The 144,179-nt window shown below is 36.6% G+C and overlaps 1 long non-coding RNA gene and 1 pseudogene across 2 annotated transcripts; both read right to left on the reverse strand.

Moving 5' to 3' along the window:
- Positions 1-831: 831 nt before the first annotated feature.
- On the reverse strand, positions 832-50,907 carry LOC140498597 (uncharacterized). Of its 2 annotated transcripts, none has more exons than XR_011965140.1 (5): positions 50,706-50,907; positions 50,165-50,279; positions 46,467-46,533; positions 46,101-46,168; positions 832-1,251 (listed from the first exon to the last, which is right to left on the reverse strand). It is a non-coding gene; the product is annotated as an uncharacterized lncRNA (long non-coding RNA). The 2 variants fall into 2 exon arrangements; XR_011965141.1 differs by lacking the exon at positions 832-1,251 and adding an exon at positions 35,875-37,174.
- A 26,114-nt stretch (positions 50,908-77,021) lies between these two features.
- LOC140498600 (nucleoside diphosphate kinase, mitochondrial pseudogene) lies at positions 77,022-77,787 on the reverse strand (annotated as a pseudogene).
- Positions 77,788-144,179: the final 66,392 nt, after the last annotated feature.

Consider the following 144,179-nt stretch of genomic DNA (forward strand, 5'->3'; position numbering starts at 1 on the left):
AAGTAATAATGATATATGCATTTGAAAGGGACCTATGATTTCATTAGCATAGTTAAGTCCTAGTGAGGAAACTCCATCTTCCGGTACAGACACCTATGGAGAGGTTAAGGGATGTGTCTAGGATCACAGAGCCAGAGTGTGTTAGTTTAAACTCATACGTATGGGCTTCCTGGTTTCTGTGGCTTGCTATCCATGATATCATGGTATCTCTCAAAACAAAATGTATACAAAGTAAATGCTAAACTTAGTACTACTTTAAGATGTGAACCTCACCTTTATTTCTAAATTCAGTACTTCAAAAGAGTTGTGACTTCTTTTGTGTGAGTACTCCCTCTGTACTTTAATACATGGTCTTCTCTTAACTTGGCGTGGTCAAAACTATTCATCCTCCAATCACCTAGCTTCTGCTAATGACCACCCCTGAATTAGATGATGGTCTTCCTTGAATGCCAAACCATTATCCATCACCAGGCTCTTGCTCAAAGACTTCTTAGGTGAGTAACATTGGCCATTCTCTGCTACAGTCCTACTCCATTGCTTTAGCCATGGTTTTGAAGTGACCCTATTTGAAAATTTGTCCCAAGAGAGTACAAACAACAACTTATCCCCCTAAACCAGGAAGAAAATATTGACCCACACCGCATTTTAGACAATTGATAGGATTAAAGGAGACAATGAATATGGTACATAACTGTAAACCATAAAGCTTTTATAAAAACCCTAAAGTATGCTATAGATGTATTATGGTGTTACTAATATTCTTATTGTGATAATATCAGACTTCATCTTTAGTTCTTTATTTTCCTAATACTGTCAGAAATGACAAACATGGAAAGAATATCTATTTATTCTTCAGTACTACAGACTAATCTTTGATTTACACAAAGAAAAGGGAGTATGGAATAAAACAAATTCAGTGATGATAAGTAGCTCCCGTGGGTTATGTAATGGAGTTCTCCCCCACAAACACACTTTAGAACAGATGCAGATATCCTCTGAAGGCTTCTTCTGAATGCCACAATGAAAACTAGAGGGGCAGTCTCTGCTCCTCAGAGTCTCCTTCCTGCTGATCTTGAGGTATGAGGATGATTTTTGGATCTCTGCAGCCTGGATCCATAAGAGCATGATGTCCTGGGGAAACCTTGGACTGGGATGAGGCTCACTCCTGTTTATATGTTCTTCCCTTTGATAGAGTGCCTTTGGGGAACTCAAAAGGCAGCTGGCATCTCTTATCTTCCTTCTTGGGCTAAACTGAGAAGTTTAGTATTGGTTAGCAGAGCAGTTACAGTGGTAACAACAGCAGAGGTAGAGGGAAAGAGGCAGAGAGACAGAGACAGAGGCAGAGAGACAGAAACAGAGATAGAGACAGAGAGAGAAACAGAAACAGAGACAGACAGAGACAGAGTGTGACAGACAGAGACACACACACAGAGACAGACAAAGAGACAGAGAGAGACAGAGACAGAGACAGAGAGAGACAGAGACAGAGACAGAGAGACAGAGACAGAAACAGACAGAGACAGACAGAGACAGAGTGTCACAGACAGAGACACACACACAGAGACAGACAAAGAGACAGAGAGAGACACAGAGACAGAGACAGAGAGACAGAAAGAAACAGAGAGACGGAGATAGACAGAAAGAAACAGAGAGACGGAGATAGAGAGTGACAGAGGGAGTTACGCACAGAGAGACAGAGATGAGAGAGAGAGAGAAAGAGAGAGAGAGAGAGAGAGAGAGAGAGAGAGAGAGAGAGAGAGAGAGAGAGAGAGAGAGAGAGAAAGAGATTGTTGGGAAGAAATGAGCATACTTATTAATGGTTGAGCTCTAGTTAGGGGACAAAGAAAAGTTAGGTAAGGAGCAGAACCATTGCAAAAATATCAACAAAATTTGAATCCTAGCTCCTCAACTAATTTCATTCATTCTATAATTCTATGTTACTTAGAATTCTCATTTCTGCATGTGGGAACAAGACTGCTTGTTACACACTAGATTCACATTTGTATTCTAACTCCACTCCCCCCGCTTTTTTACAGCTTTCTCACCTCCATGCTTGGGAGAACCCCTCAGACTAGAGTCAAAACTAGAAGTGGAACTTAGGAATTTGAGTTAGAGTTGAGTAGAACTGAAGCACAGGGAGTCTGGTTTGCCTACTAGAGACAGGTAACCTCAGAGCAATGAACCCAGGGCAAACTGCAAAGGCAGATCAAGAACAAGAATTGGTAAAGGCTACCAGGCATGTGATCTTGCCCTAAGTATCTAATTGCTCAGTTCAAAGTATAACAAGAAACAAGAAAACCATCAAGAGCTTTTACCATCATCTATGAAATAACACCCCACCCCCAAAATAAGGGAAGAATGGGAATCTGTAGGATGTGCCAGCATAACTTATCAGTTGGAAATTTCATTTCTAGGCTAAAAGCAACCTATTAGTGAGCATATATGTCAATGATAAAGAAGAAGACACCAAAAGTTATCTTACTGCTTTTACATGCCAGAGAGTCATTAGAATTTTTATGTCACACACACACATACAAATATACATATATGTTTATATATGTATGTATATGTGTATATATCTACATACACACACTTATGAAATTGGGAAGTCTCTCTGGGCAAAGAAACCAACCTTTATAAAGAGAAACAAAGGTAGGGTCTATAGTCCACCCAGTCTGAGACTCCAAGATTCAAAATTCACAATTATTTATAGGTCTCTTGAATCATGTATGGTGCAACAAAGTCTTCTAGAAACTGATTCATGCAAGATTGCATTTTGCCAGTCACTATGTCCTAACTGTACTTTCCATGATGTCTCAATTAGTCCTTTATAGGACTTCTTTATCACTTTAATATAAAGATTAATATCTAGATATCATTATTGTGTTCATACTTAAGACACACTTTATAATGATTTAGCTACACTTGTCAGGTTAGTTAGCACAGGCATTTCTCTGGGACTACATTATAGTTTGGTTCCACATAGGTGGAATTTTTGTTGTTGCTGTTTTGGCTTTTTACCTTTCACTATGCTCTTACTATAAACCACACAGTGATTTCTTATCCTAATGATTGTAGCTGATGAAACATGAGCAAGGCGTGTGTCTGTGTGTGTTTGAAAAAGATTGATAAAAAATCACATATGTGTATATAAACACTTAGACTATTAAAATATAAGACTTGGAAGGGCTCTTAAAAGGTTCATTCATTCATTCACAAGCATTGGGAATAACTAAATATTGGTTTGTATTCTCAGATAATTCTTTGGCAGCTATATGGCAGCTGAGCTGTCATCATAGATGCTGTTACCAGATGACAATGGACACCCTCCCCGTGACAGTGTGTCTTATACTCTGTTTGCAGAATGCTTTGAACTGGTTCATTTTTTTCTTAGTCCAACCCTTATTGCAACTGGAAGTACAATAGATTACCCTAAACACATGATTGATCAAACTCTGCATGCTTCCCCAAGAACTCATTTTACTTTTGAGAGAGTTTTCCTGTATATTAAGTTAATAGATAAGCTTTACGTAACATAGGCTTTTCCTTACATTGAGATAAAGCATGCCTTTCTTCATCTCCAAGACACAGCACAAGAAGCAGTGATGTATACTCTTGTGAACGGAGGCAGGTAGGCAGCACAGTGAATAAACCACTGGACTTGGAGTTAAGTTCTAAATTTAAATTTGGTCGCAGATACTCACTAGCTGTGCAATGTTAGGAAAATCATTTTACCTCTCTATGTCTCAGGATTTTTCATCTGTAAATTGGGGATAATAATAAATAGATAATAGATAATAATCCTATCTTTCAAGGTGGTTGTGATGTTAGATATAATATTTGTAAAGTACTTTTCAAACCTTAGAAATACTATGTAAATGCTATCAATTATTATGGGAAAGAGCTTATTTTATTTAAGTTCAGAATTAAATAAATTCAATTTTAAAAATAATGTTTGATGACAATATGGATCATTATAATCATGACATCACACTTCAGCTAGTAAGAGACAATGCTACATGGCTTCAGGTGTTGCCTCTGGAGGAATATTGGCTTTGTGACCATGGGCAAGTCACTTAACCTTTTGGCACCCCCTAGTCAATTTTCCTGAGGCAGCTGGGTAGCTCAGTGGATAGAGCCAAAGGCTTGGAGTTGGAAAGACTTGAGGTCAAAATTGGTCTCAGACACTTACCAGATTCATATCTGGGCAACTCATTTAACCTCTCTTTGCCTTAATCCATCCAAGAAGGAAATGGCAAACCTCTAGAGTATCCTTACCAAGAAAACCCCATGAACACTATGCTCCATGGGACAACTGAAAAACAGTAATAAGTCAATTGTCTTAAGACTTTAACTCTCTAAGACTGATTATCATTTTATTTTATTTTATTCTGAACTTAAGAAATAAAACAAGCATTTCTAATAACAGAATAGGAAAAAAGATTATTTTACATGAAATCAATTGTGTACAACTTGTTATTGCTTTTAAATATATAACAATATTATCATGTAACTTTCTTTTGTTCTTTCCTCCTCCCATATCACCCTATAGATGGCTACCATTGGACATACACACATATGTGAGTGTGTGTATGTGTATGTGTATCTGTGTGTATGTGTGTATGTATGTGTGTGTATATACTTCTATTTATCAGTTCTTTCTCTGGATGCAGATAGCATCTTCCTTCATAAATCTTTTGTAGTTAGTTTGGGTATTTAAAATAGTCAAAACTAGTCATTCAAAATTTTTCTTAAAACAATATTCTTATGACTGTATTCAATGTTCTCTTGATCCTACTCATTTGAAGACCTCAGAGTAAATTCAATAAAAAAAATCAAGGTATTATTGCTTCCCCAGAAATTAAAACATGACAAAAATCACAGAAGGAGAAGGGATTGAATTCTGCTTGGTAAGGGGACTACCCAAATCATATGTCCAGCAAGTATCAGAACGAGTACGATTTTGGAGACTTAAATTTGAATGAGTCAGGTTAGTCTTTGTTGGGGTTTTTTGGCTGTATTTTTGAACGTTTTAATTTATTTGTATTATTCACTAAGTGGTATGAATTACCTATAATAACTTCATTCTTTGGGGAATTTCAAATGCAATACCATTTTCCTTTTTCTTCATCCAGACACTTTCTTTTATGTCCTTTTCTCCTAAACATTTTCTTTAAATTTACTGACTAGGTAGAATATAATAAACTGGCCAGTGTTTTATGATTAAAATCAAAGCAGTAAAAATGCAAAACATAAATATTTATCCAATAAACTAAGGTTAATTAAATTCATTTTTAAAACAAAAATATATTTTTCTCCTTCTCATCCCCCTTTCTTATTGGGAAGAATAAAAAGGAAAAAAAAACTGGCAACAAATATTCATAGTCAAGCAAAAACAAATTCCCACTTTGGTCATGTCTAAAACATATATGCCTCATTCTGTACCATAAGTCCATCAGCTCTCTGTCAAGAGTTGGATAACAAGTCAACAAACATGTATTCAATACCTACTACATACAAGATAATGTGCTAAGTTTTGAGTATATAACAAAGTTAAAAATGATATGGTTGTAGATCTCAAAGAGTTTATAATCCAGTTGGAATATAATAGTAATTATCATTATTATATCTAGCATTTATGTATTGCCTGCTTACAATATTTGTTTTATAATATTGTCTTACAAATATTATAAGATACGCATACTATGGAGTGAAACTAGGGCCAGTCACTAAAGCATTTTGAATGAGGGCTTACTGTGTATGAGAAATTTAAAAATACAAAGACTTGATAGTTTCTCCTACACATTTCAACTTTTTTCATTTGAAGGCAAATGCCGCTCTCTTCAAATGAGTGATCCTGTGGTAATTTAGTGTCTGTATTAGGAAGGAGAAGAGGAAACTCAAGCATGATGTGTAGGTATTCAAAGGAGATTTACTAAAGGATATTCTTAAACCTGGCTGAAAATGAGAATACTATCCTCCAAATATGTGCCCAGACTGGAATGATGGGATAACAACTCTGCAGATTATGGTATAAAAGAAGCTTCAAAGATGGCTTCCCAGGATTCTTTTTTGTATAAGTTCTATCTCTGACATGTGCTAGAGATGCTGTCTTTGGGAAGGATGGAATGTTCTAGGAAAATGAATAGTAAAACAAGGTATTATTCAAGATCTATACTTTGAGATTTTTGAACACAATAACTGATCGACAGGAATGAATGGGACTGTAGTGTTCCCTGATAAACTCAGATTTGGCTCACTTGTCAAAAAGATGCTAAATTCATTTTCACCTATTTGCAGAAGGGGTACAAGAGTCATCAATTCCCTCTTAATTTCGAAACCTTAAGGAAAAGCCTTGATCACCCTTCTCTTGTACAACTAGATTGCACAGTGAATAAAGTGCTGGGGTTAGAATCAGGAAGACTTGAGTTCAAAGCCAGCCTCAGATACTTACTAATTGTATGACCCTGGGCAAATCACCTCACCCCTGTCTGCCTCAGTTTTATCAACTATAAAATGGAGATAATAATAGAACCTACCTCCCGGAGCTGTGAGGCTCAAACAAGAAAATATAAAGCACTTAGCACAGTGTCTGGCACCTAGTGAGCACCTAACAAGTGCTGTATGTTGTAACTGTTGTTGTTTGGGATGATTCTTCTGTCAGTCTTCCAGGCATAAACTGACACGATGCTATGTACAATGAGGCTGTCTGGAAACAAGTGACTGTATTATTTATGGAATTATTATTAAGCAAAGATGGGAAAACTCTTTTTTTAAAAATTGGTTCTAAGTGTGAAAACAAGGAACAATGAACACTTCCCAGATAGATATCAATTATCTGGTAAAGTGCCCCAAAAGAACGCTTTGGGGTAATTCTTTCAAATGAGGAATTAAAGACTCCACAGAACTACTGGAATTCTCCCACCGCCCCATTACACATATAAAATATTAGCTCAGCTTCCATAGGGGAGCGAGAACAAACTTCTCATCTACACATATTCTAATAAGGAATTATATATTTACGTAGTTATATAAGTGCATTTATGCATGCATATTCTACAGCAAATAATACACATCTACTTACTTTTTTCAGAGTTAGGAAGGATAACACTGGCAATTATAGGAGCCCAAGAAGCAAAACTATATCCTTATACACGTAACAAGAGTATAACAGTGACTAAAGAGAACAGACATTATGGAAAACATTGAAGATAATAAATGTTTTGTTGGCCCAGCTGAAAAATCAGAATATGAAAATTAGATCCAATGGAAGACAGAGACACGAGGGCTTGTGGTCCCTAACATATCTATATCTATACCATCTATATCTATATTTATGTCATCTATCTATATCTATCTACCTATTTATCTACATACATACACACATACATATATATATACATATACACACATATGCATGAATACATGGTATGTATGTGTGCATGCATGTGTGTGTATATATATGTATATGTGTGTGTTTGTGTGTATACTACCAGGGAAATTAAGATAAACAAAACTATTTGCAGTAGTCCAAGGCAGTATACAGTACCATATAAATGGGAAGCTGGGGAGGATTCAAAGGAGGACATCGTGATATGAAGAGGTTTTAGCTCACGCTATATGGAGATAGAGTGAAGGAATTGAAATTGTTTAATCTGGAGTGGAGATAACTAAGGGGAGACAGTATTGCTACCTTTATGTATTTGAAATTTGACCATTGTGCTTTCTTGTATGTTTTTCTACACGCTAACTAAAAAAGAACAGGTAGAAGTCACAAAGAGGCAAATTTAGAGGACAAAAAATTGTCATAAAAGATTTCCTCAGGATTAGAGCTATTCAGAAGAGGCCTTGGTTACCTTGGGGAATAGTGTCTTCCTCCTCATTGTAAGTTTTTGGGCAAAAGTTAGATGGTCATTTGTCAAGTATGTTACAGAAAGAATTCTTGGTTAGGTGAGGGTTTATTTTCTGAAGTTTCTTCCAAATCTGAAATTCTATGATATCATAATACATTTCCATTTGGAAGACTTCACAAAGAAGGCAGCATCTGATCTGGAAGTGAAGGATGTATCCATTGGGATAGTCAGCATTAGAGGCAAAGAAAGTGACGTGAGAAAAGTCATAGACTCAGGAAAGTTTCATGTGTGTTCAGGGAGCAGGCATATGCCAGGATATCTGTAGCAAACAGTTCTTCTTAGGGTAGATATATTTGGAAACATAGGTTGGGGATGGAACACAGAGTACGGTAAATGTTAATCTAAAGGGTTCAGTTTTTTCTTGTGGTCAATAAGGCAACTCTGTGGTGCAATGGATAGAGAATTGGGCTGGGAACCAAGAAGACTCCTCTTCCTAAGTTCAAATCTGACCTCAGACATTTACTAGCTGTGTGACCCTGGGGAAGTCACTTAACCCTGTTTGCCTCAATTTCCTCATCTACAAAAATGAGCTGGAGAAGGAAATGGCAAACCACTCTAGTATCTTTGCCAAGAAACCCAAAGCGGGTCACAGGGAGTTGGACATGACTGAACAACAACAAAACTTATAGTCAATGGAGATTTTTGAACAGGGGAATTACATATATACCATTTATTCTGATATTACTGAAGAGGAAGGTGAGTTCCAGAAAGGTGAAGGGACCTGTCCAAGATCAAACACCTAGAAATTTGCAGAAATGACACCAGAATAGAGTATCTGACTTCAAGTCATGATTAAAATGGCAGTGGATTTCAGGATGGATCAAAGGTCAGACAAGAAGTAGAGACTACTCAGGAAGTTTTCCCAATCAAATACATAAGTCGCAAGTTTCACTGCTGGCATAATGTTTTGGGGAGGAGACACTGATGGTATGCATGGGTGGAGAAGATGGGGACAGGTTTCAGAGGAACTCAGCTGGACTATGACCAAAGATGAAGAAGTCACTATTTGTAGCTTTCTATTTTAATTAATTGTTCTTAGTAAATTGGTGTTAAATTGTTTTTTTTTTTTTCTAGCTGTAGAAGTTATGTAAGTGTTGTCAGACCACTCTAATTTGAATACCTGGAGACAAATCTCTATTTATGATGCCCAAGTTATTGAAGTTGCGTGGGCATGGAAAAAATATTAGCCTCAGTCAGGGCGATCACAGTGGTGATAGAAAGTAAAGAATGATTACAATGTATTATAAAGGAAAAAATAATCAATAGGGTTTTCTGACTTCACATTGAGAATCAATTATACTTATACAAAGACAGTTATGCTGATATGTTAGATAAAAGTAATTTTAGCTTGAATTATCTTATTATGAAATCTATACTTCAGTTGGCAACGTAGACCATTACTTGCTATTTTAAGCTTTTTTAATCCACACAATGACATTTTTTCTTAGTCAACGGAAACAAATTTTGTGATGAAAATATCTTGGTACTCTATCGAAAGTCTATGGGACTTCTGAAAAAATCCAAAAGAGTATTGCCAAAATTTGGTTTGTCTAGTGAACATTGACTTCTTCCTATAAGACTATAAATTACCTGCATTAGCAAAACAAGAACTGATTATAAAATTGTGTAGATAAATAATATAGTCACGATGGGCTAAATGGATTAACACTTAAATTGTATCATAATCAATGGATGAGAATAGTCATTTCCTCACCCCTCCTCCATCCCCTAAGGAACTATAATATAAATTATATACATATATTATACATTAATACTACATACAGAGCAGAAAAATAATGGGCAATTTGTTTATGTAAGGACCCTTAATATCACAAAGGAACTAGTAGAAGGCTTTATAAGATTCTCAAGGATATACATAGGTCACAAGTCTGTCATGACCTTTATATCTCCCATAGCACCTTTCATAGTGCTGTATATGTAGCAAATATTTAACAATTACTTGTTGAATTAATTCAATAAATATTTATTAAGCACTTACTATGTGCTTAACAAATATGGATATGTATACAAAAACTGTGGTAGAGATTCACCGGCAAAAAACAAACAGTTCTGAGCCTCCAGGAGCTCATAATAGATACAAGATATATGGAGATAAATAAATATTAAGCATATGCAGAGTAATTCACTTTCAGGCCATGACCATGCCATTCTGCTTTTTCACCTCTTGCCATTTTCCAGCTCCTCTGATTATGTGATCTTGCCCTATAAGAATATTAGATCCTTGAGGATGAAACTGTTGTGTTTGCAAGTATTTGTATCCCTTAGGCTTAGCATAGATATTGGCGCATTATAAGCACTTAATAAAGAGTTCATCTATTTGTCAGATTTCAGAGAGGTGAGAACAAACACCTCGAGTGGAGTGTGTAAATGTATTGTGTGTGATTTGATGCTGGAACTCAATGTTCAAGTGATATAGGGATTTTTCGAGGCAGAGATGAAGAGAGAGTGTGTTCCATACCCATACAGAAGCAGAGAGTGGGAGATGGAAGACTGTACCTTGGAAACAGAGCTAGCAGGTCAGTTTGACTGGGAAGAATGTGACATAATGTGTAAGAGTATGAAATTACTGGAAAAGAAGTTGGGAGATCGTTTTAATGGAAGGTTGAAATTAGTATTTTCTCCTTGAAGCACTGATGTTTTTAAGGAGGAAAGTGATGTGGTAAGCTCTGCTTTTTTACCAATATCCATTTGGCAGCTGTGTGGAGTATATATGTGAAGGACCACATGCAGAGAGATTTCAATAATTTTGATCGTCATAAAGCACCTTCCTTAGCTATTTCTCATTGACATTGCCTAAGTAGCAAAAGCAAAACGTAATGCAGAGTGATGGTTTGGTGAATTGTTGCAGTGTAGACTTTCATTCTTTTTAGGTCATGGTAATGATTCTCATCTACTCATGTGGCCAAGTTCATTGGAGTCCTGGTTAAGCACTCCATTTTCTTTAACTCTGGTGAAATTATCTTGTCCTGACTCTCAGGTGATTTTTGGTATTCTTGAAAAAATCTAGTTAACACCTTGTCAAAATTTGATTTTGAGGAAACTTTGAAAAAAAGATGAAGGATTTATATTGTTGCAAAAATTCTAAGTTTCCCAACATGAAAAATATCACATAAATATAATCAACATCACATATAATATTTGCAGGTTTTGGGGTGTGGTATGCTGCCTTGGAAGCTTGTGATATGGGTGGAAGAAGTACTGAACTCCACAGTTCAGGAAGTGAAGGAAGTAGGTGAGGAATGGTACAAAGTAAAAAAATACTAGTCCTAGAGTCAGAGGTCCAGGGTCCAAATCCCTTCTATGACACTTAATGGCCTCTATGACTTTGGACAAGTCACAGTCTCCTTGACCTCAATTTCAACATGTGTGAAATGAGGAACTTGTAGTAAATGGCCTCTTCATTGATCCCTTCTAACTCAAAAGCTATGATTATGTGTCTGCCACTAAATTTCAAGGTGGTCATTTAAACTCATTGGGCCTCTTTCTTCTATAAATGAAAAAAAAAAGAAATTGATGGAAATGATCTGTTAGGTCTCATCTAGCTCTCTAATAGGATGAGATTTTGGGAAATACATACTATTCTTTCATATTATTCAGAAACTTGAACACAATGTTTTGAGAATCTACTAAATTAGGGGCAGCTAGGAGGAACAGTGGATAGAATTCCTGGCCTACACTTAGGAAGCTTCCTTTTCCTGAGCTCAAATCTGGTCTCAGACACTTACTAGTTGTGTGACTCTGGGAAAGTTATTTAACCCTATTTGTCTCAGTTCCTCATTTATAAAATTATCTAGAGCAGGAAATGGCAAACCACTATGGTATTTTTTCCAAGAAAACCACAAAATGGGGTCATGGAAACTCAGACATGACTGAAAATGGTTGAACAACAAAGTTTACTGAATTTGGCCATTTATTTAAGAGAAAAGATTGAATAATAAAGCATTATGGATTTAAAGAACCCTGCACATTTAAAACAAAAACTAAATAAAAGAATAGCTGAAAGACCAAAATGTACTAAGTAGGATCTCTAAAACTTTATAAGTCCATGTCTAGAGATGCAGATAAATTAATATAATAAAGACAGGACTCAGATATTGACTTGAATATGCACCTGCACCTAATATGACCATTCATTCAATCCACGGAACTTTATTAAGGGCCTGCTTTGTATAATGCCCCATGTGAGATGCTGAGGAAGCTGCATAAATAAATTAAACAAAGCCCATGTTCTCAAGGAGTGTATGATTTCAGCTTAAGCAAAAAACCATAGACCATTTTAGTGAATATGCCAGAATTCTGAGTGCCTGAATTGTATGTTATCCTATGGTTAAACATTCCTGAACACTCCACATTTTTCCAGGTGGTCTTATCTCTGAATATTTCTGGAAGAATGTTTCTGTATGAAATATTAGAGACAAAAAGAAATAGGCCTCAGAGAAAAATCATCGCTACCGGGATCAAACTGAAGTCAGCATTCCGAATTGACTTTTCCTCTTCCCCACTTTTCCATTATCCATTACTCAAAGCACTAGAATGTATTTTACAGTGCTGTTACCAATTTGCCACCTATCCCTCAGCACTCCCCACCCCATCCCACCACATCCCTCAACAAAAACCCTAATACCTAATTTGGGCACCCTGTGCACTTTCTAGTGCCTCAGTCATGTAAAAATGAGTTTGGACAATTTCCCAGATGATGCTTCTGCATTTTAGAGGCTGAGGTCGATGAATATGCTGGCTAGGATGACATATTGTAGTCACAGCAGGTAGTGGATGTGTTTTCTTTCTCTCTTTCCTCTCTTCCCCTACCCTTCTCATTCTCTATAAATCAATTACTGGTTGACTCCTGTTGAGCATCTCACTTTAAAGATTAATCTAGAAACTTGCACAGATTTTGGTTCTGTAATGTATAAGGTTGAACAGTGAGGACAGTCACATTTATTCAAAAGGGATGGCTTTTTTACTTTCTTTCTGGGAAACATTTGTAGGCTAATGTCCCCAGAAAGCTAGTTTCTGGATAGTGATATATCTACTAAATGGAAATGAGCTATTTTAGTACAGTGTTCATAAAGATGATTGAACCAGCTTTCAAATAATGGATAAGTTAAAGAGAAAATTTCTTTTCTATACCTTAATTCTCAACTATTTTATACTCCATTTTCTCCCAACAAAAGTAAATGGCACCTCCTTTCCTATATCAACAAAAGAACACAATTTTTAAAAGTCATCTCATGGAACCAATATCTATTCATAGTATACAACGTGCTGAACTTGGAAGTCAGGGAGAGTAGGGATTACATCCTGCTTCAGGCACTGGCTAGCTGCATAACTCTGTGAAAAGTAAACTCCCTGTGTCTCCATTTTCTCTTCTGAAAAAGGAGCAGTATTGGATTTGATGGCATCTGAGGTCCTTCCTACTTAAATGTATGATACATTTATTAAGTGCTTATAATATGTCAGGCATGGTGCATGGGAACACAAAGGAAAAATATGAATCAATCATTACCCTCAAGGGTCTTACATTCTGGTGTGTGATTAATGTCCTATTATGTACTGCAGTTATTTAGATGAGATTATATATGTGATGGACAAATAAAATAGACTTTTGTCTGCCAAGTTTATCTCCATTCAGAGATTTCCTCTGTTGAATGGACAAGGTAATGAACTTTTTGGCCATAGTTGTAGGATGATTGTCTACAAGCCTACAGGATAATGAATTCTGGGCCAGAACAAATTATGAGGACTGAATTATAAAGGCCTTGCCAGCTGGGTCTGTGAATGGATTCACACAGCAAAGGAATTCTAGTTCCTTAAAGTATTGCAGTCAGTTATTTGTGTACATGCTCTACCCATGAATCCATGAACCCTGTCTTACTTGAACTTTGTCTCTCTCCCAGTACCTAATATACCATAGTGCATACAGTAAGTGCTTAGTATATATTTCATTAAAAATTAAACTAAATATAGACAATACAGAAGGAAGGAACCTTCAAGGTCATCTATTCCATTTCCCTCAATTTATGGATGAAGGAAAGTGAAAGCCTGAGAAATTAAGTGAGCCACTCAGTGTCACACAGACAGTGGGGGGCAGAGCCAGAACTAGTGCTGGCATGTCTTTTTGATCCACAGGCCAGTCTGTCTCCACCACATTGCTTCTCTTCTCTCACACACACAGAGCTCAGTATTTGTCCTGCTTTTGCCCTATTTTCCTCCTTTGCTGTCACAAGTCAAATGATCCCTTGCTGGTTTGTCTTTTGATCTCTTTACCCATCAATCCTCATATCTCTCTCATTATTTCTTCTTATCTTTCCCAACAATGGAAGCAAATCAAAGCAGGTTGTCCTGAGGGCCAGAATCTTCCCTATGTGGTGAGTGGGTGGTATTATAGAAACCTTCCATAAGCCAGCTTATAAGACTAGATCAGTGTTGGTCATCCTTAGACCAAAGCAGCACAAGTAAGAAAATATTCAGCCTTTATTTTTTTAGTCTTAGAAATATTATTCTGGACATCTTTATAATCTTCCCAAATAGAGATCAAAAGAAAATGAGTGTAGAATTGTGATTTTATGTCTCAAATCAAGGATAAATAGGCTAAAATAAGGAGGAAAAAATATGGAGCTTATCATTATTATATTTTTAAAAATTAAATTAAAAATATCTTTCAAAATCTTTCAATATATACATATATGTGTGTATATATGGAGAGAGAGAGTCTCAAGAATTAGTTTGCTTTGAATTAATTTGAGTTATCTTTATAGTTTATTCCCCCATTTAATTTATTCTGCTTCATACTTTTTTCACAATGATTAAGCATTATTTCTATGAAAGTAAAACATGTATTTAATTCACTAATTTTTATTTTATTCAAAAATACTTAATATAACACTTTCATAAATGATAGAAATATTTAGTAAATTAATATTTTTTAGGTGGAGAGTATGGTATAGTATGAGAAACTTGGGAACTTGGAGTCTGTATACTTGGATTCTGGTCTTTGCTTCAGCTCTTAACTAGCTGTGTCCCTTTAGGAAAAATTTTTTCATCTTTCTGAGCCTCAGTTTGTTCATCTATTAAACTGAGTTAATGATATTTCTACTACCTACCTTATATTGACATTGTGTAGATCAAATGAGAAAATGCTTTAAAGGCACATTATAACTATAAAGGGCTATACAAAATGCTATATATCTATAGATAGACAGAAAGGTGAGATACAGTCCAGTCAGAGGTGAGGAAATGGACCTGTAGTGGTGTTCCTTTATACTTTTCCAAGTAGTCACCATCCTTCAAAAGTACTTCTCAGATCCTTCCTCTTAAATGAGTCTTGTCCTGTTTATTCAACTTCTTAATGATCTTCCCTTCTCTGATTTCTTACAGCACTAGGTCTATACCATCCAATTTAGCTTTTAATTTGGTAGTAGTAGTAGTAGTAGTAGTAGTAGTAGTAGTAGTAGTAGTAGTAGCAGTAGTAATAGCAGCAGCAGCAGCAATAAGAAGAGGAGGAAGAGGCCATTTGCTCCAAAGTATGTTATCTCACTTTAGCTTTCCAACAACCTATGAAGTATCATCTTCATTTTATAGATGGGGAAACTGAGGCTCAGAGGAGTTACAAAAGTAACTTTTTATTAACTTGTGCAAATTGCAAAGCTATGGTCATGAAGATAAGAAAGTGACAGAAGGAGGATCTTTAATCCAGATTTCCCAGACTCCAAAGCTAGCAGATGACTCATTCCTCCATGCTGCCTTTCATATCTATTAGCTAATTTAGACATGTTGCTCCCCTGACTAGTTTGTAAGTTCTATGAGAGCAGAGTCTATGCCTTAGTGATAACATTTTTACACTTTTCTTGTAGCCCAGTCCCAGGTACAAAACAGGTAAACATAAATGGATATTAAAGCATTCATTTTAATCAATTTGAGACTATACAACAATAAATAACCTTTTTCACATAACACAAAGGAAAGTGTACATCATTGCTGACCTAGATGATCTTTGCACACACTGGGGGCTCCATTTGCATAATCTGATTTTTATCCAAGTACCTTTTTCCTACTGGAAACATTGTCCTGGGTGTAATGATGTTATAATCTTATGAGGTTAAGAAGGACCTTTAAAGGTTATCTGCCGTAACATTGTATCTGCATGTGGGTTCAGCTTAAACCATTTGCCCTCATTATCTATCCAAATACACAGTTTTTATATAGTTAAATATTTTAAGTAATTCCAAATAGAGCAAGAAATTGGTTAAAGTACTTTAATAGAAAAGTTAGTATGTAAAGGAAGCTGGTGTTTTATGATTCTTTCCTGAATTATAGAAATTAAAGATGGAAAGGGTCTATTAGGTCATCCAACCCATTCCCTTAAGAGTGTGGAATTGCTCCCTAAAGGATACTCACTAGGGCTTTTTGAAGGGGAAACATTAAAACTCCAACTGCATTTGAGATAGTAAATTTGTAATTTACGCATAATGATGGCTTCTCTCCTCACGCATCAATACTACTGTATATTTTAACGTCTGGCAAAAGCATTAATAAAGTGATTAGTACAAGTCAGGAAGAAAATTTATTAGTGGATTTCCTGATAAAATAAAGAGCTCATTAGGCAATTAGTTTAGGTGGAAATGAATGTCTAATTCCTGTTCTTTGTCACACCTCTATGCTCAGCCCCTTGCAACTGGGGATGGAAAAAAAGAAAAACAAAAAAATGTGCGTTTGAGTAAAATTGCAATTGATCACATATGGTCTTCTTTCCATAGTCCTTCTTAAAGAATTTCTAGTCATTTTCTTTATTCAAACTTCTTGTTCCTTGTCCTTTGTATTTACAAACTCGATTCTTTTCTGAATTGTTTAGAATGATAGTATTAAAATTATTATTTTGGAAAAAATTTTTAAATCTCTTTTAGTATTAAGTAACCTTGTCATTCACAGCATTCTTCTTGAGGGGAATAAGGAGACCAGTAGATCAAGAATTAGCCTCTTTTTGAAGGACAGGCTTTACTCAAATGAGATAGTGAAATCAAGTGAGATAATATTCGTGAAGCACTTAGCATAGTGCCTACCACATAGTGGGTGCTGTGTAAATACTATTCCCTTCCATCCCCTTCTCTCCTTACAGATAGAGTAGGTAGTGACCTATAAGGTATAATGTGAGTGTCTTACAAAGGATCTTTCCTCTTGGAATTTCAAATTCTATCTATACCTATCTACCACTTCATTTGAAAATGTCAGCATCTGAAAATTCTCTATTCTAGTTTTATTCCTATATACTTCTTCTTGTAAAGTGCAAATGCCCTTTATAAATCCTACATGATTGTCTACTTCTGTGTGAGTTGGTTCATAATACTAGATTCCTCTGCAGCAATTGGCTGAGATATGAACTACAACAAAGAAAAAAAATATTGTGCCTTAGAGGGAGGAAAGGAAAAGAGCTGTGATTTTAGAATACAGAACATACTAAAACTGCTCAGAAGTGTGTCACATGAGTGGTCAACCTACTCCTACCAATGTCGTCTTTATTTATCATGCTTATTTTTCAGCATCTCATGGTTAGCGTGAGTCTGACAATAACTAGCCTATTGTTAGCTGTCGGAAGTTGAGAGGCCCTATTGGATATCATGCTGTCCTTTGGCAGACGTAAATTGAAATTATCTCTTTCTAACTCCCTTACGCTAAACTGTGGTCTCATTTCATGGAGGTGGCAGAGAAGATGCTTTGCACAAGGCTCACCTCTAATTTTCTACTCACAGTTTGGAACATGGAAGGTAATCATGAAGCACCCAGAAAGCAGGCAGCATGAAGCTCTTTCCTTGTATAGATTCCCAAGATCTTTGACCTTCTGTGTAATTCTTTACTTAGATATTATAACAATATTATAAGCAAATCAGATAATATAGGTAAAATAGGTTACAAACCTGAAAGCATTATAAAAAAAATAACAGTAACCTCCCCAAGACTCAGTTTCTTCATCTGCAAAATGAGGTTTGGGATGATATGATATGGCAGCTTAAGATTTAGAACTGGAAAGGACTTTGGAGATCAAAATCTAATGCTTTCTTGATGATGAAACAGTAGGACAGAGAACATAAATTCATAGATTTAGAGATGGAAGAGATTTCAGAAACCATGTATTCTTCCTTTTACAGAAGAGGAGCTAAAACCCAGAGAGGTGTTTACTTGCATGGGAAAATATAGCTAGTAAGTGTCTGAAGTAAGACTTGAACCTAGGTCTTCCTAACTTCATGTCCAGTACCTTATTCACTATGGCATTTGCTTCTGCTGAAAAGTATAAATTGACTTGCCCAGGGTCACATGGATAATAAGAATGAAATATGTTCCCGTGACTGCAAATCCAATGATCTTTCCATTATCCAAAGTGATGTCTAAGTTTAACTCCTCTCACTAACAAATATGATTCAATGAAGCTTTCACAAATGAACTGAAGTTTTAGTGATTTCAGTAAATACTTTTCAGAAATGCTAGAATTTTGGAAAACTTGAAAATAACTAGGATGTTATCAGAAATCAGAATCAGAAATCAGGAGACATGAGTTCCTGTTTAAATTTTTCCAATAATTAACTGTAAGATTTTGAGCATGTCACCTCCTTTCTTTGGGCCCCAGTTTCTGCTCCGCAAAAGGAGGCTATTAATTAAATAACACTTCACATTTATAAACTATTTGAAGTTTACAAAACATTGTCAACAGTGAGTAAGATCTGTTATAAGTCTATAGTTCTTTAATTCAGAAACTAGTTGAAAATAGCTTTTCCTCAAATTATATTAAAAATTATTGAGTGCAATATGTCAATTTTAGTTTTTGTGAAACTTTAGAAGAATAACCATTAAACAAAAGGAATATGCTATAGTACATTGTAATTTTTTTTCTGAAGAATACATATATTTCCCAGTTAGGAACAGAGATTTTGAGTCGGAAGGCACTTTTTAGCCCCTACAGCCCAGGCCCCTGACTTTATAAAGAAACTTGGGGGCAGGGAACCTTTAATAATTTGTCCAAGGTCACCATCCTCCTAAGTAATGGAGGCAGATCTGAAGTCAAATTCTCTAACTAAACGCAGTCTTCTTTCGATAATACTACAAGTTACTTGTCAGTTTTGCTTGTTGTGGATACCAAATCTATTTTAAACACGTGACTTTTTTTTTTACTTACCAGAGTACTTATGAGTATAATGATTTTTGTATTTCAAAACTATGTTTAACATAAAGAAAGGCAAAAGAAAACACTTCTTATCCTGGCAAAAGGAAGAATATATTTTTTTTTAAATCACAGGAAGAATCACACTAGAAAATGTTAGTGACTTACTTGGAATAATAAAAATAGTCACTAAGTCAACTTAGAGAATTCTTCTTAAATTCATCCAAAATTCTAAATTATATAAACTTGCATTTAAAAGATTCATCACCACTTCAAATGTGATTAATTTATGAGTTTTGCTGTGTTTAGAGTTGGAATGACTATAACATTCCTCTGTTAGGTCTTGACTACTATTTTCAAGAGTTCTGCACTGTAAGATTTAAGAGCATTTTCCTACCTACCACAGAGAAGGGAAGATTGGCAGTACTTGTAAAAAAAAAAAGGCAAAGAAAAGCAAGGAAGTGAGAGAATTCAGGTATGTGACAGACTAAATGGCACAAGTCATCTCGGGCCAAGCTCTTGACAAGAGTTACTCCCAAGATTCTTTAGAGTAAGATTTTGGAAATAAAATCTTAACAGCTATAGGATGCGTGACCTGTAGTTCTCTTGTCTTTCTTTTAAATGGGAAAATCACTTCATTTGTATGTTTATTCAGGCTAACAATACATTTCTCGCTCATTTGACATTTGTACAAATCCTTTTGGCTATGCATAGACTCTTTTGTAGTACTGAATTAAGAAATAGTGAAGTTAAATCAAAAGACCATGTGTAGCTATCTAAGTAATTCAGGTACATAACCAGATCTTTTAATGTTGCAGAGCAGTGTCATGGCATCTTTGTGGAGGTCCTGAAATAATGCTGTGACCTCAAACACTAAATTAGGAATGAAGGAAGGGAAGGAAGGAATGTAAAAAAAAAAAGAAAGAAGGAAAGAAAAAAGGAAGAAAGGGAAGGAGGGAGAGAGAGAAGAAAAGGGGAGAAGAGGGAAAGAAGGGAGGAGGTGTGGAAGGAGGGAGGAAGGAAAGGGAAGAGGAAAGAAGAAAGGAAGGAAAGGAAAGAAAGAGATGTAGGGAGGGAGGGAGAGAAAGAGGAATGGAGGTAGGGAAAGGGAAAAGAAGTGCTGTAACTTCGCCAACAAATTCCATCCTATAAAAAGCCCTTTACTCTAATTGTGAAGTTCTGGTACCATATTTTTTACTAATGAACAACTAGATTTTCTGAGTTATTTTTGCCAGGTTGCCTAAACATGGCTGCATATCCATATTAATTAGGTTCACATGACCAAGAATTGATTCATCATTGTCAATTAGCAAGTGATCAATGATCTTCCTTTAGAAAGAGTGGATCATATTAAGAAGATGTGTACCTTGAAAACACACTATGGCTTACTATGGCTAATTTGAAGAGCAGTCCTAGAGACTTTTGATATTCCAGGATTCATCATAACCACTTTGAAAAAGTAGAGGTGGTTACCATGATTGTCTAGCCTTAGTTTTACATATATTTGGAAGAGTTCACCATTATTTCAAAGATTAAATATGGAGAAGGGGGTTCAAATGATTATATTTTTGCCATAGGAATCATATCTTTACATCCTCTTGTCCATTTACAAATAAGAAAGGTTGTGACTTGCTAGTTGAGAATATTAAAAATGACACCTTTATTCCTGCTTCCCTGCCTCATCATGGAAAGGAGACAACATTGAGTTCCCGAAGGCCATGCCAATGGAACATAAGCACTGACAGGTGTTACAAAGCTGGAGAAGCTTCAGGTATGGGCCTAGCAAAGGACTCTGGGTCTTTGTTGTCTCAGCCTGGTTAAACATAGAGAAATTCATTACTATAAGACTGGTCCTCAGGTGTTTTGTTTTGTTTTTTTTTCATTCACTTAAATTCACAAGAACTAGCCACCAATGCATGAAAATTTAAATTTAATATTTTAATTTAAAATGTAATAATTTAATATAGGTAGATCATGGATGTATTGAAGTGAGTGTTATACCTTCTTTTGATATTTAAAACTAAAGCACTTAAGGCTATTTTCTGTTGAATGAGGCAATTTCAAATTATTCCTTTAGAGAGTATGTGTTATCAATTTGTTTAGATAATCAATTTATGAAGCTGTCTCAGAAAATAAGCATTTCCTCCCTCCAAGTGATTATTATTAGAACTTTGTTATTTATTTTCAAAGAGTTTCATAATAAATTTATCACTTGCAAGAATGTTTCCTAAAAGATGGATATTCATCATTAGTAATGTATAGACTATCCAGTGTCAGACATTAAACAGAGGCTACCTTGAAATAGCCTGAGTACCTGTGACTTAGCTGTATGAAGAGTTAACTATAGGATATGCATATTAAATGTCTCTCTTCATGCAGTTAATAATTTCTTACACTGAGCATTATTATATAATTAAAAGACTACTTGTAATCACTGCTGGGCTTCAAAAGAATTACAAGGATAAGAAGCTATTAGTTTTGGTCAACTGAAGTTGGGTTTCAATGGGTTAAATGGGATCATTGCTCCTGGGGCTGTTCATATCCCCAGACTTCACAGCCCTGGCAGAGGCTGGCTCTGTAATAAGTCTCACATTACATGTGGATTAGATTTGTAGAAATCCTGTAACTCAATAGGTACCTGCCTATTCTCTCCTGGCGTCAGCCTGCCTGCACTGCTTTGCTCTGTAGACATACCTGGCATTCCACCCATGCCTCCTCACTTACTAAGTGGACTGGAGCCTGCCTACCAAAACATTGGGGTATTGTTGTGGAGGAGAAACCCCCTTGACAGACAAGCGAAGTGTGAAGTTAGCCTTGCAATGCCTTATTACCTTTCTATGAAGTCGACATGCATCTCTTTTTAACTTCCTTTTATGCTACTGTACGTGGGAAAGCAGATATTCCCAGGTATGTATTAGTAGGCTGAAGGTACTCTGCAAGTGAGATGACAAAATCTCTGCTGTGCCTTTGCATCCCCTTATCCATGAGCACCACCAAGCCTGCCTCCCCTCATCCTCCCAGCTTCTCCTCCTCCAGACTACCTTGGCAAGTCATGTTTAGACTCACGGCGCTAGAAAACAGAACCAAACACAACAACAACAAATCCACATTTGGCATCGAATCCCCAAATGTTCAATGGGCTGATTTCTGGGAGCTGTGCCAGGTACTATAAGCGCTGCTATTTTAACACATATCTCTTCATTCCCAGCACAAATCATTCATTAAATAATTAGCATGCTACCTTGTTAAGACTCTTAAAAACTAAGGTAAGATATTCATTCAGGAAAGCACATCAGCTTGTTTAGCATCTTTTTCTAATTAAGCATTAATCCCTCCCAGGAAGAATGAGTCATTCAAGCAAGTGAACTTTCAAAGATAAGGGATTTCTCTTTTGTAAACTGCAATTAACAGCTCTTAACAGCAAGGAGGCCCCAAGATTTTTTTTTTTCTACTGAGCAGTTAAAATAATTCTGATTATTTCTGCTTCCTCATTATTCTGCTAACTCTTCCAGAGAAAGGAAGACTTCATGACAACTGCAAAGACTTTTTAAGGCATTCTTCTTAGATTCTATCCCCATCATCCCTGGAGCATCCACTGATGGCAGAGTTTGCAGTTTGGTAAACAGCTCTGGTCTGAGAGGGGGAAGTTACTTATACACTGCATGGCAGCTTGGGATCAGTTAGGCTTTTGCAGGTGCAAAATACAACTTGGCATTCCAGCTGGCACATATGCCATAATTATACCTATAATTTTCAAAGTACAGCATAGCAATTTGTAATATATGCAAATAGGAATCTTGGGAAATGTTTTTAGAACTACTCCCTCCCCCCACCTCCAAAGATTTGGAAATCTAAATCACATCCTAATTTTACAACCTCATGGATCTATAATCAAGACAAGGAAGTATTTCCTCTTTGATGCAGCTACTGACATCACTAAAACCCCCAAACCGGAGAAATCATGGGTAGCAATATTCTAGCCTGGCACTGGAGAAGTTGTTTCTTTTAAGAGGAGAGAAAACAAGCCTCCTATGGCACTTAAATTTTGTAGTTTCATCTTCTTTCAGTGGATGCACCTGTCATTCTGAAGGAACAGCAGTGAAAGTGAAAAATGTGGCTGTTCAAACCACAAGTCATCTCCTGCACAGCACCCACCTAACTCATTCACCCACAAGTCATCTCCTGCACAGCACCCACCTAACTCATTCACCCACAAGTCATCTCCTGCACAGCACCCACCCTGTCATTCAAAAAGCAACATCTGGGAAATACAGTCTGCCTGTCATAGATGGCACAGTTTCTTCAACTAATTAGGGAAGAAAGAGAGAGTGTGGTCACATGACTATAGTACTTCGGACTAACTGCTATCTTCATTACAGAATTACAGAGCTGCAGGTGTAATTCAAGAAGGAAGGGTTCCAATAACCTGCAAGGTGTTTTGTTTTGTTTTTTTACCCTTTAAAGATGCCCTAGAAAAGATATATTAAAAAGTCAACTGATAAACTTGGAAGCGTTTAACACTAGGGGGCTTTAAAAAGCATGGATTGAGGTCCTGATTGATCTCAGGTGATGAGGGCAGAAGTTTATTTTTTTGCTTCAGCTTTCCTAAGGGGCAGTCAACCAGTCAAGTATTTATTGAGCACCTGCTCTGAACTGAGTACTGTCTTTCATACTGGGGGAAGGGTGGTGTTGGGGGAATGGGAGGATCTGCAGAAGGATAGGAAAGCTTTCAATTTTAAGGTGGAAACAGTACAAAGAAATAACCCCACAATCACAAAGACCTAATATTAAAAAAAGTTGAAATCAGCTATATTTCAGTGCTTTGTCCATGTCAGGGCTCCCTTTACGAAAGTATAATATAAACACTCCAGGTCTTAGAAGATTGCCTTCATAATTTGCTATGACTCCGCTTCCCCCTCCAACTACTTGCCTGCACACACACACACGCACACACACACACACACACACACACACACACACACACACACACACACACACACACACGTTGGAGGTCAACTTCTGTCGAATAGCATTTCCAGGTTGGTCCAAAGATGACAGATGGTCCACTGCCGAACTGTCTTTGTAAGGCTTGTTCAAGCTTGAGTCCCATTGGCATAGCCCTTGATAACTCTGGTTCTATCCATGTCATACTGAAGTACCAGAATGTGTCCTTTCATGGAAGGGTCTCAGATATGTGGAAGCATAAGTGATTCCAACATAAAGAACTCAGCAATAAATTAATCAAAAAGCCTTTATTAATCATCTACTATAAGTTAGTCACAGAGGATACAAAAGAAAATAAGCAATCCCCACTCTCTAGGATCTTAAATTATATTAGGGGAGACAACATGTACTTATACAATTATACATGGAATAAATATAAAGAGAATAAGTAAAGGTGGTGAGGGAGGACACAAATAGGAAATTTCAGGTAAGGCTTCATATAAAAGGGAGATCTTGAGCTGCATCTTGAAGGAAGAGGATTCTATGAGATGAAGGATGAGGAGGAAGAACATTCCTGGCATGGGGGAGGGACATCCAGTATGGAGAAATGGAGATGAAAAATGGAATGCCATGTGTAAGGAACACAAGGAAGGCCAGTTCATCTGGACCATAGAGTGTGGGAAAATGAATGATCTATATTAAGGTTGAAGATAGAACTTGGGGCCAGCTTGTAATGGCTTTAAAAGCCAAACAAAGGAGTTTGTATTTATTTGATACCAGAGATAATATCGAACCACTGTATTTTATTTAGTAAGTAGGGGAGGGACATGGTCAGATCTGCACTTATGGAAAGCTACCTTCTCAGATGTGTGGTATGGACTGGAGTGGTGAGGCAAAGAAATCCACTACGAAACTATTGTGATAAACAAGATGAAAGGTGATGAATTAAGATAGATGATAGTTGTGTGTTGAGAGGAGGATTGGATGTGATAAATGTTGTGGAGGTAAAAATGCAATATTTGGTAACTGACAGGATATGTAGTTTGAAAGAGAGTTAGGAGGCAAATAAAATGCTAAGATTACAAACCAGAGATACCAGAAGAATGGTGTTGCCTTCAACAGAAATAGCAGAGTTTGTTGAGGGGAGAAAATAATGAGTTCTAACTGGGACATGCTGAGTTTGAGTTGTCTCTGGGGACATTTACTTTCAAATATTCAGTTGATAGCTGGTGATACAAGATTGAAGATCAGATGGGAAAGGAGCAGGAGATATATATATACACATATACACATGTATATGTGTATATATACATATGTATGTATGTGTATATATACACATATACACATGTATATGTGTATATATACACACATCTATACATATGTGTATATGTATAGGTGTATGTGTGTGTATGTATGTATGTATGTATGTGTGTGTGTGTGTGTGTGTGTGTGTGTATCCCTTCCACAGTGCATGGATTAGGGACATGGTGCACCTCCCCTCCATGATCTGGAAAATTTGAATAAAAATTTTTGGCCCTCTCTTCATACCAGAAAAGAAGTCCAATTTTTTTCTCTCTCTTTTTAGGTGTTTACAGCATCTTATTGTAAAATTTTATTTAAGTATTTGCTCATAGGCTTTGTGTCATCTGCTGGACTTCTTGTGCCATCTGCAGCTTCTCCAAAACTCCTTCAAAATTCCTTATATAATTTCTTGTGCCAACCCACAATACATCAAAACTGCAATGGGGAAAGTCACAATGTGGAAGGGTTAACTCTGTATGTGTGTGTGTGTGTGTGTGTGTGTGTGTGTGTGTGTGTAATCTGCATATAGATAATAATTAAACCCATATGAGCAAATGAGCTTAAAATGGAGAAAGAGGAGAGAGACATGATGATAGAACAAAGGAATCAGAGAAAGAGAGCTCAGATAATTAGGCTAAGAACTAACAGGATAGAATCATGAAAACTCAAGAAAGAGCATGAAGGGAGAAGGTGATTAACAGTTTCAGATGATGCAGGAAAGTAGAAAGGATAGAAAGATCAAGGAGAAAAAAAACATCAGATTTGGCAACTGAGAAATAGTAGATGACTTTGGAAAGGAATTGAAGAGTGACTAGATTTGTGTGAGGTTGCGAGAGGAGAACCTTAATTAGAATTTAAAGGTGGGAAGGGATCTGTCATGGTAAAGAGGTGAAAGCATTCCTGGTTTCAGTGATGGCCGAACTAAAGGTGAATGTAAGATGTGTGGGGGTAAAAAAAAATGAGCGGGTCTACTGGAGTGTAAGGGGCCCAGAGGGTCCCAGGGGGTGCAAGTCAGAGGCAAAGCCTGTTCCCGTGGGAACGGTGCTGATGCGCACCCTGGCAGAAGCTCTGTGTGACCCTGGAACCTGATGTTCCTGCAGATACCAATGTCCTGTACAGTAAAGTTACAAGTGAGCCTGGGAACCCAGGAACTAGCTGCAGGAACAAGATAAGCTTTCTTCCTTACTGCGGGTGTAAGGATGTGGAACAGTCATGAGATGGTGAAGTAATGGGATGAGCTCAGCATGTATGTGATTGGTGGATCAGCCTTTATAAACCCTAACCCTCAGCTGAATAAAGAGTTGTTGTTGCCTGGATCATCTTGTCTCCAGTCTCCTTCCTTCAGGGCCCACAGAGTAGAAGCCTGTGGGTCAGGGGGATCCAGGGGTTCGGGCTCTGACCCCGAACACTGGAGGACTTCTCACTTTTCCAAGGGTAGATTATATTGTGTAAATAAGTCAAAGGCTATATTCTCAGTCTAGCCAAATCTCATTGAATGGTTGAGCAGAAGTATTCAGAACTACCATTTCCACAAAATTATTTATTTGGTAAGGTCTAGCATTCATTGTAGATGTAGATATTTAATGAACATGGCAAAATCTTGTCTGTCTGGTATCAGAAGTGAATGAATTATTTTGAATATCATCATTTTAGAAGAATGAAAGCATTCAAGTATCATTTTGTTTTTTATAATGCTGGATTTCTTTTTTTATCTAATTTCACATACTCCTTTGCATTCTTAAATACAGTATACTGAACATAATCTCTATTTCCCTAGATGACTCAGTCATCTTTACACATCAGCTATCATTTTATTCTGATAGAATGAGAAATCCTTGAGGGCACAGATAGTATCATTTTTGTCCTTGTGTCCCCAGCAGTTGGTTCCTGACACATATGAGGTGCTTAATAAATGTATGTTGATTGATTATACAATGCTATAAAAAAGATGCTCTCAAAGTCTGTACCTAAGTCTGCTTACGCTTTCAATAAATTTGCACAGATATTTTACTTCTTCTCTTGTGTATTTTGATTTTTTAATTGCTTCCTCTTTATGTAAGATTTCCAGCTATTATTTCTTACTGATATCAGTGTGTATTCCAACAGCAGCTTTTCTCCCTTTATTTTTGTAAACCAAATAACTCTATTGTTAGAATTTATTATAAAAAGGCATTTAATAGGATCTGAGTAAGGGCTTTAAATGACTCTCCTATATGATCTGGGTATATGCCTCTGTTAGAGAAAAAAAATTTAGATATGAGAGGTGCTAGTGGATTCATGATTTAGGATGTTTTACTCATTCTTGAGATAGGGATAGCTAGACTAGACTATGGCTTCTTGAATGTAGCTATCCAAGAGAAACATTATCCTTTGTTATATTCTGGCCTAACAGTGCTCAATCTGATGATGTCTCTCATCATTTACATTATAAATTTTCAGACTGCAAAGACTACCCATTATTGTTTACTAATTTGGCTCCATGGTGAGTACCTACCCCTCAAAGATGGCTTCAATTCAACAGAGAAACACTACTCTATTCATTGGCTTTAATAAAAAAAAAGAAATAAAAGATAAATTACTTTATAATTAAAATGTTTTAAAAGTCTATTGAAGATAGGTATAGAGATCCAAAAAACTGAAATATGTGTTATCCCCACTTTTTTTACTGTTTCAAGTTGCAATGTGATTTTCTGGATTTAGTCTAAGATCAACCTAAGAGCTTCAAAGGAGTTTTTACAGCCATAAAGAAAATAATATGCTTTGCAAAAGTAATTTGAAATTCATTTTCCTGACTAAAAGGCCATGAAGAGACTAGTAGGTTGACTTAATAACAGTGTGATATGAAATTGAACTGTCTCTATGTGTTGATACACATCTCTCACATTAGATTGAGCAACATTTTATGTTCATTTTCAGCACCATTTTTTTGGCTGTTGTTAAATACACACACCAGGAAAATAATATTTGTCATGAGCTCTAGATTTAAAGAGGGTGTTAGACTTCATTTATTCTAACCTCTTAATTTTATATATAAAGAAACAGGAGTGAGAGACATATAGTCACGTACCAAGGGTTGCACAGGTTAATAGCAAAGTTGAGATAAAGTACTAAGTTTCAGAATAAGCTGACACAAATGATGAATACTAAGGACCAAAAAAGGACCTTAGAAGAAAAACAACACACATGTTGAAGGTAAGTTTTTGTTATATTGAGAGCAAGTATAACTGGCTTACTAGCTGATCTCTGAGATCAACAAGCCACCTCCCATCTCTCTGCCTTTGTACAGGGCTCTGCATGGAGCCTTGCCCACTTCAGCCTTTTAGAAAACCTGGCTTCCTTCAAGGCTCAGCTCAAGTGCCTCCTACATATAAAGTCTGCTGTAATCCCTTTAGTTATTAGTGTTCTCTCCCTTCTGAAGTTACTTGACATTTGCTTCTTGGTATACATGTTGTATTCTCCAGCAGAATGTGAACTCCTTGATAGGGACTGTTTACCTTTTGTTTTATATCTCCTGCTCCCACCACAATGCCTGAACATCACAGGCACTTAAATGCTTGTGGAGTTGTTGAACTGAAACAAAGAAAGGAGCTAATATTGCTCTAGGTTAACAGGGCAAGATAGATAACAAAAGGAAGAAGGGACTGTTCAAATTCACTTTTGCTTTTTTTTCTCTAGAAGGAGAAAAATCTTTAGAAGGATAGAATAAAAAAAACCCTTAATAAATAGCTGAAATTCAAGAGAACTGAGGTGATGATAAAATAGTAGCTACATGTTCTCAGTGCATTAAGTCACTGGGTTCACCGCAGGATTCTGAAAAAAACAAACAAATGGAAAACGTAATTATTGGTAGGAGGTTGTCAGTAGTCTTCTCAAAATGTGAAGGAGAAAGTTCCACAGAATTTAAAGACAAATATACTGATTTTCAAAAAAAGGTAAGAGATTAGATTATTCACTTTATAGACCAGAGAGCTAGCTTCAATTTCTGGAAATATTCTAGAATATGTTATCAAAGAGATGACCTGTGGTCCTCGGGAATAATAGAGGAGATGTCTAGGTATGAGTTTATTAAGAGCAGATGATGTCAAACTATCAGCATTTCCTTTATTGACAGTTTCTAGTCTAGTAAATCAAGGGAATATTATAGAAACATATAAGGAGTTCATCAAGAAATTTGACAAATTCTCATGATATCCTGCTTGATATGGAGAAGAGCCAGTTAAATTAAAATATAATTTAAATGGATTCAGAGGAGATTAAGCCCAAATTTATTCTTGTTCTTATTTAGTTGTTTTTCAGTCATGTCCAACTCTTCATGACCCCTTTTGGGGTTGTCTTAACAAAGATACTGGAATGGTTTGCTATTTACTTCTCCAGCTCATTTTGCAGATGAGGAAACTGAGACAAACATGATTTAGTGATTTGCCCATGGTCACACATGGTCTCAGTAAATGTCTGAGACAAGGTTTGAACTCATGAAGATGCCTCTTTCTGATTCTAGGTCTGGTACTTTATCCAGTGTGCCATCTAGCTGCACAAATTTGAACTATTTGACCCCAAATAGTCATGATTCATGAACCAAAGTCCAGCTGGAAGATGGCCTCTAGTGGCAGGCTCTAGTGATCTGTCCTTAGTCCAATTCTATCAAGCATTTATATTTAAGCATTTTATTATTGTGTGAGAGATGTGCAAATTTAGAAAATCCATCCCAAATGTTTGCATGTACTATTTCTACCCAACCTGTGGTAGAGCATACCACATACTGGTCTGATCAACCACAGTTGGACACAACGCAACTTGACTCTAACATAGTTATGTCACTTTGGTCCTCTTTAAGAATGAAGTACAACAGCCAGCCAACCAATCACTGAATTTCTGATTCTATTAGAGTATACTTGATAACATGTGGTATTACTTATATATCCCTTAAATAGTAAAAAGGAATGGATGAAGAATTAAATCATATTGAATGTGTCTTCTGTGGAGAATTTACTGAAAGACATGGCAAGAATCATAAAATATGAGAGTCAGTCAACTTGTCAACATGGTAAAGTATGTACCATGGTATGAATCAATTAGGTTATTAACATATTGGAGGTTTTGAGCTGTTAAATTAAGGGAGAAAATGACATGTACATCAGATTTGTAGTTGACATCATACTGTGAGATATTTCTAATAAAAACATTAGAAGGAGAACCCCAAAAGATTTAAACAGATTTGGAAAATGGGTTGATTCTAATAACATTAAGTTTAAGAAACATAGCTCTATATTTGGATTTTTAAAATAGATAAAATAATAATTCCATCTTTTATCACAATATGATACTATATTATATCATAATCACATTATTATTAATAGGAGTATAGTGTTGACAAGGAGGTTGATGACTGGTCTTACTGCACTCTGCCTTAGTAGGACAACATTTTCAATTCTGCTACTTCTGGTTGCCTAATCCAAGTAAGAGCTTTGATAAATTCAAATGAATTCAGAGGAGCCTGAGGAGGATAAGTGAGAAGAGTAGACTTTTAACAATCCATCAAGAAATTCAAGGGCTAGCATGGGGGTGGGGGGATTGTGTGTTCGTCCTTTGTTGCTGAAGAAGACCATGCCATCAGAGAAATGATGACATGACTTGCACTGAACTTTGTTTTGAGTGAGGGAGGGCTGTGCAGGTCACCAGCCTCACTTCTCCTCCAGAGTCATCTGAATCCAGTGACCAGATATTCATCAGGATGAGTGGAGATGACCCAGGATGAGACAATTGGGGTTAAGTGACTTGCCCAAGGTCACACAGATGGTGTGTGTCAAGTGTCTGAGGTGAGATTTGAATTAAGGTCCTCCTGACTCCTGCACTGGTACTCTATGCACTGTACCTCCTAGCTGCCCCAGAAGAGAGTACACTTGCCCTGATGGGCCCCAGAGGGCAGAACAAGGAACAATGAGAGGCAGCTAGGAAACTAAGTAATGCAGGGAATAGAGAGCTGGGCCTGGAGTCAGGAAGACCTGAGTTCAAATATGATTGTGGACCCTTATTAACTGTATGACCCTAGATAAGTCATTTAACCTCCACCTACTTCAGTTTCCTCAATTGCAAAATGTGGACCATAATAGCCCCTACTTCTCAGGGTGGTTATAAGGAGCAAATGAGATAATTTTTATAGTACTTAACACAGTACCTAACAAATAGCAGGCTATTAATAAATACTTATTCCCTTCCCCTTCTTAATTGGAAAGGATTTAAAATTGTCCAGAAGTACAATGGACTGCTTTATGATAATGGGTACCTCATCACTCATGGTATTCAAGAGGTAGGTGGATGTCTATTTGCTGGAGACAAATTTTTAGATACTGTGAATGGCTTGCCTCCTCCCCTTTTTCATTTTACAATGTTCTCTTGAACAGATTCACACACATCCGGAGAAATACATTCTATTTAGCCCTCATTAGATTAATTTCTACTCTTGCCAAGTATATTGTATTCCTGTACCTAAAGCCACAGCACAGAAGTGCAAATACTGAGACTATCTGCTCAGCCAACTGCTCGTTTTCCAAATTAGTTTTTTCTTCTGCCTTCAATCAACATCAGGAATAAAACACACCATTTGTACCTTTGAGGTATTCAGTTTCCAGCTTATGACTTCACAGTCCCTAGCAATGCCTTGTAGGTTTCTTCTGACAATGCCACTTTTTCATAAGTGAGATTCCAAGAAGTGAGCATGGGTCATTGCTTTGATCATGGAGGCTCTTTATCATATCTTATATACAGCCCAGGAAAAAAGAATACTCCACTGTGCCAGAGGTGTCAAACATGCAGACAGCAGGTTTCATGAGTCCTACAACACTTCCAAGTAGGGACCTAATCAGCCTAAAATGTAATTAGGATATATTTAGCTAACTAAATAATAAAATAAATGATATAAGAATAAATAATAAATCAAAATATACTAAGGAATAAATAATATTGATATGCACTTTATGTATTGTTCAGTGGTCTCTCTTTGTATTTGAGTTTGACATTAACTGATCTATTCCATAGAACATGAATTTGGAACTGGAAGGTCCTTAGAGGCCATTTATTTCAACACCATCTTACAAATAAGGAAATTGAGACCCAGAGAGGATAAATAACTTGCCCAATGTGCACAAGAGTCTGTATCTAAACCCCAGGACTACCAATTCCAAATTCAGAACTCCTTGCCCTGCACACTACTGTCTCCCATGTGGTCACAATTGGTCTTTCTCATAAATGACAGGTATCTGTCTACCATCCAGACTAATCTCTTCTTCTCATGACCTGTCCTCATCATAATTCCTTGCAAGTCAGCTGCTTCCCATTCAGAAGGTCAATGTTTCTCCTGTAAGAGATGGGCTTCCAAACCATTACATATTTCCTTTGCTTCCCTGTGCTTCATTGTCACATTTGGGATTCTCTTTTACTTTGTCAGACTGCTTTTCTTTTTTGTTCTCTTTTTGATACAATTCCTCCATTCTTTTCAAAGATTACTGCATGTCTGATAAATCATAGACTAGGGAAATGTTTCCTGGGTCTTTTCCCCAGGGAGAGCCATCCTATATCCCCAAAGTTATTTTTTAGAAAAAAAAATGAGTTCAGTCTCTGGAACCAAAACTAAACTGTATCTCCACACTTTGTGAATGTGAGAGCCTCAGTTTTCTGTATTTCTTGAAGTGAATTGTCCTGCAAATTTCCCTGTTTGCTACATTGGGGGTTCCATGACCAGCACTCCTTTAGGTTGTAAGTGGCAGTTCTTGCCTAGATTCATTTTATCTGCAATTAGCAGATTCTTGCTAAATGAAAATGGTGACTGCTCTCAGCTGGTAATCTGAAGAAATCGGACTTCTAGCCACTCCTCACCATTTTCTTTCTCTTCTTTCTTCTTGCTGCTGTTCAAAGTTTTCTATACTATCTATTTGCATCTTATATCTCCATTGGTGCCAATTGGACCAATTCTGATTTGGCTAATTAAAAGAAGTATGAGCTTTCTATTTCTGAGAAGTAGAATGGCATAGCTCTTAACCCTGGGGTCTCTGACACATACTGGCTATGTGATTCTGATCAAGTCTCTTAATCTTTCAGTGTTTAAAGCAACTCTATAAGGCTTTGTGTTTCAGAGAGGATGTTGATATGCTTTGGTAAAGGGAGTTTTCTTCCTTGGTAGTCTCCTACATCAATAAAGTCACTTATACAATCCCTATCCATACGCATTCTTCAGTGCAATGCAGATTGGTACTCACTTTGGAATTCATGATCTTAGGGAACAGATCAGAACACTGTAAGGTTAACTGGCTTGTCTAGGATAGCAAATAGTAGTTGCCTCTAGAATATAATATAGCAATCATCTGTCATCTTTCTATTTATCTATCATCTAGCTATCATCAATCTAAATTAATTAAATCCAAATTCATTGCTCAACATCACATTCAAATAATTTTTCTTTCCCCAGTGAGATAAATGGTAGATGAACTGGTATAGATGCATTCTAATTGGACTAGATTCAGGAAATCAAATACCTAGCCAAGGTTAAAATAAAGATGGCAGCAGTCATTGTACTACATGGTCCTTGAAAAAAAGACTTTGTTATCACCATTTAATCCCAGATTCCAATAAACTCAAGCAGGATTTATGAAATGCTCATTATAATTGTTTTTGTCAATTAAATAATTTTTTAATCTAAGATCTTACTTGTTCATTTAAAATGTCTGTGTTACAGGATTACATGGGGAAATAATCCTTGGGTTACAGACAGCTTACTCAATTTACAAGTAACTAATTTTTACTACTAGTGCTGTACCTATTTCATGTAACTGACACTTTTTGCCAAGTGACCAAAAGTACTGATAAAAAAGGAGAAAAGCTAATTAAAAATACTTCAATGGATCTGAGATATCATCAAAGACCAATGATTAAGATGGCAACTTATTCATGCCTGACCATACTAACTGATTCTTGTCTTGAGATGTTAAACACATGGCCATGGCCCTATAATATTCCTGAATGTACCCCAAATAGGATTAAAATGTAATTGGTAAATACTTAACAAAGTAAATAAAAATACAATAAAGCCTAGATTGTGTTAATATGTGGTTTTCTAAGTCAATATGCAGCCAGTGTTGCTCCTCATGTATCCTTAGTTTAGTCACAATTATTTCTGTTTGAGTCTGACACCTTTATTTTTATCCATATCCTCCAATAAATTCATCACAAGATGTTTGTATTGGGGATGTGGGAGGTCTACCAAATGTGCTGCTTTGACATGACTGGGTTATCAGTGGATTCAACAGGCTGTTCATCAGTTATCCACCCTTCCTCTACCTCTTGCTTTGTGACTAATGACGATACATTTCTTTGATAATATAAGAAAAACATCTGTGGGATAACACAATTTTTTTAAAACATTGCTTTGTCCCAGTCATTGAAGTGGTGAATGTCCTTCTGAATTTAAGGAATTTTCTTTATAACAAAATAACTTATAGTGATAGTCTCATATACAAGATGCAGAGTGTAGAGATGGGTTCTCTCATAACTGAATTACATCATTATCATTCTCATAATGAGATTGTTCAAGGAATTAAACATTTTGTTATTCTATCTTATACTTGTACAGCACTTTGGATTTTTCCAAAAACTCTGCACCATCTGCCATTTTACCTTTGCAATGTCTCTTTCATATAGATAAGTTAAGTCTTATTACAGTCATTTGATAGATGAATAAATTAAAGCACAGGTCTCTCTCATATTCTTGTCAAAGTTCATACCTATTATTTCATTGGTATAGGTATCTCCTATTGAGGCTATCCCAATACTAATGCTAACTGACAACTTGTTCTGCAGGTTTTAGTCATCAAGAATCACCTCAGGGCACTGAGAGGTCAAGAGACTTAGGCAGAGTTAAGCAACTAACATGTATCAAAGAACCCTTCAGAGCACTGTGTCCACTTCTCTCTTCTCTACACCACAGTATCTATCTCTTTTTAAAATTTATTTATTTATTTATTTAAGTTTTCAACATTCATTTCCACAAAATTTTGAGTTCCAAATTTTCTTCCCATTTCTCCCCTCCCCCCACCCTAAAACGCCAAGTATTCTAATTACCCCTATCACCAATCTGCCTTCCCTTCTAACATCCCTCCCTTCCCTTATCTCCATCTTCTCTTTTGTCCTATAGGGCAAGATAAATTTCTATGCCCCATTACCTGTATTTCTTATTTCCTAGTTGTATGCAAGAACAATACTCAACAGTTGTTCCTAAAACTTTGAGTTTCAACTTCTCTTCCTCCCTCCCTCCCCACCCATCCTCAATGGGAAGGCAAGCAATTCAATATAGGCCATATTTGTGTAGTTTTGCATATGACTTCCATAATAGTCATGTTGTGTAAGGCTAATTATATTTCCCTCCATCCTATCCTGTCCCCCACTTCTTCTACTCTCTCTTTTGACCCTGACCCTCCCCAAGAGTGTTGACTTCTAATTGCTCCCTCCTCCCATTGCCCTCCCTTCCATCATCCCCCCCACCCTGCTTATCCCCTTCTCCCCCACTTTCCTGTATTGTAAGATAGGTTTTCATACCAAAGTGAGTGTGCACTTTATTTCTTCCTTTAATGGAATGTGATGAGAGTAAAGTTCATGTTTTTCTCTCACCTCCCTTCTTTTTCCCTCCACTAAAAAGTCTTTTGCTTGCCTCTTTTATGAGAGATAGTTTTCCCCATTCCATTTCTCCCTCTCTCCTCCCAATATATTTCTCTCCCTGCTTAATTTCATTTTTTTAAGATATGATCCCATCTTATTCAATTCACTCTGTGCTCTCTGTCTCTGTGTGTGTGTGTGTGCATGTGTGTGTGTGTAATCCCACCCACTACCCAGATACTGAAAAGTTTCAAGAGTTACAAATACGGTCTTTCCATGTAGGAATGTGAACAGTTCAACTTTAGTAAGTCCCTTGTGATTTCTCTTTGCTGTTTACCTTTTCATGCTTTCTCTTGATTCTTGTGTTTGAAAGTCAAATTTTCTTTTCAGCTCTGGTCTTTTCATCAAGAATGCTTGAAAGTCCTCTATTTCATTGAAAGACCACTTTTCCCCCTGAATTATTGTATTCAGTTTTGCTGGGTAGGTGATTCTTGGTTTTAGTCCTAGTTCCTTTGACTTCTGGAACATCATATTCCATGCCTTTTGATCCCTTAATGTAGAAGCTGCTAGATTTTGTGTTATCCTGATTGTATTTCCTCAATACTTGAATTGTTTCTTTCCAGCTGCTTGCAATATTTTCTCCTTGACCTGGGAACTCTGGAATTTGGCCACAATGTTCCTAGGAGTTTCTCTTTTTGGATCTCTTTCAGAAGGTGATTGGTGGATTCTTTCAATATTTATTTTGCCCCCTGGTTCTAGAATATCAGGGCAGTTTTCCTTGATAATTTCATGAAAGATGATGTCTAGGCTCTTTTTTTGATCAAGGCTTTCAGGTAGTCCCATAATTTTTAAATTGTCTCTCCTGGATCTGTTTTCCAGGTCAGTTGTTTTTCCAGTGAGATATTTCACATTATCTTCCATTTTTTCATTCTTTTGGTTTTGTTTTGTGATTTCTTGGTTTCTCATAAAGTCCTTAGCCTCCATCTGTTCCATTCTAATTTTGAAAGTACTATTTTCTTCAGTGAGCTTTTGAACCTCCTTTTCCATTTGGCTAATTCTGTTTTTTAAAGCATTCTTCTCCTCATTGACTTTTTGAACCTCTTTTGCAAATGAGTTAACCTATTTTTAAAGGTGTCATTTTCTTCAGCATATTTTTGGGTCTCCTTTAGCAAGGTGTTGACCCCCTTTTCATGCGGGTTCTTTTCTAAAAGGAAAACAACTTTTGAGGAATCAACAATCACTTTAATCAAATACATATATCAACAGAGGAAATAAAGACCAACAGACAGGACTTCCAACTATCTGACCATAAGCAATACATGTATCACAGATCAAGACAGATCCAACTGTCTGATTATTACATACATACATAGCTACCAGAGAAAGAAGCATCAACATCTGGGTTATCAAAGCTGGGGGGACTCCTTAGTGGCTCCCCAGAGTCTCATCTGGCCAAACAAACACTTCCAATGAATAAATCCCAAAGTAAAACCTCAACTCACAGTATTTATACACTTTTCAGAGCCATAGGGTATGGCCCTCTGACCCAATGCCATAATAGAAATTATCAAAAGGTACTGAACTCTATTAATGGGAAGGGAAGATATTTAACTATTCCCCCAACCACTATTAACCTTACATTAACATTACAATTAAGGACATAAATTTAAAAACAAACACAATCCCTGCCCTTAGGAAACTTACTTTCTACTGTTCAGAGACAATATATGGAAGGGTATGATGGCCATGAGGAGGCACTTGGTTGTGGAAAACTATAGGGAAGATGATTAGATTAGAACCAAAGAAAAGCAGATTGAAACATTCTTCCTAGTAGTAATGAACTATTGATTTGATTTGGTTTTTAAAACTGAAAGAAGGAATGGGGGGGGGCATGCTCACTCATGTGACAGACTCTTATATTTCCACTGCCTTGTAGTTAATTGATTGTGTGACTATTGTAAAGAATAATAATTAGTTAACTATATAGGTAACATCAGTTATCTATTGATCCAGGAAGAATATTTCAGTTTAGTTGAATACAAATTATGAAATGAAGTTCATTGAATATAATGATATTATAATGCATTAATCGTATTCCTAGTATTAATTTAGGGATTTCACAAGTCGATGTCTGCTCTGTAGCCCAGATGCATTTTTTAACCAGACCAATGACTCAATTTTCATAGTAATATTCAAGAGAATTGAGTGATTTTTTAAATGACATATTCATTCTACAGAATTTCAACCTGTATGGACACACTTAGTTCCACATCTGTCAGCCAATAAATATTTAAGAACCTTCTATATGCCAGGAACTGTGCTAATTGCTAAGATACAAAGAAGGGCAAAAGGCAGCCCCTGCCCTCAAGAAGCCTACAATCTAATGGAGGAGATAACATGTAAACAATTATGCAGAAACAAATTATGCAGAAACAGAATAAATAGGAAATGACCAGCAGAGGGAAGGCACTAGAATCAAGAGCTATTGGGAAAGGTTTCCTGTAGACAGCGCGATTTTAGCTGAGACTTGAAGGCAGTCAGGGGGATGATTATAATTTAAGAAGTAACTAAGGACAACTAGAGCAACCAAACACAAAACACAATTTTTAAAATGCTAATCATAACCAACATCAGTCAAAAGGTTGAAATTATATCTCAAACCAGAATATTAAGAATTTGAAATCATATTTTCACAAAAGAATATCTTCCAAATAAATTTCGTTTGAAATTGAACTCAAGTAATTATTGTATCAGAATATTCCTTGAGAGGTGGCTTATATATTTAATAATCTCAAGATGGGATCAAAAAGAGCATGGTTTACTTATCAGATAACCTGGGTTTTAATCCTTCCTTTGTTATGAATTTGCTTTGTGATTTTTGGCAAACAAGTTAATGTCTTTGGGACTCAGTCTCTTCATCTGTATAATCAAGAGGTTAAAATAAAATCTCTAAAATTTTAATGTTATCCTACATGAACAGGAATCTTAAAGAAATAGGCAAAAACCCACTTCTCATTTTTATACCTTTTTTTTCTTTGCCAATTAATTCCTTTGAGGTAATAAATTCAATAAAAAGAAAAGATTTTTTTTTTTCCATCTGCAAAAAGTTCTCTCTCACATTATGGCAAATAACAATAATTCAGTCATTTGTTTAATCTTAATTTGTTGTGAATATGTTCCTGAAAGTCAGAATAAACAGCATAGCAACTTAACAACAACAAATAAAGAATTCTTCTGTAGAAATCATAAAGAAAACAAAGTAAGGAAAACTCACCAAACATATCTCTTATTTTTTTCATCTTTAGGCCCCTAATCTAATGAGAGGAGTGGAGTGTTGCATTATCTTCAAACATAAAAATGATCTAAGATTAATTTCCTGTAATTTGATTTAAGTGACTTTTTAGTGTTGAATAGAATTATTTTGTCATTATGTATATTTCTCTCTTAGTTTCACTTTCTTCATTGTGCATCAACTCATAAAGTTCACTATGTTTCTCTGAATTATCTATTTTTATTATTTCTTTATAGTATAAAATATGCCAACACAGTGGTATATCACAATTTGTTTACTCATCTCCCAATTAATAAGTAAATACTCACTTTATTTCTCATTATTGTTGCTACAAGTACTACTACTATGAATATTATTTCAGATATATTTGATCTCTTTGACTTCCTTGGCAAACATGTGCTGCAAATGTTTTACTCTAGGTCAAAGAGTGAAAAAAAAAAAAGGTAATCTTTCTCAAATAATTCCAAATTGAAAACACAATTTCTGCCATTTTAGAATACAAGCATGTACACAGAATTGATAAAACCATGGTAGGATAATCATCTGATTTCTAGGAAATTTAAAACATTTACATAGCAGTAGTCGTTCATGTAAGTTCTGTTTTCCAGGGGTCAGAGACAGATAATTGTGTAACTGAGAAGAACCCCTTGTTAGCTATTCAAGTATTTCTATCTATTTAGTATAGTTATTTCTTGGGGGAGTGCTTTCTTGTGGTCATGGAAAAGTTTATAGCTCCATCCTTCTTTCTAGCAGTGGTTTAAGAAAGGTTGGTAAAGCCAAAGGGTAAAGAAGATAAAAGAGATTGTGTTTTAGCTTGTTTCCAACATTACAAGTTTATTAAGTTATAAACTATTTGCCCTATGCATACTTCCTGTAATCTCTTACTTAACGTTTTGTGACAGGTTTAATATAGCAAAATTAGACATGCTCCCACAGTCGTTCTGACAGCTACCTGGTTTCCATGCATTAACACCTTTGGCTCCTTGCCCAACACAAATAAACTTGAAAAGAAGGCTAGGGAACACAGCCAGCGAAATCAAGTAGCATGAAATTTTTTAAAAGTAGATTTCAGTACAGAAAAGAAAATAAGTCTTGAAAAACTTTTTTTGACATGATTTTGGACAGACCTGCTCAGACGAGAGAATTGTGGGTGGGAGATAACTAAAGTTTATTAAAGGTATTTCAGTGTTCCCTAATATCCTACAAATCTATTAAAATGATATCAAGTTACAAATGACATTGGATAAATATTTTTTCATTTTATATGAAATGTCTAGCCAAATTAATTTGGAGTAAAAACATACCCAAATAAGCCATTTTCCTTTAAATAAATCAATAACATTGTAGAGGATTAAATGGAAGGAATATTTTAAACTGTTTTTACTTTTTACTAGAACAAAAAAGTGTAGCAATTATTTACTATGCTGTCAGTATTTGAAGGTTTTTGTGCAGAAAGTCATACTGATACAGTGTTAGTAAAGCTATGAAGTAGTCCTGCCTTTCTGGAAAGAAATTTGGAGTTAGGCTAACAGTGACAAACATGCCCGTTCCCTCTGACCTAGAGTTTTCCCTCTGAGGAAGTAGGATCAAAAAAATACAGAAATTTTATCCTAGGTGACATGATATATTTAATTACCATTGGGAGCATTTGATAGAGCTATCTAATAGGCAATCAAAATGTGTAAGACTACTGCTCAAGAATCACATTCAGACTAAATATACTAATCTGGAAGATGCCTATTTTGAGGTCAAAATCAAGACATTAGGAGTAGATGACACCAAAGGACAGAGTATAAATAGAGAAAACACTAAAGTACAGAATCAATGCATAAACCTATATTTAGGGCTAGAGGCAGACTTTCCTTTCTGGATACAGCACCGGACTTGGGGTAAGAAAAGCCAGGTTTGGCTCTTACTGGCAATGGGAGGCCAGGTAAACAATCTATCATCTCAGAGCATTGGTATCATGATGTGCAAAGTGGTGATGATAAAAATTATAATATTCTCCCTATAGGTCTTTGGGAAGAAATCACTTTTTAAGCTTTAAGGCACTCATAAATGTGAAGCACTGGTGGGAAGGAAAAGGTTGCTGAAATTTTGAAAAAGAGTAAAAAAGAACTATGAGACAAAGGAGAAGAAAAACAGAAGCATTGTGGAAATTGAGTCAAAAGGGAAAGAGAATATCCAGTAGGAGGAGATGGACAACAATGTTGAATGTTGAAAAAAGGTCGAGTAGTATTAGACTGAGAAAAGGTCATCAAATCCAGCAATTGTGGAAAAAGTTAAAGAATAGTGTGATTGGGTCAAAGGTCAGACCATAAGTAGGAATCAATTGATGGTTTGGAAATGGAGCCAGAGTGAGTAAAAGTGAGTTTAGCAGCAAAACAGACAGGAGATATAAGATGATAATTTGAGAGCATGGTCAAGAGTAAATTTTAATTTTGTTGTTGTTGGTTGTTGTTTTTTAAAGAAAATGGAAGACTCAATCCAAGCATGTTCTAAAATATTGATAGTTGTTGATGTAAATGGGCAAAAGATGGGCAGGTATGGACTGTGATCTGTTTTACTGATGGAAAGCTATATTGATGAGATCCAAGGTCTACTGGACTTCCTTCAAGACTCAGCTCAGATCCCACTTCTTGCAGGAAGCCTTTCTCTGTCTTTACATCCTGCCGCCTTATGTTAGTGTCTTCCATTTAGATTATCTTCCATTTACCCAATATCTAGTTCTTTTATTTTTTTTTTACATGTTGTCTCACCCAATAGAATGTGTACTCCCTGAGGATAGGGACTATGTTTTTGTCTTTCTTTGTATCTCTGGCACTAAACACAGTGTCTGGCATTTAGTTAGTCTTCATAACTGCTTGTGGACTGAGAGAAAGGAGCCACTAACTCAAGAAGTATTCAAGATAAGAGCAAGAGATGAAGAGTATTTCGGAGGGTAAATCAAGGTGGGAGATGAGGGTAAGGACACAGACGATATAGATAGGTGAGGGTGGAGGGGAGGAAAAAGAAAGAGAATACGCATTTATATAATTCCTGTTATGTACTAGGAACTATGCTAAGGGCTTTTTTTTTTTTTTTTACAAATTTTATTTCATTTGAACATTACAATAACCCTGTGAATTAGATGCTACTATTATCCCTCTTTTACAGCTGAGGAAACTAAGCTAGAGTGACTAATCCAGGGTCACATACCTAGTAACTATCTGACACCAGATTTGAACTCACTTCTTCAGGCCCAACTACCTACCTGCCTCTAACCAATTAGAACAGTTGAGGATAATCTATTTTATGCTTAGAGATTAAACCAAAGAGGAAAGGAATAAATGAAGCTGTAAAGAACATTTAAAGTATGTAGAAGGGAAAATGAAGGAACACAGGATAGATTGTCTCCATCTTCATAGTAAAGTAGGCAGTGAGAATATCAATTAAGGGAGGGATGGGGGTAGGAAGATTTGCAGAGGAAGAAGAAGTTTGAAATAACTGTTAAAGGTGGGATGGGACAAGTTGATAGCCAGCCTTTTCCAGAGCTATTGGTGGTAAAAATCTTAGATCATAATACAGGACAGATGGTAATCTTTATCTGCAAAATCAGCTAACCATTGACAAAGTAAAATGAGGTAAGATCAGTATGAAGACAAATCTACATTTTCGCAGGATACAAAGGCAATAGAAATTGACGTTCTGGGTGCAATTTGAACAGACATGGCTTCCTATTCATAGATTTCATACATCCCACACTGGTCAAACATGTCAAAAGAATGATTTGTTGATTGATTTCATCAAACATGCATTTCTGACATTCTGTTGAAAAGAACCTACTCAAACATTGAATCCCATGGTCTCAGATGGGGGAACTAAAAAATAAACATAAACAATCAGATATTTTGGGAGTAGTAGGTTTTGGCAAATGGATGTCTCATTGGCCTGGGGTGGACAGATAAGTGCTCCTTGAAGTATGATAACTCTTTGAAAAGCATATAACTTCACCAAAAGAAAGAAAGAATAAGATAAAATACTTTGGCACCAAAAACCCAAGTAATAGAGTGTTTGGAGAATTAATAAGGACGGACATTAAGATATTTAACTCAATAAGATTGCAGATGCATACAGCTATTCATCTGATTTCATGGAAACTAAATTGGTAAAGGTAAAAAGAGAAATGTACTATTGAATATAAATATCTCCAGAAGCAGCTGTGGAATAATGGGAAGACCCTTGGCTTGACAGTCAGAAGACCTAGATTAGAGTTCTGATCGTTTGTTTACTAGTGGTAAAACCTGGTCAAATCATGTCATCTTCCTGGGTCTCAGGTTTCTCATCTATAAAGTGGGAATAATAATATCTGTGCAATCTATAGGTTTTTTTTTGTTCAGATCAAATAAGATAAAAGACACAAAAATTTTATAAAACATAAAGGGTAATATAAATGTAAGCTTTTGTTGTCACTAACAATTGTTTTGGTTTTGTTTTCCCTTTTCAAACTAACTTGTTCAATTGATTTTTTTAAAAAGGACGGAAGGAAGGAAGGAAGGGGGAAGGGAGGGAGGGAGGAAGGAAGGGAGGAAGGAAGGAAAATTTTGTCAAGCACATACTATATGCCAAATGCTGTGCTAAGTGCTTTGCGAATATTATATCACTATGACAGCTACCAAAATGACATTCCTTAGCACAGCTCTAGCCTGGTTAGCTCTCTTCTCTTCACTTCTTCACTTCCCACCCAGTTGTACTCCTTTGGATTTCTTTATCATGCCCCCAGAAACCTCCATCCTACAAAATCACTTCAGCCTTTGTTGTCACACCTCCTCAGCACCCTCTGATCCTGGGATCCCTCTGAAAGGAGAGTATAGTGGAGAACTCCTCTCTAATCCTCTGTTTAAGGAAAGGACCCTAGGACAGACATCTCTTCATTTCCCACCCAGCTGTACATGTTGAACTTGTCTATAATACCCTGCTTTACCAGTACCTTCTCATTCTCCCTGCCCCTTTTCAATTTCTTTTCATATGTTGCCTTTCCCCATTAGATTATAAACTCCTTCAGGGCAGGGACCATCCTTCTTTTTGCATATTTGTATCTTGAGCACTTAGCATAGAGTCTAGCACATAGTAGGTGCTTAATAAATGTTTTTAAACTGACTACTTAATAAACTCCTTTGACCACCTATCACCTCTAGGATCAGATTAAAATGGCTCAGGATAGAGCTTAATGCCATTCTCAACCTGACATCTAGCTTTATATACGAAGTTATTATCGCAATGCCTGGAACACCCAAAGAGTTTAACAAATGCTTATTGATGAACTGACTACACTTTAGGATTGTTATGCATTAATCCTCTCTCCTTATTCTAAGGTGGATCTAAACTGACCTTGCTGTACTTCACATCCCATCTTCCATCTTTCTCTGTTCTTTCCCTCAGTAGTCCCTAGCCCTGGAACATAGTCCCTCTTCATTTCCACTTCTTAAAAGCCTTACTTTCCTTCAAAGCTGAGCTCAAATGTCGTGTCCTATATTAGGCTTTTCCTGAGGTCCCCAGTAGGACTCCCCAACCCAAAAATGCTTTCTATTTGTTTTGTATTTACTTAATTTACTTAATTGTGGTATGTTGTTTCTCCTAATGAAATGTAAGTTGCTTGAGGGCAGGGATAGTTTCACTTTTATACCCCACCAGCATTCTCCGTGTCTGCATAATAGGTCCTCAGTGAATGTAGGGTTGATTTTTAATGGAACTTTTATCTAGAATGCTATGCAATCAATCATTCATTTACTCATGAAAAAAATGCATTAAGTACCTACTTTATGCAAAGTCATTCTTGTTAAATTGGAAGGAGAATGAAAAATAAATTCTTATTCCATTTGTTTAGCCTGATTTATTCATTTAAGGACATTTGTGTACAGATCACAACTTTCACCAGTCTTCAAGAGGGATGAATGGTAGCTTTGGATTCACATTCACTTTGAACTCATTTCAGTGTATGATGTGGACAGGTGAAAATTCTAAGTCATGTTAGGACAATTTAATATCATAAAATTACTTGTATGACTTTTTTCTCCCTTTATTTTTTTTTTCACTTTAAAGTCAGGAAGATAGCAATCTTCATTAAGTGAATTAAACTCTGAATGATCCCATCCTCCCACTCTCCTTTGATTGATAGCTGCCGAGGAAGTGGAGGGGGGGAGGTGAGGAATTGCTCTAAAGTCCCATGAGAGAGCACTGGTCACCACATCAGGAAGTTACCTCCTCAGTAGTCTTTTTTAAGAGGACTGACATTTCCCACCTTCTCTCTCCAGAATGTGGCTCTCTCTCTCTCTTCCCTTTCTTTCTCTCTTTCCCTGTCTCCCTCTCTCTATCTCTGTTTCTCTCTGCCTCCGTTTAGGATGATAACATTTTACCGGACAAAAATGCTTCTGCTCCTTTTTGTGTACAGTCCATCACAGTATGCCTCTTTGTGCTCATTATCTGTCTCTCTGTTTTCCTTTGGTTCATCTCTAATGTTGATTCCCTCTCAGATTGTGGTAGATCATGATTTATAACTTTAATGCATTCCCAGAAAAATATATAATATAGACTGTTATATTAAATACTGGCACTGTGAAAAAGGAACACTGAATTTGTAATCAGAAGACCTGTGTTCAAATCCAGTCTACCCTTTACCCCTATTTGACCTTGCATCTGACATTTAACTATTTTATTCCTCAGTTCCCTAATCTGTAAAATAAGGTCCTAGTTACATTACACAGAATCTAAGCACATCAATAATGCTTTTAAATAGCAATACTTTCTGTTTGACAAAAGGGTTATTTCTATTATTGAGTAATATTTATTAAGTACTTACGAAGTGTTGTGCTATGCACTGATGGGAATGAGTTGAAATCGGTTTTGAACATGAAATCCTTTATCCAGCTATTTTATGGGGGAAGAGGAGAAAGGTATATTTTCAGTACCATTTTGGATTATTTTCAATTTTTTCATGTAAACATAGCTCCTCACTCTATTTTGTACATCAGAACTGAATGCACTTCTCTAAAGTCAATTGGTCAATACATTTTTATTAAGTACCTACTATGTTCTGGTCATATGCTAAGTGCTGGGCACATGAAAATGGAATTCAGGTAAATTTGATGAAGACCACCAGATCTTATTTTTATTTATTTATTCATTTGTTTGTTTATTTTATTTTTTTAAGGGAACATTTCCTTACCTGATGTTTTTCTCAGTTGTAATGAAAACATGTTATTATGTCCAAATCTTTTCCATGAATGATGGCACTAAGATTAAAGAAGAGAGCCAGTAAAAAAATGTGAAATGAGATATAGATGCTGTCAGATTTTACTATTTCAGTCTGTGACTATGCGACACTAACCCAACTGGCTGAAAAGTGAAAAGTTTTATCATCCCAACCATTACTTTGTCTAAAATAGGATAATTAACCTTTTGACATTTTTCCTCCCTTCGATTGAATAAATTTTTTATGATATTGGATGAATTCAGCAGTTACTTTGGCATCATGGAGGAAAAGTACAAGGAAAACACACAAGTACACTATCAACTGTCAGTAACACCCATTTTGCTAGCATGGCCAACCAGAGATCCTTTGTTTATATTCTTACAAACCATATTTCTCTTTAAATAGTTTATCTTTGGTTCACAAAGAAATTGGCATTATGATTAGCAGCAGCCATAGAAAAAATGTGATATAACGGGAAAATTAAAGGATGTCCCAGGACGTCAAGGGACACAAGTTCAAATTCTAGTTCTCACTCCTGACATTTCCTTGTATGACCCTAGGCAAATAACCTAACCTGATAAACCTCAATTACTTCATTGGGAAAATGGAAATCATGCTTGTAGTATTTGCTTCAAAGGGTTCTTGTGAGGATCAAATGATAATGTAAATCACTTCCCAAAATTTAGAGGGTTGTAAAACATACCCCAAAAGGTTTAGTGCAGCTTTAAGACACTGAAACATTAACCTGCGCAATGAATTTTAGGACACTTTTTATAAAGTCAGTTATCACCATCGTTACTTCCATTATTAGCATTTCCATTATCATCATCACCACCACCACCACCACCACCACCATCTTCTGCTCTAGTACTGTCTTCATGACAGCTCAAGTCACTTTCCCCTCTCTTTGCTTTTGTGTTCTTATTTTTTTTAAGTTGGGGGGATAGGATATAAACCAAATCATCTCCAAGTTCTCTTCAAGCTCTAATGACTTATTACTCTATTTCTTGATCACTTCCCATAAACATGAAGAACATTTTGTGCTTAATATATCCATCTTCCTAAGGATTTAGAAAATTTGTACTAAAGGTATCTGATTCTTCCTAGTGACTAAGCACTCTCTGGGACTAAGCTCAGTATACTAATTCTTTTCTAGTAGAGCTAGATAAGAACTTCTACTTCAAGGGGAGTCATAAATCTCCTCAGGTGTCACTTAGCATGTAGTATATGGAGCAATACAGTATACTAGTTTGTCTAACATAGGAAAATGCTTCCCAACATTCGCTTGAAAAACATGCACAATTTAGGATTTAGCATAAATATTGCAGCTCATGTGCCACAATGATGTGTTCCTGTTTCTTTTCACTTTTGGTACTTGTAATGTGCAATTTTTCCCCTTTAGATTCATACATCTTACAAAAAGCTTAGGCAGAAAAAAACCCTACCTAGGTGATGTATTAAGTATTATTGTATACTAGGCATTCAGGAAGTTTAGCCACAAACTATCTGAAATCAATATTTGTCCCTGAAAGCTTTGCATCTCAAGAGCGGAAGACATTAAATTTCAATTTCAGGAAACAATTTCCATCCTGAAGAAAATTAATTTAAAACTAAAAATTACAATCCTTTCTTTTCATGTATTAAGTGTTCTTTCTACTCAGGCAACTCCTAGTTTTGATAAATTAAAATCTCTCCCCATTCTCCACCATGTGCATTTTTCTTGCCTTTGGTTAAATCAGAGGTCTACTTTCCTTTCAACAGCCATGCTTATTTGTAAATCAGAGCTAATCCGGAGCAAAAATGATGACATTAAGAATTGTTGGTAGAAGGGAGCAAATTGGCAAGCCATAAATGTAGGAAATCATGCTCAGGGAGTTAGAAGACTTCTGAATATGAAAGATGGGGTTGGTGTAATGTTTATACTGCAATCCTTTTAGTTCCCTAAATCACTTTCCTAGACCAAGGGTGCCTATTGGCCAAAGGTGAGTGTAGTGAACCAGGTCCTAAATTATTGCATTCAGTAATTGTTGACATGTGTATACTTTACAGTGCTAATTTATTTCACCATGGACCCAGTGTTTATGCACATGGAAATGCAGATTTATAGGATCTGAGATTAAAGTGCTTTTTTTTTTTGAGGGGAAAATATCCAAATGGAATTTTTTTCATCTTTGATTATTTTGGGGGTATGGGAGACTAAATCCAAAATATCTTTGTTAATGGTAACCTTTCCCCTAATATAAAAAGTAGTTTGGTTCAGATGTGTTAAAATCCTCTTTTTGGAAGAAAATTATACAGATATATTCATGTATGTATATGTGTATAGATGTGTATTGTGAGTTCTGAAAATGTAAAATATTACAATAGATTTGGAGACAACTTAATGGAAGTGGTGGTATGGGCATGGGACAAGAGTCTGCAGATATTCATGATGCTTCCCTACATAACAGAATAAAGATTCAGGCTAAGTTGGAGGGAAAATTGGAGGACAATTGGTTGGAGTAGCTACACTTTTGTATCTAATAAGAAGCAGAAAAAGAAGACATTCATCAGGATGGATGAGATATCACCATAAGCTCCCCCATCAACCACCTTAAAATGGTTTCTAATCTTTCTCCTTGCAAGTGGGTTACCTAAAGTTTAGGAGGAGACAATGAGCTCCTGTCATATCTCCCCGCCTTGGGTGTACAGTGGAGAAGAGAAAGATGTCAGAAATTCTGCCATCCCAAGGGTCTCTGGCCCAGTCATATATGCCCTCTCTAACACCTCGTTAGCCAAGGGTAGTTAAACTGCAAAGTGATCAGACAGCCCATAGGTGTGAGCTTTTCTTCACTGTTCTCTTCCCAGATGTCTCTTCTTCCCATGTCTTCCTCCCTCAATTGAGAGTCTCTTAGGCCTGGTAAAAATTACTCTTCTATCTCTCTCTCTACCTACTCTTTATACTATGAAGTGGAGAATAGAATTTGTTTCCACCTCTCTTTAAAATGAACACGAAATCTTCTAAAAAAATCAATGAACATTTCAGGAATATGCAGGTATCAATTGAATACTATTCAGACAAGCTAACATTCTGTTTTGCTTGTGTTTTAGAAATCCATAGATGCTGAGTAAAAAACATTTCCCACTAAAAAGTTCTGCCCTTTTTCACTAAGATTCTATAGACAAAAGCAACAGATTTCTCCCCTAAGGTGACCTACAATAATGAACATGTCCTGGAAGCTCCTCTAAAAAGTATCTCCCCTCCACCACAAGTCCAAAATTAAAATTTCTTGGCATATAAAATAATATAACCAACAAAGTTGAGTGTCTTGCCATCCCTGAAATATTTAAAGGTAGACTTGCAATCTTACACTGACAAGACAGCCAACTAGGTCTTTCCTTTCTCTAATTTATGAGTAGCACAGACATATACATCTATTTCATCACCCAGCTGGTACTGCCATCTGTGATCCCAGGTACGTGGGAAATGGGGACCTTCACTGAGATCAGGACCCAGATGTGTCTTCCTCTCAGAAATCGACCTGTCTGTTTCACCATCTGGGCAGTAACCAGCTTGAGCACTCATGCTCTCACTTCAGTAATTCCCACCCATAGGAAGGATATGGTTGCTAACCACGATGGTGCATATCATTTGTGATATTTCTTCTTCTTCCAACATATCTCCTTCTTACCTTTACTGTCTCTTGTATTTCCCAATAATAGCTCTGCTGTGAAACTTCTCCAGCTTTGTGTTTTGTAGGACTCCAATTTTCTTAAATTTGCAATGAATGTGAGACAGTCCTGAATCTGAGAGAAAATGATGATAAAAATCATAAATGAGGAAATTATTTGTGTCTTTATTAGTTACATTAATGGTGGGACAGTCCATAGTACTTAGCAAAGAGGTTTTCATCTTCAAAGCACCTTATAATTGAGCATTTAGAGCACTTGGGATTCTTTTCATCCTATTCTGGGAGGTCAGCCTGCAAAAGCCATTTAATCCAGTGATTTGGCTTTTTTTCCTCTCTCTCTCATCAATACTTGAAGCAAATTGTTGGCATAAATGACTTTCCTTAGCTGACATAGGTTCCTGACCTCTGCCAAGAATAAGTCCAACTAGAAAAGCTTGTTCCTGAGGCACTTGAAAGGTTTTTATCCCACTGATCACTCAGCCATTATCTTCAGGCAAGCCTATGTCTCTGTTCACCCACCTCTGGAATGCTGAAAACTTACCACAATATTGTTGCTGCTTCGAGCATTGTTACACCGAGTTATTGTCACATTGTCGTTATACCTTTTATGTGGCTGGCCTGATCTTGTGTGGGTAGTGAGAAGAGCCAAGAGAAAGTTATAGGAAAATTATTTCTCCTTCCTTCTTTGTAAAGTGCTACAACAAAATCTTGTGCTGTCGGAAATTTCTGACTTGCTATTCTGCTGAAGCTTTGTGGAAATACTCTGAGAACATTACATGCTTCATTGTTATCCACCGAGCCATGACTGGATTCATGAGTCGCATACCAGGCTGAGGAAAACATGTCCCTTCCCTTGAATTTCCACAATATGGCATTTAAGCCTTTTTTTACATTTTCATAAATGTGCATGCGACACCAAAGCAACTACTTCATAGAGATTTCATGTGAGACGATTGTGAAAAAAGTGAGTAGAGAGTGGCTGTCAGATGCATACTTTATAGGATCACAATCTAATACAGGTGCTGGAGCTACTGTTCTATATCTCACTCCCACTGGTAGTCTGGGCTCCCAGGGGGTAGGTACGATATCCCTTCTGGACTCTAAATAAGCAAAAGGAATAGAGGTATGGTTTTCTAATAGTATAGTCCTCAAGCCCTACTGGTGTACCTCCCACGATGATTATCAATCTATATGAATTAGTCAGCCAGACGTAATTAGCTTTAAGGAAAGGATAATTACTGGACAAATCACTTAACCCTGCTTGCCTCACTTTCTCATTTATAAAGTGAGCTACAGAAGGAAATGGCAAACCACTCCAGTGTCTCTGCCAAGAAAACCCTAAATAAGGTCATTTAGAGTTGGACACAACTAAAAAAACTGATTGTTTAAAACACTAATGTCCTCCTGCCTTCCCCTTCCCACCTTCACCCCTCCAAGTCCATTGTAATACAGAATCCTGGAGAAAGTATGCTCCAATTTAGTGCGCACATATAGCATAATTCACATCTCCTGGAAGTCCTTTTGCTAGACTCCCCAGTATTTTCCCCTTTAGGTATGGCATAACTTTTCTCCTGAGTTCTTTAAAAGCTTAAAAAAAGTTACTTTCCTCATTACAAACAGTGTTTATTTTTGTCTCCAATGATGACACTACTGACAATTTGATGCCATCCTTGTAATGCTACTAAAGTGCTGCTGCAAAATCCACATCGTTTGGTTCTCTCACATTCATAATACCATTCAGTCAAACAGGAAGGCAAGAAAATCAAGGCTAAGGACATGGCTTCTCTTTTTATAGATGACACACAAGGTATAACCTAATTTCTTCAACCAACATCCTGTGCAACCCCACTCCAGTTCATCCAATATTTTTAAAGGACATGGAAATTGATGAAGTATTTTTTTCTACATTTACTGTAAAATCTATGAATGATTGATGAGTATCCTTCATTCAATCTTCCTTCATTCCTTTCTGACTCTGTGGACATCTTTCTCTACCATGCTCCCACACTAAGTAACTTCTTCCTCACTTCCTCCCTGATTTTCAGCTTCAGAGTGTGTGTGTGTGTGTGTGTGTGTGTGTGTGTGTGTGTGTTGTATTCTACCATTAGAATTTAAATTCCTTGAAGGAAGGAATTGTCTTTCTTTTTGGTTGTATGCGTATTTCTACTGCTTACATAATAACATGTAAAAAGCAATGGCTTAACATGCTTATTGACTGATTCCCAAAAGACATCACCAGGATATATTGTGATACTTAATTTAAATGGAGGCGCAAAAATTGTCTAGCTTAACCCTTATACTCAGAAAATATAGTTACAGATGAAGTAACCTTAAAGTCTATCTATTCCTATGTTCTTTTAATAGTTGAGGAGGGCCAAAGATGTTCTCAATAAGCATTTATTAAACATTTGCCCTATATCAGATACTGTGTTTGGTGATGTACACGTAAAGACAAAGCTACAATTATTCTTTCACTTAAGGAACATATTCCGTAGTGGAGACAAAATTTTACATATAAGAAGATACTTATAAGAAACACAAGATGATTTTGAAATGGAGGCACTGGACTTATTAAGGAGAGGAAAGTATTAAGTGGAGGGAGGATAGGGTGCAGAAGTTCTCAAGAAAAGTCTCTTGAAAAAAGGTTATATCCAACTAGAAGACTTATACTATACCCATATTTTTCATCTCTGTACCTTTATGCTCTATGGATGGAATTTCTTCTCATGCCTTCTGTCTACAGAATACTACCCATTCTTTAAGGCTGCATTAATATACTTTCTGATGTGTATTATTTCCAGAGAGCATTTCTGGTTGCCCCAGTCATTAATGTTCTTTCTCCTTCTGGATTTCAACTAGTATTTTGTACATCACTTATATACTCATCGTGTATAATACTGATTTATTCAGGTGTTATCCTAATATAGTGTAAGGTCCATTAGGGCAGAAAATGAGGCCTATCTAAACTTTGCACTTCCCTTATCAGCTAGTAAAGTGCCATTTATGTGATGAGAATTAAATGATTCTTGGTTAAACATGAAATTTAATGGTGGAACTATGAACCTTTTTTTTTTTTTTACAAATGTATTATTGCTTAATGATATGTACAAAACAGAAAGCCAAATTGATAGAACACAAAATCATTGTCTTACCTTGCAGAAAATCAGAGATAAATTAGGCAGATAGCAAGGGTTAGTTTCAAGTAAATGGAGTAAGATAGCCCATGTCACCAATAAACTCTTACCTAAGTCTGGTATCAGCAGAAAAATGTTGGACTCAAAAAATATATTCATTTGAAAAAAAACAAACAAAATATACATAAATTCACATTTTCTTATACAAGTCTGTTTCTTATTTTTATGCATTGAAATGTTTTATTTGTTATTAATTGTACAATTTAAAAATAATTTAGAATCTGAAAGTGAATGTTTGATTTTAAACATCAGGGAAATAATTTCAGGTACTTTTGACAATGGATGCTCTAGAGAAAGCATTAAAAGTTTCATTTTAAAGGATCAAGAGAATCCGGTCACATTCAGAAGCAATTAATGTCTTAAACTAGTAATAAAAGTACCAATTTGTATTCGGGTACCTATACTTTTTTAAATCTTCTAATTGTGTATTAATTGGTTTGCAGTATGAATCTCCTCTCTGGAGGAGAAAATGTGTTAATGTCACCTTAGAGAATGGGTGGTATTCTGTAGACAGTAGGCATGAGAAGAAATTCCATCCATAGAGCACAAACAAAGGCATAGAGATGAAAAATACAGGTGTAGTGTATGGGAGGAGACACTGTAAGTCTTCTACTTTCTCTTTTTCAGGAAGCTTTTCTTGAGATCATCTGCCCCCTGTCCTCCCTCCCCTTAATACTCTCATCTCCTTAATAAGTCTAGTGTCTCCACTTCAAAATCATCCTGTATTTCTTATATGTATCTCCTTATAGGTAAAATTTTGTCTCCACTTTGGAAGGGGTGTTATAGGTAATTACTGATTTAATTGCTACACTTTATTTAATTAATAGGGTAAGTATATCTATGCATCTAGCTCCCTTCCTTCTTTCTGAGATTTCTCTCCTATCTCACACTCCTATTCCCATTTGGGTTTTCCAGACCCAAAGTTCTAGGGGTGACCCTGAGGGTCTGGATTTCTAGCTCAGGCATGAGCCCCTGCCACAGCGCTTCCTGTTATCAGCCTGACAATTGGCTCTTAGAAGGGTATTTACTAAGAAATATAAAAAGAATAGTTTCTACAAAAGTAATCCCATTAAATTGAAGGTATATTTTCTTTTTTCATACCTAATATCCCAGGGGACAGCGGGCACAAATATAAAGTACAAAGGTCAAGAGGCATAAATGTGGAGAAACAAGTGGGGCTAAGAAACCTCACCAAACACAGTTACAGCAAATCCTATCTCATTTGTAGGCTCCTTATGAAGGTCCCCTTAGTTGTAGCTCTCTGAAGGTTCGAAGGTGGGGGAGAGAATGATTCTGTATAGTCCACAGGAGACCCTCCAAGTAACTGAGCTTCCAGAAGGTTCATTTCCTCATTGTGGCTAATTTATCCCGAGATATCTCTCAGCTCTCTACAGATGCAGCTATTGGCCACTGCTGCTCTGGAGCCATTGCTATTCCGTGCTTATCAGAGCTCCTTTCAGTGTTCACCTGATCATCACCTGGCCATAGTGAGGGGGTGAGAAAATTTCTTCTCCTCCCCTACACCATACATACTCAAAGGCAATTCCTTCTTGGGAATCGATGCTATTGGATAAATATCCAATTGATTGGTGTGCCAACTGGATTTTGTGACTCTAAAATAACTTGCTGTTTTGTAAGTCTCAGAATTGTATTTGATACTTTCACCTAATCCCTATACAGTTTCTGCATGCTATCATCTGTCTTTATCTGATGATCAAAGCCTCGTACTCCCCTTTAATTGACTTATTTGCACCTAGTTTACATTTTGAGGAAGTGATTCATTTAATTAAGATGTCTGAGTCTTCCTCAATGACATTAATTGGCATGAGGGTTGAAACGCCCAACCTTATACTCTCACTTAAGGATTTGCTATTCTCTTCAAGTTAATTAGAATGGTTTTTGGCAAAGTCCTTAATATCAAATTCTAGAGAGCTCTCTGCTGACTCTGGGAGTGAGGTTCAGGCGATGTCCTTTTACAGTGCTTTCTCAATTGAGAAACAATAGGGAAATTAACATTTTTTCATACTTCCAAATGCATAATGTTACAATTTAATAAACAGACATCATTGGACAAAATGGTTACAGATTACCACTACCTTGATGTTTTACTTATAACTTCCCCAATCCAAAGGCAATAACAGGGAAAAAATACAAGCTTTCCCTTTTAGAGAAAAAGACAATTTCTCACTGAGATCCCAAGGCTTTTGGTATTCTTTCCGCAAGGATTAGGGATATGAGGCTGACCAGAAGTCATTGAGCATTTATTAAGTGCTTACTGTTTCAGACACTGAGCTATGCACTGGGGATATAAAGAAAAGCAAAAAAAAAAAAAAAAAGGCACACCCCTCAAGGAGCTCCCATTCTAATAGGAGAGACAATACATAAAGAACTTGGTGCAGAGAAGATCTTTATACTGTAGGTGGAAGGTAATTCCAGAGGAAAAAGCACTAACAACAGCTTGTAGAATCGGGAAAGGCCTCCTGTGGAAGGTAGAATTTGAGCTAACTCTTAAAGGAATCCAGGGAATTTATAGGAAGCAGAGTTGAGGAGGGAGAGCATTCCAGGTATGAGGGACAGGCAGTGTAAAGGCATGAAGAGTGGAGAGAAAGTTCATCTGCTAGGAACAGCAAATTATCCAATGTTGCTGAATCACAGGGTGGGTGTTGGGAAGTAAAGTATAAGGAGACTTGAAATGTAGGAATGAGAAAGGTGACAAAGAATTTTAAATGCTAAAGATAGGGCTTAATATTTTTATTCAGGAGGTGATAGGAAGATATTGTAGTTTATTGACTAGGGGAGTGAAATGGTCAGAACAATGCTTTGAGAAAAATCTCTTGGGTAATTTAATATGTGTGTGTTCATCCTTCGTTGCTGAAGAAGACCATGCCATCAGAGAAATAATGACATGACTTACACTTGATTTTGTTTTGAGTGAGGGAGGGCTGCAATAGGATATAGATTAGAGTGGGGAGAGATTTGAAATAGGGAGACTAATTAGAAGGCTATTTCAATAGTCTACACAAGAGGTGATGTTTGTCTGACCTAAGATGGTAATTGTCTTTATGGTGAGAAGATGTGTGTAACAAAGTCGAAATGACATTTCACAACAGATTGGATGCTTGGGTTGGGTGAGTGAGAGTGAAAAGTAAAGGATGATACCAAGATTGCAATCCTGGATGAATAGAAGGATGCTGATCTCTTCAATAGTAATAGGGAAGTTAAGAAAGAGAGAAGAGTTTGGGAGAAGATAATAAATTATATAAGGGCAATAGGAGAGAGAATAGAAATGAATTCATAGCTCAGGAATTCATCTGCACTGGAAGTCACCCCCACCTACAGGTGAGTAACCAAGCTATCCTTAGTAAAAAATATTTCCATGATTTCCTTCAGCACGATATGCCATGAAAGTAGATGTCCAGATAAAACATCTACAGCTGTCTTTTTTTTTCCATATGGGAAACACCAAAGTGTCTCCTGGGAATCCTTTTCACTTATAAAGAGATCCCACTAGAGGCCCAGATGTAAATTTCTTCTTGGTCCTTTCATCAAAGGATACCCCAGATTTCCTCAAAGAATTCTTACCAACAGATGGGGAAATTCAAATGGAGTTTCTAATTCAACCCCATTCATAAGCAGGTAACTTTAAAAGGAAAATAAACTCAAAGTGCAAGAGGTATAGGGCTCCCAAGATGGGAGTAAGCACTTGAGATTGAATATAAAGATTTATCCTGTAGATTTTCAGTCCCTAAGGAAGTCAGACAAACTGTTTAGACTCATGACACAATAAAGGAAATTATCTAGTTCCTTTTCAGAACTTAAAAAAAGAAAAAATAGCAATGTATATGCTATGATAATGTACTCCAGGCAAATTGCTGGACCTGAGTATTTAGGGATACAATATTCACAAGGGTCCAGTGATTAGCCAGTAAAATTCAAGTCAACTGGGCATCTTTTGGCAATCTAAATTTACCTTCCTTTGGAGAGAAGGAAGGGGAGGGGGAGACAGACAGGAGAGGAGGAGCTCAGTCTACTCACAGTGTTGTGTTCGTCTTTCTTGCTGAAGAAGACCATGCCAAGGTCACTAGCCTCACTTCTCCAGAGCCAATCTCCCTTGCCTCTCTTCCCCTCCACTCCACCCACTCTTCTCCCCTTCCTCTCCCTTCCCTGAACCTTCAGTCTACTGTACTGTGAAGCTTAGACACCATGGGGCCCTTGCTCCCTGCCTAAAGGCTCTCTTCTGGACCCTCCTGGCTTCAGAGTGATTATTAATAGTAACTGTTGCTGTTTCCATCCCAGTCTGAGGTCTTTCTTTTCTTTGCCTCATTAAAGGTACCATTTCCTGGCTACTACTTAAACAGACCTATTCAATGTATGGGTGTTACCTCACCCTAAGTCAGTACCTGCATAGACCTTGGCCTAAAGAAGCCAAAGTCTCCCAGTGTATCCTGGGTCATCTCCAGTCATCTGGAGGAGAAGTGAGGTTGGTGACCTACAGAGCCCTCCCTCACTAAAAACAAAGTCAAGTACAAGTCATGTCCTCATTTCTCTAATGGCATGGTCTTCTCTGACAACAAAGGATGAACACAACTCACAAGAGCTATTACTTACTAAACATTTGGACAAGCAAAGCTTACAAAGAAACTGGTCTGACTTGTGAGGATACACAGCATCAAGCAGATAGGATCCCTGGAGTCAAAATCAAGATATCCAAGAATGTGATTCCTGGTTAGAGAATCTCTCCAGAACTTTGAAAGCTCAAGGACTCTCTGTAGATATGAAGGGCCCAAACATTATCCTACCAAATCCTTCACAGTGTGACTCAGTCTACCTTCCCAATACTCATCCGTTTTGCATGTACAGATTGAGGCCCCAGGACTCAGGACTCTAATATGCACATGCAGGCAATCCTAATAGTAATAGTAATAAATAGTAATAAAAGTAAGAACAGTAAAAACAACAATTACATTTCCTTTCTGGATTTGACCTGAACCCAAGAGAATGTATGAGATTGGAAGGGCAGAGAGAAAAGCATTTTTTTTTTTTATGGTTAGAATATAAACAAGCTTGGTGAAGAAGATATTCACAGGAGGAAAATTCACATTCCTATTCCTCTGGGTTTTAGGAAACACTTTTTTCATAACGACCTTGTGAGATTGAAAGAGGATATGTGAATTATCAAAGGTCTCATTGATGCTAAATATGTAATCAGACTCTTTCCACTATGGCACTATTCATTTAGTTAATTGAGCAATACACACTCACACACAGCATAAAAATATAATACATACATATGTATACATATATGTGTGTATATATACTCACATATATACATATATACTCAAACAAATTCACATAAAGGAACATAAATTCATATTATGCAAATTAAACTTTATGTAAAGAATTCTGAAAGAAATCCACATTATTTTTTTTAAAAAATCTTACATTAACTTGATGGTACAGTGCTATGCTCTCTCTCTTGCTGGCTCCTTTCTCTCAGCTCAGGGGCTTCCCACCCCCCCCCCCTTCCCAGCTCTATTCTCTCCCTCCTCACTCCCCCCCCCCAAAAAAAAACCTCTAAGTGAAAACAGAACTGACTGTAACCACAAGGATTTAGGAGGGGGGGGGCAGTGTATCTTTAGACTTAGAGCTTGGAGAAAAGAGACCTTTGCCCTTCTCCACCCTCACTCCCCACCCTGCATCTGTCCCAGCTGGCATTGTGTTCTTGTCTACCTGCATGTACCTGACCCCCTCCCTTTTTTCCTTTCATTTCTGGTCTGACCTACATGGTTGGCCTTGTCCCATATGCTTCTCCTCTTTCTTTTGCTTCCCTGTACCCGGTCCCCAAGTATCCTTGAGTCATGTGCCAGTCTTCTTCTTCAATGGACTGACAGGTCCTCTTTCTGCCTCCCTCCCTCTCTTCCCCACACCCACTGGCAAATTCCCCTTACATAAAATTTGCTTTCCATAGAATAGTCCACTTGGGCAAATCAAGAACTATCTGTAAATACATCTACACATATGTATGGATGTATATATGAAATCTTCCCCTATTTTTAATCTGAAATAGAAAAGAAACTTTATTTTGAAGAGGTGCCAGGAAAACGAGTTAATCAGAGCTCTTCTGGACCAATTGCTTTGTGAGGTATTTTCTGCTTCATTGAGTCTTTAAATTATAATCACAAATAAATTAGCTAGAGAAAAGGTTTTAATTAATTGGAAAATAATCTTTTAAAATATTTTGAACTCACTGTGAACAAGCTTTTCTTAACTGCTACCACGTTATTATAAGATAAAGCTTGTGCTTCTGTGAGATTTTACTCCTTTTTCTGATTTCAGATTTTTTTTTCACATAATCACAAAACTGAAGAGTTATAACCTTAGCTATCTTCTAGTCTAATATGTATTCTAAAAGAATCCCACTATGATCTACTCAGAAAATTATCACCTAGTCTCTGCTTGAAGATCACCATGTCTGCAAGATAGCAATTAACTTTCTAGACTTAGAGATGCATCATTTGCCACATCATAGTCATCCCCTTTCAGAATCTGTTCTTTTCTCCTGCTGGAGAAAAACAATCACTTTTTTCCAATATTTAATAATGTTTCCATAGGTCTAATTGATGAAACAAATGTCTTAGAAAACCCAACCTTGGTCTTATGGAAATATAATGCAACTCACTCAAGGTTGGGAAAACTCCAGGCTACATGTGGCTCTCTAGATCAAGTGCAGCCTTTTGACTGAATCTATACTTCACAGAATCAGTCAAAGGGTTGCACTTGAGGACCTAGAGAGCCACATGTGGCCAGAAGGCTGCAAGTTTCCTGAGTCCTATACCAAAATCCAAAATTTTGAGACTGAAGACAGTGAGTGTAGGATGATAATAATAAGGCACAGATTGGATTTATATTCATCTCCCATTTTCAGAAGGCCACTCCTTTGTTTGTTAACTTCCTTGCAAGCAAGAGTTGTTTCATGTATTGTATTTATATGAGCAGTGCCTAGCAGAGTGCCTTATCTTGAAGCAGGTGCTTAATAAATACTGGAATGATGGAAAGGTTCAATCTTTACCCATAGATACAGGTTTTTTCCAATAATCAGTTCTTTGGAAACCCTTACATAAAACCATGGTAATATATTTTTTGAAAGATTGCTTAGAGATAGGCATGTGGGAAACAATAACAATGTAGTAACTCTGTTTTAAAGAATTTCCCTAAAGTAGACATGACATCAGTGAGTAGGACTTTCCCACACTGCTTTGATTCAGTGGAAATAGTTAGGGATATCAAATCACGTGTACTAGAGACCTTGTCAACCCTGAAGCTGCCTCTGTCCCTATGCACTATCAATGGGATAAAGATAAATGAGAGCATTCTTTACAAGACTCTCTAAAGGTGAATACTGGAAAGATTTTTTTAAAATGGAGAGGTCACATTATCGAAAATTTTCTCACTCATCATTAATCTCCTAGTTCTTTTCTTTAATATTTAAATCCTGAAGCTAAACCTTCTTGATTCAAAATTTCCACTGGTCTTGGGGGATTCTCCCTCACTAGGAAAGACTAATTTGCATCTTGCAAACAAGGAGGGTAGATATCAGGAAGTTTCTCCTCTACCCTCCATTTAAGAAGCAAAAGTCCTTGCAGCCATAGCATCATTTTCCACCCAACTGTCAAGTTTTCATCGCAGTCCCTTTATCATGCCCTCTCCTGTACCCCATCCCTGTTTTTTAGCTTCTTTGTACATGTTTTCTTTCCCCATTAGATTGTGATCTCCTTAAGGACTGGAACTATTTTTTGACTTTCTTTTTACACATAGCAGTTAACAGTGCTTGGCATATAGTAGGTGGTTAATAAATGTTTATTGATTTTTGATTATTTACATTGATGAGTTCCATTTAACTTAGAACTCATAATTTTCTATATTGTCCCTATAGCTCTACAAAATGTGAATGGAATCAATCTAATATGGCAGGGGGAAAAATTGAACATCATCTTGGTTTTTAATCAGTCTTCATCCTGTAGGAAGGACCCCTGATTCAGTATCACACAGTTTTAAATATGGTATGACAATTACACCCTGAAGCTGGTTAATTGCATACTGGGAATAAGAGATGCTCCAGTCTTCATTTATAGGCCAAAGGCAATTTATGTGCTAATATATTCATTTTTCATTAGGCCCACTTCAGAATAGTTTTAATATAACCCCCCACTACATAAACTACAGCGTCTAAGAAAAGAATTGCTCTTTAGCTCTGAACTTCATCATCATTGTGTAATTTTTACATTTGTAATATCAAATCTCAGTGGATTCCCTGATGTAATGTGAGAGATTGACATTTGTAATATAATGACTACCTACCTGTGTTGCACTTTCCAAGAAGTTTCTACGAATTTGAGTAAATGGTCAAAGTGGGAAAAAAGAAAGAAAAGGAAACAATGTTTTTGTTTACAGGGGAGGATCATAGATTTTAAGCTGGAAAGGACTTGGGAGGTATAGAATTGGGACCCTAAATGGAGACCCATTTAGTTTTTCCTTCTAATGAGATTGGTATCACTGCAAATGCCTGGGGGGTAGACTAGGTACAGCAAACATGCACAAACTATATGTAACTGTTTCTCTGCAGGGAAAAATAAATGTTGTTCCTAAGAAGGACAATGGTAAGCCCTTTCTCATCCTAAAATACTTGAATCTAGAATGTTCTCATTATAACTCAGTCCGATGTTCTATTAACCATAATCTCCTTTATAACTTAACTTTGCATTTCCTTCTCCTAGCATTGTACTACCCCCTACAGATGTTTCAATTCTGTACCTTCTCTAATTGATTCTTAATCTCCCTAATCTAGTTGTAGGATCACAAATTGGCCACTCACACTCCATTTGGTGGAAAAACATGACTATCACATCTGGTGCCATGTCCATGATTCAGTTCTACCCTTTGTGTACACAACTGAAAAAAACTTCTCCGGATAAGCCATTTAAAACTAAACTCTTTGTAGAGAACACAAAGGCTTCAGATGACAGGTGAGTTCCATAGAGTTTAAGTGACTTGCCTAATGTCACAAAACTTGTTTATGATGGAGCAAAATTTTAAAGCTAAATCATCTTCCTCTAAATCCCATACCCTTTCTCCTGTATCACTCAATGCTAGAAGTAGAACCTAATTGGTCTTATCCTTAAATGTTTATCTATCATTTTTTCTAATGCCAGGTTTTTTCATTGCATCCAAATACACACACATCACATGTATTACATGTAAACAATGTTATCAAGGGATAATTAGGTGAGACATGCATGTTTAGTCATAATTGATATTCTGTCAATAGTCTAGATAAGAATGCTCCAAGGGTTAATGCTTCCGTGTGGGGTAGAAAGCAAGGCTCACTCCATTAATCCAGTCAGCACAATGGATTGGATTAGAGATGGGGCATCATAAATCACCCTGAAGTGCTGGGGGTAGGAGTAGCTAATTAATCAGCACTGTCATTCTGTTGGACTTACAGCTGCCTCACTGTGTTTGGGATGGGGAATCCATGTATTTAACCCACATGCTCTTAAAAAGATTTCTAGGAAAGTTGTAAATTTCAACCAACTTATAGAATAAATCAACTAGTGATACATAACCATGTTTTTGAGAAGTGTCTGTGCCTTTTAATATGATATACATGCATTGTTTCATTTCTTTTCCCAACTCCCTCTTCCAAATCCCATTTAATAGGTTATCCTTTCAAATGGACATTTCTAGGTTTATCCCATGTGGGAGAGGGAACAACATGGTCAAAAAAAAAGGTCATTTTACAAGATTTTCTTACTTTGTAATAGTAAAAACACATTTTATATAACATTATAAGGTTTCTAAACTGTTTGTGAGAGATAGTCAGTGTGAATATTATACCCTTTTTAGCAATAGGAAACTAAAGTTTAGTTCAGTAACTAGTCCATAGTTTTACAGATAGTAATTCTAGGAGTTGGGATTAAAATCTAACTTGTCCTTAAGTCTAACATTAAGTGGGACCAACAATGGAATTCAGATTTATTTGTGCATATCAATTACATGTGTTAATTGTGTCAGGTGACTGAATGGGAGCTGTATTTCATACAGTTGAGTTCTCCTTGTGTTCTGGTTCTCTTGTAATGTCATGATCTTGGAGAAGGATCATTCCAAAGTAAGTTGGAGTAAGGTAAGTGGTCATTCTAGTCTCCACAGCAGGTCACTGGGTCCACTTTTATATCTCCTGATTCAAAAGAAAAAAATCTCAGCCAATAATATTTACCATGGTTTCTCATGACAACAAAATGTCTCACTTTCTGATGCTAATATTCATGTTATTACTCAAGCAATTGACTTTTAAGCCTTTTTTCTCATTTCTTTCCTCTCTATATTTAGATGAACTATTTAATTTTTTCTATAGTTTTCTTTCACTTTCTTCTCTCCATTTGTCCAATCCTGGTTGCTAAAATGGATGTGTCCCTTAGTGCCCATTTTGGGGGTTAAAATATTTTCCATTCTTCAAGACCTAAATCAATTGTTGAGTATTCTGTGAAGCATTCTCCTATCTCTTCCCTCCCCAGTCAGAAATTTTATCTCCTTCCAAGTTCACATAATACCTTATTACTGATTCTTCTACGAAATTATCTGATTCTAAGTTGGGGTTTAATTTGGATCATAAAGTAATGAAAGTATAAATTGATTGGAATGTTCTGTCTTGTATTAGACTATAATCTTGATGGAGACTGTAGTGGAAAAGGTCTTGGATTTGGAATCACTAAACTTAGGTTTGAGTTCCAACTTTGACACTAAACAATTTCATGACCATGAGCAAAACATTTAATGTCTCTGGTTGTCAGATTTCCTTTCTGAAGAAAAGATAGGGAAGATAATTGATTAACAGCGTTGTTGTGAAGCAAGTTGCATACCTTAAAGGCCTATATCAACATTATTCAATTATTTTGTACATATTTCCTAAGTGTCATCTAAGAAACATGATTCTATTATTGCATAAAGAACATTATTATTAAATTTGGTAATGGGAAACACATAACATGTGCTTATGTAAATTACATTCTTAATCCCATAATAAGGGAAAAAAGTTTGATCCTCTTCAAATCTTAGCATTTGGTTCTGTATAGAGTACTTGTAACAATACAATAGCAACTTTTTTAAAATAAGAGTGAGAATTCCTAATCAAAAGGAATGTTGTCACCCTCAAAATAGTCACCTCAGTAGCCTGTCCTCTTATTCTAATAATATTGTAATTGTTCAAAATAATTTTCCAGACTATTGGAGTTGCATTTGGAGCCTATAATAAATTATTTGGCTATCCTCAAAGATAGAAAATCTCCATCCATTGTGCTAGAATTTGATTTTTGGAAACAGCTAAAGTATTCAGAGTCAAATGGAATTTCTTTGTTTCCTTTTTTCAAGGTGCATAATCAAGGGGGAAATACATTTGCATATAGAAAAGAGATGTGAGTACAAAGTAATGCTACTGTTTTTCTACTCTGGTTTATAAGCTAGCTCAGAAGGTGATGATAAAAATAGCACACTAATACTGGAAGGAATGAGGGGAAATAGGGGCACTAATAAACTGTTAGTGAAGTTGTGAACTTGTCCACTCATTCTGGAGAATGAGTTACAAGTATACCCAAAGAGTATAAAACTGTGCATACCCCTTGACCCAGCAGTATCACTACTAGGTCTGTACCCCAAAGAGATTATAAAAAAAGGGGAAAGGACCTATATGTACAAAAATATTTGTAGTAGCCCTTCCTGTATGAGAAAGAACTGGAAATTGAGGAAATGCTGATCAGTTGGGAAATGGTTGGACAAGATGTGGCATATGATTGTGACAAGACTTTTATTGTGCTAAAAGAAATGAAGAGGGTAATTACTTTAGAGAAACATGGGATGACATATATGAACTGATAAAAAGTGAAATGAGCAGTATCAGGAAATCATTGTTCATAGTAACAGCAATATTGTATTATGATCAACTTAGAAAGATTTAGTTGCTCTGATCAATACAATGATCTAAGACAATTCTAAAGGACTCGGTAAAAAAAATGGAATCTACCTCCAGAGAAAGAACTGATAAACTGTGAGTGCAAACTCTGGTGGAATTTTTTACTTTATATTCTTGCTTTTTTGTGATTATGGCTAATACAGACATATTTTTGCCTGATTTCACATGTATAATTGCTATCATCTTTTTTGCCTTTTCAGTTTAGTGAGGGAGAGCCAGGAGGGAGAGAATTAGGAACTAGAAAATATTTCAAAAGAGCTAAAAATAAATAAATAATGAATTTATTTTAAAAATAAAATGTATCCAATGGGAAAAAAGAATGATTCTGATGATGACGGAAATGTGATGGCAAATGGTTAACCATTGGATTTCCAAAAATCCACACTGAAAATTTAACAGTTGACATTCAAGGGCTTGTTAGAGTTGACTCCAGCACTCGCTTGGTTGATGGAGAACTCATTGCCTGTAGCAGAGTATATTTAACTTTTGGATAGCCCTTCAGAAAGTGAGTGTAAAATGGAGTAGTAATAGCACCTATTTCACAAAGCTTTTATGAAGAACAAATGAGATGATATTAACAAAATGCTTTGTGACCCTTGATATTCTATATAAATGTCAGTTACTATTATTATTCATTATTGTCATTATCATTATATTTTGGTGCTGACTGTATATAGAGCATAATGGTAAGTATTTCAGGAGATAAAAATATTAGGTGAAATAAGATTCTTTTCCTTAAGGAGCTTATAGTATAGTAGAGATTCAAGATAGAAACAAAAATAAACACAATACGTGATAGTATCTGAAACGTATGTCAGAGAGTGGAACATAAATGATTATATGACATCTCAGGGGAGAGTCATTTCTAACTGAGGGATTTGGAAAGACTTTATTGGGGCTGGAATTTGAGCTTTTAAAGGACAGGTAGGAATTTAACAGGTAAAGAAGGAAGAAGAAGGGGGCGGAGAAATAGCCCTCGAGGCAAAAGGAACAGAGTAAGCATAGCCACAACAGTGAAAGATTACAAGACTCCTTTTGAGAATTAGAGGGTAGTTCAGTTTGGATGAAGCATGGAGTACATGGAAGGAAGTTATGTGACATAAGGTTAGAGGGTGATAGTATGATGTTAGAATGTGGTGCCAGAATGTGGAGCATCTTCAATGATAAGCAAAGGAATTTAAACTTTACTCAGAAGTCAATAGGAAGTCATTAAGTATTTTGATCATTAATAGAGCTATTCATATTTCACCACTGTAAGGAGTGAATTGAAAAGAAGGATGGACATGGAGCCATATAACTTGAATTCAAACCCTGTATCTACCACTTACCATCTTGTGACCCAAGTTGGCAATTCATTTAGCCTCCCTGAGCCTTAATTTCTCCATCTGAAAAAATTGAGACAATGATTTCCAAGAACAGCTCAGAATCCATTCACTGTCTTGTTTTATATGACGTGTCTGTCTCCTCTCAATCCTCAAAAAAACTCACCTAAAATACTCAAAGTTTTTCTCTATATTTTTAGACATAATGACTTAAATGAGGTTCATTTGCACTGGTCATCTGTTAATCCTTTCTTTCACTATATGACCAGTTTACCTAATTATCTAATCAAATATCTCCTGGATGATATTGTATGCTGTATTTAGTCTGTATATATCCTATAGCTTACTATTCACCATATATATCTTCATCGTCTTTCAAGTGATTCACAATTTTAATTCTTTGAAATGTGACATTTTATGATTTCAGTCATAAAATATTATCAGAAAAAATAGTATTTTAGAAATGGGTTTTTGTTTAAAAGAGCAGTTTGGGATCATTGTGCATGCTATTTGACTTCCCCCAAATAATCTGGTCCACTTTCTTGTTGTTTAATTTAGGGACCATTGTACTCTCAATTATAATGTCTTTATAAAATATATTTACTGATGGAGTAGTTCAATGGACTGTACTTCCAAATGTAATGTCTTTTTTTGTTAATAATTAATATACTTGTTTTCAGTTTTTAACAAACACTTCCTTAAGTTTTAAATTTTTCTCCTCCTCCCTCCCTTCCCATGAAGACATGCAATCTTATATGGATTCTATACATACATTCTTATTAAACTCATTTTCGCATTATTCATATTCCATAGAAAAAATAAAATGAATGGGAGAAACCATGAGAAAAACCAAACTAAAACAAAATAGAAAATAGTCTGCTTGATTCTGAGTTTTAACTCCAGTTTTTTCTCTGGATATGGATGGCATTTTGCATCAAAAGTTCTTTGGAAATGTTTTGGATTCTTGCATTGCTGTGAAGAGCTAAATCTATTACCAAGAGTCCTTGAACACTGTGACTGTTAATGTGTATGATGTTCTTCTGGTTCTGCTCACTTCACTAAGCATCAGTTTATATAAATCTTTCAAGGTTTTTCTGAAGTCTGTCTGTTCATCATTTCTTATAGCACTATAGCATTCCATTATATTCATATACCACAGCTTGTTCAGACATTCCCCAATTGATGGGCATCCCCTCAATTTCCAGTTCTTGGCCACCACAAAAAGAGCTGCTATAAATATTTTTGTACTTATGGGTCCTTTTCCCATTTTTATGATTACTTTGGGATACAGTCCTAGAAACGATATTGCTGGGTCAAAGGGTATTCATATTTTTATAGCCCTATGGGCATAATTCCAAATTGCTCTCCAGAATGGCTAGATCAGCTCAAAGCTCCACCAACAATGAATTAGTGTTCCAACTCTCCCAGATCTTCTCCAATATTCTCCCTGTTTGGGCATGTTGGCCAATCTGATAGGTATGATGTGGTACCTCAGAGTTGTTTGATTTGCAGCTCTCTAAACAATACTAATTTAGAGAGTTTTTTCATATGACTATATATAGCTTTAATTTCTTCCTCTGAAAACTGCCTGTTCATGTCCTTTGACCACTTATCAATTGGAGAATAACTTGTATTCTTGTACATTTGACTCAGTTCTCCATATATTTTAGAAATGAGACTTTTGTCACAGAAACTAGTTGTAATTTTTTTTTTTTTACCAGTTTTCGGCTTCCCTCCTAATCTTGGTTGCACTGACTTCACTTGTACAAAAAATTTTCAATTTAATGTAATCAAAATTATCCATTTTGCATTTTATAATGTTCTTTATCTGTTGTTTGGTCATAAATTTTCCATAAATCTAACAAATAAACTATTCCTTTCTCCCCCAATTTGTTTATAGTTTCAACCTTTATACCCAAATTGTGTACCTATTTGGACTTTATTCTGGTATATGGTGTCAGGAATTGGTCTACACCCAGTTTCTGCCACACTATTTTCCAATTTTCCCAGCAGTTTTTGTCAAACAGTGAGTTCCTATTCCAGAAGTTGGTATCTTGGGGTTTATCAAATAGTAGGCTGCTGTAATCATTGACTACTGATCTACTCATCTCTTTCTTAGCCAGTACCAAGTGGTTTTGATGATTGCTGCTTTATAATACAATTTGAGATCTGGTATGGCTAGACCACCTTCCCTAGTATTTCTTTTCATCAATTTCCTTGATATTCTGGACCTTTAATTCTTCCAGACAAATTTTGATATTATTTTTTCTATCTCCAGAAAATATTTTTGGTAGTTGAATTGGTATAACACTGAATAAGTAAATTAATTTAGGTAGAACTCTCATTTCTATTATATTAGCTCAGCCTACCCACAAGCAACTGATGTTTTTCCAATTATTTAGATCTGACTTTATTTATGAGAAAAATGTTTTGTAATTGTGTTCATAAAGTCCCTGGGTTTGTTTTGGTAGGTAGATTCCCAAATATTTTATAGTGTCTACCATAATTTTAAGTGGAATTTCTCTTTCTGTCTCTTGCTGTTGGACTTTGTGACTAATATATACATAAATGTTAGTGATGTATGTGAGGTTGCCAAAATTGTTTATTATTTCAAGTAGTTTTTTACTTGATTCTCTAGGATTTTCTCAGTATATCATCATATCATCTGCAAAGAGTGATAACTTATTTTCTTCTTTGTCTATTCTAATTCCTTCAATATCTTTTTCTTCTTTTATTGCCAAAGCTAATATTTCTAATACCATATTGAAAAACAGTGGTTATAATGGACATCCTTGTTTCACCCCTGATCTTACTGGAAATGCGTGCCCAATATATATATATAATCCCTGCTGATGGTTTTAGGTAGATATTACTTAGTATTTTGAGGAAGGCTCCATTTATTCCTATGCTCTCCAATGTTTTCAGTAGGAATGGGTGTTGTATTTTCTCAAATTAACAGCAGTCATTGCTCAGCCACTTAGATAAATATGTAGATCATTATGTGAAACTCTATTGAGTGTTTGTGCATCTTATTTAGGAGGCCATGTAGCATTTTGAGGTTTTATAACATCAGCAGAACATCCATAAATTTGGGCATTTGGAGAACCATACCAACTTTATAAAATTCCCTTTCTATTTGTATTCTGTGCTGGACATTTTTTATGGCAATGGAAAATAAAAATCATGAATATACATCTCCCTGATTTATACCTGTCTTTGGTACTGATAATCTGGGGATCATCAAATGAAGTTAACTCTACAGAGGGATTTGTCAAGAAATACTACATAATTTTATTATATGAATTGGAAAAGCTTTGTAGGAGAAGAATTTTTGGGTTATATTTTATTTTACTAAATAAAGTCTTTTTGTAATCGTCACTCAGTTAGTAGGAGCCAATACTCTCTGTATCTTTCAGACAATGATGTGGCTTTTCAAATGTGATAGGCCATATAGAACACTCTGAAATCTTGCTTATCCTTCTGATACCTTTCTTTAAAGATGCCTTTGATGTATGTGTCAATTAGGAGATAGTGAAGGGCTGAGCTGGTATCGATTCCTTAAACAACTGTCCACTGTCTTCATTATGTGTTTGAACAGGTCAGGTTGGAACTTTTATAATTGCATGCTTTTTTACCTTTTTTTCCTAATTTGTTGTTGATTCTGACCTTTGTTCTGACAAGTCAATATTGACTACACAGGCAACTGTTCCAGAAATAAATTCCTAAATTGCTAGCATGTGACTACTCAAGAAAGATTGTATTGGTAATGTTATTATAAAAGACAAATTTAAGTGAGCTGAGTGTGGAGAAAGGAGGTCCTATGGGAAAAGTACTGCAAAAGTATAAGTCAATAGTACTGAGATCCTGATCTAGAGTGGACACATTCAGAATAATAAAGAAGAGGTGGCTGAGAAAGATGTTGAGGAGGTGGTTTAATGAAAGTTGGATGAATTAATAAACATTTATTCTTACCATTTTGCTTGATAGCTGACTATCTGTGAGAGGTGAGGAAGAAGGAAAAGATAACATTGAGATTTTGAGTATGGGAGGGGATGGAGTACAAACACAAATAATAACAAAGATGTAACTGAGTGAAAGCACCAGAATTAAGAGGGGTTGGGGAAAGTTTCCAATGAAATATAAGAAATTAGTTGGGACTTACAGGAAACTAAGGATATCAGTAGCCAGAGAGGAGGGAAGAGAACATTTTTGGTGTGGGAGACAGCCAAAGAAAATGCTTAGAGCCAAGAAATAGAATGTCTTATTAGTGGAGCAGTCAGAAGGCCAGTGGCACTAAATTAAAGAATATGTCTTGTGGTGTAAGATGTAAGAAAACTGAAAAGGTAGGTGGGAGTTAGGTTAGATTAGGTTAGGTTAGGTTTGAATGTCAAACAGGACTTTCTTTTGATGCAGTAGGGAGCCACTGGAGTTTATTGAGTAGGAAGAGTCAGATGATCATTCCTGTGCTTTAGGAAAATCATTTTAGTGGATGAATGAAAGATGGATTGAAGTGGAGAAAGACTTGAGGCAGGCAGATTCACCAGAAGGCCACTGAAATATTATAGATGAGTGGTGATGAGAGCTCACACTAGAATGGTGGCAGTGTTAGAGGAAAGAAAGGGACATATTTGAGAACTATTGAAAAGAAAAAATCAACAGGCCTTGGCAACAAATTGGATATTGGGGCTGAGAGAGAGTTAGGAGCTCAACATGACTCATAGGTCATGAGCCTGAGGGACTGAAATGATGGTGTGGCCCTCTACAGTGATAAGGCAGGTAGGAAATGGGGAGGGCTTAGAGAGATAGATAGTGACATTTTGGACACACTGAGTTCAAGATGTCCACTGAACATCCAGTTTCAGATGTCTGAATGGTGGAAGGAAAAATGAGATTGGAGGTCAATAGAGAGATTGGGGCAGGATAGGGAGATTTCAGAATCATCAGCATAGAGATAGTAAATAACTCCATGGGAGCAGACGAGATCACCAAGTGAAGTAGCATAGGGGACAAAGAGGAGAGGACCCAGAACAGAACCCTGAGGAGCACCTATGGTTAGAGAGTATGATCTGGAAGGTTCCAACAAATAAGTCAGAAGAGTGGCCAGATAGGTAGGAGGAGAACCAGGAGAGAATGGTGTCCTGAAAACCTAGAGAGAAGAGTGTATTAAGGAAGAAATAGTGATCAATGATATCAAAGGTCACAGAGGGGTCAAGAAGAAGGAAGATGAAATCAAAGTAAATGGGATACAGGACACTCATGAAGGTCTTAGTAAGAGGTAGGAATATCTCTTCTATGACAAGAATTAAGGAAGTAGGGATGTCTGGTGCTGCTGAAAAATTCTGAAAGGAACTGAGGGCTTTGATGATTTCAGGGAAGTAGGTGGCTATACCACTTGCTTTACGTGTAGGGAATGAGAGTGCAACTAGGGCAAAGAGGAGACGACAGGAAGTTTAGAATGAATATTGTGAGAGATGATTTGGAGAGAAAATCAGGGTATAGTAGGAGGATTGCCAAGCATCATAAAAAGTTTATGGTATACCAAATTGGGTGAAATTAGCTTGATTTTGTAACTTTCTTGAGCAATGCTCAAGAGTCCTAGAGGAAGAGTAAAAAAAATCAAATGGTAGAAGATACTGAGAGGGAAAAAAAGAGATTCGCAAGTTGGGAGTGGAATCAGGTAAAAAAGGAAAGGAATCAAAGGCTGTTACTAGTGAAAATTAATGTGGCAGACTATGAGGTCAATGAACAAAAATGCAAGTAAAGGTAGAGTGAGAGAGATGGACTTATCTTTTCTCATGTAAATTATTATCTAGCCATGGTTTTTCTATCATGTACTTGTGAAGTTGATTTTTTGAAGTGTAGAAACTAACATTTATCCTTGTTAAATTTCATTTGTCTTTGGATCCTGAGCTCTCAGGATGATCTATTCTGGATGAAAATTGACCACAAAATTCATTCCTTTTGTATATTCTTTTGTTTTTCATACCTTATATATCTGTTCCTCAATATCCTCTTAATCATATTACCACCAAGCATTAACATATTGTATAACCTAGATCCAAACTGACTCTTCTTCCTAACTGTATTTTCTTTATATATTCATTAATGGAATTTCTATTTCCTTTATTTCATGATGAAGTGTTTGTTTATTCTAGAGGCAATAGAGTACCACCAAAGAAACTGGTGCTGGTGACTTCAGCACATGATACATGAAGTATTAAAGTTCTAGATGGTGGCATTGTGGATAGAAAAAAAAGGAAACATTTGACAATCATGAAGTATCTAAATTATATAGCTGATTGAGTTTGAGGACAAGGATAAAGAAGAATAAAAAGTGTGTTAGAAATTTGAGCTCTGGGTGACTGAAAATGATGGTATCATTGAATTAAATAACGAAGTTAGGTTAGGGAAGTTAAGTGTTTAGAGTTGGAAGATATCAAATAAGTTATATGTGTTTTCTAAAAATCAAGTATGTTGGTACTTATTTCAATATTTAATTTATTAAGTCCTGGGACGGAACAGACAAAGGATGATAGCCAGTACTTGGATAGGACTTGGATAGATTCACCCAGAAAAAAAAGGAGGCACTCAGTGACAGTCCCAGGAGAAAACTATATGAGGTAACCTAGAGGGAATAGCCTAGAAGCAGCCTAAAGAAACAACAAAGCAAAACATCATGGAAGACTGGCAGGAAGTGATGGATGGAAGCAGGAAGGCAACATGGGGGTGGGGGACTGGTAGACATGTAGTGAGGACTCAGACACAGAAAATGAAATTTGAGGTAGGATAATCAGGAAGGTCCTGGTAGCATATCAGAATAGAAGGTGAATGCTTGGACACAAATAAGGCAAGATTCCAGTTACTAGAAGTAAAGTCCTGTTAGAGAAGGACCAATAACAAAGCTGAATTTATGTTAAGTTCCTGAGTTTCTTATATGTCTCTTGATTAGGGGTCAAGTTATCCTCTAGAAATGGAAGCAAGGTTGAATTGGAAGATAGTGATTAATTGACTCCAGCTCTGAGATAACTACAATGTAATAGAAAGGATTTGGAATTAGAAGACTTGGATTAAAATTTTAGTTTAAGATTATAGCCCTTTAGATCTGGAAAGGGCCTTTTAGATCAGAACTAGAAGGAAGCAAATAGGTTAACTAGTCTATTCCTTTTATGAAGAAACTGGGAGCAAAAGAAGTCAAGTGATCTGTCCAAGGTTACAGAAGGGCAGTAAAAGTTATGCCCACTATTGTTTGGTGCTGAAGCTGAGCCTTACACCCAGGTCTTCTGATTCAATGTCCAGGTCTCTTTCTTCCACTATACTAGCCACGTGTCCCTGGGCAATTCATGGAACGGCTTTCTCACATGTGGAATGGAGTTACAGGCCTAGTATGCTTGGGAAAATCCAAAAGGATCATGCAAAGATTGCAGTTGCTAGATGGTGATGTGCTGTATCAATTTTACATGCTATGTTTATGGTTGTTATTATCTGTTATTATTATTGAAACAATGTTAAGGTAATGAACAAGACTGATCATTCCAAAAGAAAATATCCATCTAGTCTTAACTAGGTTGAGAATGCCCTAGCCAATTGTTCAGGTGTCCCAGACCCTAGGTGTGCTGGATTTTATACTGCAGAATGAAAATCAATAATGTGAATTATACTATGACATGAGCTAGCAGGCAGCATGCATTGCAGCTCATAGGCATAATGTTTTTCATGCAATACCCTAAAGCCAAAAGGTAGCTGTCCTCAGTACCCAATGAAGCTTCTGGGTGGTCCTGGGAAACCTCAGGTAGAGGGCACTTGCAGTAATCCAATCTGTCATGGTATTAAAAGAAGAGAAAGCAGAAGGAAAACCTAGAGCAGAGCAGAATACTGAATTCTTCATACTGAGTCAAGCTGAGGGTGAGGGGAAAAGCAAATTAATGTCTCATTACAACTTTCACAAATATACGTATTGCCCTCAATGGCTATTTAACTACTTTCAAGTTCCTGAAAATTTCACATTTTCTTGGCTCCCATAAAAGGTATTTTTTTTAAATCAACTTTATTTTCAATCTATTTTACAGAATTTTTCTTTAATTAAAGTCCTCTGTTGTTTCATTGTGGAATGGAGATAATCTCACATTCTCTAAGTTTCTGCTGATACTGAAGGAATGACAGATTCTACTGCACTAGAAAAGCTTTGAATAGAGGCCTGGCAAAGAATCTGGGATCCAAAAGCCAGACTAACTTAATGTTGAGAGACTGAGAGTTGCCATTATGTAGAACATTTTTTTAGGCACATCAATTCATGAAACCATTAAGTATGATCTAGAAGGCTTATGGTCTGCATTGGTGGAGATAATGCCCAGTGGTTTGAAGTTTCCAAGGAGAAGATGTAATGTTTGGAGATTCATTTCAATCCAACAAACATTTATTAAGCACTTATTACAGGCATGACACTCAAAGAAGTCACTGAAATTTCTGTGCTCTGGCAAGATTGGAGTGGATGGTTGTGTCCTTAGTAGGTACTAGGGATTTCAAATAGCAAACACATAAAACTTTTTTCTGCCTTCAAGGAGGTTATATTCTACTAAGGAGAAGGATATGATATTTACACAGATTAATATAATAAAGTATAATATCCGAGGGCACTTCTAACTCAAAAGACAAGTCCCAAGTCAATAGTTACTCCATGTACAAGGTACTTTGTGGTTTGTGACCCCTAAAATAATGGTTAGGAAACTTCATCAGAATCAGTGCTTCTAACATACAGCTGAAGGACACAATTAATTTAAATCCAAGGCTTTGATGAAATGGCATAGTAAAAATAGCAACAAAATATTTGCCCATAAACCTGGAACACACTACCCCACAAATACACAACAGCAGAGGGAGAAGTGGCGGTCCGTCAAAAACACAAATGAAAAGGCACACGTAGAATACTGAGACAAGTGGGATGAGAACTTTGGGAGAAATCAGAGTTTATAACTGAGAGCAGAGGAAATCCAGGCATAACCCAATGAAAACCTTTGTTTTTTGGAGACCAAGTTTCAAAAGTTTCAAAGGATGATAGATGAGATCGTGGTACAATGGAAAGAAATAATAGAGTTAGAGGATGTAGGGTCAAATCCAGGCTTTTCTACTTATTACTTCTGTTGTTAAAATCTCTCTGGACCTCCCTTCCCTTCCTCATCTGTAAAATGAGGTGACTGGATTGAATGATAAGATCCCTTTCAGGTCTGGTGCCTCAATTCTAGGACAGACCAAAATTCTACAAGGGAAGTAGATGGTTTGGGAAACTCTCAAAAGTGAAACTCTAATGGGGAAAAATGGGAGTTGTCCCAAGAGACTCATGAAGATGTACTGATGAACACATCAACCAACTTAAATATACTTTTAAAGTGTATGTATTGAAGATAAAAGTAATGACAATTTACAGGGAATATGATTGTATATGCTCCTTTCAAAGGTATTTGAGGATTGTTAAAGTTCAGAATGAATTGAATCAGATGAAGAAAGTTAAAGCCCCTCCAAAAATATCATTTATTTCTTTGGTCATTTATTCATTAGCTATATTGGGAGGAAAGCAGGGAATCAAAAAGGGATGGAACCATTGCTTGGAATGGGTAGGATAATTCACCATGATCAGTGACAAGAGAGAAATAGAATTTCTTAAATCTTTTTTAACTTCTGTTTTTGTTTTTGTTTTTTTTCCTGTCAGAGAATAATTTTGCACTGGAAAGGACAGAACAAAAAATGGTTAGCTAACATAAAGTTGATATCCAGCATGAGGAAGGAAAGTTCCTCACTGCTCTTCATTAATCCAAGTCACTTGACTCAGATGAACAGTATCCTGTTTGTCCTTCATTGCCCATCAGAGAAATGACAACGTGACTTGCACTTGACTTTGCTCTGAGGGAGGGAGGGCTGTGCAGGTCACCAGCCTCACTTCTCCTCCAGAGCCATCTGAGGAATGTCAGATCATTGGATTCAGAGATGAACAGCAGATCTGAATACTGAAAGAACAGGTGGATATGATTGCCAAGTTACTGAGGGTATTTAAAAGAACAGAAAATACATTAAAGAACAGGAAGATATGACAGTCCCAAAAAAGGGCAAATATCTAGTTTATTTATTTATTTTTAAAGAAAGTTGTGTTGTTGTTTTTTTTTTTTTACCAAGTTATAGATTGAATTTTAATGTGTCTCCTTTAATAGTCATCTCTGTTTACAAGCAGTTACCCCCAAGACTGACTGGCACTGGGGTTGAGGGAAGGGTTACACTCAGTCCTTCAACGGCATGGGGCATGGAGTGAAAAGGCACATAATTTCGCATCAGAGAGGTCTCTGTCGAGGAGAGGAGGTTAGGATAGAGGGATAGCAGGTAGCTTGAACAGGAAGGAAGGGAAGAGCACAGCATTCTCATTGGTAGAGGTAGTTACTTCTGGGTCCTTAATGTGGACGGGAGGTGGGCTGAGACCCTCCCTCACACGTGGTACAGGTTGCTGTGACTGCAACAATCCCAGTCCACCAGCTCACTGCTGTGTAACCACAGGCTGATCTCTCTCTGGGCCACTTCCACCGAACCGCTGGTATGGACAACACTCCTGCTGATGTGATCGCCGAAGGCTCCCTGGATTGTCCCAGGGATAGCTTCTGCTGAGTCAGTGTTTCTTGCCATGGCCCTAGAGGTACGGACCACATTGTACCCTTCGCAGACCTTGGCAATCAGGGGACCAGAGCTCATATAGTTGATCAGGTTCGGATAGAAGGGCTTCTTCTTTAGGTCATGATAATGCCCAGCAAGGACTTTCTCTGGGGCCTGTAGTAATTTCATGCCCACCAATTTGAATCCTCCTCTCTCAGAACGCCTGATGACATCTCCAACCAGCCTCCGCTGAACACCATCTGGCTTTATTGCAATTAGTGTCCGTTCCTGGGTTCTAGTAAGTCCCCCAGAGTTGGAGCGTAGCAGAATAGAGCTTGGCACTCCTCCGTGGGGGAGGGACAGGAGCAGCTGCCTCGTGCCCAGGGTGCGGCTAGTGCCCTGGACACAGCGGCGGCCCAGGAGGCTCCGCAGAGCACAGCGTGGAAAGAAACCCATGTCCACCTACCCCCTTGCCCTGAGCCCCGGGCGCGGGCTGCTCGCCCTCAGCCCGGCCCGGTCCCCAAGTAATGGGAGTGCAAGAGGAAGGGACCGACCGAAAGTTTTTTTTTTTTTTTTTAAGTTAGAGGTCAGTGAGCTAACTTCAATTCTTAGGGAAATTATTTTGTTGTTCAGTCGTGCCTGGCTCTCCATTTCTCCATTTGGGTTTTTCTAGGCAGAAATACTGGAGTGATTTGTTATTTCCTTCTCCAGCTCATTTTACAGATGAGGAAATTGAGGCAAACAGGGTTAAGGGATGGTCACATAGCTAGTGTTTGGGGCCAGATTTGAACTCAGCAATGTAAGTCTTCCTGACTCCAGGCCCTGCACTCTATCCACTGTGCCATCTAGTTGCTAGTGAAAAATATAGAACAGATTATTTAAAAGCTGCTTAGTGAACTTCTAGCAATTGGAGTAGTGATAAAAGGAATCAGTATGACTCCATTAAGGACAAGTCATGCCCGTTTTCTTTTTTGATAAGTCTGCCAAATTGGCTCATTAGAAATACATGGATGGATAGATAGATAGATAGATAGATAGATAGATAGATAGATAGATAGATAGATAGATAGATGTTCTAGGCACTCTTAAGCACTGAGGAAACAAGCAAGCAGAATAGCCACTACCTCAAAGAATCTACATAGTCCATGTGAACAGACTACAGACAAAGAGCAGATAGAGAACACTATGTTTGGGAGGGGCAGGGTATGTACTCTGGATTGTGGTTTTGAGTCGAGTCAGGAAGTGACATACAGGTATTATTCAGAAACCTTGAAAGTCTTCCTCTCCCAGATTGAGACCTGGGAAAGACCTCGGCTTAAAAAGGAGAAGGTCTCTCATATCCAGGGCCATCCCTAGTCATCCTGATTTGTATCTTGCCACTGGATTCAGATGGCTCCAGAGGAGAAAGTGAGACTGGTGATTTTCCTCACTTAAATCCAATTCACTTGCAAGTCATGGCATCACCTTCCTGATGCCATAGTCCTCTTTGAGGATGAAGGAACAACAATCTGGGTCAGATAAGGCAAAAGGTAACCTAGCAGAATGCAGGGGAATTCCAAAAATGGAGTCCAAGTTTCCTTTGGAAATAAGATGAGGATGATAGCTGGACTGCATATGTCATGACTGGAATAAGGAAATGTTAAAAGCATAATTTACCTAGATTTTAGCAGATTATTTGATATATTTCACAATATTTTATAGAATAGATGGAGAAATGTGGATGAACAGATAATATAGTTAGGTCAGTTCAAAGCTAATTGAATAGTCAGATACAAAGAACAATTTAATATCAACTTGCTAGGAAGTATCCATTGGAGTGCCTCAGAGATCTGTATTTAGTCTTTTGCTGTTTAATACTTTTATCAGTAAGTAGGATAAGGGAATAGATAGTATATACACCAAATTCATAAATAACATCAAACCTAGAAGGAGAAGAACACACTGAATTTCAGAGTTAGGACCTAAGAAGATCTTGACAGGCAAGAGCATTGAATTGAGGGAAAGGAAGTGAAATTCAATGAGGATAAATATAAAGTGTTACACTTGGATTCGAGAAATTTATTTCACTTGTCTTAGAACAGAACTCCTTTCATTATATCAAAATATCTCTGAATGGCTACCTCCAACCTTTTACTCTCTACTAATAGAAATCATAGAATTTTTGACCCCAAATACTATTTAGTATGTCCAACTTACATAGCTTCCTCTGTTTACCAAAATATGCCATGAAAGTCTATGTAGCTTAAGACATGAGAATAAATGTATCTTTATAATTTTAAATTGATAAGTGGCTAATAACATTTCACTGCATCTGGATCTTGCTATGTATTATAGATTTATAGAAAAATAACTTGTTTGAGGAGGACTTCAGAAAAACTTGGAAAGATTGATATGAACTGATGCTGAGTGAAGTGAGCCGAGCCAGGAGAACATTATACACAGTAACAGCCACAGTGTGTGAGGTCTTTTTTGATAGATTTAGCCCTTCACAGCAATACAAGGACCTAAAACATTTCCAAAGGACTGATGATGTAAAATGCCATCGACATCCAGAGAAAGAACTGTGGAGTCAGAATGCGGAATGAAGCAGGCTACTTTCTCTTTTGTTATGTTTTGTTTTGTTTTTCTCATGGTTTCTCCCATTCTTTTTAATTCTTATGTGTAATATGACTAATATGAAAATGTGTTTAATAAGAATATATATGTAGAACCCATAAGTTTATGTGCCATCCTGGGCAGGGAGGGGAAGAAGGAGGGGGAGAAAATTTAAAACTTGTGAAAGTGATTGTTGCAAACTGAAAACAAATTAATTAATTATAATAAAGAAAGAAAAAGAGAAAAGAAAAATAACTTGTTTGCTGTGGTTATTGAGAAAAGAGGACAGTGAAAGTTAGCATCAACAATTATTAGTAAAAGATGTGATTTGCTTAGGAGAGATTCCTTCTCAGTTTTCTACCAGCATTGACCCATGAATCTGAATAACCTCACTGTAAGTGAGTTTTTACAAATGGGACAGCCAAGATAGAAAGCTCTTTAAAGAGTGCAGAGTTCAATGGCTAGAGGAGACAAAAGTGACACCTCCTGTTCCCATGGAGCCCCATAATACCCCAGAGATATATGTTTAGAGACACTCCAGGGCACGTGCAGATCCTCATAAAGCATGGACAGCTAGTGACAAACTAGAGCAATGTTTATTTTACCCTCCAGGAGGTACAATTCAGTCCACTCCCTCTCGCTGGAAGGGGTACCATAAAAAATGGCAGAAGTTCTGGCTTTTCCATGGCATCTGCCTCAGGACACTGAACAATGCAGGCTCGCCACCCAGAAGAGACATCAAACTAGGCCAGAGGCCTGGCTGCATCATCTGTTACCTTCTAGGAGTCAACAAAGGCGTCTGCTGAGTGTTTCCACAGATTGTACCAAGCCACCACCAGGCCCCAGGAGAAACAGCTAGAATAATAGTGGATCACAGAGTTGGAAGATTGCAGCACTGAGCTCGCCTGGTGACAATGATGATACTGCTGACAATTAGGGGAGAGAGAGGGGATTTAGCATGTGGGTGAGGAGTCATTCAGCTGGTACATTATCCAGGAGTAGTATATTGCCTTAGGCAATAGGGCTATGCTATCTTTTTTTTTTTTTTTTTTTTTTTTTTTTTATGTTTTGGCTCTTGTTGGAACGTTATTGTTGAAATAAATCTTACTTTCTACTAACATTTTCTTTATTATGCAGTTTGTGGACTGCAACTGGATATATGAAGTTTAAAAAAATTGTAGAAAAGCACTTTTTAAAAAAGTACAGGATTTAAAAAAAGGAAAGTAGATTTTACTACATCCACCTCAAATGTTGTATAATCTGTGGCTACTTCTCAACTACACCATAACACAAGAAAAAAGTTTTATTTCATTTCTGTTCTCTGTCAAATACTAACAAGTACACATTTATTTCTCCCATTTTTATGACACATCTTTTTTAAAAAAATCCCCAGAAAGGCTGAATTTAGCTGGCTTTTAATACATATTTAAATAGTTCTTTCATATTTTCCTACCTCCTCCCCAACTGTGATTTCAAATAAGCAATTCTGTCTTGTCTATCTCGCTGTCATTTAATAATTTCTCTTTATTTTATGTACAAGATAAATGCCTGAGAAAAAAATGCCCCATGTATTTTTTAAAATGAATTCACAAAATAAAGCCATCCCATGTCTCCTTGCATTTCAGTAATGAAATGAAAATGATCATTGAATATGATCCATCACTAAGTCGCACAATTGTAAGGTACAGGTTTGAAAAAGGAGTGACAGAAGGAATGAGACTCTTCAAATGCTAAACCTGAGCTGGAAAATAATTATTGCTAATAACAGGTGAAGATTCTGAATACCTGGGATTAAAAATAAAACAAAATTGAAAGACCAAGAAAATTTGATTCTTCATCATAGTCTCTACATTTCTTGGGGTTCTATTGAATTGAAAATGTCAGAAAAACATTTTTTTCTCTCATGGTATTTAGATCTTTCTGTTTCAGGTTTCAAACTAAACTCAAAGGTGCCAAATTACATGGATATGCTTTTGTAGAATACTCAACATGGGGTTTTCTAAAGTTCATGTCAGAATTAGTTTTGTTCCACTATTGACAGATTTCAGGTTTTAACACTTAGAAAAAATTCTCTGACCTATGCAATAGTATATCAAAACGCAGTATCAGACTATTAAACTCCATTTTATGAATTTGCAAATTCTTAAAAAGCTGAATAGTTTTGATTAATTTTGAGTAGAATATAAAGTTCTAGACATCAAATTTATCTGTTAATGTTTTCTTGATGTTCTTTTCTTAAAAATAATTACTGTCACTTCCCAACAACTCTGATCCAGTCATCTCTACCTCTTCAATAACAAATCAAGCAAAACAAATTAGTACATTGACCAAGTTGGAGAATGTTCATCCCATACCTTGTGCCCATCACCCTTTTGTCAATGGGTAGGACTCATGCTTCACCATCAATAGGTATCAAATTTACCATCGTTAACAGTCTATATGGTAATAGGCTAAAATGTGTGGTGATAAAGACAATCAATACTCTTTTTCTTTTTTAAAAATCTCCCCCAATCCATTTGTTTCCAAGGAATCTGTCAAAACTTTGTCTTTCCCAACTTCTAATATTATTTTCTGCATATAATAGGTACTTAATTAAGTTCTGTATTGTCTAATTAGCTCACTTCCACTTTCTTTCCAAGTTTCCTGACTTTTAAATAAATCCACTTATATGCAACAAAATCAAATACAATGTAACACAAATATGAAATAATTTGTATTTAATCTCGAATTGTTTGATTTTTAATTATTAATAGTTTGTTTTGCTACGTTTATTATCAAAGCTGACATTTCTTTATCTATCTACCTATCTATCATCTATCTGTTCATTCGTTTATTTGCTTCTCTAAGTATACAGATCCAACAAATCCCTAAGACTTCTATAACTGTCCACATTGGCACCTGAAAAGTGTGATCTTGAAGAAAGGCAATCAGGCCAACCCCAGCCAGGACTTCTTGAATTATAGCTGGCACTGAGCTTTTGATATTCAAGCAGCTAATTAGCTATGGAGATAACTAATTCAATGTGCTGTGGGGAGACTTTGATCTCAGACTTCATCCAATATTTATTAGACTCATTTAAAGAATTGGGGAAGAAAGTATTTTGAAAGCTGAAGGACATTTGGTCCTGGACAGTAGTTTGCTTATAATTTACAGACTTGTAGTACTTAGTATATAATGCAATAATCTGCACTGAGCCATTTGTCATTTGGACCAGGCCACAGATGATCGCTTAGGGCAGTGCATCTGTGCCCAGATCTGGCAGGAAATGGCCTAAAATCTTGAACAGCTGAGCATGATGTCTTGGTGTAGTTGGAAAATTCAACCTCTGCTCCAGAGGTCACTGCATGCTTCAGTCATGACAGCCCAAATTGTTAAGCATGTGACTAATATGCATATAGAACACAGGCTGCCTGACGTCTGTTGCAAGCTTGATGGCTGGTTAGCGGCCAGTCTTAATTTTATGTGACAATCCTATGTAGGAAGTGTCGTGTGGGTGACTAAATGGAGCATATTGATGTCCCACTGGGTGTAGACCCTGTTGTTTTGACAAATTCTCCTTAGCATTTATCAATCAGCCTACAATGGCGAGTGTGCTGAATATCTAATTCAGACACGCTAGTCAGGGCTAATCGAGCGAGATAGCATGTTATTCAATTTGTACTTGTTAGCGATGTCCCACTGTCACTGGGCAATTTACCTTCACGCTTCACAAATGAAAAGAGAATTTGCTGGGCTTCAAACACTTACATGAGTTACAAGCAAAATTTTAATTAGCATCTCATTATAGCAATACCTTATTGTTTCTTTGTAGTTGTCTTAGCACTCAGACTGCACTTTTCCCTCTTTTCAAAGGCTGTTCTTTACTATTTATGGACCAGGTATGAAGAAATCCGGTTGACAAATGGTACAGAAGGATGTACGTTGATATTCATTCACTGCATATGGAGTTTTAGACAGATTCATCAGGAGAAATCATCATGTGCTACAGCTTTTTTCCCCTTGTTACTTACGAACTTTTTGATCATTTTTGATTAAATAGTGCATTGATGTTTCTTAGTAAGTTCTTCACTTTTCTGTTTATTCCCAGATTTATGCTTTCTCCCCCCCACCCTACTTCCAATATATTGGTAAACTAAAGAAAGGCCAGCCTCCCATCAAAGACACTTATTTACTTCTTACTTCTGTCATTCTGACAATATAAGCAATGGACAACTTATGAGGAAGATGTTTCCAGATTGGGAACAAAGCACTTTTCCGTCTCTAACCCACTGTTTATGGTGGGTTGTCCAGAGGCAAGCTGGCAAGTAAAACCCTTTAAAGGAGGATAGAAAAGGGAGGAGCTTAACACTTGTTCTCCATGTGTGGCCTCAATCTGCCTTTCTGGGAGCACACAAGCAAAAGCCTGACCAATAGCATGGGGAGGATGGAGGGAAAGTGGAGAATAAAAAGAAATAAAAATAACAGGAGCATAGAAATGGCAATTAAATGAATTACATTTAAATGGAATCAACATTTTGATCAATGCATTTGATCAATGTATATTTTGAATAGCTGTGATGTGAATGAAAGTTCATTGTCTAAAAAGCTACAGTCAGCTTCCTTAAATGGAAAAAAATAAGAATGTTGGGGACTTAGGAAAAGTAAACATATCTGAATGCTGCTATATTTCCTCATATGCTCCAAAATTCACTGAAAAATAAATTTAAATAGGAGATAGAGGCACTGGTTCTAGATTACAGAAGCATTGTCCACATCATAGAAGAAACTCCCTTCTCCTTGCTCTTAGTCAAATAATGGTGGTCAACCTTTGCCTGGATGTGGTAGTATTGTCTGAGAACTCACATGTACATCTTTATTTCCTCTAGGGTTTCTCCCCCACGCCCCCAAAAAGAAATACTTTAACTGATTAAATAAGCATGTCTCTGCAAGAAGTTGTACTCACTTTTTTATGTCAAAGTAACATTTTGGAAGTAAGAAAAAACAAATATAATTCAAAATTTAGTTTATCTAAATTAAACAGGAATCTCACCCATTTGCAGATATTTTCTAGATTTAGAATACTATAGATTTTTGAAAATAATTCACATATAATTTTATATGTGTATATATATAAATTCTATGAGATATTTTGGTCAATAGTTAAACTAGACATTAGCTAACACTGCTTTGACTTTGAAGGATAAATAAATAATTCTTTGTAAAAATTATCAGTGACAGCTTTTTTTGTGGGTTGAACATCTTTGCTAAAAAATGTATATGATGCAGAAAGTTAAAAGGATCTCACTTGGATTATAATAGTAGCACTTTATGCTTAATACGATACTTTTCAGACAAAGATCTCAAGCTACTTATAGTGGGAATATGTATCACCTACCATGGATAATTCAATTCTCAGTTACATTTACCAGGTATTCCTGTTTTTACTAGAGATTACAATTAGCTCACTTTCCTCTTTCTTTTCTTTAAAATAAATTCTATTCAGCTGGAAGGTACAAATCTAATATCATAAAGGACTGCATATTCTAAACATTGTAGTCAATCATAATTATGGGTTTCTTTACCTATTGCATTGAAGGTAAATGTTGGCCAGTCTTCTTGCCTCTAACAACCCACGTGAAAGGGGGATACCCAAAGACCTTTGAAACTATCTAAGCTGCAATGTTTGTGGGGTTTTTCTTTCTTTCCCAACCCACATCACTATCTGTACCATACAGAGAAAAGTTGAAATGCATTAAAAAAACATGCTGGGCAGTCAATGAATTCCAAATGCATTAAGGAACAGAAGAGCTTTCATTACTGTAATAAGTTTCTGTGGAGTATAATAATAATAATAGCATCTCAGAGGCTATCCATATCCAAACCATACTGGAACAAGAATTTCCTTTGTCCCACTCGAGGAACTCTCTAGTCTTTGGTCAAAGACTTCTAGGAAGGGGTTCCAGAAAGGCAAATGGTCATCCAACCTTTGTCTGAGGCTTGCTAATTGGGGAAACCAACTAACTACTTACCCAAGATGCTGCTGTCCTACTTGGGGGCAGTTGTTACTTTTTTTTTTTTTTTTTTTACCAAGATTAAATCTGCCTCTCCACAACTCCCACCCATTTTTCCTGGTTACGGCCTCTAGGGCCAAACAGGGCAATATAATCCCTCTTCCACATGTTAGTCTTTCAAATACTTGAAGACAGAACCTTAAATCTTCTATGAAGGTTCTATGAATCTTGTCTATTCTTAACCTAAAGAGTCCTGTTTGTTTCTATTAATTTTCAAGTGGCATGGTCTTGAGGCCCTTTGTGGTCCTGGTTGCCTTGCTCTGAAGAATCTCCAGCTTAATCAATGTCCTTCATGAACTGAAGACAATACTCCACTTGTGACTCACCAAAATAATAGTGGGAAAATAGTTGTATGGCAATTTATTAACATGTGTAAAATTAATCATCAAGACTTACTACTCATACAACCCTTCAGAAATGCCCATATGTTTTCAACTGATGTACTGCCCTCATGATTTTAATAGTCAGCAAACAAATAAGAACACCCACACACAGAGAGAGAAAGCCAAAGTGAAAACCTGAAGAATCAAGACCTGCATATGCACATTATATAATTAACAGTATTTATTTTATCAAGTCTGATCGACACTGTTTGTCTTTATACCACAGTCATTTCCCAATGTGATCTTACATTATGTGTCTACACCTAGCCCCTGACATCCCCCTTGTAGCAAACAAAATAATCTAAATCAACACAGTAAAAGCATCTGATGATTAATACAGTATTTTATGCCCATAATCTCCCACCTCTTTTTGGAGGGGAAGAAGATGTGTTTCTTCACATTCAGCCCTCAGTCCTAGAACTGAGATTGGCCAGCACAATATCCATGGGTTCAGCAGCTTTTTAATGTTTATTATAGTCATCATATATATTATTATGATGGATGTTTGCTTTACTTTTCATCAATACATAGGTTTTTTAATGTTTCTCTGAATTTGAGTATTACATTTGAGGGAAAAAAACAGTTATCTTTTGTGTCAAGCAATGAGTTTTCCTCTGAGGTTTGACTGAATTGATTTAGTCAAAATGGTTGAAAAACTTGTTTTTGTTTGAAGAAATACAGGAATGATCATTGCTATGCATTTCATTCTGTAGCCAAATTATGAAAACATTTTTCTCATGAAAAGCATATCACAGTTACAAAGAAGTGCTATGGAGTGAGAGAAATCTTTCTGTTTACTCTTGAGATAATGTGCTAAGTCTTTTGTTACCAAATGAATACTATCAAATGCTTTTGAGTAATAGCCAGATATTGTATTACCACAGAGTACAAAGTATCACCTTAATATTCCAGGGATACTGAGTTCAAACTTTGCCATTGGCATTTTCATTTAAATTACTTGTATCTTTTGTTCTTCTCACAGAGACTGGATATTCCCATTTTCAGTACTTAAATATCATTATTTCCTTCTGAATGGTCTGCATTTAACACATGCAAATAATACATTGTTCAAGAAATAGGATGGAATTTGGTCACAGTTTCTTGAGGAATAACTTCCATTTAGATTTTGAAAATGCTCAGTATAAATATTGTAATTTCTGCATTCTAATGGAAATTGAGATTCATTCAGATCCAGTAACTTTTCAGAAAATCGTAAACTGTAAAAACTAAAATAATAACCAAGAATAACCCCCTCATATCATTTGCTTCAAGTTGACTCGTGTTCAATTTGCCAAGAAAATTCATACTACACAAATGCAGTTTGTGCTATTTTTTCAATTAAACTAAGTGCATTTCTCTCAAAACAGGGAGACCCAATGCCAAAGGAGCAGATGGTACCTCAGCCTATCCTTGTTATCGACTAACCACAGCACTCAATTTTATATCCTCTTGTATTTTTCCTCTGAACAGTTGGCAATATGCATGATGGTTTGAGGTATGTTTTACATGGTTGTGTAACCATTGAATATAAGACCTGTTACATGTCAGAGCTGAGATTTTAATCTCCTATGGTCTTCCTTATTATTCAGTGTAAGAAATAATATTCATTACTCTTTCCATCCCTCTTTTTTATTCCATATACACATACATGTGAATATCACATTGGAGTGAAAGTGGCATTATTATTTTCTGTGGCCAGAAGCTAACTTCCCTTTGAGGTTTTGACTGAATTAATTTAGTCTATAAATGATTGACCTAAAGAATACTTGCCAACAGTAAGAGCTGTAGAAAAGTGGAATAGGCTGTCTCAAGAGACGGTGAGAAATCTTCAAGAGGAGGCTGGAAGCACTCTGAAAAGTTGTTTGGAACTATGCCACCAAACTGACTCATCTATGAATACCCTTTGACTTAGGGATGACATTAGTAGAACTTTAATACCCAAAAGAGAATAAAGAATAAGGGAAGGACCCTATACATAAACATATTTATAGCAGCTCTTATTCCAGCTTCAAAGAGCAGGAAAATAAAGGAGTCCCCATCAATTGGGGAATGGCTGAACAAATTATGATAAATTAATATAATGGGCTGCTGTTGTATTCAAGAAATAATAAAAGGAACAGTTTTAAAGCAACCTGAGAAAACCTGTATGAAATGACAAAGAGTGATGTGAGCCAAACCAGAAAAACAATTTATAAATAAATTAAAAAACCCATAGAGACAAAAAAAAATCCTTCAAATGACTTAAGAACTATAATTAACATGATGACCAACTGTGATTCCAGAAGACAGATGAAGTATTTGACCCCCTCCCACCTCAATTTCCCCTACCCCTGCCCGAGAGGTGATGGAGGTGATGCATTTAGTGATATATGTGACATATAAATATATGCATGTATATAACCTGGACAATATGGAAATTTGTGTGTATGTATGTATGCATGTATGTGTATTCACAGACATATGCAACTCTTTATACACATGCACACATATAAAACATGTTTACACACATATATATATGCATGTATACGTGTGTGTGCATAATTGGATAATCAGCTTCAGGAATTCCTGCTCATCTATTGGACTGAATGATTTTTGAGGTGTCATCTAACTCTGACATAAAGTTTAACACACATAAGAGCTACTGTATTTCCTGTACAATGATAAATAATATTCTACCACTCTATTGCCCATATTAAGAAAAACTGAGGCAAACAAGTTGGAATTCTACAAGCATTATTTTATTTTTTAAATATTTAAGTTTTTCCAGTTACATTAAGAATAATTTTTACATTTATCCTCAAAATGGAAATGGAAATGGAGGTACAAAATGAATGGTCTGCATTTGAGTTCCAAATTCTTTCCCTCCTTCTACTACTCCCATATTCAGAAGGCAAGCAATTTTATATAGATTACGCATGTGCAATCATACAAAACACATCTCTCCACATTAGTCATATTGTGAAAGAAAACACAGACCCCCCAAAAAAATTTTTTTAAGTATGTTTCAAGCTACATTCAGAATCCATCAATTCTTTCTCTAAAGGTGAATAGCACTTTTTTCATACATCCTTTCAAATTGTCTTAGATCTTTGTATTGCTGAAAAGAACTAAGTTAATCACAACTGATCATCCTACAATATGGCTGGTAATGCATCCAGTATTCTGCTTCTTCTCACTACACTTTCCATCAGTTCATGTCTTCTAGTTGTTTTTTTTCAGAAAACATGATATTTATCATGTCTTTTAGCACAATAATATTTCATCACATTCATAGATCATAACTTGTTCAACAATTTCCCAATTTATGGATAAGCCCTTGGTTTTAAATCCTTTGCCACTACACAAAGAGCTGCTACAAATATATACATCCATATATATATATATATATATACATATATATATACACACACACACACACACACACATACATATATACGCATATATACACACATATGTGTATGTGTATGTATACTTTTTTCTTTTTAACCTTATTTAAGATACAGACCTAGTAGTCATATTGATGAGCCAAAGGGTATGTAAAGTTTTATAGCTTTGGGGGTGTAGTTCCAAATTGCTCTCCAGAATGATTGTATCAGTTCACAACTCCACTAACAATGCATTAGTGCCTCAATTTTCAAATACATACATACATATATATATATATATATGTATATAATTCTCCCCCTCTATCTTGTTACTAAAGTTACTAAATTTTGTATTATCCAGACTGTGGCTCCATAATATTTGAATTGTTTGTTCCTGGAGGCTTGCAATATTTTATGCTTGACTTGAGAGTTTTGAAATTTGGATCTAATATTCCTGAGAGTTTTCATTTTGCATTCTCTTTCAGGAGATGATCGGTGTATATTTTCAATATTTTCAATTTGTATAGTTCTAGCATATCCAGGCAGTTTTCTTGGTAGTTTATTAAAATATAATATCTAGACTCTTTTTTTTTTTAAATCATGGAATTCAGATAGTCCAATAATTCTTATATTATCTCTCACGGATCTGTTTTACAGATCAATTGCTTTTCCTATGAGATGTTTCACATTTTCTCTGAATTTTTTCATTCTTTTGATTTTGTTTTATTGTTTCTTGATGCCCTGTGGTATCATTAGCTTCTACTTGCTCAATTCTAATTTTTAAGAATTTATTTTCATTAGTGATTTTTTTTTGTACCTCCTTTTCCATTTCACCAATTTTGCTTTTGGGGGAATTCACTTCAGTGGAATTTTGTGCCTCTTTTACCATTTGGCCTATTCCTTTTTTTAAGGTATACTTTCTTCAGTATTTTTTATGCCTCCTTTACCTTTTTTTCATGATTTTATTTTATCACTTTCATTTCTTTTCCCAATTTTCCTCTTTCTCTCTTATTTGGCTTTCAAAATTCTCTTTGGGTTTTTCTAGGAATTTCTTTTCTGCTTGAGACCAACTCACATCTTTCTTTGAGGTTTTGCATGTAGATATTTTGACATGATTGTTTTCTTTTGAGTTTGTGTTTTGATCGTCTCTGTCATCATAGTAACTTTCTGTGGTCAGGTTCTTTCTTTTTTTCTTATCTGCTTGTTTTCCCAGCCAATATCATAACTTTTAACTTAATGTTAAAATTGGACTCTGGTCCTGGGATGGAGGGGCCACTCTCCCAAACTTCAGGTTTTTTGGGCTATTGTTTTCTGAGCTAGTTCTGGGGATCTGTAAGTTTTCAGTTCTTCCAAGGTGCCATGATCTAAGGAGAGGTGTGGTTCATTGCTCTTCAGGCCTGTGCTCTGGTCTGTGAAAGATAACAAACACTCTTTTTCACCCTAGAACTATGATTAGAATTCCTGCTCTTGATAGTGCTTGTCCTCTCCTGAGACTGTGCCCTGGAACTGCCTATAGGTAATGTAAAAGAGCCAGGCTCCCAGTGCCAGCAAAGAGTCTCCTATAATCTCCTTCTGATAAGTTGCCCAGCCCCCTTAGCCTCTGTGGTCTGAGAACTCCAGAATCCATTTCTACTGTTTCAGTTACCACCAAGGCTTGCTGCCGTCTTGCCAGCACATGGCCAGCACTGCACTGTGTTCCACTCTTACTCCAGTGAGAGAGACCTTTCCGGCCAAAGTTCTAAGTTGCCCTGGGCTAGATTTTTTTCACCTCATCCTTTTATTGTTTCTGCCACATCAAAATTCCTCTGTGGAGTTATTTTAATGTTATTTGGAGGAGAATTTGGGAGAGCTCAGGCAAGTCCCTGCACATCTTTTGCCATCTTGGCTCTCCACCTTTTAAGCATTATTCTAAAATAGAAATTCCAGCATTTGTGGCAATTCACTTGGCTGCAGAGGGGGTGGGGTTTAAATTATGATCAGTCAGATATGACTGAGGAAGACTATAGACAATAGTAATGGGAATTATCATATGTGAGCTCCTTTAAGATAATAGCTACCTTGTTGTTGTCTTTGTATCCTCATTATTTAGTCCAGTGACTGGTTAGAAGCAGGTCATTATTAAGTTCTTGTTAAATTGAATTGAATACAAGAAATGTTCAAGGGTGTGCAAAGCAGAAGTTAGGGTAAAAGAAAAGATTGAGCCAAGTACTGAGCATATTGAGAACAGAGAGTGATCTGAGTTCTGTAGATGATAGCAAAAAGGTTGGAAGAGGACAAAGTGAATTTGAAAAAAAGAGAAAGACAGAGAGGCAGTGCCTCATAATAGTGGCAGAGGGATGGTCTGAAAGTAATATTAAGGAATTAAGTGTATACCATCTCCTCCTACTGGCTCTTTGTTTCACAGAGGAATACTAGAGAGGGAGCAATGAGCCCTTAGAGAAGGTGCTAAGAGATGTGACATCTTTAGGAGGAAGGTAGTTTTCTTAAGTCACAGAAGGTAGAAGAAATATGGAAGGAAGAGATATGATGTTTGTTGACAATAGAGGAGTTCAAGAGCATGTATTTGAAAGGGAGGGCAGAGGAGAATAAGAATTGTGTAATGCTAGGGCTCAGTTTCTTTTTAGGGGTGGGTGAGGGCAACGGTTGAGCACACAGAGCCTCCCCTTCGCTGATCTCCTCCTCTCCTAATCAACAATTCTAGGATGCAAGTCTAAGGTTATGTTGATTTATGGGAGACAATACTCATTTCTACTGACTGGGAATATAGTTCTAAACTGTTGGTTTTTTGGTTTCATTTTTGTTTTTTTTCAGAATGGCTGGATCAATTAATACTCTCCACTAACAGCGCATTAGTGTATAGCTAAAATTTAATTTTAAAAAGTACATTAATGTGTCTGTTTGCCTTCAGTCCCTCCAACATTTGTCATTTTGTTTTGATCATTTGTCCTATTTGCCAATCTTATGAGTATAGGATGAAACCTCAGAATTGCTTTAATGTACGTTTCTCTAAGTATTAATAATTTGGAACATTTTTAAGAGTATAGCTCTGTTACAGGTATGAAGAATTTATACCTCAGTGCTTGCCTTTGTGATCTCACCAATATGGGTACAAATTATAAGTCAGCTATTTTGTAGCACTCTGGTCCACGTCCTCCAGGAACTCATCTGTAGAGCATCTCCTCCACATTACAAGGGACTTCCTCTAGGGCAAATTACTTGGGTACAAACATTGCACTCAGCCTGTCCAATCTTGTAGCAAACTTCTTAGAGCAAGGACAATGGTTTTTTTTCTTTTTTTCTTTGTGACCATAGCATTTGGCACTTGTTGATTAATTTGGTGATTACTACATAAGCAGTTCACAGCCTTTACTGTTCATACACTACCTGTAGTGTACCTGTAGGATACCGTTTCTTGCACTGCCACTGAATAAATTATCTGTGGCAATATGACATAGCCTATTCACTTACCATAAGTTACTATGATGACCTTTGACTCCCTCAGAACTTTAGTTCATTGGTGCCCTATTATGACGTCTTGTTATGGCTGAATGCTATGCTACTTGACTGCAAGCTGTCAGGGTCTACAAATCTTAAATATTCTATTGGGTCCACTACTGCTTAAAATTTATGATTTTATGGAAGGCTTCCAGTCTGGTCCACTAGCAGCCTGGGTTTGCTGTTTAAGATCCAAAGAAATGCATCATTACAGTTTGGGCACTAGGTAAAGAATTGTTGGCCATGACTATCCCTAAAACAAAAATGTGACACATTTATAAAAATAATGAAAAACAATCCGTTTCTAAAAGCTCTGTACATGCTGTAAAACAACAACCATGTATTATAATTCAGACCATAAACAATATTTTCACTATCAAAGTCTGTCAAACTAAACTGTTTGCTCAAAACAATTTGCCTTTAGCAAATGGAAGTATTTTTTTTCAGTCTTGTGAAATACTGATAGGCAGATAATGATGTTTTGGTAGGGACTGTGCTTTTAAACAATAGTATTTACTCCTTTCTATAGAATGTTTCATTTTTGTTTGAATCCCCAATGCCTAGTGCCTAGTTTAATTACTGTTATTAATTGGTTGCCTCAGTTTTTCAGTGTATATTTGGTGTGGACACTGTCCATAGATTGCAATTTATCTATGCCTTCTCATCCTGAGTATTTCTTATCCTTGTTATTGTTGTTTAGTTATTTTTCAGTTGTGTCCCCTTATTCATGACTCTTTTGCGGTTTTCTTGGCAAAGGTACTGGAATGGTTTGTTATTTCTTTCTCTAGCTCATTTTAAAGATGAGGAAACTGAGGCAAAAAGGGCTAAATGTCTTGCCTAAGGTCACACAGCTAGTAAGTGTTGAAGGCCAGATTTGAACTCAAGAAGAGGATTCTTCCTGACTTCAGGCTCTGTGATCTATCCACTGCATGACCAACCTGCCCAATTCTTCTCCAAGTCCTTCCATAAATCTTCCATAGAAAAGCTACCTAATTTGCTATAAGTTTTCATTTAGTTCTTTAACATTTCAGAGACATGCTATTAAGAGTCTTCTTATTCTTATTATATGACCAGGCCAGCTTTTTTTGGAGGGTCAGACTTATTCTTGATGATGGCAGCCAAAAGTAATGGTTTAAAAAAATGAACATGTAAATAGTCCTGGGTTAGAAGTGGAAGCTACAGCAATTACAATTCCCAAGCCAAATTTCTTTCTGTTTGCTTTTTGTTTGCTTGTTTAGATTTTTCCTCTATCTGGCAACAATTCATTGTAATATCAGGATTAGGGCAACTAGGTGATGCAGCAGACAGAGTTCCAGGCCTGGAGTCAGGAAGACCTGAGTTCCAACCTGGCACAAACACTTCCTAGTTACGTGACCCTGGACAAGTCTGTTTGCCTTACTTGCATCATCTTTTAAATGAGCTAGAGAAGGAAATGGCAGCCACTTCAATATTTTTCTGAAGAAAACCCCAAATGGGGTCACGAAGTATGGAACACAACTAAAATGACAGAATAGTGATTGTAGGTTGTTAAAAGAACACCAAAAAATTTGTTTTACTAAATACTTCTCATTGTCTCTCTTTTTCATTCCCTGTGAATGAATCAATGTTATTTCAAGAATTTTTTTTCCTATGAAGAGTGTTATTCCATAGAACTAAATATTTCTGTCATTAGAGCTGTTGACAAAAATATCACCTCTGTTTGGTTTAGAGAAGAACTTATTCCTGGTTAATGTTAAATTCCCCATATCTGGATTATGAATACGTTGCTCTATACATACAATGTGGAACACACACACATTCCTATACATAGACAGAGGAACTCACACACACACACACACACACACACACACACACACACACACATACACACACATTTTGTTCAGGCATGTTTCATAATGACCTTATAAGGAAATTATCCATAGTTAATTACATTTATAAAAGACCTGAGGAAAAAAGGTATTATGGAAACATATGTAAATGCTTGCGTAAAAGGACCAGTTGTCAAAAGTGGTGGGAAGTTATGGTGTCTGAAAATGATCGAGTTAGCTGACCATAAACTTTGTATGAATTGGTGCAATAAAGAGAATGACTGTTGGTGGTCAACTTTAGAAATGATTACTCTTGCTCACCATTTGAACAAACATAAATAATTGATGACTTTTTAAAATCTATTTTATTTTGATAAAAGAGACAAGAAATAGGGTAAACATTCCTCCTACTTGTCAAAGGTGTTTAAAGATCATTCTCATACCTTAAATGTGGCCTTCAAGTGTTTGTCATGCTTTCCATATTCATATTCATATCATTGAAAGAATTTTTTTCCTCCTCCCTATAATGTACAACACTTTCAAAAATCATAAGAAAGTAAATATAGAGTTGAAAAGTTTAAAGGTACCTTAGAGGCCATCAAGTCTAACCCTTTCATTTTAAAGATAAGGAAACTGAGACTCAGAGATACAAAGAGAGTAAGTGGTAGAACCACTTTTAAGTGTACAACATCTTTTTTCCCTTTCCTCCCATATTAATAGGAATGTAACAACAGCTCAATACATAGCTTCATCTACTTAATCCAGGATTTTCACAGTACTTCATTTGCCCTAGAAGGCATGTCTGAACATAAAAAGCTGTTACATAATAATTCGAGATCAACAGTAATTGTAGAGTATCATCACACAAAAATCTAGGTGATTGTCAGTGAGTGAGTCTTCTCTATTAAGATATTCTCTATTTCATTACTTTAAAATGTTCTGTCATTTCATTATTGTGTATATATTCCACCTTTCATCACTTTTTTTGTTATATTTTGACTTCCAAGTTGTCTCCCTTCCTCCCACCATCCCTCTCAATCTTGCATTAGAGAATGCCCTCATTTGATAAAGATATATATTTGTGGAACCGTACAATACATACTTCTATATATCTATTCTTTCTATGGAGGTGGATTATATTTTCCCTCATAAATCCTTTGTAGTTGATATGAATAAGCATATTACTCAGAATAGCTTTGTCACTCATAGTTACTCTTTGAATAATATTACTGTTACTATATATAATGCTCTATTGATTCTGTTTATTTCACTGTACAGTATTTCATGCATGTCTTTCCATGCTTTTCTAGAACCAACTTGCTCATCATTTCTTATAGCACAGTAGTATTCCATCACTGTCACATACTACAACTTATCCAGACATTCCCAATTGAGGGGCATCCCCTTGATTTCTAGTTTCTTTACCACCACAAAGAGAGCCATTGTAAATATTTTAGAAAATATACATAATTTTCCTTTTCCCCTAATCACCTTGAGAAATAGTCCTAATAGTGGGATTGCTGGATCAGAGGCTAAACACGATGTTATAACGCTTTCGGCACAATTTCAAATTGTTCTCCAAAATTGTTGTCTCAGTTTACAATTCCACCAACAGCATATTAGTGTCAATTTTTCCACATCCCCTCCAACACTTGTCATTGTCCCCTTCTATAATTTTAACCAATCTGTTAGGTGTGAGATGGCTTCAATTTGCATTTCTCTAATTAATAATGATTTGGAGTATTTTTTCATACAACTCTACATAGCTCTGATTTCTTCTAAAAGCTGCCTGTGCACGTTTTGACTATTTAAATCTTAGGTTATATGTTCCATGCTCCTCTAATTTACCTATACCTCCCTTTATGTCTGAGTCTTGTATCCATTTTGAGCTTATCTTGGTAAATTGTGTAAGGTATTGGTCTATACCTAGTTTCTACTAGACTAGTAGACAGTTTTCTTAGCAATTTTTACCAAAGAGTGTATTCATATCCCAAAAGCTTAGATCTTTGTGTTTATCAAATGCAAGATTACTAGAATCAATTACTATTGTATAGTATTGTACTGTATTCCTCTGATTTATCATTCCATTTCTTATCTAGTACCAGATAGTTTTGATAATTGCCATGTTATAATATTGCTTAAGATCTGGTACTACTAGACCTCTTTCCTTCACATATTTTTTATTTATTCCCTTGATATTCATGACCTTTTGTTCTTCGAAATGAATTTTGCTATTATTTTTTCTAGTTAACAAAAAGCATTTTTTTAGTAGTTTAATTGGGATGCTGCTGAATAAGTAGATCAGTTTAAGTAGAATCATCATTTTTATTATATTGGCTCTGTCCACTCATGAACAATTAATACTTCTCCAATGATTTAAATATGAGTTTTGTATAAATAACTACATTCATGTAGGTCCTGGGTTTGTTTTGGCAGGTATGTTCCCAGGTATTTAATATTGTCTCCGGTTATTTTAAAAGTAATATTGCTTATTATCTCTTCTTGCAGGGCTTTGTTGTTAATATATAGAAATGCTAATGATTTCTGTGAGTTTATTTTATTTTCTGCTACTTTGCTAAAATTGTTTTGACTAATTTTTATTTGAGTATCTATGATTTTCACATACAAAAAGAGATAGTTTTATTTCCTCATTACTCAGGCTGATTCCTTTCATTTCATTTTCTTCTTATTGCTACTGTAGCATTTCTAGTACAATATTGAATAATAGTAGTAATTGTGGACATCTTTGCTTCACTTCTCATTTTATTGGGAAGATTACTGACTTATCCCCATTACAGATATTGCTTGCTGATGGTTTTAGGTAGATGCTTCTTATCATTTTAAGGAAAAATCCATTTATACTTATGCTTTCAAGTGTTTTAATAGGAATAAATGTATTTTGTCAAAAGATTTTTCTGCATCTACTGCTCTAATCATGATTTTTGTTGATTTTATTATTAATATAATCAATTATGTTAATAGTTTTCCTTATATTGAACCAATATGAGGTTCAATGAACTCCATCTTATCAAGACAAATTATGCCTTCCATGTATAAGGTTCATGAGTTTCCATGGCCAAAAATAATATGTCATGCCAGAAACCTGGTGACGTGCTTCTCCATATTTGGCTAGTCTAATCTATACTTAGAAAGAAATATGTTGCTGGGTCTATGCTCCAAGTGTTTTCCCCACTGTAGGACCTATTAGATGCTGTATTGCATCATAGCCTTTGAAAATATAGCTTTCCACTAGAGTTGGATAAGAATTTTGAAATATAAATACAAAAGTCAAGAGAAAGCTAAAGAAGTAAATTTATATGAGCAATTAGAAGAATTGTATGATAATGTAGTACTAACATTCTAATAAATGGAAAAGAAACATATATTCCTTAAGAAGCATAAGCAAGCTGAACAATTTTGAAAGTGATCTGTGGAAGTTATTTTATCCTTTGAAAGATAAGTACTATAAAATAAAGTTTCAGAGTTTCATATACAATCCTCTTTTTATTCTGCCATGTATATGACAATTATGGAAATTCTCTTTTGTTAAAATAAATGAATAAATGCTTACCAAAATAAAATATTTAAATAAAAATAAAGAAAATTTTAAAAAGAGATTAGGAAATGCATTATCTTCATTTATGTATTTGGGTTTTTTTAGTACAGAGTTGGGAGACTGCAGATTTAGAATGATGAATATACTGTTGAACTCCATTGATATGTGGTTTCATTTTGGCCAAATATTTCTTATTCATCCTTTGCTGAAAAAAATGGCTCACTGAGTTACATTGTCAAGTGAATGTCTCAGGAAAACAAATTAATTATTGACATGTAACATAATATCATGTAAAAATTATACTCAAAAGTGACAGTACACAGATTAGGGAGCTTTTATTTTAAGGTAAATAAGGATATTTAAGGAAAATATTTGTCCCTCCTCTAGACTTCTCTACTACTTCTTACTTGTGGACCTTCTGCCAATACCCTGTTAGTTCAGGCTTGATTTCAGGATGAAGTGATGCACTTTTAAGTCATCGAACAGTTAGCAACAAGGAAGTTTTCTTGTTCAGCCATGTCCAACTCTTCCTGACCCTGTGGATCTCTGTTCATGGGATTTTCTTGGCAAAGATACTGCAATAGTTTTCCATTTCCTTCTCCAGTGGCAAATGGAGGTTATATGACTTGCTCAAAGTCACACAGCTAGGGAGTTTCTGAAGCTGAATTTCAACACAGGTCTTCCTGACTCCAAGTCTAGCACTCTATCCACTGTTCCACCTACCTGTCTTACCTATAGCATGTAAAGGATGAGCAGCAAGGAAACAATCAGCCAGCATATTTTCATCCCCCAATCCATTTAGGTGCCCAAGAATCTGTGTTAAGGAGGCAAGGGCAAATTGAGTCCTTAGGACAGCATTGTTGCCTTTTAGGAAAAACTAATTTCTGTTGCAAGTGGAGGGGAAATATTAATTCTATCATATGACTCTTCTATTTTTATACAAATCCTCCTCTCAAACCAGTTTAAATCACACCCCACCATGAAGGCCTCTCTACTGACTAACGTACATGGATTTCTTCCTTTCTTATCTCCCATACCATTTATAGCATGATGTTATGGATAGAAGAGCATTCGTTGAATCAGGAAGAGTTCTGCTTCTGACATGTAGAAGATGTGTCATCGCTGACAAGTCACTTCACTTCTCAATGTTCCAGCCAACTATCTAAGATTATAATTACAAGTAAACTATGACCTGCAGCAGTACAGAATTTCCACACCTGGGAGTTCTCCACTTTGGCAAAATCACAGATCCAGACAAGACCTCTTAGGCTTAATGCTTAATTAAGTCTTAACTCACATAAGCCCTGCTTGCCCAGTTTTTCTTTTCCTCTTCATTTCCCTGCCTTCCAGGGACCAATGAAAAGTAAGATGGTTTCCTAAAGGTACAATGTCCAGAGCTCAGTTAATTATTGCAAGAAGGGGAGGGAACATTTGGGCAGAAAGTTATTATATAACCAAGATGAAACCAGAAAAGGATATGTAAGAAACATATTCAACACTGGTAGAATAATTCAGGACAATATTTGGCCACATGCCTTAGCTGGTCAGTCTCTGATATAGACATCAGGGCTTTGTGTATCTACTAAGTAGAAGAACAATGTGAAGTTCAAGAAAAAGTATGGGAGAGTAGCTCTAAGAATGGTAAAGCTATGAAATGAGAGTGGCCAATCAAGGGTTCCATCTATTTGACTTTTAATGCTTCATAGCAGACTGATCAGAATTGCCTTTTGGCACATTTCTTCCCATGAAGGACAGAATGCCAAAACAGTATGAGAAGAGTAGACTTTACCATTAGATAATTTTTAATATTTAATCTTTCATTTCCTGTATTGCTCAGCAAATATATTCTAACTGATATGATCCTTTCAGCTCACTCAAAGTTGGGAAAGAGATTACAATCTTGGTGGAATGGAGATAAACTCAACTGAAATCAATCATGGGTGATTGTAAAGAATATATCCATACCTTTAGGAGATCTGGGTTATGTGACCAACAAGATAAAGGAATAGGTATGTTCTCTGATCCTCATGACCTCTCAAACCTCTTTGAAACAGAAATTATGTGCCAAAGATCCTCCATAGTCTTGGACACCCAGAACCTAAAAGAAGATTTAAAAAAATGAACTGACATCTACCCTGAGTTCATGCAGCAATAAATCCCTTATCAAAAGAAAAGAAGTGGAATACTTTCAAAAATACAAAATACTCAAATAATTTAATTTCAGAAGAGGAAGTAGATCCAGATTCAAAGGAAATACCAAAGAAAAGTATTCCTAGTCCTGATCAATTCATAGGGAAATTCTATAAAACTCTGAAAGAATAATTTGTACCCATTCTTCACAAATTATTCTCAAAAATTAAGAAAGAAATACTTCATATGAATTCTTTTATAAGATAAATATAGTCCTAATTGCTAAACTAGACAAATATAAAATGCAGAAGAAAAAACTATGGCTCAATATAATAAATGAATATTCACTCCAAAGTTTAAATCAAAATACTATCAATACTACAGCAATTTATCTAAAAGTCATTCATTATGACCAAGTGAGATTTATTATAGGGTTGCAAAACAATCTACATAATTAATCATATTAAAAACTAATGTATCAAAAATTACACAATTATCTCAACAGATGCAGAAAGTCCTTGACAAAGTACAACACTCATTTATGCTAAAAACACACACAAAAATATAGGCATAGGAGGACCTTTTTAATATAATAAAAAAAATATCTAAAATCCAAAGCAAGCATCATAAATAATAGGAAAATATACTCTAAACTTTTTGAATAAATATCATAGTAAAGGTGATGCCTACTCCCCCTAATTATTTGTTCTAGTATTGCAAATGCTAACATCAACAGCAAAACAAGTGAAAGAAATTAAAGACCTAAAGACAAGTAAAGAAACGATAAAGCTATTCCTATAGGTGGATGACATTATGATATAATTGGAAAGTCCTACAAAACCAGCAAAATAACAGTTGAAACAATTAATAACCAGGAAAGTTGCAGACTATAAAATAAACTCTTAAAAATCAACATTATTTCTTATCAGTAATAATAAGACCCAAGAAGCAAGGGAGATCCCATTCCAAATATCTACAGAAAATAACTGAGGATTGACCTATCAAAGCACACAGAAGACTTGTATAGATTCAATTATAAAGTTTTCCTATAAGAAATAGAGAGCAACTTAAGTAACTAGAGAAATATTCAGTACTTATGATGAGATTGTTTCTATATAATAAAAATGACAAGACTACCAAAGTTAAATTATACTTTCAGTGCTATGCCTATCAAATTATCAAAGGGTTGGTTTCTAGAAATTTATAAAATAATGAGAAAATTCATTTTGCAAAACAAAAGTTCTCAAATATGAGGAATATAATTTTTAAAAATGAATAGAGATTAAAGGGGAATAACATTTTCAACCTCAGTCAATAATAAATATCAGTCATCAAAACTATCTGGAAATGGGAGAGGAGAGGGAGGAAGAGAGAGAGAGACAGAGAAAGGGAGCGATGGAAAAAGAATAGGCAAGGGAAAGTCACAAACAGTGGAACTAAAAACCCATTACTTGTTAAACGGATAACATAAATTACCTAAAGAAAAACTACTTACTAGATTAAAAAAAACTACTAGAAAATTGGGAAGTAATCTGGTGAAATTTAGGTTTAGAGCACTACCTTATACCCTATTTGATAACACATACTAACTGGATACATGACTTTAACATTAAATAGCACTATAAAAAATAGAAGGAAAGAAAATCATGGACCTCTCACAGATATGGGCAGGAGATGTCTTCTTGAGCAGTGACAAAGAAAATTACAAAAGATAAAATAGATAACTTTGATTAGATAAAATTAAAGGGCTTCTTGCAAAGACAAAATTAATGTACCTAGGATAAGAAGGGAAGTAGGAGAATGGGAGAAAATCTCTTGTATCAAATTTCTTAGTTGACAGTTTAATATTCAAGATATATGAACAGTTTATATATATTTATACTTATATATATATATTTATAAATATGTTTGTATGTATATATGTACATACACATATATATATATACACACATACATATATATGATTAGTAGCCATTCCACTGATAGAAAAGCATTCAAAAGATATAAGTAGTTCTCAAAAGAATAATTGAAAAATATTCACAGCCACATGAAAGGATACTCTAAATCACTAATAATAAGAAAAATGCAAGTCAAAGCAACATTGATGTTTTACTTCACACTCTGCAAATTGTCAAAGATGACAAAAAATGGCAAGAATTTTTATAGAAAGGGGTTGGGGGAAAGAAGTACACTAATCCAGTGCTGGTAGAACTATAAATTAGTGTAACCACTTTCTAAAGGATTTTGGAATTATCCAAATAAAGTGACTTAAATTACTTTACCACTTTAACCACATACTCCCTTACTGGACTTCTAGCCCAAAATAGCCATCAATAAGCAAAAAATTTCCATAGACATTAAAAAATATTTAGAGTTGCACTTTTTTATGATAACAAAGAATTGGAAACAAAGTAGATGCTCATCAAGTGGAGAATGACTAAACAAATTGTAGTGTATGAATGCAATAGAATATTACTATGCTGTAAGAAATGATGTTTGTGATGAATACAGAGAACCGTGCGAAGATCTATATTAACTGATGTACAGTCAAGTATGCAGAGCCAAGGAAACAATATACACAATAGCTATAACAATTTAAATGGAAAGAACAAGCACACACACACACAAAAATCATGGGTGAATGTAGCAAAATTATCAAGATCAAACATGACTCAGCTGAAGACATATGAAAGGACACCAGAAATTTACCCCTTTTTGAAAGTGGGAGGTCCACATATTATACATTATACATGTTCTCAGCCCTCTTTTTGTCTTCAAAAAATCCAATTTGTTATGTAGTTTGGCTTTCTTGGAAGGGTTTAGGGAGGAATACTGGGGGGAAACTAGGAAGAAAAACAAAAAAGAAGATAGTCATGAAAACTTATTTAAAAGAAAGAAAAGAAGGAATGAGAGTAAGGAGATTGGGGGAGAAACACAGAAAATTCATGCATTTGGGTCAAAGTCCAACAAAAAAGATTTGAAAGAGAAAGTTAATATTTTGATCCATATCCCTGATGTAACAAGAAGCCCCTCTAAAACTATCTCATAGAGAGAAATCTTTAATAAGAGATCCAAGTCCATCTCAAGAATTAGCCACCTGAGTTAAAAAAAAAAAAAAAAAGATCATCCATCTGGATTGGAAATTTAGGCCATCTTGTTTTTCACTCTGGTAAGAATAAATAGTTAACCATTCAAACTCTACCCAAATTTTTCCATTCACAAATGATTCCTTTAATTCATCTCAGCACACAGAATCACAGATCATCTGGAATGAGAAGAGAGCTGAGGTTTTCTGTACAACCCTCTCATTTTATAAGCAAGGAGGCTAGTTCAACTATAGTTGTTTCCATTCTCCTTTTTGTTCTCTGTAATCACTTCGTGTTTTACAAATGAGGAATCTCTAAAAGACACATTCTGTAACGTCCCACCAAAGGTGGCCATCTTTTCAGCAAGAGCCAAAAGGAAATGAAAATTTCATTTGAAGTGTTCAAGGAATGGCACATTCCCTCCTTACCCACCCATTTATCAATTCTAGAAAGAGATAGAGTTATCAGAAATAAAGAGATAAAGCTGAGTAGTCCCTAGAAAAAAGTCAAATCTTTCTTCTTGGGTTTTTCTGAGAAAGTAGAATCACATATTTGATTTGGTTATTATGTAGAATCAAAATAGGAGAATAGAAAGGGATCTGAGATAATCTACTCCAGAGGTTCTTAGCTTTTTATGTGTCTTGGATCCCTTTCGTTGTCTGCCAGATTATGGCTCCCATGTACAAATAATGTTTGTAGATACATACAAAATTCATAGCAATTTTAATGAAATGTAAGTAAAATATATTTTTAGAAAGTTCATGGACTCTAGGTTAACAATATCTGACTCCTTCAATTTCATTTTACATGAGAAAACTGAGGCCTTAACATTACATTTCTTTAACTTTGGCTTTATATGTACCCCTCCTCTAGAAGCTATCAGGCTCCTTCCAATTAGTTTTGGACATTCCAGATTTCTCAGTCAGCATGGTCAGCAGTAAAGCAAAACTGATAAGTAGGAAAGGTTTTACCTTTGGTGCTTTTATATCTTCCCTTTCAAAGATTGCCTTTTACTTCCTGTTGTCCTCTTGCCATCATTCCACAGATAATTTTTATATTCCTGCTGTATTCTGGCAACACCAAACCCTTCAAGATCTGTTCTTCCAAGAAGTAGCCCATAGTCCAACGTTGCCTTGACCTCCTTGAATGTCCCATCTCAATCTCCAAAGTATCTATTGCCACTGTCTCAACTAAGAGTAAAGTCTTTTGAATTAAAATGAGTTCCTGATAGCTCTAAATTCTTAGTGTTTATATTTTTAAAGAGTATATTTGTTGATACTAATTAATATGTATTTGGTGAAATTTTGGATTGGGTTAAAAACATGTTTTTGGCAAGGGAAGACTTCACACTGTCTCTGAAATGGTATTCTATGGGATATCATAAACTAAACCTGTGCTTAGGGCTAATAGTGAGCCCAGCAATCATTTCCAGACATCACCACCATGACAAGCAATGACCACAGTAGTTGGAGGAAAAAGAAACTTTGATACCATTAGAACACCCTGATCTATAATAATGAGGATCACTCATTTAATTTTTTTCCAAATTTATTAATTTATTTGTTTTCAGTGTTCAACAATCACTTCCATAAGTTCCAGATTTTCTCCCCCTCTCTCCTCAAGATGTTGTGCAATCTTATATGGGTTCTACACATGCATTCCTATGAAACACATTTTCACATTAATCATGTATAGAATAATTAAAATGAATAGGAGAAACCAAAAGAAAAACAAAACATAACAAAGTAGAAAATAGTCTGCTTCGTGCTGTGCTCTGACTCCATTTGCTCTCTGAATATTGATGGCACTTTAGAAATATTTTAGTTCCTTGTATTGCTATGAAGGGCTAAGTCCATCAAAAACATTCTGTGCACACTGTGGCTATTAACTCTGTACAACATTCTCCTGGCTCTGCTCACTTCACTCAGCATCAGTTCATATAAGTCTTTCCAGGTTTTTCTGAGGTCTGCCTGTTCATTGTTTCTAAAGCACACTTGTATTCCATTACATTCATGTACCGTAACTTGGTCAGCCATTCCTCAATTGATGGGCACCCCCTAGTTTTCTAGTTCTTGGCCACCACAAAAAGAGCTGCTATAAATATTTTTGTACATGTGGATCCTCTTCCCATTTTTATGACCTCTCTGGGATACAGCTGTAGAAGTGGTATTGCTGGGTCAAAGTGTACATTTTATTTTAAGTGTTAGTAATTGCACCATTTTTAACATGTCACTGACTTTCTGCCTCTTCTTAAGCTCCTTTTTCATATACTCTTCAGATAAAAAGGCTTCAGTCTATTGAATTTTTAAATAAAATCACCCAACTTGTCACTGAAACCTGGGCAAGTCAACTTCTCACCCAATTTCCTCATCTGTAGGAGGAATGAATAGGACTTTCTAATGTCCTCTTTCTATGACTTTTAGTTTCCCTATTTTCCTCATGCCATATATATATATATATATATATATATATATATATACATATATGTGTGTGTGTGTGTGTGTGTGTGTGTGTATATATATATATTCATGTGTATACATATACTATACGTAGAGACCTAATTAATAAACAGTTTCACCTATATGCTTTTTGTCCAAATACGTATACTCAGAAATGTATAATCCAGTATATGAAATCTTCTCCTCAGACTTACACTTTATTCCCCTTTGCATGTAGAAATCTATAATAGCCTTATTTCTCTTTATGTGGTTTTAAGTAAGTTTTTTATTGGCATCTTTGTTTTTGTATCACCATAATTTTCCTCAGCATTCTTCACTATGCCTCTCCCAGAGAACTATCTGATATAAAAAATAGTATTTTAAGACAAAAGGAAAAAGAAAGAAAAAAAAATCAGCACAACATTAATACACGGAAAAAGTTTGAAAATATGTGCAACACATAACATTTATGGACCTTCCTCCTCTACAAATGGGTGAGGTGAGGGTGTCTTCTTATACCTCTACTTTCTAACCATGCTTGTTTTAGATCATTTTGCCACATTCTTTTTTTTATGACTCTTTTTGTCTACGTTGCTTTTGACAGTTGTCTTTTAGTGCCAATCCTCTAGTTTCTACTTCCGTTCATCTAACACACACCTCCCAAATGCACCTACCTATCTAAATATCACAAGCCCAAGTTTTCATGGAGATAGTAGCTACAGAAGGTAAAAGAGATGGTGGGAGTAGCTACAGTCTGATGGGAGAAGTAGGTGTAGCATTCTGCAGTTGAAAGTGTTTTGAATTTGTTAGTGCCCATTATATTTATTCCCTAAGTGGAGAGAAGAAATTAGAAATGCCAATTATGATAACAAACTGAAGACCAAAAGTGGGAGTGAAATTGTTTTCCCTATCTATGCAATTGTCTCTATATAGTATCTAGACTGTTCCTTTTCTCTGACCCACCAAGACTTTCAATAGTTTATAAGTATAAATCTCCTAGGGCAGCTCAATGGTGCAGTGGATAGAGTGCTAGGCTTGAGGTCAGGAAGATTGATCTTCCTGAATTCAGCTCTGGCTTCAGATACTTACTAGCTATTTGACCTTGGGAAAGCCACTTAACCTTGTTTGCCTCAATTTCCTCATCTGTAAAATGAACTAGAGAAGGAAATGGCAAACTACTCTAGTATTTTGCCAAGAAACTGGCATCATGAAGAGTCAGACATGATCAAAATGACCAAACGATTAAATAAACCTTCAAACTTGTGTTCAGTACAATTACATTTCAGCTAATTTAAGATTGTAGACTTAAAGTTTGAAGAGATCTTAGAGGTCATCTAGTCCAATCTTCTATTTTCCCAGATGGAGAAACTTAATGACAAGTGCCTAACGCTGCAGTTGGGTAGCCTCTCCTATGCAACTCTCTTAAAATGCAAACTTCTTGTGAGTAGGAAGTGTGTTATTCTATGAATTTGTATATCTACCACCTAGTACAATACCTGCCTGGAACATAGCAGTCATTTAATAAGTGATTATTTACCTATAAAATACCAAGATAATTAGTGGATATCAAATCTATTTTTTCAAGAATCAGTAACATCAGTGAGGGTAAAAATCTATCAAACTGATTGTTTGGTGTCAGAGACCAAGGAAATAGATAACTAAATCTTAAGAAAAAAGAAGATCAACTGGTAGCTATGATGCTCCAGCCTGAAATGTGAACATGTAACAAAATGTTACCAGAAGGACTTTCCTCATGAGATTCCCCACCAAATTTATTCAGATCAAAAGAGTCAGATGCTTCTATGAGTGTTTTGGGACCAGAAAATCTGGCAAAGATATAGTTGATTTGAATTCAAGCTGTATAATTGGCTTAGAGACCTTAGCATAAGCCCCAATTCTGCAGTCATTAAGTGTGCTTGAAAATCCCATTCAAGGGAGCGAGAGTTCTGCATGAGCAAGATGTTGGTATGTACTGAAACTTTTTCAGAAGCACATTTGAATCTGAGGAAATCTCATTGTCTTGGGACACATTTGCAAGTAAAGCTAAAATCACTTTGCACAATATGTTGTATTTTCTCAGCTTCCTTCAGAGGAAGTTCACCCATAGGTTTTCATCTGTGTTATTCCTTGTGCAAAATTATATGTGTGTGTATCTGTGTATCTATGTGTGTATATGCACATCCACATATACACATGTGTGTATGCATGCATGTATGTATATATGTATAGACCATGGCAGTATGTTGCCAAATAATTCCCCATTTTAGGTAATTCAAAGCTCTATAGGGAGTAAAATACACTTTAGGTATCTAGGATTCCATACTCGGTTTTTGCATTAGATTTTGGCTTTCAGTTTCACTTTGATATATTGACATTGGTTCTTATTGTTTTAGTTTTACAATTGATTCCATTCCTCTTATAATTTTTGTAAAAGAGACATTTTTTTAGGTTGAATTTAGGGTATTTTTTACGTTGAAAAAATAATTCTACCCCAGCATAAGAAGCGAAGAGTTATAAGTAAGAAAGCACAGGGAAGTATTAAGTGAGACTGTGACAATAAAAATATAGTATGAAGTTCAATTCTAACATATACCTTCTTTGAATTTAATTATACCATACAATTAAGTGATTTTTTTTTTTTACAGGACTGTGATTTTTTAGTGAAGTCTCAAATATGTGAAGAAGCCACAATTTTTACATCTTGGTGAACTCCTATTGTGAGAACTCCTACCAGCTACCAAATGCCGATTTTAATGGGTTTAAAACTTAGCTGATATATCCTTGGGAGTTGCTTCAGAAGATCCCTTAGAGGTTAAGTGACTTGCCCAGAGTCATACAGATAGTATTAGAAGTAGAATTTGAACCTTCAGAGAAAGAACTGAGGAGTCTGAATACAGAGTGGAACATACTATTTTCATTTTCTTTCTCGCTTCCTTCATTCTTTCCTTCCTTCTTTTAGGTTTGAGTTTTCTTCCACAAAATGACTAATAATGGAAATATATTTTACATGATTTCACATGTACAACCAATAGGATACTGCTTAATGTCTCAGGGAGGGAGAGATAGAATTTGGGACTCAAAAATTAAAAAAAGTTTAAAATTGCTTTTACATGTAATTGGGGGGAAATATTTTTTGTTAAAAGCCAAAACCATGTTAATTTTTCTTTCATTTAATAAGTAGGTTATTATGGTCAGAGGATCTGGGTTCTAGTTTTGCCGCATCGTATTCATTCATTCTTTCAACAAGCACTTATTATTTCCTACTATCTTCCTGGCTGACACCTGGACCCTGAGGATATAAGGAAAAAAAAAATATTCCCTGCTCTCAAAGAGTTTATATGCATTGGGGGTTGGGTGGGTGGGAAGAAGAGTCTTGGGCAAATCATAATTTCTTTTGGTTTTAGTTTACTTGCTTATAAAATGAGGGAGTTTGACTAGTTCTAAATCCTATTATCTTTTTTGGTCATTCTTCTTATCTAAGCAATTCCTATAGGTTAGATATCAATCATTCAACAAGAATTTATTGTGTCTCCTATGTACCAGGCACTCTGGTAAGCCCCAAAGATACAAAGAAAAGTCCTCCAGGAGCTCACAATCTAATGGGGAGAAAATATATAAAAAACAGAAACAAAAACTATGTACAAGCAAACTATACGACAAAAAAAATGGAAATAATCACTAGCAGAAAGCATCAGAAAGAAGAAGGATTTAAAAACGCTTCCTACAGAAGATGATGGGACTTGAAGGAAGCCAGGAGGGGGAAGGGAAGCAGGATAATGTTCCAGGCACAGGCGAGTGTAAGTCTATAGACAATGATGGAAACATATGATGAATCAATCCTGATAATATTTGTTGATATTTGTGAGACTTTTCATCATTCAAAAAAACGCTTTCCTAACAATAATACTGTGAAGTAGGGAATGAAAATATTCTCTTTTTAAGGATGTATAGACACTAAAGTTTGGGGAATGGCTTTTCTACAGTTATGCAGCTAGCTAATCTATGATAAAGCTGATAAAGGGATCTCAAACAGTCTCAGAGCAAGTTCGCCACCCTTTCTGCTGCAAAGCATTGCCTCTCCAAAGGTATATTTTTCAAGGTGTCTATAACATATTTTGTTCTTTGGCTTTTTAAAGGTTTATAATAATACTGGGTAGCATTTAGATAGCATTTTAAGGTTTGCAAAGCATTTTGCAAATATCTCATTTTATCCTCACAACAACCCTGGGTGTTAGGTAGTATGATTACCCGCACTTTGCAGATGAGGAAACTGAGGTATATTGGAACTCAGACTTTCCTGACTCCTTGTTCACTGTTTTATTCATTATACCATCCAGTTTCATATTATGTGGCTCTCTTTTAATTATAGATAAATTCATTCAAATTATTATTTTAACCTATTTATTAGGCAGACCAGATCTACTAGTATTCTTTCCTCTGTGAACACCTCTGATTGAGCATTTTATGGATGTCCTCACATAACCAGACATATCATTTCTGTTGAGGCAACAGAAATTGATACCCACTTATTGTGTAACATGGGTAAGTAACTTAGCACTATTGTCCTCTCTTTGACTTGAATGGAAAATAGTGAGAGGAGATAACCAAGGAAATTTTCCCTCTCCTGTAGGCATGGGAGGATTAATCATTTTTGGAACTTTCATTTAAGAGCACAAAATACTTAAGCTACATAATTTACCTGGAACATCTGAGGTTTAATTTTAATGTCTCCTTATGTTCAACATCTTTGGAAAAGATAAATACTTAAGTCATTGAAAAGAATGAATTAGAAATTTAAAATTCAGCATTCCTGATGGCACTAGCTTAGGTTTTACATTTTCTGTAAATTATGATGAAAACTTTCAAGCATTTGATGATGTTTAAGTTGTTGCAGTGCTGGAAACCTTTTCAAAGAACCAAGATTTTTAAATATCTTGGAAATGTTAATCTTTTTAAATGAATCCCTTAAGAGGTGTACTTTGAAAATACATGCATTCTCAGTCCTTGGGTAGCCAATATCTTACTATTTAAGTTAATGTAATGCTAATTTCCAGTTTGGTGTAGAAATAAGACACCTAGGACATGAATGCATTATTTGATCAAAAATGTAGAAATATTTATCTTTCCAATGGAAAATGTTATCTCTAAGATTCCTTTCAGTTGGTACATTCTGCAATTCTAGTGGCCCTGACTCAGTTGCCCTCATTTTCCTCTGTCATCTATAATTTTTTTCTTCAACTTGTTCTAGCCAACCCTTCAGATTTTTCTTCTGCAATAAAAACATCCATATTGAAGAAAAAGAAGAAAAGAAAGGGAAAAACTAAAAGAGCTTATTCTACCAAATATTAGATGCCATTTTATTTTAAAACCCCACTTTTCAATGAGCTGGTCTCTGGAGTTTCAAAGCAGCCCCTCCACCTGCAGCGCAGACCTGAAGGCAGAAATAAAGGCAGTTTGGTGGTCGGGTGCCTTTTCCTCTTCAAAAATAAAACTCTTTACAACATACAAGACAAATGATACAAAAGTGAAAGGGCACTGATGCAAACTGGATAGGCTTACAGCATAATTGAATTAGGTCTTGTGTGCCACATAGGATGACAAAGCTGGCCTCGGGCTGGGGCGGGCTGAATGGAGGGTGCCTGCCTGTCAATAAGGCTTCTTTAAACTGGTTAAATGCAACATCAGCGTGTGCAGAGCCCTTCTAGCTAACAGGTGGCTGAGAGTAAACCTCAGCTGGTGCCACACAGGGCTGCCGCATTGACCTTCTTTAGGATAATTTCAGGGCTCTTTAAAGAAAAATTTGTTACTGTACTTGGTGTAGTGGAAACAATTTGGGGATGAATAATTTCTTTTGGTCCCTGGAGGCACCGGTGGTTCTCCCTCTCCCTTTTGCTCTCTCAGTCTCTCTCTCTCCCCCTCTCCTTCAGCTCTCTTTTTCTCTGTCTCTCGACTGAATTAACATAAAGGAACAGTGACAACAGCTAGCTGAAAAGCGTAGCTGGTGGGAGGATTAAGTATATCATTGAAAGGAATTATGTTGTAAATGACTGGGAGGGGTAGGGGCTTCTGTTCCTTAGTCCCATCTGGTCCTTGAAGAATACCTTGTTGTAATTACCCCCAGATGGCTTTGTGCTACACTGGGTCTGGACAGCCAGGTGCCACTGTGCCCTGCTGGGTGTGATATTCATTGCTACATGCAGTGACAAAAATGGACTTTATTGAAACCTAATTTCTTCCAGGGTATTACACAAATATGAAATGAAGCTAGCTCATAGGGGGAAAAAAGAGCTTTGTTTGCTCAGAACCAGAAACAGTCACACCTAAGATAGGGCAGCCTTGTTATTTTACTTTTAACAATTGTCTTTAAGGCATGAAATAATACCAATTTACTACGCCAGAGCCATTCAGTATTTTTTAAGTCTTTGAAACAGTAAAACTGATGCTAAGATTTCCCCCTCCCCCGCCCTTCTTTTTTTCTCCAGAAATTTCACATAGTTATCTGTTTGTTCTTCTAGTCATGTTTTCAGTATCATCTTAAGAACATTGATGACATATTGTGGTATCCCCCAGTATGAAAATCAGGGAGACAATTTAAATATGAATGGCTATTCTTATTGCAATGTAAAAAGGAGGAATTTCAAAATAAAATTAAAATTAATAATTGGGTTGTTATTAACTGACTGGATACTTTTCAAATTATGTTTTACTTACTTTATTTGAAGGTGGTTGCACTCCTAATTTTTCTTTTTAAGTATTTTTCCCCCTAAAGATAACACAAAAAAGTTTTTAAAATCTTAAAATCAGGGATATTATATTATTTGCAAGCTATATTCAGTTTAACGCACTCAAATTAATCAACTTCCTTGTTCTAATTTGTATATTTCATAGTTTGTAAACCATAAAACTGAACATTTCTTGTTTGTGCTAAACTTTTCTACAAAATATCAGTCTTCTTACTTACTTTCTGTAATAGAATACAATTCTTTATTAGTTTTACCAAGTGCCATTGAGGTTCTTATCTTTAAATCATGAATTCTCCAACTCATGATGCCTAAAGAAAAGGGGAAAAAAACATAGCATTTAATGTGGAAATCAGGTTTGGAAATTAGCATGAAAGAAAATAAAAATGACTTTTTCCCACCAAATTATATCACCCTTAGGTCAAATAAGTCAATGCAGACACCGTTGCCTTACTGTGAATGTTCCCCTAAGTTGTCTTTGGATAACATTTACTGAAAGAGAACACTTTTGAGAAGGAAAAAAAAAAACTAAAGTAATAAGGGAAAAAAAAACCATTTCAGAAGATTCAGGATTGAATCTATTTGAGATCACCAAATAAAAGATTTTGGTTAAAAATGGTGTGGGGAGGAGGGGTATGGATTTGTAATTTGTAATTTCATTGGTGGAAGGAACTCAGGGTCAGCAGCTTTGTCCACCTATTCAGATTAGCACCCTCACTACAACTAAAAGTCCTCATCCAGAAGCCCTGCAGGATTAAGTGAACTGCTCTGGTCACAAGACTAGGACTTGAACTTCTCCAACAGAAACAGAGCTTGAACTCATTTCTTTCCAACTCCAAGGTTGCCTCTCTATCCACCATGATTTTCTCTGTTTCTCTCTGTCCCTGTCTCTCTATCTTTCTCTATGTCTCTCTATAGTCTCTTTCCCCCTCCCCATTCCCTTCAAGGACCCTGAGTATGAGAGTAATTCAACAACGATAAGTCAATACTTACTGAGTGCTTATTATGTGGAGATAAAGCACTGGAGATAAAGAAAAAGGCAAAAGCATGGCTGTATTTTATCCTCAAGGAGGAGCTACCACTTTTTTTTAAAGCTGCTAATGTTGTACTTTAAGGAACTTTCTTTGGCAACTGTATGAAGAACGGATTGGGGAGAGCAAACGAGGAGAGACCTATTAGAAGACTGTTAAAAAAAAAAAAAAAAACAACAAAAAAAACCTGGGCAAGAAGAAAGGATTCTAAACTAGCTTATTAACAGTGACAATAGAAGTGAGATTTGAGAACTGCCATGAAGATACAATAAGGCTGCTGTTTTGGATGAAGGAGCAAAAGGAGGAAAAAGTCTCAGAAGTGACTAGGAGCTTTCCAGCTTGGATCAGCTGACACAGAGAGGTTTAAAGGGGGATAGTTTGGAGGGAGGGGTGACAATGATTTAATTTCCCTTTGGACAGGTTGATTTTTGAGGTGTAAGTCAAGTATGTAGGTGAAAAACTCTGATAGGGAGACATTCTAACAAGACTTTTAGAGCATTTCCAGATTGTCAAACATAAAGGCATCAAAGAGGAATTGCCCGCTCATGATCAAATCAGCTAAGATGGAGGCACTCTGAGTCCCCTACCACATGGGTGGGGCTATCCTCCTTTGACTGGTGGCTAATCAGAATGTGTCTTACAAATTGATTAGACCATGGCAATAGGGAGCTCTCTCTCTTGACTTCTGGCTCAAGCTCTTTCCTATGAACTCCTTTGGCTGCATCCAGAGGTTGAAAAGCATAGTACATATACTATGGGTGCCATGAACTGAACCAGTGAGAGAAGAAAGATCACCTTCTCTTCTACTCTGACTCTGAGAAATGGGTCCAAGATTTTGTTTCTCCTCTGTTTCATTTGTCCTTCTCAGTTTCATGTCCAGATGCTGCAATGATCCTCAGGGGACAGAGGGGTTAGTACTATGGTGAACTGGACACCAGGTTGGAAACAGGATAGTGCAGTTGACCAGCCTGGCAGGGAAACCCAGAGAAGCCAGGGTGCCTGAGACGAGCCCAAAAAGAGGTTTTGGACTTACTACTTTATAGGAATTAAGCTAAACTGTGAACCTAACTCCCTCCTCAGAGACTGAGGTAGCGCAAAGGGTTAGAGGTATTAGCCTCCCCTGGGTTTGAGGGAGGGAGTTTACATATTTGTGATTATATCCCTTGAAACAAATATTTCCTTGTAAAAATTAATCCAAATGTTAATGGTTAAATGGAACTGGGATACAGGGGACCAGTTTTACAATTGGGAGAAGCACTATCTTTGGAGACTGGAGACATTTGCAGAGACCCTACACACCCTTAAGAGTACTGGAAAGCCTTGGTTGTTGTCCTTGGTTCTCTAAGAGGACCAAAATGACATCACTATGATAAAGTGAAGTTTGAAGGTGTACCACTGTGGCTGATCAGACCAATATGAGCTCAGAATGCTCTACCACAGGTTGGGCACAGATAGTCCATATGAATTTTGGGGGTGGATATTCCAAATTTTGCACATCCTATGTTTACTTTGTGCTGTCTCAATTCTGCTTTGTTCATAGAGCACAGCACCCTTTCTGATGTGGGCACACCGTACTGAGCACTCCTATGCCAGCATCTCCCATGTTGCACAGTCAAATCCAAAGTTCTTGAGAGAGACCTTGACAGTGTCCTTGTATTGCTTCTTCTGACCACCATGTGATCACCTGCCTCTTGAGAGTTCTCCAAAGAATAGTCTTTTTGACAAGCATATATTTTGCATTAGAGCAATGTGGCCAGCCCATCGGACTGGATGGACTGGAAAGCCTTATGGGAGGAGTGAAAATGTAAGATATTTGGCCTTCAGGATAGACATATTATACATGTAAACAGAAAGATTGAGGCTGGAGGTACAAACTTAGGACTCATCTGCATAGAGAAAACTAAACTTAAAAGAAGGGGTAAAAATAGCAAAGTGGGTGGAATATGGAGGGTGCTGTTGTGAGGAAGATACTTTGCCAACTCTAACTTGTAATGGTGTGTGCATGTATGTGTGTGTGTGTGTATGTGTAACTAATACTATTTCAATATTGGAATGGATCTGTGACCTCACTGATATGAGTACTCTAACCAACAGTGCAGATTGCAAGTCATTTGTGCCTCATTTGATGTAATTGTTAACTGAGTCCTCCTGTAACTCCTTCACAGAGGATCTACTCATTGTTTGACTTTCTGAGATTACCTTTCAAATATTTCAGCTGTTTGCTTTGGATCTGTCTTGGTGGAAGGAGGGCAGAGCAGAACAGTCAGTGGGAAGGTCTCTCCTTTGCTAGGATCCCACTAGGGGTAAAGAATCTCCCCCCCATCCCAGCCTATCCCTCCCTAACTCCCACCAGCCTGTCTAGTATAGAAGATAAAACTGAGAGAAGTCCTCCTCATCCTAACCCCCCAGTCCATCTCCTACTCAGATCCCACTGAGATCTTTTTTTCCCTCAACTTCCCTGCCAACATCCCCATCCAATTTAAACACTGACTTTTGAAGATTCTTCCCTTTCAAAGGGACTCTCAAAAGCCCACTTCCCTCTTCCCAATAGAAGTTGTGGATCTGACTCCTTTCAGCCCCCTTGCTGCAAGTAGCCATGTTACCTCATACATCTTCAACTAACAAGAAGTCATAAACTACAATTTTCTAGGTAAGAGGGAGAACCAGCAAACTTTCCTATCTCTCCTACCACTGTGCCCTAAGGACCACGAGGTCTTACCATCTACCCTGACACTATGTCTTCCACACTATTGGGCTATGACATCTGCCTTGCTGATGTTCTCTAAATACCACCAGGCCTTTCTGTCTGGCTTACCACTGATCCCTCTTCTATCAGTTGTCTTGCCTAATAAGTCTGTGAGCTTTCTTAAAGCAGGGAATATTTAATTTTTCTATCTGTATCCTTAGCACTTAGGACATTACTTGGCAAATATTAAATTTTTGGTATCTTTTTTATTCATTCCCTTTTGATATATGATTAGTCCACTTCCTTTTCTGCTTATACATTTCCTGGATGAAATCTTTGATGTCTCTTCTTGCCTATAAATCATCATAGGCAACATGCTATAACCTAAAATGTGCAACATCTGCCTTTGCTCTTTGGGTACCATACATTTTTAATTACTTAGATATTGTGGTTTGCCATCCTTCATTGTCATACTGAATCATTAGACTATCTAGAAAGGCTTGAGTGCCAAAAGGATTAATTTCTTGGTCAGGTAAAATCTTGGGAACCATTAAAAGTACTAGACAGTTTTCCAATTACAATCTAGGCTGCTCTCTTCCTGCTATTCATTTCTACTCCCAGCCAATTTTGCTTCATCAATTCAGACTCAAAATATATGTAACGAGTGCCTAACTCCATGGACTGCCCATCCAGGGCATGTCATAGTCTGGACAATAGGCTTTCCTCAACTAATTGTTTTAATTTTTCCCCTATATGATTGTTGAGATAAATCACTTATAAGTGGTCAGGGATCTCATTAATCAGACTCTAAAGTTCTCTGGGGTTTGGTGAAACAATTGTGAAGCAATAAGCACAGTATTCTGGGTCTAGAGTCAGGAAGACCAAAATTTAAATCCAGCCTGAGCCATTTTCTAGTTGTGGTGACCTTGGGTAAGTCACTTAACTCTGTTTGCCTCAGTTTAGCCATCTGTACAATGAGCTGAAGAAGGAAATGGCAAGCCATCCCAGTATCTTTGCCAAGAAAATGCCTAAAGGAGTCACAAAAAGTTGGATACAGCTGAAAACACCTAAATAACAAAGGTAGCAATGATCTCTGGGGTTTGGTGAAATGACCACAAAGTGATAAGCATCGTATTGACCACAAACAGGAACATCTGGAAGACTTAATTATCTATGTGGAATTTTACTTTGGTTTAGACTCTGAATAAGATAGCCTCTTTGACATGAGTGAATATGTGGTGAGAATAGTTTTGTCCAGGTGTAGCATTTTTTTCACTGAGGTTACCCATACATAAAGATTAACAATGATAACTAACAAAAAGTCAAGTCAAGACCTATTTATTAAGCATATACTATATGATAGGTGTTGTGCTAAGTGCTGGAAAGGAAGGCAAAGACACAGTCTGGGCCCTCAAAGAGCTCACATTTGAATGGATGAGCTTCATGAGGAATGAGTTGAAGAAACTTGGGTAATAGTTCCAAACTACCCATACGTGTCTATTTCTTGAAGCCTAACCCTACTAAAGGTAGCCCATTTGGGAGTAATACAGTTCACCTTTAACTCCTCCCTAGAACTAGAAAGAGACCGCATTAGTTTCTATAAAATCTAGCTAAAAACTTGTAGTCTGGTGTAGTAAGTAGGTGACAGGAGATGGAGAAGATAGAAATGCCAGGTGTGGTTGAAATGAGGACAAAATAACATTTATGCAGAAATTTGCTATTACAAAGTATTTTACAAATGCCTTTGGGGCACTAAACTTCTCTGTTTTTCAGTTTTCTTTCTTTAAAATGGTGTTGGACTAAATTAATTCTAAATTTCCTTTAACTCTAGACCCTTGACTTTGAAGATCTTGTTTGATTCTCAAAATAATCATGTGAGATAGAAAAGACAAGACAGATTCTCCCTATTTCATAGTTGAGGAAACTGAAGTCCAGATAGATTCAGCAAACTGACCATGATCCAGCAGCTAAGAAGTAAGAGAAGCAACTCAAATAACCTTTGGGCCTCTATATCTATTATTCTTTCCAGGCAAGCAAGCAAGCAAAAAAGAAAGGAAGGAAGGAAGGAAGGAAGGAAGGAAGGAAGGAAGGAAGGAAGGAAGGAAGGAAGGAAGGAAGGAAGGAAGGAAGGAAGGAAGGAAGTTTGAGAATCTTAACTATCAGCAATTCCATTATATTTCCCCAAAATTTAATAATAGTAATGATAGCTAGCACTTATAATAGTGCCTACTATGTGCCAGACATTGTGCTAAGCACTTTACAATTATTGTCTTATCTGTTCCTCAAAATTCCCCTGGAAGTAGGTACTATTATTGTCCACATTTTACAGAAAAAAAACTGAGGCAACCAGAGATGAAGTGATTTGCTCAGGGTCACGTTGCCAATAAGTGTCTGAGATCTTATTTGGTCTCAGATCTTCCTGATTCCAGGCCAGGTGCTCTATCCACTATGCCACCTAGCTATTAACTAAGCTAAAAATGTATATCAACATACTTTGTGATTGAAGAAAGCATTTTTAATCTTTTTTAATGTAATATCAATCTCAGAGACAGACATAATCTGACACTTTTCCCTTCTAAAATCACGTTATTATAATTCCCTACAACAATAATGGTTTTCTAATCCAGTGTCTCATCCTATACCCCACATTTCTAGTAAATGGATGCACAACCTTAGTTTGAGCATTTCTAATAATGAGGAATGAGTACACTGCTTCACCACATTTCTCTTTCCATGTTTAGAGGACTCTGGTTGTTAGGAAAGAATATTAAATTAAAATCGTCCTCCATGGATGTTGTGTTTTTGCTTCTCCTGACAGTGACAAAGTTTTCCTCTAAATATCTTTCATCTGATGTATTGAATTTCTCACTGTCCATTTTCTTTCCTTCTCCGTCCCTCTATCTTTGCTGCCTCCTTGTTCAGCAAAAATCATCCTTACATTTTCATTTAGAGCTCTTGCTTTAAATTTACCTTGACTTGACAGAAACCTGCCCATCTTAGAATTTTTCAGTTCTTTCCCCAATGCCGACATACTGAGGTTAAAATGAAGTCCTTTAACCATATAATTCTCTCTTCCTCTTCCTGCTTCCATTTTAGCCCAGTCAATCCATTTCAACAGATATTTCTTATGCACCTACAATATGCAAGCTGCTGAGCTTATGAAAATGAAATAAACTATAGTCCCTTCCTCCAAAGAATATCCAATCTAAATCTAATATTTGAATTCAAACTATTATCCAAGGCCTTGCTCAAATTTTATCCCTTCCATGATGGCTTCCCCAGCCTCCCCAGGCAGAAATACCTTTACTTCATTATGAACCACAGATCACTTTATTTGTGCCTACCTGTGTATTGTAATAGTGAATTGACCTTGTGCTATAAATATTTGTATACATTTATTTGGCTATTAGATTCTAAGCTCCTGGAGGTGGGGGAGGGGGAGCAGGAGAGGAAACTACATCTTTTACAACCTCTTCTCCCTTTAAGTACTTAATACAGTATCTTCCAATTAATAAAAATACTACATATTTCTTGAATGAATGAATATACTTGTATCTGTTTTAGGTGGTCAGTTAAGTTGTTCATAGAAGTTGGATCAGCCTATTTTTAGTGTCAAATAGAAAAATTTAGAAACCCATTTTGGTGACCCTGGTAAAAACCTTGGAAGGTGAGGAGTTGTAGAATGTCTCTTTAAGTAAGCTCGTTTTCCTCTCTCAGACTTTAGATGAGAAGAAAGAAAAATATTAACTCCACATTTCCTAAATGAATATCTGTACTACTACTCTACATGACCTAGGGACTCCACAAGTAGGGGAGAGAGGAAGAGGCAAACAAGTGTGAAAAGGCAACTACCAAAAATGTTTTTCTGTTCTCTTAGATGCCCCCAGTGAATTTGTGGTTCTTTAGTCATTTCGGTTGTATTTGACTCTTCTTGACCTCATTTGGAGTTTTCTTAGCAAAGAGTAGTTTTCCATTTCCTTCCCCAGCTCATTTTACTGATGAGGAAACTGAGGCAAACAGAATTAAGTGACTTTTTCAGGATCACATGTATCTCAGGTCACATTTGAATTCAGGAAGATAAGCCCCATCTAACAATGCATGAACCTACTACTGTCCATAAGTCATAAGATCACAAATTTAGATCTTTAAGGGACCTCAGAGGCCATCCATTCCTATCCCCTTGGCTGACAATTGAGGAATTTTAGGAACAGAGAAGTTTAGTGATTTGCCCAGTGTCATGGAAATACTGTCTAAAGAAGGATTCAAACCAAGTTCTTCTTGATTCCAAGTCCAAACTCAAAGCCTTCAGCACCTGATATTCCCATATGTCTTTAAGAAACCAAAGAAAACTTACAAGGAAGCAAAGTTGAACAATTCTCCATACAATGTGTAGTATTTGTCATACAGGCTTTCTTGAAATGAAAATTTATTGTTACATATTTTGAATCTTCTCATGTTCTGCTACGCAAATGGCATGCTTTTTTTTCTTTCTTACTTCGTATTTACGTTACAATATTTAAATTTATGATATGCTTTTGTTTCTTTTTTCCTTTTTTGTATTTGTGTTCTGTTGTTTGAATCTAAAACAATTTTTTTTAAAATGCAAAAGAAACAGAAGCCAAAATGCCTGTTTTGAAGTCTCAAGGGATAAGGTTTGGAGGAAAATGAACTAACTACAGTAAACATATGAAATGTTTATGCAATTTTGATCCAAGTTCAAATCTACAATTAGGACTTTTCTTTCCCATTTGGGACTGGAAGACTTGGGAGTTAGAACTGAGCACTTGCAATGTATGCATTCCTTAGCCACCTACTTGCTACCACAATACCAAGTAGCCCATCAAAATATGGAGAGCTTCTGTTTAAACTTTCAGTTTTTAAAAGAAGTTGAGAAGGTTTTTTTGTCTGTTTCTTCTTTCATAACTGTGACTAAAATAGAAATATTTTAACATGATAACATATATAAACTATATTTAACTGCGTATGATTTTTAGAACAGGGGAGAGGAGGGAGGAAAGGAGAAAAAATGTGGAACTCAAAATCTTATAAAAATGAATGCTAAAAGTTTTCTTGATGTGTAACTGGGGGAAAATAAAATACTGTAAAACATTTTTTTTCAAAAAGGGTAGTAATCATAAACTTAAAAAAATAAAATAAAAAGAAGTTGAGAAATACAGGAAACTTGAGAAACAAAAGGAAATCATTATAGTCAATCATTTTTTCTGCATGAGATATTCACCTAATTAGATTTTTCTGCATTTTCATCTTTACAAGCACACTTCCAGAATGTATAAGGCAAATTCAAATTCAAAGATTCAGATCAAGTTTAAAGATCCCTAATCACATATAAAATGAGGAAAACCTAAACACATGGAAACAGGTTATTGAAGACCATAAACAAAAAAGACTAGAATGAAAAAAAAGAAGTAATAGGAAAAAGTAAGAATTAACATTTTGCTGTCATGCTTTTTTAAATTAAGTAGGTCTTAGATAGAGCTTTACCTCCCTCACAAAGCAGCTGTGGCACTGATCCTATATACACCTCTCTTACAGAAGTAGAGCCTAAGAACAGGGCAAAGAAAAATAAAAAGAGGGAACAGCTGGGAAAGCACTGCCAGCAGGGATCATAAATTCCATTCAGTCAACTTTTATTAAGTACCTACTAAGTGTAGCCTATGGTCAAGCTCCATTCTCCACAAATCTAGGTTCACACAAATCAGGTCTAATTCTGGGGCTTGCCTTCAAAGGATCAGTTTCTCTCCTTGACTCATTGCCCAGATCTGGATTTGATGACCTTTTCTCCAAAGTGGAGAATGAGCCCACCTGTTCTTATGCAAGTACTCCAGGTACAATATGACTATCAAATCTAGGATGATCTTTATTTATCCTCAGTCCCCTGTCAGTCATTCACTTAAGCCTCACTCAACAACTTTTAGCTTGGACCAGCAACTACGCTCTGGCAGTTTTAACCTTTCATCTCTGGAACTTCTCTCCCTGGGTTCTGCTGTACTAATTGGTGACTGTTTTACCTGTCTTTTAGAAAGACCCTACTGTGTTTCATTTTATTCTTATTCTATGGCCATCTCCTGATCTCACCACCCCCTTGTTGCAATGTGTGTCTCAAGCCATGACCAAATCAACTCTTCCATTATTCCTGTAAAAACTGTGTCAATTTCCTCCTGAGAGTAGAGTGACATACGCTCACCACTATATCTTTTAGGATGCTTAAAATGAATTTTTATTAATATCATTTGCTTTTTCTATCACCATAATTTCCTCCAATATCCCCACCCAGAGAGCTGTCTGATATAGCAAGTAATTCTTTTGAAGACAAAAAAAGATCAGAAAAAAATCAGCATAACTGACTACCAAATGAAAGAAATCTGGGTGAAAAATTGCACTATATGACACTTGTGGCTATCCAGCTTCTGCAGTGGAATTGGGCAGGAGGAGGGGCTTCTTATATCTCTTTTTTGCAGACATACCTGTTTTTTATAATTTTACAACATTCACTTTGCTTTGCAGTTGTTGTTTGCGGTTGTGCCGTTGAAGTCATTTTACATAATCATTCTCTTGGCTATGTTTACTTTATTCTGCATCTGTCCTTATAGATCTTTCTATATGTCTCTGTATTTATCATAGTCATTATTTCTTGCAGTGAAGTAACATTTCTTTATGTTGATGTACTATAATTTGTTTAGCCATTCTCTGATCAACAGAGACTTACTTGGTTTTCAATAATTTGTTATCAGAAAAAGCGTTTCTATGAATATTTTGGTGTATCCAAGGAGTTTCTTCTTATCAATGTCTTCTTTGGATTTAAGAAATGAAAGGTGAAGGGAACATGCACCATGCACTATTTATATCATGCCCACTATATGTCAGTGCTGTTAAGCACTTTACAAATATTATCTCATTTGATCTTCCCAATAATCCTGAGAGGTAGGTGCTATTATTATCTTATTTCAGTTCAGGAAACTGAGGCAGACAGTAGTTAAATGAATGACCTACATTTCCACAATTAGTATGTGTTTGAGTCTGGATTTGAACTCAAGTCTTCCTATCTCCAGGTCCAGAATTCTTTCCATGGTAGCACCTAGCTGCCTTAGGCTACAATCCTAGTAGCAGAATCTCTAGGTAAAAGGGTATGGAGATGTTAGTGATTTTCTTGAATAATTCAAAATTGCTTTCCAAAATGTTTGCACTGAAGATTCATAGCACCACAAACAATGCACTAGTATGAATCTTTCCACAATCCCTCCCACACTGACTATTCCCATCTTTTATCATCTGTGCGAATCTGAAGCATCCCTAGATTTTTCTTTTTAAAAAATATTGATGTTTAGTTTTCATATTGCAAACATTTATAGGTCCCTCCTTCTCCTCTTTGCTTGTAAGAAAGTAAATCACTTAAGGAAAACTAACCATACAGTGACTTCATCTAACAGGGGATGTAGCATTCCATGTCTGAGCAACCTCTGCCCTACCTTCACCTCTCTATTTAAACAAATGATTAAAAGAAATCTATAGAGAAATGGCATAATAAGTGGGGATATATGAATATGATAAAATGCTATTGTGCTGTTTGTCTATGAAAATCAGGTACGAGAATCTTTCCTTTTAGGTCATCTGTGCTAATAATACCATGTATTTCTCTTCAAGTAGCCATCACACTGGGATGGAGAAAAATCCCTCCCATTCCTTTACTTTAGCCCAGAAAAAAAAGTACATTGGGGAGAAAATAAAGAGGAAGTAATGAGGGACTCATAGAGACTCACTTTTATAGACTGGAGGGAGAGGTGGGTGATTCTTGGTCATTAGGAGATGATCTTAGTCTTTGAATCCTAATCAGCATTGCTGGGTATGTTCATATTTTATAAGGTAATGTACTTCAGTTGGCTCCAAATGATGGCCCGTGCCCTATGATTTCATCATTTTGAATGAAGAAATCCTCAAATTGATCAATGATTCCCCTGAACATCATCAAGCTCTTCTCATCACGCCCCCTTTCCATACCTTTCCATATAAGCCAAGAGTTGCTTTGTACATTGTGCACACAAATACAAAAATGTCCTTGAGCATAGTAGAAATTCTTTACAAAGCTCCTCACAGAAAAATGTGGAGACATTTCCCTGGGGCAGTTTCAGTAAGATCTGGGTTCAAGTCTTGCTTCTGACATGTATTGGCCTCAATTCTGGAAAAGACACTAAACTGCTTAGTACTGCAGGCAATTCTTCTATAAAACAGTTGCCAGTCACATTGAAGAAGGAGTTTCTTCTCCACTGGAACTTCTCTAAATCAAGAAAATCATGGGTCCAGACCAAAAATTCTTCACTCCTCTCAAAAAAAAAAAACCTACGGGATTTGTGTCATACATCTCAAAGTTGTTCTAAAGCACAATAGAAATTAATATTCCCTTCCCCCCAAAAACCTCCAAAATTTCCTGGTGCATTGTATTTGATCATTCTCTCTAATGATAAAGCATTTGAATATACAATAGCTACAGTAATAGTAGAGAATTTGAATACATTATACAGCATCAACTCTGTCTTGAAGGAAAACATCACCAAATGATAAACTATTTATCTGAATTTAGCTTTGTTCTCTCAGAATAAGCCATGGACCAAATGCATACTTTACTTCCTTAGCATAAACACTAAGTCTTTATTCACTAATACTAGAGATGAAACTTTCATATAGTATAATGTAGGTCTATTTATTTTTTATTTATTTTTTAAAAATTTTATTTATTTAATCTCATAGAAAGAATTGCAAAGGACATTGCTCATCTTGGTGAGAGCTGTAACTCCATTGTGAAGCCCACGTTTACCTCACATAATCTTTATAAAGATGGTCAAACTAAATTAATGTGTCCCAGAAAAATACATTAAACAAGCAGATCTTTTGAGCTTAAATGGATTGAGTTAAAGTGCTTCCACTGGTCAGCACAACTGTTTAATTTTGTTTTTTTTTTCATTCAGCAGAGTTAGTAAGGCATGTTTATAACACAGTTTTTGCTGGTGGGAGTTTCTACTCAGATTGTTGAAATAGAGTCACTTTATTTTTATGACCATTCTTCTTTCTCATAGATGAGCCTATTATCAGAGTCTACTAAGTGTGATGCCTCTCCATCTTTTTGTCTAAAGCAAACTAAATAACTTTTAAAAAAAGATAACTTCCACATGCCTTTCTGCCAGTGGTGTTTTTGAAAGAGTATAATTTTTTCCACTGAGACATGATGTGTAAAAAAATGAAATGGGGAGAAGTAGCTATGGAAGTGATGGAATTGTCAGGGAAGATTTAAGGGGATTAGTAAAAGCGATGGGAAGGTGAACAATTTTTATAGCATAATAATAGCATATGCCATGCATGTTTCTACCAGCTTTGCAGTTGTTGAGTGATTCAGTCATGTCCAACTCTTTGTGACCCTATGGACCATAGTAAAGCAGATCCTTTTATCCTTCACTATCTCCTAAGTTCATGTTCATTGCTTCCGTCACATCTATCCAACTACTCCTGTCATCCCTTTCTCCTTTTGTCATTAATCTTTCCCAACATCAGGGTTTTTTCCAATGAGCCCTGTGTTCTCATTATGTGGCCAAAGTATCTAAGCTTCAGCTTCAGTGTTCGATTTTTCTATTACTTACTTTAGGTATTGACTAATTTGATCTTTTCACTGTACAGTAGACTCTCAAAGGTCTTCTCCAGCACCACAATTTGAAAGTGTTGATTCTATAGCACTCAGCTTTCCTTACAATCCAACTCTCACAGCCATACATTGTTACTGTAAATAACTTCAACTATACAGACTGTATGGATCTTTGTCAGTAAGGTGATATCTCTGCTTTTTACTGTGCTATTCTGATTTCTCATAGCTTTCCTTCCAAGAAACAAACATCTTTTAATTTCATGGCTGCAGTCATCATCTGAACTGACTTTTGAGCCCCAAAATATAAAATGTGACTGCTTCCATTTCTTCTTCCTCTATTTGCCAGGAAATGATGGGACCAATTGCCATGATTTTGTTTTTAATGTTAAGCTTCAAGCCAGCTTTTATACTTTCCTCTTTCATCTACATTGACCCTTCATAATTCTTATTCACTTTCTGCCATTAGAATAGTATTGTCTTCATGTCTGAGAATGTTGATATTTCTCCTGGCAACTTTAATTCCAACTTTTGATTTATCTAGCCTAGCATTTTGCATAATGTACTCTGCATATAAATTAAATAAATAAGGTGATGATATGTATCCTTCCTATACTCCTTTCCCAATTTGAAATTGTTGGCATCATGAGTTCAGCACTGTAATAGCACCATCTTTTAGGATTTTATTGTAAGTCATTCCTAAAGTCTGCCTGACTTCATTCTCCAAAATGTGTGCCTCTAGATCAGTAACCACAGCATCACGACTATCAATGATGTTAAGGTCTTTCTCGTATAGCTCTTCTGTATATTCTTGCCACCTCTTTTTAATCTCTTCTACTTCTGTTAAATCCTTACTACTTATTTTGTTTTTTCCCACACCTATTTTTGCATGCAACATTCCCTTGATATCTCTAATTTTCTTAAAGAGATCTCTTGTTTTTCTCATTTTGTTTCTTTGCATTGTTCATTTAAGAAAATTTTCTTATCTGTCCTTGCTATTCTCTGGAACTCTGCTTTCATCTGGGTATATCTTTCTCTTTCTCGTTCCTCTTTTACTTTCCTTCTTTCTTCAGGTATTTGCAAAACTTCATCAGACAACCATTTTGCTTTCTTGCTTTTCTTTTTCTTTGGTATATTTTTTTCTCGTTGTTGTTGCTTCCTCCTTTATAATATTGTGAACTTTTGTCTATAGTTCTTCAGGAACTCTATTTACCAGATCTAATCCTTTAAACCTATTCATCACTTCCACTTCATAATTATAAGTGACGTTATTTAGGTCATACCTATATAATCTGACGATTTTCCTTCCTTTATTCAACCCAAGTATGAATTTTACAATAAGAAACTCACAATCTAAGTCATAGTCAGCTCCAGATCTTGTTTTAACTGGCTATATAGGGCTTCTCCACCTTTAGCTACAAAGTATATAATCAATCGGATTTCAACATTGACCATCTGGTAATGTCCATATGTAGAGTGGCCTTTTGGTTCTAAATGGACAAGACACTCACATGAGACATCTTCCAGGCCTTACTTTCCATTTTGGCTGGCAGTAGGTAGGGAACGGATTACCAAAAGACACCAGCAAAAGCAGACCTTTGGGTGGACTAGACTCCAAAGTGACTCTAATATGTATCCATATCTCACTTTGATAATACTGAATTCACATTTCAGATCTCATTAAATCCAAAAGCAATGTCAATTTGATCTTCTGATTTGATTATTTATAACCAGGTTAAGGAAATTATATAAATTTTTAAATAAGAGTCCTTTAAACCAACTGGAAAAAAAATCTTTTCAGGAACTTTGAAAATATTTCCTATAATTTTGATGGTAATTCATTAGTGATTTGTAAATATATGTTTAGTATAAGAGATATGTATGATGAAGGAGTGGAAGGGTATTTTGCAGTCAAGGTAAATGAATACTGTATACATAAACTTGACAATAGTCACCCAGATTTACCCAGTAGAGTAGTGAGAAAAATACTAGACTGATAGTTAGAAAACTTGGGTTTGAATGCCGCTCGAACATTTCCTAACCACTGAACCAAGTTGAACCTGTTTCCTCACTTCTAAAAATAGAGCAGTAATTCATATAATCCATAACTCACAGAGTTGCTGTGAGGAAAACTTTGCAAAAAGCTTTGCAAAAACTTATGTACAATATAAAGGTAAATATATTGGTATCATTTTAATAAAGTGTTAGAAGGATATTTGCAATATATTATTCATTATTTATCCATAAAAGGGCACTCATTAAGGTAGTAAATCTTCCATTCCAGTTTCATTGGTTTTCTACTTCCTAGAGGACTTTCTTCTTTTGAGGTTCTGTGGTGGATAGTGATAGGGAAATTCCTTTTGGTACAAAGGAAAAGGAAAGAGTGTAGAAAGGTGGGTTGTTTGGTCTGTTTGTTTGCTTATTTAAGTTCCTGAGGTTTCCAGTGACTACATATCAGACAAAGCATTGCATATTTTTTTGAAAGAATAGAACTCGGGGTGTGCTGGTACATGGTGAACATTCAGTTCTCCAAAAGCAAAATGTATACACAATGCATTTTTAAGCTTAATCTGTATTGTTAACATTTCTCCATTACTTTCTTAAGGTAACAATCAACAAAACAATGGATCAAGTCCTGATTTGTAGCCGTTGCTCATTTCTGAGGTATAAATACTCAAATTGAAAATTAATAATTGACTCTCTTAGGCTGACTCCAGCACACACACACACACACACACACACACACACACACACACACACACACACACACACATACAAATACAGCATGGGGAATCCAGAGGCCAGTCTCACACTCTTTCTCGTAAATAAAAATTTTAAATGACTTCTTTCATATATTAATAAAATGCCCAAAGAAAAATGCTGCATTTTTCCCTTTGAGAAACAAGTGCAGTGTACCTTTGAGTTCAACTTGCAATTCCATAGACTAATTAGTCTCTTTCCTTAAAGGAAAACATTCAGGATGGGAATGGGAGACAAATGGAAGGTAGCTTAGGAAAGGGAGTGGAGTAGGTGTGAGGTAACAATAGCAGGGGAGATAACTGCCAAGACAGCTTTGTTCCTCAATGAAATATTCTTCCTGGGTTGAATCCAAGGGCTCCTGATGAGTCCACTGACTTTTCCTTGCCCCACTCAAGATGTAGTCTCCCTTTCCCTTTCTATTCCTTTCCCCTTCTTTTCCCAACCCTGAAGGAAAATTGGCATACAGAAGGGTTAAGGGGTGATTTGGCTTTGAGGTAATTATAGTTGAAGCAAAATTAATACTGATAGGACCAAGATTCATATATTTGATTGGTATAATATAGGAGTATCAAACTCCAATAGAAAACTAGGAGTCACATATTGAGTTAAAAAACCACAAATTAACATTATGTATGTTGAATAATATTTTTTATTTATCTTGTTTAACATTGTCTAATTATATTTTAATCTAGGCTAGGATGCATTTGGGAGTTTTGGGGTACATGCAGCCAGTAGGGAGTTTAACACATTTGGAAAGGAATTCTCATGTGAAGAAACACCCCTTATCAGTATAGGTCAGCACCTTCTCTGCAATTTATACTCTTAGAAAGTTGATTAAATCACTGAGTCACTGAGTGACTTGCCTAACATCACACAGACAGTATATATCAGAGGCAGAAATTGAATCCAGATCTTCTTGGCTTTAAGGATTTTTCCTATTCACTCCCTCTAATAGCAGAAGTATTATTGTTCAGTCATTCATTCATGCCCAATTCTTTGTGCTCCCATCTGGGATTTTCTTGGCAAAGATACTGGAGTGGCTTGCCATTTCCTTCTCCAGTTCATTCCAGAGGAAGCTGAGGCAAACAGAATTAAGTGACTTGCCCAGCTAGTAAGTATTGAAAGCCAGATTTGAACTCATGAAAATGAGTCTTCCTGACTCCAGACCTGGCCTTCTATCCATTGCACCACCTAGCTGACCTGGCAGTAGTATTAGTAATAGAAATAATAACAGTACCACCACCAGTCACCTTCCCTTCATTTGCTTACAACAATCTAGTTTTCAAAGCTCAATCTTGGAGCTCCTTTTATCCCCTTCACTTCATGACCACTCTGCTCTCCTTAGACCTCATCCTTGCTCCCCCACACTAGATCTAAATGGCTTCTCTGAGAAAGCACTCAAGAAACCATTGAAGCCACGGTGTTAACTAGATATCACAGCTTGAACTTGACTTTGTGATTTTCCTCCTTCTTAAGGGGGCAGGTAAATTACCATTTTTATGCATAATATTGAGTAAGCATATTCTTTAAGTCTCCTATATCTCTGTCTTTTGGCTGCCGATTATTTTAATTCACTATATCTGATTCAAGATTGTTCTCCACAGAGATTTGTTGTAGGTCTAATTACCACTCACCTTCTGAAGTAAGTTAATGTTGCAATCTTCATATACATTTGCACATAGTACAATCACTCACAGTACATTCAATATGAGAAGATTACAACTAATGATATAAGAACAATGATACAAAGGAATGATGAATTAATAATAATGAGATCCAGTTTTCTATATTAGTTTTCTTTATCAACATAGTAGCAGTTTTAGAAAGACACTAAAATCGAAAGTCACTAACATAATAAGCACTTATTAATCACCTACTATGTGTCAGATACTGTGCTAGGCACTGTTTTTATATATAGATATAGATAGACATATATATATACATAATATGTGAGGTAAGAACTCAAAGAGCTCACAATCTAATGGAGGAGATAATACACAAGCAAGACATACAGGATAAGCTGAAGAAGGTCAACGGAGTGAAGGCACTAGCATTAAGGGGAACTGAAAAAAGCTTCTTACAGAATTTTCAACATCAAGAAAGCCAGGGAAGCTAGCAGGCAGCAATGAGCAAGGAGAGCATTCCATGTATGGCAGACAGTCCATGAAAATGCTCCGAGTTACAGATTTCTTGTGGGAGGAACAAGGAGGCCAGTATCATTGGATTGAAAGATATATGAGGATGATAAAGACATTAAAAACACTGGAAATGTAGGTAGAAACCAGGCTATGAAGGACTTTGTATTTCATACAGTTTTATGTTTGATCCTAAAGGTTATAGAAAGCCACTGGAGTTTACTGAATGAGGGGTAGGGGTAACAGTCAAGCCTACATTTTAGGAAGAGCAATTTGAGAGCTGAGTGGATGTCAGATCAAAATGAGGAGAAACTTGAATACCAACAAGATAGCATGGCAATAGTCCTGGCATAAGACAATTAGGGCCTTCACCAGGAAGGTAGTCATACCAGAGGAGAGAAGGAGACATATGCCAGAGATATTGTGAAAGGAAAATTGACAGAACTTAGTGATAGATTGGACATAGAACATGAGAATGAGTGAAGTGTCTGGGATGACAGCTAGGTTGGGAACTTTGGTCACAGGGGGAATGTTGTTATCCTGGGTAGTAATAGGAAATCTTGGAGGAGAAGAGGGTTTGTAGATAGAATAGTGAATTCAGTTTTGTGCATGCTGTTTTTAAGATTTGTTTGAGACATTCAGATCAAGATGCTCGTTAGGCAGTTGGAGATATGAGACTGATGGTCAGGAAAGAACCAAGTAAAAGGGATAATAAAGAACAGTCATGATCAAAGCTGACCTCACCAAATAAGGACTATTTATATCTTGAAGATTTTACTTTCCAGACAATACTTAACAGGTAATGAAGACTCCCATGTGAAGAAACAACCCATGTCAATTTAAGACTATGACTGTTCCAAACTGTTCTTCTTTGGGTCACTGGAAACCACAAGGTTTTATTTTAAGTAATCAGATTTCCATGGAAGATTATACTGTGTAAGCAATGAAAAGAAGGGAGATCATGATGACCTATTATAAGTTGTCACTGCAAATCTCTATTGAAAATCACACAGGTTGTGGAGACAAATAGAGATTATCTTTTGGCTGCCGATTATTTTAATTCAATATATCTGATTCAAGATTGTTCTTGAGAATAGGATTTTTAAAACTTTCTTTGTATTTCTGTTTGCCAGTGCTTAACATAGTGCCTGAAACATAGTAAGCAATTTAGAAATTCTTATTAATAGATTAATCTACTCTACCCCTTCATTTTAAAGATTAAAAAAAACTATAAAGAACACAAGGTCTAGAGAAATTAAATTACTTGCCCAAGTTCTTATAAGTAATAAGTGGCAGAGCTCTGATTTGAACTGTCATGTGACTCCAAATCCAATACTTTCCCCCATATCAATCATGTTTCTTACATATATCGACTTCTTTTGAGATTCTTTGTTTGATGAATATGTCCTCCTGAGAAAGAAAATATTTCAAATCTAGAACACTGGGAAAATTATCTTTATTGATAAGCCTTTTTTCAATAAAACTCAAAGGAAGATTATGGCATGCTGAAATTTTTTGTCATTAACATTCATAATAAAGCTAACATCTTTGTATTCTGCAGATTTTTATGTACTCATTTTTGTTTTAAAATTTACCTTCCGTGTAGTGTGTATGGTAACACTAGAAAGTAGGTGGGTTTTTTTATTTGTTTGTCTTTCTCCTTGAGCTCTGAGAATTTTACAGGGCAGATAGGTTTCATTCATTTGAACTTAATTAAACAAACATATTGGGTAACTACTATGTGGGGTGTTTGGTGTTAGAGGCTGTAGGGAGGTACATGGCATTTGCAATTGAGAAATTTTACTTTCCAGATAATACTTAACAGGTAATGAAGACTCCCATGTGAAGAAACAACCCATGTCAATTTAAGACCATGACTGTTCCAAACTGTTCTTCTTTGGGTCACTGGAAACCACAAGGTTTTATTTTCAGTAATCAGATTTCCATGGAAGGTTATATTGTGTAAGCAATGAAAAGAAGGGAGATCATGATGACCTATTATAAGTTGTCACTACCAATCTCTATTGAAAATCACACAGGTTGTGGAGACAAATAGAGATTATCTCATGCATGTTTGTAACAATTGTGAGGCATTAGTTTTAAATCATTTGGTAACCATTTGACAGAGGGAGAAAAAAAGGCGCAGAGAGTTAAGGGGCAAATTTATACATTAGAGGTGCCCACTGTGTGGAAAACATTGAGTGGGGTCTTGAATAAAGTCTTTAGTGAAATCAATGGATTCATATTTGTGGAAATGAAAGTCCCAAATGGACACTTCAAGATATGTCAACCTGAGCAAAAGAGCAGCAAAGTTATCCTCGACCTTGGTTAAGTTTTAGCACTGACGCTTACTACTTGTGTGGCCTTGGTGTATCATTTCACCTCTCTGGAATCTAGTTTCTTCATCTACAAAATCACAGAGTTGAACAAAATCATGTCTAAAGTCTTGCTCAGTAATAATACTCTCTATGATTCTAACTAGGTATTTTGTCAAACATCTATAATATCCAGCCATCTTGCCCACTTGTTGGCTGATAACCAATCTTTCCCTACCTGGAACTATACCTTTCCCATGAGACCTTCAGAAATCATGCCTCCATTTTCTGGGGACATTAATTCACTCATCTTAGGCACCACCACCTTGGGGCCATGCTGTCTTGATCAATCAGTGAGTAAAAACTCACCTAACCCACTATAGATAGCTGGACCCAGAAGAAAGCAGTCCATATATCACATCATATCCAGTCATCCATCCAGGCCAAATTTCTACACAACCCAACTTTTACATCCACCTCTACCCCAGCTTTCCAACTCTTGCTCTGGGCATAATCTAATCAATATCAGCATTGTTTCCAGAAAAGAAAAGGTATATCATTTCATTGTTTCTTGCTGCTATTATTATGCTTACTTTTAATTTACTCCTCCTAGAAAATGATACCTGAGGTTGTAAAGTTGTTTATAAAATAAAAATAAATAGTATCTTACAGAGTATCTAAGGGATCCTTCTTTTATTAAAAGACATGAATTTAATACATGGACTTTTGGAGATCTATTTAAACAGGACAGATATTATTTTTAGCTTTCTTCTATGTTCTCACTCATTTTTCAGATTTTCAAATAGCTTATTTCCCCCAAAATGGGGGGAGGATGTTACTGGAACTTTATTTTATGTAAGTTGAGATGATGTAACCTTAAGATTTTAAAATAGCAGAATAAGGAAAAAAATAATGTTTCCTATCACATAAAAGATGTAAATTTCCCAATGTATCTATTCAGCCTAGTATGAGATTCTAAAATTGGAAAAATTTCTCCAAAGTGCCATAAGTAATACGAATTTTAACTTGCACAGAACACAAATAAATCTAATCATGGTGCATTGGGCACCTATGCAGAGAAATGTATTTTAAAGACATCTAATGTATTTATGTAGTATTAATCCTCAAGAAAAAAAATCATCCTCTACTTTCTCTTTAGGCGCTGACAAATAAGAAGGGCAAGCATTTTGATGTGGACACAATCAATCCTTTGAAGTTTAGCTGTCAACTATTTTTCCTGAGTCTACACTGAATCAGTGATAAGAAATGTAAAGATAATATAACAGCTCATTACCAGTAACCTGAAACATTCCCTGTCATGCCTCCTTTTCATTCCTTTTATTTTCATTTATCTCTTTCATACCTATTGTTATAAATGCTGTAATATGACTAGTGTTTTGCTAAGAAAAAATTATAAGCCCTTTTAACACACACACATACATACACACACATACACACACATACACACACACACACACGCACACACACGCACACTTTACTGTATTAAGCATCTATTGCTCATCTCACCCTGGTAGAATTCTATGCCTTTGCCACAAACCTAGAGAAAGAGAGTTTTCCTACTCCCTAAGGCTAATTCCTACTTTTTCCTTTCCAACTAGAGGCATCCTGTTCCCATTCTTACAACCTCTCCTTTCACTTTTTTCTTTCCTTTTCCAGTGTTTTCCAATTGCAAACAGGAATTGCCTGAAGGAAATATTATGTATCACCTTGACATCATCGGGTCTTCCTATCTCAGCTCCCCTATGTATCAGTGACACTACTATTCCTCCAGTCTCTCAGGCTCAGAATCTCAGCGTCATCTTTGATTCTCTCTCCCCCGCCTCCATCTTATATGTGCAAACTGTCGCTATATCCTCCCACTTCTTCCTTTGAAATGTGTCAGATTTGCCCATTTCTCCACTAATACAGTGTTAGATCTAGTGGTTTCACTTCATGCCTAGATAACTGTAAAAGTCTCTTAAATTTTTTCCTTCATCCACCTGTGCTTATCTACCGTAATCAATGCCACAATAATTTTTTTTTAAGTAATTATTATTTCACTCCATCAAGAATCCATAACGCTTTTACCCACTTTTTGCAAGAGGTGGGAATTACAAGGGTCTCAGTCCATGATTTCATGTGATACAGATCAACAACTTGTTGGCAATTTATTGACTTAAGGTGTGGGTTTTTTTTTGGGGGGGGGGGTACTGAGAAGTAAAGTGACACCCACATCCAGGCTAAACAGTTAGTTTGTATAAGAGGCAGGATTTGAATCCAGATCTTCCTGAAGCTGAAATCAACCCTCTATCCACTATTCCAATAGCCTCACAGTGGCTCTAGTATCTACCTAATAAGGTTTCAATTCCTCAGTTGAATCAAGACACTTTATAATAGGGCCCTAGTTAAACCCCCCTTACTCCCCAGCAAGAAATATGGAAGGTCCTTTTCTTTCCTCTCCCTGTATCCATAATTTATTCAATATTGTAGTGGCTATCTCAAAACAGAATTCTGCAAAAAGACCTTTCTGTTTAATCCACATTGATCTTTCATTTCTCTTCACCAAATTATATCTCCCTTTCATTACTTCACTGTTTGCTATCAAACAACAATTTTTTCCTGTTTTTGAAAAAGCCTCAGTCTTACTTCATTTTTCATTCAAATCACCTGCCATCTCCTACAAAGCATCATCCTGCCCCCCAACCAGGAATCACAATTAGACCAGCTCTTCCATTATCCCTATCTGGAGTGCACTTAGAGTTCCATTCACCATCTGAAATTCCTGAACCAAACTTCCCCACTTCCCCACTTCACTTCCTTTTGTGTGTTGTATCCCCGTGAGAATGTGTGCTCCCTGAAGTAAAGGAGTGTCTTTGTTTTTCATTTTGTGTCCCCAGCACTTCACACTGTGCTTCCAGTTAGTAAGTGCTTAGAAATATTTTTGCATTCCTTCATTTATACATTCATTCATTGCCTACTTTGTGCCATGAATGGTGTTAGAAGTTGAGGATTCAAAGAGAAAAATGAAATAGTTATTACCTTTGAGGAATTTTCAGCCTAGCCAGAGGAGACTATATATGTGTACATATATATGTACATATGTACCTATATACATATATACACATACATGCATAACAGATACAAAATAACTTTACACATGCATGTATGTGTGCATATGTATATATAAATATATTATATATTAGTACATGTTACATGTAGACACACATATGATACAAGACAATCATGGGGGGAATCAATGACATCTGGCTAAATGAGAAAAGACTTCCTGTAGAAAGTGAAACAAACTGAATTTTGAAGGACACTAGGGATTCTAAGGCATTTGTTTGTCTTGCTTTTCTAACAATGTCCATGAACTCCTGGATCATTTCCTTTTTATATACCCCCTTCACAATTCAGTGCTTTCATCATCATCACCATCATCGTCATCATCGTCCTGGTCATCATCATCATCATCAATGTTCACTCATTCCATCTAACTGACAATCAATAAACATACAATGGAATCTTTCTTCCCTTTCCCTCTGTGTTTGTACTTTAGTTTTATTACCCATAGACAATTTATTAACATAGTGTTCTGAGAAATCAAAGCAGCAGCCATAATTCAAAATAATTCAAAAGCTATTCATTCATACATTTTACAAATGGTTACAAAGGTAGAAGAACACAGTTGAGTCTGGAGATACTCTCCAGAAGCTCCACCCATGCCTGCGTATAAAGAGAGAAAGAGAAGTTATCTAGGAGTAGTCACTGATATATTTAGTGCTGAATTTAGTATTTTGTCCAAGTTGGCCCATGTTTTGTTAAATTTGCCATGCAGTGTTTGGGACCGAATGAGAGTAAATAGTCAAGAAGACCCCAGTAGGGCAGGAGAGTGGATCATTTGTGGTGAGTTGATGTACCTTTGTGGTCTCCTCTTTGTTTCTCTGGTATGGCTCTATCTGCTGTCCTTCTGGGAGAGGTAGACAGCAATCTATATGTCTTGTGGATATTTTCTCCCAGGGATCTGCTTGTTGATACTTGACTGGATCTCATGGTGTTTCAGATTCTGAGTATAGATTGCATCAAAAAGGAGACCTTAGCAATGATAACCCATCTAAGAATTGCCTGAAAGCAATAGACCTTACTAACTTTTATAAATGGACTCCATTCTCCATTCCTAAAGAAAATATTGCTGGCAACAGACCTTAGAACATGAAAACCTAGGAGAGAAATGATATTTTTCTAAGGTTTAAGTTGAACATTTTTAAACTGAATACTTAATTAATTACTTAAGAGGGTATAAATTGAATATATCACTCAAATATATGCAATTTTTGCTCTTTAATTGGGAACTTAAAAATAGTTTAAGAGTTGTGGGGTTTTTTTCTAAAATATTATTCAAATACATTTTAAAATAAGCTATTAGGCCAAATAACAAAAGTTATATTGATAGCTATATGCTTTTTTAGATGCTCATTGGAAAAAGTGACCTTTGAGGACTCTTCCAACTTAGAGATTCTGTGAATCCTTGATTCTGTCAAAGAAAGATAACTCCTGAAACCTAAGGATAAGACCAGGATGAACCACAGATTTCTGATGCAAACAAGAACTATAGAATCCTATAGATGAAAAGGGACCTTAGAGGTCACCCAGCTCAACTTCTCGTCCATTATATGAATCCATTCCACTGACAGTGGGAACATCTACTCTTTGCTTAAACATTTCCAGGAATAGGAGTATAATTATTTAATGAGGCAATCTATTCCTTTAGAAGACAGATCTAATCGTTTAAAAAAAAGACCCTCATTAATATGAATCAAAAATATACATCTTTGTTCTTTCTGCCTCTTGTTCTTTCTCCTGAAATCTGAAGATAGAACAAAGCCAAATATAAGAACACAGTTGTAAGGGGCCCAGAGGGTCCCAGGGGGTGCAAGTCAGAGGCAAAGCCTGTTCCCGTGGGAACGGTGCTGATGCGCACCCTGGCAGAAGCTCTGTGTGACCCTGGAACCTGATGTTCCTGCAGATACCAATGTCCTGTACAGTAAAGTTACAAGTGAGCCTGGGAACCCAGGAACTAGCTGCAGGAACAAGATAAGCTTTCTTCCTTACTGCGGGTGTAAGGATGTGGAACAGTCATGAGATGGTGAAGTAATGGGATGAGCTCAGCATGTATGTGATTGGTGGATCAGCCTTTATAAACCCTAACCCTCAGCTGAATAGAGAGTTGTTGTTGCCTGGATCATCTTGTCTCCAGTCTCCTTCCTTCAGGGCCCACAGAGTAGAAGCCTGTGGGTCAGGGGGATCCAGGGGTTCGGGCTCTGGCGGGTGTAAGGATGTGGAACAGTCATGAGATGGTGAAGTAATGGGATGAGCTCAGCATGTATGTGATTGGTGGATCAGCCTTTATAAACCCTAACCCTCGGCTGAATAAAGAGTTGTTGTTGCCTGGATCATCTTGTCTCCAGTCTCCTTCCTTCAGGGCCCACAGAGTAGAAGCCTGTGGGTCAGGGGGATCCAGGGGTTCGGGCTCTGACCCCGAACAATTGGCGCCCGAACAGGGACTGGAAGGGAAACCGAGGTCCCCCTGCAAGGCGTGGGCTCGGAAGCGCACGAGAGTGATGCCACCTGCATGCTCCAGTCAGTGCCCCGGTGGTTCTGTGGAGCTTGGGAGAGACGTGCACTCGGCTGACTGGGACAAGAAGAAGAAAGTTACAGACTGTGAGTAACCCTGCTTATAGATAAAACAGGTAGAGAGCTTAGTCCAGAGAGATTATATCCAAAGCTACAGAAAAAACGAACAGGAACTTATACAGATGGCAGAATGGCTATGACAGGATTGCCCAGAACTGCAGGAGTGGAAGAGATGATGCAAAGGTGTGAAGATGTAGGTTCGGTAACATTCGCAGCTCATGTGAAGGAACAGGTAAAGAGACAGTATAGAACTGAAGCTGCCAGCATGAGACAAGGACAGAAATGTTATAGCTGTGGAAAAACAGGTCATTTTAAAAAAAAGACTGTAGGAGCAGGCCAGGAGTGAGGCCTAAAACACCATGCCCAAAGTGTAGAAGAAAGGGTCATTGGCCCTCAGAATGCCGAGGAGCCCTGCCACAACAATACTCTAGCCCAGGACCTGAAGGAGGGACAAACCTGACAGCATGGAGAGCCAAGCCCAACAAGGAGACTCAACGCCTCAGACAATGGTACCGAGTGGCCACAGTGAAAGAAAGAAAGCCACATACCTAGGTTGTACATAGTGTCTGTGTCTGTGTTCTGTCTTTCTGTAATTTGTGTGCATGTGTTTGTGTGTTAATACCGCCGATGCCCTTGTGCTGGTTGGAATGCAGTTATCTCTTTTCCTCCCCCTCTGTTTCTCTCTCTCTGATGGCTGCAGCATCAGGGAAGAGAATGGGAGAGAGAAAGAGAGGAACTCCTCTTGTTCAGTCTCCGTGACTGCTAAAGTCAGTTCAGGTCAGGTCAGAAACATGTACCAAGAAACAATGTATGTACAGTTTTAGTAGGGGCTGCTATCTAAGCCCACTAGAATGACTTGGGTAGTACCTTGAAAAGTTGTTGGTAAAATTCTCTCTCTCTTTCTACCTTGTAACCCTGGCCAGGTTGTGAAGGTGGGGAGACAGACCAGAAATTGGGGAACTTTTTCCCCTCATCTTATGGAGGCAACCTAACTAGTGTTTTAATCATCTCATGTCTCACCAAAAAGAGAAAAAGTTTCTTTGCTGTAATTGTTTTAAGTGTATGATGTCACTTCTCATTGGATAGTTCAGACAGGGCAGATTCACAGGGACCGAAGGCCCCCCGTAGCTGGGAAGAAGGACCAAACGCCCGTAAGCGAGTAAGGTGAGCCCCGCTGGGAGCGGGAAGAAGTCGCTGTTCATCAGCGCAGAGATCCCCGCTGACCGCGGGAAGAAGTCGCTGCCAGGCAGCGCAGAGATCCCCGCTAACCGCGGGAAGAAGTCGCTGGACAGCCAGCGCGAGTCCCTCACTGCGTGCAGTGGGGAGACGGGGGAGCCCCGCTGGGAGCGGGAAGAAGACGCTGTTAGACAGCGCAGTGAGCCCCGCGCGCGCAGCGGGAAGAAGTCGCCGTCAGCCGGCGCAGAGATCCCCACGCGCGTAGTGGGAAGAAGTCGCTGATTAACAGCGCAGAGAGAGCCTCGCAGGAAGCGGGAAGAAGTCGCTGGGTAGCAGCGCCTCGCAGTTAAACGGGAACCATGGGTCAGGGGTATAGTGTCCCACTGATCAAGCCTGAGGAGAAGGCAGTGCTTGCTAGTCACTTATGAGTGTATATTGGAAATGTAAATAATGGTACCTACAGTTCACTGTTTGGGTTACTATTGTGTTTCTAAACTGTAATAACACTGTCTTGTATTGTACATTAAGTGATCGTGGTATTCCAGAAATTGTGTTACAAAAGGCAATTTAACTCTGAATTTTGTTGGCACTAGAGATGTTGGGAAGCTCGTGTAAAACGAGTTATGTTATTGTAAACTTTACCTGTCCTGTACCCTTGTCTTATAGTGTTATGTGATTGCCCTTCAGAGTAACCAGGTATTTTCCCCCTACGTTTTGCAGTTGCTGTTTTAAGGCTAAACCTAAAATTGTTAATTGATTACTGTGTATAGTTAGACTGGTTCTGCCCATTCAGAACAGTCCTCCTATATGTTTGGGGTTTGGCAAGCATGGGATCCATGTCAATTCCTTTTATTTTGTAAAACTGCCAAGGCCTCTTTCATGTGGACAAGGTCATCAGTCCCAAGAAAGAAATTTGTTTAGCTTATATAATTCATAAACAATGAATGTGACTTGCTCAATAGTTGTAATAGATAGAAAAGATTTTTAATAATTGACTTTTATATCAGGACAAGTTTTAAATTTGAGAAGGAAGGATTTTGAATGAAGTCTCATATGTATGTGAGTCCTGTTAATCTTTATTGCTTATTGCAACTCCATGAGTATAGACATAACTGTGTCTGGTTCTGAGCTGTGAGCAGTGAAACTTGCTGTTTAAGGTAAAGGCATTTGGGACTATAGCTAGTTTCCGTTGCTTGCATTAAATCAGTATCTGAGAGAAGTGCCACAAGTTACTCAGAAGGACTGTGATCCTGCACTGTTAACAGGTGAAGTTTGTATCTGGATGGGAAACACCGAGGGGACAATTCTAGACTCACTCTAGGATGGGATCCTCCTGGTCAGTTTTTCCCTTGTGTCCTGGAAAAAGGAATGTTTCTCACCTGACTATTCCTGAGTCTGGCTATGAAATAGATACTGCATGGTTTGGAGTATTGCACTGTTGCCCAATTCAAACAGAGTCAGGGATGTTTTACCCTGTCTTATTTGGTATGCCACATGTCCCTGCTTTTCCTTCTATAGCAAATTTCTCTGAATATGGCAAGTGACCAGCAACATATGTGAGCCCTTTTGTACTGGGAACACCAATATTATTTTTATCGGAACACTAATATTATTTTACCTGAACTTGGTATGATCAAACATTTATGTACATTCCTTTCACCCTAAGATGTCCTCATTGTGTAGAAGCATTTTAGAAGGAGTACCACTTTTCTGTAATCAGTCTTATACTGTTACCAACACGAAATTCCCCTGCGCATTTTCCCTGGGCATTCTGTGATGATTACGGCTTTGGTTCATTTGAGGAATGTTACTTTCGCTTTCACTATCATTGTAAACGGTTTTGACTCCTTTTTCTTCAAGTGACACTGTTGTAAAGGCACCGGACGGATTTCTGGAAGATGTGCTGCAGCAGAAAAGGTCTTGCTATTTTGACACGCAAAGGTTGAAATCCATGTGTGAATGTATTCTCCACTTCATTTCTACGAGTTTTCTTCCAGCATGGACATAAACAAGCCTGTGCAACGTTGCTGGACGTCTCTTCAGTTGTGCAGTTCGAGTTAGGGGTCTCTTTTGTGTATGGCCCTACAGCTCTGGTAGTGACGCTATGCCTTGTGTGCTACCTGTCTGTGGTAGGAAGATTGTGGAAGGTAAAGCAGTCTGGATGGTGGGTTCAACAGCTTTGGATGCATAACAGGTTTGATTGACACTAGGGAAAGCAGACGGGAAGGTGGGGTGTGTGGGGTCATCAAGGTCCTTCATATCCCCCGATCGTTGCTCCAGGTACTTTTGTGCCAGTTTCAGGGGGTTTAAGCATGTAGGGACAGTGTGGGGACGTATGTTCCGAAGACAGCAGAATGATGTAACTACCATTTTTAACCCCTTCTGGTCGATTTTGGCCTTTGCTTGCTTCACCTCCTTGCCAGCTTTGTCTCCTCCAGGTTTCGTGTCTTCCACTTTGGAGATACCGGTTCTGGCTCTATGTGACTTACTGTCTGCGGCTCGTTACCCTCTGGACTGCTGTGACCTCTCCACTATCGGGACCTTGTGTGCCTGGGACGGCTCTCCGTCCCCTCTCATCAGGATGCCAGCTGCAGATGCTGAGACCTCCGTCCCTTACGCCGTAGATCTGGGTTCTTCTCTTCATCAAAAAACAAAAAGGGGGAGTGACGTGGGCCCTCAGTTTGGCCGTAGTGGGCCCTCAGTTTGGCCAGATGTACTTGGGCCCTACCCTAAGACTGAATTCGCATTGTATACAGTTGAACGTATGTCCTTGGACCCTAATACTGAAATCACTTTTCCCAAATATGTTTCTCTCTAGCCCCTAAATACTATCTCAGGCAGTTTCTCCCTCAAGGACACAGTCTGCCCCAGCAGCAGCCGTCATCTCCCTTCCTCCTGTAGTAGTCAGCTGAACCTATAGGATTCATGTGCCAGTTACGTATTACTGTTCACTGACCAGTCATGTGTATCCTAGACTCAGTTGTATTTATATTGTCACTCAGATGTCAGGTGTATGTATATTGTTACTCAGATGTATATATTGCTATTTTGATTGGAACAGGATCCTCACTTATTAGGCCACCACTCCTTCAAGACCAGACACACCACCATGAGGTATTAAGGATGATATGTATTGTACTTTATCTCGATGTATCAATTCTCTACCAGACCCCTTTGCTATGATTATACAGCAACCCACATATGCTATGTTCCCTGCTAAGGTACATCATACTTGGTATCAAACTCAAGAGTATACATTCTCTGTAGAAAGAGATGGTGCAACATCTGGCTGTTAGATGTGACAAAAACTATGTATTAGCTGTGTTGTGATTGCTTGTTTCTTTACATCTGCTATGGCCTTAGGCCTGCTATATGTACTATATGTGGGAGGGTTAGCAAGAATGTGGGCAGAGGTGCAGAGCAGTATAATAGTAGTGATTGTGATGGGACAGATACCAGACTTCACCTGTATAGAACTACGGACTTGGATCAAAACTGTGGCTCCCCTGGTATTGCTTGTATGGTACCTCAGAGCTGCAAAAACAAAAAGGGGGAGTTGTAAGGGGCCCAGAGGGTCCCAGGGGGTGCAAGTCAGAGGCAAAGCCTGTTCCCGTGGGAACGGTGCTGATGCGCACCCTGGCAGAAGCTCTGTGTGACCCTGGAACCTGATGTTCCTGCAGATACCAATGTCCTGTACAGTAAAGTTACAAGTGAGCCTGGGAACCCAGGAACTAGCTGCAGGAACAAGATAAGCTTTCT

The sequence above is a fragment of the Notamacropus eugenii genome, chromosome 4 (genome assembly GCF_028372415.1).
Source record: "Notamacropus eugenii isolate mMacEug1 chromosome 4, mMacEug1.pri_v2, whole genome shotgun sequence".
Classification (NCBI taxonomy): Eukaryota; Metazoa; Chordata; class Mammalia; order Diprotodontia; family Macropodidae; genus Notamacropus; species Notamacropus eugenii.